We start from the raw sequence: 122,568 nt of genomic DNA, 5'->3' as shown, positions 1-122,568 counted from the left end.
GATTAAGATACTTTATGATAATTGACACCTATTATGATTGTGATGATTTTCATCAATGTGACTTAAAATAGCGAAGAAATTTGATATATTCGTGCTGTAAGTTCAACGAGAGATATTACTAATAAAGATACAAACAAAGATAACTGTTGAATTTCTAGTAATAAGAACTTGGCACAAATGTTCATAACTTATCTGCAATTCGTTAGATGAAGAATCTCAACTCCAAAAACGGGAATAATATTCTATCCCTAATTTTAGCTCGAATTAATTGAATTAATATTAAATGTTTCATATTGGAAGAGTTGCTCCCATAAACGCTATAAAGGGATAAAAATTGGGCAACCGCTTACATGTCGATGTCAAATAGCTATCAGGGGTTCCAACAATATCATTGAAACACTAATGTTATTTAGGAATGATCCACACGTCCTCAATATTGGTGGTCTGTTCAATAAAGCATGTTTTTCTACGTTGTTCTCTATGAGAGAAATGAACAGCATTGAAATGATTCCTACAGAACCACATCCCAACAATACCAATAGATTCACACGTTGCTAAATATACTTACAATGTATTTCATCATGTTTGTTGTTGGGTTCCAATGGACACAATGTTGACAGACGCTTCTACAAGTCTATATATATTCAAAATTTCACCTTGCTTTGACTATTTTACATGTGTAAATTATGTATCTCACTTTCAGTTTCCTGTTCAAAGGTCAAATTTATTATATAGCTTCCTGAACTAGTAATTTGCTTCACACATATTATATCTTTACAATGTATACCATTTGTAGAAAATTGTTTAAGTGAAAGTTCGTGTAAGAGAAGGAAACCTATTAATATGTTCATTTTTCTTGAACAAAGAGAAACGTTTGTTCCATGGATATGTTGAGACTAAATATTTAAGTTTTCCATATGGATACATAATACTTGTATGAAGTCGAAATGTGTATGTTTGTATTCCGTGGAACATTATGATAAATGTTGATTTTAATCCACTTTATACACACAGAGGCTCCCCAGGACCACATTTTGAGAGAAGGTTCAAAACCACTGACATGTTCTCTTTTCAACATAGGATCCCTTCTTTAATAGGAGATGGAACCCACTTTGAACTGTAGGTCCAGTCCCGACTAGCCTTCCTGTGCATAAACTGGGCTTAGAAATTAAATCGAACTTTAAAAGGAACTGTACTAATGCCGAGACACAGAAACTTAGTGAGAATAATTATTTTATGTAGAAGTTGAGTTGTTGCTGTCTTTGTTTTCGTAAATACAAATTTTCTTAGCATACCATTAGATGTAAGACGTGCCCCAAATATACATGCAATCCTCCCCGGTAAATTGCTAATTGTACTTACAATTTCCATCAAAGGTCAAGTTTTATTGCTTCCTCTGTCAACACACTTGTTTTCCATTTCTTCTTATGAATTGTTAACTAAATGATGTGAAAGTTTGCATGTTAATGTATTTAGCATATTGACACGTAGTAATATGGATGATGGTGACCTTGAAGGAAGGGGACATTATGTTCAGATTCTTTAATGGGTTGTGTTCCTATTGCTTTTATGAACCTTCACCAGAAAATGTTCTCAAGAAAAATACGTCATGAATTGTTGGTGTGTTCCGGAATACACATTTCAGAAACTTCACGAAATGCTAATTTTCGTGTCAGAATTACAAAAATCATTACTTCAGAAAAGAATCCTGAACATTTTCTTTTCAAATCCCGACCAGAAATATACCCTTAATAAAATGGAACAATCACACACAAAATATTTTTTAAAAAATAATTTGAAAATAAATTTACTACCTTCCAAGGTCTATTAACATTTTTAGTTAGAGTTGTATCAGTTATTATGAAATGAAATAAAAAATCAGCATGATGAGTAATGTGTAAAATACAAAAACCTTGTTATTTACCCATGTACCCAAAACATAGGCATTGGCTTTCAGCAAAATCAAGCAGCTCATTTCAAGTTGGTGAACGAGAAATCAACTCGCCGCTGCTTGAAATTTAGTTCATATTTTCAAATATATTTGTATCTCTAATTGAGTTTCAAAGTGGTATACCGATATACAGGGTGGCTCAAAAAGTCACTTAACACCCCGGGTACAAGGCCACTGCAGCGTGAAACATGGAAATGGTGATGACCAATCATTATCAGGCCAAGGGAGAACCACATTGATACCACCCGCGTGGTCAGCGGCCATCTTGATGTCCGCCATCTTGAATTCAACTTCAGAATTTTAAATGGGAAGGGGGTGATATTATATGTCAAATCAGGCTAGAATTTCACGAGAAATGCAATGGTGAAGATTTTTTTGACGTATTTTTAACCAGTAAAACGTTATGACTGAATTCTTGTACCAATTTGCTACTTTTCGAGGTATTAGAAAAATGCCTTAAAATTTGTTTAGCGCATCGGTAATGCATCGAGATCAAAGTGATGTCTAGGGAGAGAAGTTCGCATGCCATTGGACACGATTTTAATCGGATACATCCACGAAGAGCTGTGCATTATGAATGGTTGTCGCTAACAATTTACAGTGTGACGCTTCCATTAAATGAAAAGTCCTTCACAGTGACAAGGCTGATGTTTATGTTCATAAGGAAGTTCATAAACAGAATATTCAATGCTTTTTAGCTGATAACCCATTTTCGACAGATCAAAGCTGAATGGTTAGTGCTGGTAAGTTAATGGTGTGGCGTGCTGTGTGGAACACGATTGGTTAGTCAATTTTCCATCAACGGAACCTTAAATGCTTAGGTCTACTTGGATTTGTTAAATAAACAGGTTTTTTCATCCTTGCTTATAAAAGAAGGCACTTTTTACAGAGTTTTTTCAATAGGGAGGAACACCAGAACACTATGGGAACGTTGTGAAGCAGTTTCTGTCCAAAGTTAGTTATCAGATGAGAAGGGTCGCATATTCTGTTTATGAACTTCCTTATGAACATAAACATCAGCCTTGTTACTGTGAAGTACTTTTCATTTAATGGAAGCGTCACACTGTAAATTGTTCGCGACAACCATTCATAATGCGCAGCTCTTCGTGGATGTATCCGATTAAAATCGTGTCCAATGGCATGCGAACTTCTCTCCCTAGACATCACTTTGATCTCGATGCATTACCGATGCGCTAAACAAATTTTAAGGCATTTTTCTAACACCTCGAAAAGGAGCAAATTGGTACAAGAATTCAGTCATAACTTTTTACTGGTTAAAGATACGCCGAAAAAACTTCACCATTGCATTTCTCGTGAAATTCTAGCCTGATTTGATATATCATATCACCCCCTTCCCATTTAAAATTCTGAAGTTGAATTCAAGATGGCGGACAACAAGATGGCCGCCGACCACGCGGGTAGCATCAATGTGGTTCCCCCTTGGCCTGATAACGATTGGTCATCACCATTTCCATGTTGCGCGCTGCACTGGCCTTGTACCGGGGGTGTTAAGTGACTTTTTGAGCCACCCTGTATAAACGAACTACTATACCCGTAGTTCTTTGTAAAATATATTTGTCGCTGTTGAGATTAAGTAAGCATATTAAGATCTTAAACTAACTACACCATGCATTGTATATTTATTCAGCCATTAATGTATAATATTGCATTAGCAAGTTACTAATGTTTATTAATCGAACGTTAATAACTACCAACAATTCTGATTGATATCATTGTAAATATCAATCATTCTTACAAGTGTCAAATGTCATCGGAATTATAAATCATGTTTATACATACATATATAAATGTAGAAGAAAATATTAGAAACTCACTGCGTAGTTAGATATCGGTTAGTTAATTGAACTTTCTAGCCTAACTATATTTGGGAGGAAACGACCACGATGACAGTTGCTTTTCCCTTATCTTTTCCTCTCTTTTAGTGATTTTGGAAACACTCTCTTTGGTTTTCGAGACCGGCTTGCTCCGCCATATGAAACGAGCCACAAGTACATTTTTTATATGGGCTTTAGTTTATTCTACAGTCTTGGACACAGCTGGTTTGTAACAACCCTATTGAAGAAGCACTGAAGCAAACCCTCGATGTCTGACCACCAAGCGCCTTGTGACTAGAAAACCCAACCAGCATTGTAATTCTGCGGTTTGTATACCAGTCACGGGTAAACATCTCTGTCAATTGAGTAGTGATGCCAAAGAGAAATATGAGATGAAGATTGTCGATCGTAATGCCTCGTGTTCTCGACATGGAATAATAGTCGGTCCACGTTACGTTCCATTATTTAATGTTGTTTGGGACTGGGTTTATATTTTCACTCCTTGCATTACAGTAAATTCCATATTATACAATTATATTAATGCTCTAAACGAAAATAATACCCAGAAAAACATCGAACACACGTGCACACCACTCTTCTCACACACATGCACGTGAAAACAAACACACAAGGCTAAGTTTTAACTTCCAAGTGAATGTCCAAATAACAGTAGATGGTGAAGCACGATGTGCGAAACATGGGATTTTTCACAGAAAGAATGCATCTATTTTTGACATATGTGGTTTCTATTAATGGATAATGAAACAATTATGAGAGAAATTAAGATGCATTTTCGTCTTCAGGTGTTGAGGAAGGGAAAAGACTGACTGGAAAAAATAAAACATGGTGTTATTGATGGAGTGTTGGTTAGCGTACAGTGCTTTCATCAGTGAGATCTAAGTTCGATCCCCACCAAGGACAATTTTTTTTATTCTTTTCTATTAGTGAAGAAGTATGTAATATTGTTTTCTAGGCATTTTGACGAAAGTATACACATCTAATTTGTTCGTTTAATCTGTATTTGTATTCTTCTAATAAGTTCTCTGTCACAAGGGGATATAGAGATTCTCTATCTAGGCGATGCATATCTTCTCAATGGTTCCGTAGCTACGATTCTCCAGTCCCTTCCACCCACTTGTCTTATTTATTTACTTTATTCTTATCAACTCGCGAAATATCTTGAATCTAACGAAAACACACAGATATAGTTAGAACAAGAAACACACCTCGCGTCGAAGGTTCCAGACTCGAGTTCTGGCTTTTTTGCGAGGGTGATTATTCCTGTGTGTCTGTTTATCATCTTTGTCTAAAAAATATTCCTCATTATTGCCGTGATTGACCTAGGGAGAGACCAAACCGACTGAAATAACAAAAGTACAGAAAATGCAAGACACATCTGCCTAGGCATGTTATACCTTGGGAATTAGCAATTTGAAAATTAACTTGCGTTTCAGTCCACTACTTGCGAAAAAGTTTCGTGTTGTCTCGTTTGGAGTGTTGGTTATCGTGTCGGACTAGCATGCGCGCAACCAGAGTTCGAGCCCAGCGGAAGGGAAGTTTTTTCTTGTCTAATTTCATCCAACCTTATTTATAAAACTGAGGTTTCTGCAAAACCTTTTGAATTGCATGTCATTTCGTGTGTTGGTAATCTGAAATTAGCAAGGATGAAAATTTGATGTTCCGAAGCGACGATGTATTTGTGTATGTGTTGAAAAAACGCAATTATTTATTAGCAAAAAGCATGCAGCCACGTGATCATTGAGAACGCTTCCTAGTTGTCAGTGCTAATATGGCAGTAGCAAATATTATTTATTTGTCTGTCAACACACACCAACTTTCACGTTCCCAGTAAAATGATTGCCTTTCCATGTTTCAAAATCATGAGTGTTGTCTAAAGGAATACTTTGATACTTGCATTTGCATGTTCGAACTTTTTTCCCCAGCAAATAACATTGAAACCATTAATATATGTTTGCAATGTGATAGGCATGCCAAAAATCCACTTGGTTAGCATTGAGTCAGTCACTTCTCTGCCGTCCCCCACAACTCTTCATGGGGCACATCACGGCTCAGTGGCCAAATCAGAGACTAAAACTTTTGTGATCGTGTTATTGTGGTTTGAATTATTGTTTTAAGTCTACTTCATGCACGAATAGGCTAATCGGGACTGGATCCACAGGTCAAAATGGACTCCAAACCACCAAATGTGCCTCCACCCGGTATTGAACCTGGGACTCCTCCATTAGATTGGCGTTTTATTGTTAAATAGCACTTTTGGAGTCAACATGTTCCTTTCGAGATACCTTGATTTTCCAAAGAAACATACTATGTCCCGCACACACTAAACTGGCATGGTGCAAAGCACAAGGAAGCACTTTACCTTTTTTTACCTTTCTACACACTAAACTATTTCCTATAAAGTACTGCATGCAATGATAAAAGCAATTGAACCATAAATTACATTCTTAAAGAAAGAACAAATGTAGTAATTCCAGTTTTATGGAAGAGATATACTGCAAAACATCATGTAACAGGTGCTTCCTTGAGTTCTGTGCTTGCAAAACGGGGCGGGAAAATAACCTAAACTTTCTCCCTCATCTAGCACCCAAATGAAGCATTCTAGAAGAAAAATGCACAGAATATTTTTTGTAGAAAATGTTATGTAGATTATTTTTCATATTAAAATTCTTTGCTGTAAAGTGCTTTCCAAGCGAGATATGTGCAAAAAACTGATTTTGGGCGCCATTTTTCAAAGATGGCGGCCAAATCCGGGGTGGTAAAAAGGTAAAAAGGTAAAGTGCTCCCCTGTGCATAGTACCACGCCATGAAGGCGTATAGGGGGTGTGGGGGTAACGCCCCACACTTTCTTGATCCGGGGTGGTACAGGGGTGCAAATTTAATATGTTGTTAAGAACCCTTTTAGAAAAATAATAAAATTTGTTCCAGCTTTTCATAATTATATTCCTTATTGGACCCCCTTATTGACTTTCCTATATGTGCTTTACATTACTTAGTCTTAAGCTCGTCGATGTTTTAAGAAATAATTATTGATCACTAGATGGCAGAGCGTTCTAATTAATAATATATCAACAAAATTAGGACTCGTAAACAAGCAGATTAATTTCATTGAATTTCCATAACTTTATGTGTATCGTCTTTGATTCATATTGGGAGTTATTTGTTTAAAAATTACTTTCTTGTCCACATTATCGAAACTTGTCGCAAAGTTATTTATACAATCTCTAAAATTAAGTGTAAATAACCTAAGTAATAAATCAATGTAAAACTCTGATTCATACGCAAATTGAAGAAAAATGTACTTTTTCGGAAGCTCTATAAAATTGCTGGTTTTCACGTTAATGAAAATATTAATGACATATTGCTAAGAAATTAATGTACAAATTTTGTCCCTTTCTCTGTTTTTCTTTTTCTATGATTGATTTTATTGTATTAATAGACATATGTAATTAGTGCGAGGTTAATTCAAATATTAGTGAATAGAAATTCAGCAATGAGAATTTGTATTATGTGATTTAAGCAGAATCATTACCAAGTAGAAACAGGATATTTTTCAAAGTAGCAGTTTCTAAAGAAAGTAATCAATCAGAATGTGTTAACCTGACGCTTAGTCCCTTACCTAACTAACTAACTCTCTAGCATTCTTAAACCAGAAGGGTTATGGTTGGTGCAACAAGCCTTCCATCTGTCCCTCTCCTGGACAAGATCAATCCAATCTTTTCCATCCTTAACGATTTCCCTTAGGTCCATCCCAACGTTGTCCCTCCATCTTGGTCTTGGCCTACCTACAGGTCTCTTACCATCAGGTTTCCCAACAAGAATCCTTCTTTCCTCTTCCATTCGTGCCACATGGTCTGCAGACCTATGTCTTATTTAACACGTATTGCTTCTCGACACGTATATGAGGAACTTAATTTTCAGAACTTGTAATAAATACAACCACAGCGGCAAGAAATACACTGAAACGATTGTGTGTCATTTACTACTTAATTTTGGAAACAAAGTTTTTATCAAGTGAGTATAATAGAAATTCATTCATGAATAAGTATTACTTTTATTTATATTACTACAGTATAATTGCAGCTTTTCATAAAAGTACAGGCTGAAGAACTGAAAGTTTTAGAAGAACCAATTACTTCGAAAGGTACAGAATAGATTATGAAGTTTTGCAGTCAGTCTGAACGAGTAGTGTCAAAAATCTGAAATTAATATAAAAATGTTTTAGTTTGTTAGCTATTTAGTTATTAAATACATTGAACTATTTACTATATCTCAATAAAGCATTTATTTTTATCATAATATAAAATTGCTTCTTTATTGGTTATGTTACATCTTCATATATATATACGAAAAATTTTAGTATTCACGAACATTGTAAATTGCGGCATTCAAAGGGAAATATGAGAACCAAAATATTCTACTTACTTTTTCAAAAATTAACCGTAATATCCGTATCCGTAGCCAAGACCGTATCCAATAGCAGGGTATCCGTAACCATAACCGTAGCCAAGGCCACCGTAACCGTATCCCAGACCGTAGACGACTTGTCTCTTGTCCCTGGAAGATTCTTCCTCTGCCATAACAACGGCCAGGAGGGCGAAGAGAACGAACAGAGCCTGGAACGAAGATTACATTACATACATACACTGCTTGTTTATTGGGTTAATTGTCAATTATTTTAATGAGCATCAAATTTAAATATCAGAGAGACAGTTGATAGTGAGAACGTGTTTGTTTCAATTCCAATTTATGATCAGATAATCCAGTTGGAAACAGATATACAATTTGAAGAGGGAACCAAATAACTGCATCAGATATCGAACCGAGCGCCCTTCGCTAAGATGATTGTCGGTTGTTACCGTGCATATATGTGCGTCTGTTCTAGAAAATACTATACGACTGCGCTATATCATCAATCCGAGTGAGTCTGGAGGACAAATTTTATATGTACATTTACTCTGTTGCTGCAAATGTAGAAAATATATTCTTCAAATAACATCTCCAATGTATCATCTTCATTTCTTTTACTACTTATTTGACAGCAATCTCATTCTTTTCACATCTTCTATATAGCCATTTTCAGTAGATTTCTTCTTTACTGCAATCTCATTATTATTATTATTTCATAACTATCTTATATTCGTTTCAAGGGTTATATTCTTCACGAGTGCACTTCTTTTCTTTGAAGTTAAATGTGCAAATGAAGCCCTTCAAGAAAATTGTAAACCATATTACATTCATCTTACATTATATACATTCCTTCTTATCATTCTTCCATCGAGGCACTTCGTATATTTTCTTCTTGTCCCTTTAAAGTGCAACGAAAGCCATTGGAATGTGTCACTAAACTATAAAGATACTTGAAGTAAGTCTTAAAGCTTCCCTGGCGACGAATGAGAGAATCTTTTCATTATAAAGATACTGTTAAAATGAGCAAGAATAGAGTTAGATGTTCGAAACATTTTGTAATAAGAGTCTTACAATTGTGATTATAAGCCTAAAATTCAAAGATATGAATAACATTCAATCCTACTTTAAATTCGAGTTCATTGATAATTTATTATTATTCAACAAACAAAACGTTTCGCAGTTTTTCTCTATGAAATGAGTGAACAACATTGAAATAATATCTACAGTACACATCCCAACAATGCCAATACACGGAAACAAAATTACTTACAATGTACTTCATCATGTTTGTTGTTGGGTTCCAATGGACACAATGTTGACAGGCGCTTCTGCAAGTCTATATATATCCAAAATTTCACCTTGCCTCCACTAATTTACATGTGTGAATTATGTATCTCACTTTCTGTTTCCTTTGAAAAGATTAACTTTATTATATAGCTTCCTGAACTAGTAAATCGTTTTACATATTTTTTTCACGCTGTTAACCATTTCTAGGAAATTGTTTACGTGAAAGTTCGGATAAGAATAAAACAACACACTACTAATGTATTTATTTCTCCTTGAACAAAGAGACACGTGACTCACTGCTTATATTGTGCCTAAACACTAAAAATATCTACATAGATACATAATGTTTGTGTGTAATCGAAATTGTGACTGTGCTTGTAGAAATTGTTGTGTTTATGTAGTGGAAAATTTACGACAATAGTATTATTTGAATTTAGTTAACTAACATAGAGATTACCCAGAATCACATTATTTTAAGGAAGGTTCTGAACCAATGAAATTCTCTGTTATGTCGAACAGGGGAACCCTTGATTACAATTCGATAACATTAATAATTATGCTATTACAGATGGCCTATTCCACATCAAATCACCCAGACAAATTTCAAAATTATACCCACCGATTCAGATTATAATTATACTTGGTGTGTTTGTTAATACTACCAAGGTATGGGCACATGAAAAATTTTTCTTCTATAGACCTCATAGTTACTGAAAAACAGGAGGCTCAAGTTTCAGAATTTTGCACGGATCGGTCTTGGTAGTGGCCTGCAGTGCTTAACAGAAAAAGTTATATCTCAGAGTCAAATCGACATATCACTTTGAATTTTTTTACACAGTTCATAGATATATGTATGTTCCATTTAAAACATTGTCACCAAGATGACATTGCACTGACAGTCAGAAAAAAATTTATTGTAAATAATGTTGATTTTTTGTGTCAACTTCTGACGTTACTAAAAATGGATTATCACTAAAAGGCACTGCAGTTAAAAGTATGAAGCTAAAAGTATGTTCTAAACGGCTATAAAATAAAATTAGTGGCATTTTCACTGCTTCTATTAATAAATTTTCTAACGGTGGAAGCGGCCCCGGCGCCTACCCAGCGTCGAATAACATGGGTACCTGGGGGAAACCCTGGGGGGTAAAGGCGGTCAGGGGCGTGATGCTGATCACATCACCCCCACTCACGACCGGATCAAGAAAGTGTGGGGCGTTACCCCCACACCCCCTATACGCCTTCATGGCGTGGTGCTATGCACAGGGGAACACTTTACTTTTTTACTTTTTACTTTACTATTAATAAATCTTCATTAAGACAATTTTTATGTACGTGCATATGGGTCATTCCATGCCAAATCATCACAAGAAATGAACTTTCAACCCGACCATTTCAGATTTTCATGAAATTTGGTAGGATGGTAGAAGACATGAAGTAACTTACATATGTAAAATTTTAGTCCTCGGTCATACAAAGTATACATACGAGGGCAAATCAAAAAGTCTTCACCACACCTGTTGAGGTACTTGTCCCACCGTATCACAAGTTTCGCAATGCCTGTTGCATAGAAGGTGGCCGGCTGATCACGAAACCAACGACGAACAATGTTCTGCACTTCGGTGTCGTTCGTGAACCTCTGTCCTGCCAGGAACCTCTTCAATGGACCAAAAAGATGGTAATCGCTGGGGGCTAGGTCTGGGCTGTACGGGAATGCTCCATAATCTCCCACCCCCCATGACTGAAGTTTGGCAATTTGGTGTCGGCGAGGAATGAGGTCGCCCCGATCGCTCATTTCCTCCACATTTTTCCGTCCATTTTCACACTCCTTGCAACACCACTGCACACTTCGCACTGATAAACACCTGTCCCCATAAACTGGCTCCATTTCCCTGTGGATATATGTGGCTGCTTGTCCTTTGCACCATGAAAAACGAATAACACTTCGCTGCTCATATGGCGTGGACTTCCTGCGCACTCCGGCCATCTTTGCCAACTGATAACAGCGCCGTGCCGTGGAAGAAATCAGAAGTTACAATAGGGCCATTCCAAGAAAGCCTACTGCATCGCTCCTATATCTCACTTTTGTAATAACACTTATAACAAGCTAGAAAAAAATAGGTGCAAAGACTTTTCGATTTGCCCTCGTACATCAGGGATTCCAACGTTATGACAAATGTAAAATGTATGTGCTTACAAGGTCAAATAAGACAATTTCTAGCTTTGCTACCAATTATGGTATAACTTTTGAAGCTAAGGTAGCATGATTTTCATAAAAAAATATCTTCTTATGAAAATATTGAAATTTTCATTTCAAGGTCACATGATGTGATCTTTGACCTTGCATATATAACATATGTATGTTCAATTTTGTGGGGAATAATGTATGTTACACAGTTAAATGCAGTCTCTGTTAGGTGTATGGTTCCTCATTCAATGAAACGCTATATATCCATTGGCATCTTCGTTTATGATAATTAATCCTTATTTGACAGTAAAGTTACACAAAATAGCATATATCCATCCATTGCATATATATATATATATATATATATATATATATATATATATGTGTGTGTTATATTGGCTAAGAATAAAGTATAGTGACATAAAACTCTGAAACAAATCCATGAAGTGCTGAAAAACCATCTGGACCATAATATTTGTTTTAGGAATGTCACCAGTAATAACTTAGTTATACAAGCATGACGACTTGAATATTATATTCGATATATATTTGCTGCCAATTGGGCTCTTGCAATTTTAATATTATTTGCAATTACAGAATAACAAGATACGTACATATAGGACAAATTCTACATCAGAACTTGAACACTAATGCTCCCAAAGAAGCATCTGGATTTGAAGATATGTATTCATTTGTTTTTAAATTGCATGAAGGAAAGTAATTTTCTTGATATTGTTTACCTATTTTACAACAATAAAGGTTCACAGGATGCTTTGAATCGTTTCATTATCATGGTTTCTCCTACATTCTTATTCATTTTGGGGAAAAGTATTATTGTGATGTGAAAACATTAATTATTACAATTTCACTGCTTGCATTTAGTTTCGAAGTACATTTTTCTTTAACTTATTATGCAAATTAAACATTTCCCTTCTAATAGCACGTTTATGTGGTTACGAGAGTATAAATTCATTCCTGTGTAAAGGTTAATCATCTTTTTTACAGGCTTTACAAGTATGTAACGCAATACTGATTTTGGTTGTTGAATGGTTAGATAATAACTCTTACTTTTAAATAATTATAATATTTCAAGTGGTTGTTAACGATTGTTATTCTTCTTTTTAGGTATGTGAAAATGTTCTTTTCGGAAGTCTTTTGAGCAACCCATGCATGCATAAGATCTAAGCCGTTGTCACATGAAAATTCCAGTAAGGTAAGCCAGTAGTTAGTTCCCATCATTATTCTTATGAATTAATGTAACACATAATTCACAAGAGTAGTAATATATCCAAACTCAGGTTGGAAGTAATATCGCTAAATCGCAAACAGATCCGAGATGCTTTGCGTTATTCGTAAATTTAGCTTCATCAAACTCGAAGAAATCCTCAAGAGTAAAGATTGCAGTGAAGTAGCAGCGCCAGACAAGATTGACGATATATGTTATGTAGTTAGTGTATGGACCTATTGCGTAATTTAGAGAAGGCAGATTGAGCCATGCAACCCCCCCCCCCCCTCCCAAGTCTGCACCTATGAATTGGAAGTCCGCGAGGTTTTTTTATTTTTTTTACGAATTTTAATTTGTTGGTGTAAGGACATTTTAGGGGTAAATTTGTCACCAGAAAAGTTAGAAATTAAGTGTTCGTGAAAATTGTAAAGATCGTTGAACATAATCTATTTTGTCTAAAACAAGAATCCGAGGGCTAAAATACTCAAATCACTAATTTTTTCGGCCTTACACTGAAATAGGAACATCAGTTAAAAATTTTTGACCTTACAAGAAATATTCAGATCAAAAAGCTGATGAAGAATCAAATGAGTGAAACATAATGTTGAACTTCAAAATTTAAATTCGTCTCCTGCCATTATTACAATCAAGATGGCTCCGATGTACAGGTCATGGTAGAAATAGAACATTTTGCAAGATAATTGTTGGGAAACCTGTTTGTAACAGACTTGTAAAAAGGCCAATACGATGCTAAGATTGACATAAACAGAGTGGACAAGGATGGCTAACGTTGAATTGATCTTAGCATGTAATATTATTGGACTTTATCAATTGTCTAGTGCTTCTAATGCTGATGCCTATGATTTTACTGCAAATCCAGTGCGCCTTGGAATGATTGGTCACCGCAACACATTTGTATGTCTTTAGTAGGTGCCATCTCCACCACAGACAAATAGAAATTATTCAACTGAAGGCAAAAGGAGAGGCGCTCTTTTGAAACGAATAATATTGCGTAGTAGAATCAGTAGGCAATATATGAAGTCCAATTAATATTGCATGCTCATGAAAAAACATTGTCAATAACATTCAGTGAATTATTGAATTGATCTTACCTAGGAAAAAAGACAGAAGGAAGGCTTGTATGGAGGCTTCGGGTTTCAGTATCAGTTCGAGATGTGAAAGTAGATCACTGGTGAAGTTGGCGAATATACATTTAGCATATTAAGTTCACTTCTGATATTCTTTTATATTAAACGTGAATAAAACATCATAATAATAATGATGCTTGTTCCTTTAAAAACGCCATGTGCTATTTGCATCGTGATCGAAAGTTTGATTTTCGAAACAAATTGCATTAAAACCTCAATACCCTTTAACATGTAAACCGTACTATTATTTTACTATTAACGAATAGCGTTAATACACACCAACAGAAACGATGACGTCGATATCACCCTCTTCCCTTGCAGAACTGATTAACAGGGCCCTATATAAATCGAGAAACATAATTTTTTCCATGTCGTTCTAGTATGCTAGATATTAACACAGAAAGAAATCTAATTAGTAACACAATTGATATGCAAGAGAACAGAGTATAATTGACAAAAATACATTTATTGATGGAGATAAGATTTTATTTTCAAGAAATAATACGAGTATTACACTTGCAACATTGCAAAATAGAGTGAAAGCATAATTTGTAAGAGGAGTGTAGCGAATTCGAATAGTGGAGAGATCATAGGAGCAGTAGTTCTGGAAGATAGTGTATCTTATATCTGAAAGAGAAAGTGAGAATGATGTGTTTAGCAAAAAACTAACATGGAAAACATCCGTTAAAATAATAATATTTAGTTTCGTCACCATCATAAGATAACCTTTGTACTCCTCAATAATTCTAATGTTGTAGATATTAGGTATTACTTATCTTTAACAACACATATTGTGTGTTAAACCGTACTATTATAATACTTAAAGAAATACATTACAAAAAATTGCTCAAAGCAAATAATTAATTTACCATGTTAAAGTTAACCGTAATATCCGTAACCGTAACCCAGACCGTATCCAATGGCAGGGTATCCGTAACGGTAGCCGTAGCCAAGACCGCCGTAACCGTATCCCAGACCGTAGACGACTTGTCTCTTGTCCCTGGAAGACTCCTCCTCAGCCAGAGCGACAGCCGCGAGGGCGAACAGAACGAGGAGAACCTGGAAGATGAAGGAAGCAACATTGGTATTAAAGTAATTGAAAACATTTTGCATACTGAAATGGTATCTCGTGAGAACATTTGTATTGCTTTATCATGTATTTCATATGATTCAAATGAATTATCTATCAAGTTTTTAGTATCTTTGTTTTTGATTAAACCTAATATTTCAACAAATACATAATTGAAATATATTTGCAGACGACTATTGTACAATTGCGTCCAAACGTTGTGGTGTTAACTTGTTCTTACAGAAATCTATTCAATTTTATGCCGGTTTCTCTCAAGAAACCGTGTCTACTTAGGTATGTCATTTTGTAAGCCTAATATATTGTTTAATTATAAAAAAATACAACTCGTATATAATTAAAAGAATATACATGTATGCACTTACAAGGAACTTCATCCTGTAATGTTATTATGTTCAAGTGCAATTGACACAATGTTGAATGAAACATTCGCAAATCCTTTTATATCGAACACGTAACCTTGCAGCTGATATTTGTCGCTTGCGAATTAGTTATTTCCCCTTCAGTTTCGGTATGCAAAGGTCAGGTTTTGATTTATTATTTCCTCACAATTCGTATCTACAAATAATTTATTTTCATTGTACTGTTTATTGTACTAGAACATTGCTATGGTGAAAGTGTTACTGGTATAGTGGTAATAGTATAATAGCGTAATAGTATAATTCCGTACGGCTGAGAGAAACGTAGCAGCCACCATTGAGAATGCAAATGTTCTATCTCCAAATTGTAAACAAATGGAGATATTTTGGCTGTAGTCTATTTAGGATGTAATTGTTTCATATCTGCAATTATCTGATGCATACGTACAACTAATATTGACATATTGAGAGTCTTTTTTGTCTATGTGCAGAATTTGGAAACAGCCACGAGACTGCAAACTCCAACAGCCAATGAAACCATACGACAATTTCCTAAACTAACTACAAGCGCCATCCAAGAATGAGATAAACCATTTGGATTCTAACTTCAATCACTTGTGGGATATGCTTAACCAATGGTAGTGGTCTTCGGTTCTTACTTTTGTTGTTAACAGACAAGAATTTTGAATAATAGTGGATTCAAAGTAGTTGATTGATTTCCCAAAATATGAATTATTTATTTTAGTTTGCTGCCAAATGACAATTATAATGAAATTGTTTCATCTCCATCTCGATTCCAGAATGCAGTGTTAAATCTGGGAGATAGAACATTGGCACTCTCAAATCAAAACTAGTGTTGTGTGCAATTGTTCTATCTGAAATTTCGACAATGAATTACATCATAAATACCTAACCAAACAACAACTTGTTTATAGAGAGGCTTCAATATATATCAACCTTTGAAATGATACAAACTTTCAGCACAATCGTGACAAAGGTGTAATATATATATCATGTCAAACTTTAAAGGGCTCTCCTGAAAAAAGGGAAAATTGGACATAGAACATTTACATTCTCAGTGTATTATTACAGTACTGTGGAATACAGAGCAGCTTATGTAGTGAGATTAGATCATATTTCTGCAATGGATTTCATCGTATGTTTTAGGGTTGTATACGGTACAATTCGTAACTTATTTTTTTGACTGCCCAGAAATAATTCTTCTTAAGTGCAAATTCTATTAATAAGAGTGCCAAATTGGAGTTGCCAGTTTTAAGAGAGGACATTTGCCAAGTGAAAACATTCTTGTGAGATATTTACGTTCTTGCACGTTTTATGTAATCATAAACAATATACCCCAATCGAATTGCACAGTCAGAAAGTTAAAGTAAGTGTGATAAATTTTGTTAGATTAGGATTGGCGCATTTAGCGGTGGGAATATGGTCTTATGTCCCCTTAAAGAGTTTACCAAATATTTTCAAACGTATTGATATTATATTTCAACGTATGAAGCATGGAGTTCGCAAAACTTAACATAAAAATCCTTAAGTAATATCATTCTTTATGCCAGAAAAAAATACAAGAGAAGATACGTTTTGGACATATCGAGGAAAATTGAAGGAATAATTATATGGTCAAATTTTAACTACGCTGTGATGAATATTATATAAATTGTTGGGTAGAACCATAACTGCTACTGAAGGGAGACTTTTCACCTCTATAAACTATATATATATATATATATATATATATATATATATATATTATAAATTTAAATAATCGTTGTTGAAATTATATTGATAATTTTAGTATCTAAAAATATTGATACTCGACATGTACAAATCCCTTCATTGATTAATGTCTTCGATTGCAGTGAAATTAATGTTTCATAATAATTTGCAAAGAGAGGGAATTTCGTATTCTCTTTACGTTATGGGACAAAGATCCTTAATGACCACACTACGAAATCCCCTCACGTTGGTGTATGTGGCCACTGAGTAGGGTACCACAAAATCTCGTCTTCTTTTCCAAACATCACAGTCCTTCTGCAACTGATGTGGATTCTACCAGTGACAGAATGACTTAGGAGCAGTGCAGATTACTTTAATTCGTTCGATTAGTATTGTGATAACTTTTTCTTACGCACATCAGTATTGTGTGAGAGAAGATTGAAAATACCTCACATAGTTTACAGATTGTGAGATGAAGTTAATGAAAATTATATTTTATATATTACGATCCTTTTTTTTTGTACTTTACAAGCATATCTGGTGTTCATTCTTCTTGCATCACAGTGTGTTCTTTCACTCACATACATGTAACGTACTTCCTCAATGTTTCACATCCACTGAATTCCAGGTTTTTTTTATGAGCATTCTCCTGTGCTTGTATCAGAATTCAGAGTTTAATATATGTTTTCTAGAATAACATGACTTATACTATTATTATTTCCAGACATTGTCATCTGAGAGTAGAGAGGGGAAGTCACCCCTCTGTAAATTGGAATCGTTCATGTCAAGTTACAAAAAGAATAAAGCTGTTTGTTATTTTTATTTTTAATAACACAAATATAGTTCAGTTAGTATTCGAACAGCAGAACCAACGTAGAAACTTTACATCGAATAAAACTGAATAAAATATAGGTGCTAGGTCATGCAATGTCCTGACCTTCCAAACAAACTTTCTTGTGAAGCCCATTTTTATAGAATGTTTATTTTATAAAAAAGGTCAAAAAAATCTTAAATCCTTGGTTACATTTTATTTTAGCGAAATGTAAACTACAGAGTGACAACATTTTTCTGGAGAAAAAATCTTAGCTATTATTTACATCTTTTTGTAAATATGTTAGAGAATCTTCATTGAAATATTTCTGAAATAACTTATTGAATATATTGGAACTATCTCAACTAAATTATTTCAAAATTACTATCAATTGTAGAATAATATACGTTTCGTGATTTAGTGTTTTTGGAAGCTATTACAGCCTTACACACTCAGCATATTGTTTCCGAACAAAATCTACATGCACAGAGCAGAGCACACACTTATATTTTTCTTTGAGGGTTGACAAAAATACATTTATTAATGGAGAAAAGTTTTTATTTTCAGGAAGTTAATGCGAATATTACAGTTGCAACATTACAAAATAGAGTGACAAGAGCATAATTTCTAGGAGAAGTGTAGTGAATCCTAATAGAGGAGAGATCATAGCAGCAGTAGCTCTAGGAGATAATGATTCTTGTACCTGAAAGAGAATATGAGAATGAAGTATTTAGGGGAAAAAGAAACAAATATCAAGAACATACGTGGGAAGAAGCCGCGGTAGCTCAGTCGTTAGGGCGTCTGCCTACCATGCGAGAAATCCGGGTTCGATCCCCGGCTGGGAAGAACCGGGATCTTTTCCACCTGTTTAAGCGGCTCCGGCGCCCACCCAACGTCATATGAAGTGCGTACCTGGAGGAAACTCCGGAGGGTAAAGACGGCCAGGGGCGTGGTGTTGATCACATCACCTCCACCTTCGGCCGTGATCAAGAAAGTGTGGGTCCCTAACCCCACACCCCCTATACCCCTTAATGGCGTGGTGCAAAAAAAGCACTTTACTTTTTTTTACGTTGAAATAAGAGAACCAAGCTACACATAACTTTTGTCTTCCAATTCAACTGCTCTTCCAGAAAATTGTTGAAATACATTACAAAGAAATACAAATAATTAGTTTACCTTTTCTAAGTTAATCGTAGTATCCGTAGACAAGGTCGTAACCCGGACTGTACCCAATTGAAGGGTTTGCATAGGCAAGACTACCGTAACGGTATTCCAGACCGTCGACGACTTGTCTCTTGTCCCTGGAAGACTCCTCCTCAGCCAGAGCGACGGCCACGAGGGCGAGGAGAACGAAGAGGGCCTAGAGGATGCAAGAAGCAACTTATTAGAAGTTCCGTTATCATTACAATTGATGTTCAATTGAAGGAACTTTTCATATTATTGACACATTAGTTTTACAGTATTTTTTGTAAATAAAATTTTCGCAATTTGAGTTTTTTGTTATCATATAATTAACAATATCAAAACAGTACCTGGTTTCTATAACTAATTCCGAACAAATTGTAATATGTGATGTTTATATTAATACATAATACTTGAAAGTATACTAACAATGAATTTCATCTTGGAAGGTTGTGAAGCTGCAATTGACACATTGTTGGCCGAAGCCGGTGCAAACCCTTATTATATCAAATAACCAACATTGGATCTGTTACTTTGCACGTGTAAATTCTTTATTATCATTTCTGTTTTGTCATATGAAGGCCGTGTTGTTTTTATTATTTCCTCAGTTTATAATTTGTCAGGTTGACTTCACTTATCCTACTTATCGTATGTAAAACATTGTTGGCGTGAAAGTTTGAAAGGAATGGTACGAAAGTACATTTGGGCACAGCGATTTCATAACACTAGAATGGGATAGCATTTTGAGTGACTTTTGTAAGACAGGTGTTCGAACCTTGGTGGAGACACAGATTTGTTCAGATCCCACTTTAAGCTGTAGTGTTTTTTGTATGTACGCATTGCTTGCGTAGCTGTAAACTACAATGGAATGCCCAGGGCGGTAGTAAACGGTATTGAAGTCGAGGTTTTACCAGATGTTTTCATATTATTCAAGATTATGATGGCATAGCGTTTCTGGAAAGAAAAATCTGAAAAAGTCATCTAGGAAGAAAGTGCAAACTGAGTGACAGAGCTTCCTGAACATTATGGGGGGACATTTTGTTACTGGTCCTTCAGGAATGCTGAAGGCGGGTGACATGTCTGAACCGTGTTCTCCAAAACCGACAGCAGTTGTTTTCTTATTTGTGTTCAAAATCCCCCCTTAATATTCAGGAAGCTCTGTCACTCACTTTGCACTTTCTTCCTCGTTTACTTTTTCCGGTGTTGATTTTTCCAGAAACGCTATGACGTCATGATCTTGAATACAATACCTCTCGATACTACAAATTAATTGGTTACTTTGGTCACAGATGCACCAGCTATGCGGGCACGAACAATTTGCTTTCTTGGAAACTCTGTAAGTTCGGATATGATTTAGTATCAACTGCACAGCACGATGTCTACAACCTCCTACAGATTCAAGTCAACATGATTCCTACAGGAAAACCAACACATATCGCACCACGTCCAATTTGAGGAAGGAAACGTACGTCAGTTTAAGCTCTTACCTCAACGTGGTGATTCCATAGTTTTGTCCAACCCCTGTATTACTCATTAGATTCAGGAAGCTTGTCCAATCGCAATGTATAAAATTAGTATAAACATAATGGCAAGGTCGTGTTTGTAACATACCCCGCAATGTTACATGTTGTAGTTGTTGTAATAACTATTTCTTGTTTGAAAATGTAGTAGCATTTGAATATTCAGATGTTTTTACTCTATCGCACTGTAATCTTATTACCACGTCAATACTTTACAAGAGTGTAATAGTGGATAGAAGTATATGGCGTGTTCTAAGGTTGCAAGAGAAACTATATCGCAATATATAGGGTGAGGCAGTCAAACGGAAAGATTTTAAAAAAATCACATAAAATAGAGAGAGCAAATATTATTTATTTTTTGAACATGAATGTACTGTACATGATTGAAAATTACTAGTGTACCTGAAAAATGTTCATTTTTTGATATGGTGTCAGTAAGATGGCGTTTTTGGTCTTGCACACATTCACGGAGTCTCAGATTGATTGATTGAATTGGTGTTGCACAGTAATGAGGCTAATCGGGACTGGACCTACAGTTTAAAGTGGGATCCGAACCACAATGTGCCTCCACCGGGTATCGAACCCGGGACCCCTTGATTACGAGGCGACGACGTTACCACTGCGCCATCGGTGAGACCTCGGAGTCTCAGAGTAAATCCACCCATAACGTTGCGAGAGGCAATGAAATAGAAAGATTTCAGGAATGACTGGGGGCGTGACCTTGAGCGGTAATACGGTGACGGTAAACGCTGCACGTTATGCTGACATATTGGTAACCTTTTTCCTGCCTGTCCTCGATGACTATGACCCAGGTGAAGAAACACTCTTCCAGCAAGATGGTGCAACTAGCCATACTGCGAGAGTGTCTATGGATGTTCTTAGACTCGCATTTCGAATTCGGCAAGAGATCCACAACATTCCGTTGGAGATGCTACGAAGCGTCATGGGCGCATTTATTCTGAGAGTCCGACAATGTGTGCAACACCAAGGACGCCATCTTACTGACACCATATTAAAAAGAAATTAACATTTTTCAGGTACACTAGTAATTTCAACTCATGTACAGTACAGTACAGTACATTCATGTTCAAAAAATAAATAATATTTGGTCTATCTATATTTTGTGATTTTTTTAAATCTTTCCATTTGACTGCCTCACCCTATATAACGCTTTACTAAAAAGACGTAATAGCCATGTACAATAGCCTTTTTAGACTGTTGCAGGTCTCCTTTTTTTAGTCGGTACGTGGTCAGCACATCGATTCCTAACGCCGGTATTATCTAGTTTTCGAGACCAGAATCGTCTATTTATTCTATTCACAATACACTCTTCTTGACACTGATCTTGTCACCTGTCTTCTTAAAGTAGTTGTAATGAACTGTCTCGACAAAATACAACCGAAATTATTCTTCAAATTTGCTTTGACGATTTGTCCATCTGCGAAGATCTAAAATATTCTAATGCAGTTGTTGATTTGACTTCGTACAAAAGGCGTATCAATAAAGATTAGCTTTATACTAAACTATAAGTTTGTTACATTCATAATATTCAATAATAACTCCTTGTATGACATATTAATCAGGCAAATGTACACACATTTACATTAGTACAGGATAACAAAGATGCATTCAGTACTTTGGAAATTATTTTTTATTTTCATAAAATCAAGAAGAATATCACAGTTTTAGTGTTGAAAGGTTGAAAAGTAGAATAATAGAACATAATGTCTAAGCATAGGAGAGTAAATCGGAAGAGAAGACACATCTAGGCTGTTGGAGTACATTGACCAGGTTCACTGATGAATCTGAAATTACAAATGCGGTGATGTGTTTTAGAAAAATATAATAAATTGAAGATATACAAAAATTAAGTATCTAAATGCCATCTATAACATTATTAATAAACATTTTGAGCACTTGTGATTAATGTGTGTGCCGTTTACCTACCTGGCATTGTACATTTTGTATTAATGCCTGAGAACATAATGCGGCAGCATTGTAACGAGTGCACTCACGGTCCCCGAAATGACGTGTCAATCATACCCCGGCACGGGGCCAAACGTCGTTATGTGTACGGGAAACCGGTCGTGACTCACGGTCCAGTTATCTCGGATACAAGTTTATTCACAAAATAAGATCAAACCTCACACTTTCATGTTTGTGCATAAAATGAATCAATAAACAAAAAATAATTTATATCGAACTGCGTTTCACATGTCACTAGATACCGTGACATTTCGCCCTCCTTCCGATCAAAAAATTCTGTAGGCGAATAAATTTTTTTTTTTTACTACTCTGGGGCATGAAATTTTGACTACAAATTTTTTAACACCCTGTACGAGAAAAGTCAACCAGTTCGATAACACAACACACATGATATAAATGATACCTCCAATTTACATAATAAATATACATATTGTACACTCTAGGAATTTACACAAAAATAGGATAAATGTACCTCACATCCTGATCAGAATTTAAACCAAGGACTCGCTTGTGCTTTTATATCGCGCTAACCACTCTTGGCGCTTTTCGTCGGAGCAGTTCCACCTTTTGCAGTTCTCTGCATGTTGCGGCGCCAGCGTTTTTCCGGTCGTGCAATCTACCAGTTCAAGTATGTTGGCGGCTAGCTTGCTCTTACAGAAATACGGCCCGTCGTACATAAAAAAACAGCTTCTTTATCTTTCCCTCAATTTGCGAGCTGAGTCCGTGATTTTTCACGAACGCGAGGTCACCTGCTTTAACCCCTGCGCCGTCTCGTGCCCTCTTCTCGTTTGTTGTTTGTCTTGCCTTCCTCGTCCTTTCCACGGCCATTAAGACCTTTTGGTTGGCAGTTAGGTCGTGGTCGCCCTCCTTGAGACCGAAGTGGCGGATTACGTCTCTTCGCTGCGTGCTGCCCCACTGAAGCTCTGCGGGCGCGAACCCTAGGGTGTCTGACTCCGTGTTATTGAGAAGGAGCACAATAGATGGAATATGCTTGCTCCATTCGTTATGTTGCTTGTGGCAAAATACTCGCAACAGACGGTTCATTTCGCAATGCATGCGCTCTACTTTATTCGCCTGCGGTCGGTAGCTCGGTGTCCATATGGGCTTGACAGCATACTCTTCCAACGTCTTCTTCCGTAGGCTACTCGTAAACTGGCCTCCTCGGTCGGTGAGCACGTAGCGTGGGGTCCCCATGTGTGCGAAGTAGGTGCCGGTCAATTTCTGTAGTAGTACTTTCGTCGTGGTTGTCCGGACTGGGTAGGCCATGAGGAAACGGCTGCATCCATCCATAACGGTGAAAATGTACCTCGTTCCGTCGCTGCTCTTCGGAAGCGGTCCCACGCAGTCTGCGAAGACAATCTCCCGCGGTTTTTCCGCCACTAGCGACGTCGGGTTCTTGGCCGCCTTCGCACGGTTAGGTTTCGTCTGCATGCAGATTACGCAGTCTCGCGCCCACCTCTTCGCATCCTTGCGCATCCCTCTCCAGAAATAGAGGTGATCGAGATGCCTCCACATCTTCTTCCCGCCGAAATGGCCCGACTTGTCGTGCGCCTCTTCTAAGATTTTCTCCCTCGCTTCAGTTGGAACACACAGCCTCAGGCGTTCGGGGTTGTGGACGTCTACCTTGCATAGGATCCCGTTCGAGATGACGAAATGCTCCTTCACGCGTCGCTGGCGGCGGGCTTCGGCGGGTTGCTGACCCTCCAGGATACGGTAGTACTCCCCGGTCTCGGCATCTTCACGCTGCATTTCGGCGAATCGCTCACGACTGAAGATGGTTAAGTACGGGGAATCAAATTGCATAAGATTCACGCGCACCTTGGTTAGTCCCTTTCCTTCGACGTATCTGGACAAGGCGTCTGGAACTACGTTGTCGCGCCCCTTCACATATTCTACATCAAACGAATATTTCTGCAAGTGATGACTCCATCTCGTGAGGCGTCCGCTCCAGTTCTTCGCGCGGTGCAGCCACTGTAGGTTACGGTGGTCTGTCCTTACGACGAAGTGCCCTCCGGCCAGGTAAACATGAAAAATTTCTAGTGCCCAAACTACCGCCAGATACTCGAGCTCGCCGACGGAGTAGTTCCTTTCCGCCCCTCTCAGGGAGCGGCTGGCGTACTGGATGATCCGTTTTTCCCCCTCTTTTTCCTGATACAAGACCGCCCCTAGAGCCGAAATCGAGGCGTCGCTCTGCACATAAAACGTGTCCGAGAGGTCGGCGTGATAAAGGTAAAGCTGCTCACAGACGGCGTCCTTCAGCTTATCCAAGGCTCCTTGATGTTCGGCTGTCCACTTCCATTTTTTCCCTTGCTTCAGAAGTTCGAAGAGTGGGCTCGCAATGTCACTGAAGTTCGAAACGAAGCGGCGGTGCCACGTGAATATTCCCAGCAGACGCTGCACTCCTTTTCTGGTCGTGGGGGCTTCTAGTTTCCGGATCGTCTCGAACTTCGCTGGATCTTGCCTCACACCTTTTTCATCTATCACGTGTCCCAGAAACTTCACCTCTGATTGGAAAAAGGCCGACTTTTCGAGCTTGATCGTCATTCCCGCTTCTCGCAACTTGGTGAGGATGATGCTCAGATGTTCAAAATGTTCCGCCACGTCCCTCGAAAACCACAATATATCGTCCACGTACCACAGGCAAAAATCTTTGACTTCGTCCCCTAGTACCTCCGCCATGGCGTGCGTGAAGGCCTGTACCCCGTTTGATATGCCAAAAGGAACAACCGTAAATTCATACAGGTTATCCTCAAACCCGAAGGCGGTGTATGGCATGCTTTTTTCCGTTAGCGATATTTGCCAAAATCCAGACAGCATGTCTATCTTAGAGAATACCTTTTTGTCGTGGAACAACTGCAGAGTGTCTTGTAATTTTAATGTCCGGACGCGCTCTAACTTGCACCTTTGGTTCAATCCGCGGAAGTCGCCACAAATTCTAAGGCTACCGTCATTTTTTTCACAACTAGAAGGGGATTTACATGCACCGCACGTGACTTCCTTATGACGCCCCATTCGAACATCTGCTGCAACTGCCGACGCACTTCCGGGCGGTGCGTAAAAGCGATGGGGTAAGGTTTGCTGACTACCGGTTTTTCTCCCTCAACGACGATTTCGTGCACGTATTTGTTACACCTCCCTGGTAGCTCGGCGAGAACGACGGCATTTTCCTCCAATAGTTCGGCGAACACTCTCTTCTCCCCTATGGTGAGGCTTCCGCAGGAGGCTACCGTTGAATCCACTTTCTCTTTAAGCTTCTCGTGGTGGTTGACCTCGGTGCACCATGCGACGTTTGGCTGGAACCCGCTGTCTTCTCCTTCCCCGGGCTTCATGAACTCGACGTCAAACTCTTCGTCGCGATTAGCCAGAGTTACGAAATGCTTGCCGATATTCAGGACCGAGGCATATCGACTGAGGAAATCCATCCCGATTAACAAGTCGACAGACAAAGACTGGACCACCAAAACTTCAACTTCTACTGGGTGATCGTTCATGGACGCATGCAGAACTGTGTGTCCAAGCGGCTTCTCTCTCGCTTTCCCGGAGAAATCCACGAGTCTGAAATCTCGTAGGTGGCGAAGTTGTGGCCGGCGTACCCCTTCTGTTACTCGCCGCCATGTTGCCTCGGAACAAAGGCTTGCCTCGCATCCCGTATCCAGAAGTCCAGTTACCACCTCGTTTCCAACTCGCAGCTCCACTAACGGTGATCTCGTAGGCCAATGGTCCTCGCGTTTCTCCTCCGCATCCTCCTTGCCGTGCATATCTTCGCCCAACCAGGCAGCTCGAATCCGGATTGGCGTGGTTTTTTCTCCTGGGTGGTTCGGCTCGAATTTAGGTGGGTTGGGTGCAGTCTGTCCCGCATCTGAGCCCTGACGCGAGACTCCTAACGGTTTCCCGTGTGGTGGTAATTTGACGGCCCCGGCTGCGGTGATCCATGTCTCGAACCCGGGCCGTTCGCATTCCTAGTCGGGCTCCTCTGGACCCCCATCTGGCCGCGCCTTGTGTTCTCGCTGTCAGAACGCGGGCTCCCCGGTCTACTGTCCGGATGACGTTGGTAATAGCCGTTGCTTACCCGCCCGTTGAAGAAGTTGTTGTTGTCGCTGTTGCCATGGTGACCCGGCGACCTACGGCTCGGTCCACCTCGACGTCTCCTTCCTCGGCACTGGCGTCTGCATCGCGGTGAAGGCGGATTGTCTAGAAAACGGCTTACTTCGGCTCCTGGAGCGTGTTGCTGCCCACCGTATCTTTGCTGGACCAGGTGAACGCGTGGATGCTTATTTCCTCGGCTTCCTTCATCCTCCGGTCGTCTCCTTTTGTTCCATCTGTCACTCCGCGTCCTCTCGCGTTCCTCTTCGCACTGGTTTAGGTTCTCGAGCGTGAGCGACATGGCCTCTGCATCGAAAACGCACGCCCCGTTGAGATGCCGTCTTATCTCTTGCGGGTAATGATAAATTAGGGCCGCAATTATCTCCGACGTGGTCATCTGTGGCTGGAGAGCTTGGAACTCATTGAACTTACGCCAGAAATATTGCGAAAAAGTAAGTCCCCCGTTCCTGTCGTACCTCTCGTTCCTCAGCTGGATGAGCATCCTTTCCACTTGCATAGGGCGCTGAAAGTGTGTCAGGAACGCTTCCCTAAACGCCGAGTATGAATGAAAGTGTCTTTCATTCCGATCCAGCCAGTTCTTTGCCCGATCTTGCATTAGGCCTTTCAGCACGAGTAATCGCTCCCCATCCGCAAGTCCTAACTCCCGCGCTGTTGCTTCGAATTCCTCGATGAAGGCAGACGGCAAAATCCTGTCGGCCCCGGAGAACTTCTTGAAATGTTTCTTATATTCCGGCGGGAACAGAGCCCTTCTCGTCGGTGCTGGTTCAGACCGTATATCTTCCCGGGTTGAAGTTTGGGCTTCGAACGGTCGCGGCGATGGAAGATGTAGTCCAGGTTCCACTTCGCTTCCTCCGTTGACAAGCGTATTCGGTCTTGCGTCACTCGTGCGCCTTGAAGACGAGGGGACCGCAGCTGGCTGCGATGACGTCATGGCTGCCGGCTCTCGCGATGATCCGGGAACATCGGCTACGTTCAGTCGCTGCAGTTTCTCTTCTATTTCCTTTATCTTCTCGGAATTCCCTTCCGCTAGACTCGCTGCTCGCCGTACCTGTCGCTCGAGGGCATCGTTGCTCCGAGTGCAGTCTGACTCCAGCTGTGCACATTGTTGGCCGATGTGTTGCAAAGCTCCTTCCTGTTCACGCACGCTCTGCGCCAGTGTTGCCACCTTGGCTTCCTGTTCATTGATGCGAGCGTCGGTCCTGGCGATCCTGGATTCGATTCGAGCCTCGGATTCTTGGATCGTCTGAAGGAGCTGTTGTGTCACTTCTTCTCCGGAGGCGCGAACCGTCCCTTGGAGGCGTTCTTCCATCCCTCGTACGTCGGTCTGCATCCCTTGCACCTCAGCCTGCAATCCTTGGATGTTGGCTTGCATCTCGGTCTGCATTCCTTGCATGTTGGCTTGCATCTCGGTCTGCATTCCTTGCATGTTGGCTTGCATCCTGGTTTCCATTCCTTGCATGTTGGTCCGCATCTCGGTCTGCATCCTGGTTTCCATTCCTTGGAGCATCTGGAGGACCAGCTGAAATTGGTTGGCACCACTGCCACTTCCTACGTCATCTTCTTCCTTGCTGTGGTCGCTGTCCGCACGTGACGATGTACCCCCTTGGGCACTTGGTATCTCCCTTTCCATTTCCAAGGAGCCCTTGCACTGAAGACAAACCGGTCTGGCCCCCTGGCTGTCGATTTCGAAATCAGCAAATTCCTTTCCACAAGCCTCGCAAACCATCATGACGTCACTCTCGTTCAAACAGTCTATACGACGATTTCTTAATCTCATGAAGGCCTTTCGCTAAATATATGCTCGATTTTCTGTCGCACTTTGGAACAGTTACGCAAACTTACGCGAGCTCACACAAAATGTGAATTAGAAATCGATACATAAAAAGAAAAGGGAGGTCCGTCGGGAATCCCTTATCCCGCAACTCAGCCTGAAGCCATAAATTACGCCAACAACCAAAAATAGTACACAAAAAGTACATAAAAAATGCCCTATGCAGCTGCCATTGCTGCTTTCGCCGAAAAAAATATCTGCCCTATTGTTACCAATTACGCCCAATAACGTGTCCTTACACGTGAACCTACGACAAATACATGAAAATAACCCTCGACATACAAAACGAAAAACACACACCATCAGGAACCTAACACAAGAATTTTATGCATGACGTATACAACAATGAAATTTCTACCGCTCGCAACCTGGCTTTCCTGGAAAGGAATGACAAAAGTTGCCGTCCCATGTTCGCGGCGCCAAATGTAACGAGTGCACTCACGGTCCCCGAAATGACGTGTCAATCATACCCCGGCACGGGGCCAAACGTCGTTATGTGTACGGGAAACCGGTCGTGACTCACGGTCCAGTTATCAAGTTCGGTACTGAGACGGTCGTTTATTGTCATACTATTGCGAGGCGGAGATTAATACCTTGAAAAGTTACACTGTTTTGTTTACCTTTGATATGTAGATTCGAACAATCATAAAACACTAATAGCATAATATCTGGTACCTGAAAAAACGTCAAATAACAACACTGACGAACGGTAAAAAAGGTGAATATATATTGTAACAACAAAAAAATATTGCACTCAACAACTGTTTACAAAGCCTCCTCACTCTCAAAACATTCACGCTATCTCTCTTTCACACTCATGAGGTATTTTTACATGTGAAGTATGGATACAAATCATGGATCTCATTAACATATCATTCCTTTTAATTTTTTAAGCCTTTATGTGAATTTAGGGCATTTGTCTGCCAGCTCCCGTGCTCTTTTAAATTAACTTAAGTGCCAGCCCTCGGAAAGCGGTTAACTAAGACAATTGGGTCGGCGTGGTTAAATCTTTCGTTCGAATGAACGTTTGCACCCAGTCGTAAGCACGACATTATACAAGTTTCTCGGACGGGGGTAATACACATCAGCCTCTCTCGTCCAATGAGAACAACTACACAATTACATAGTGATGCAAAAACTTAATTGGCTCCAGCTGCCGGAATACACTAATCAATCGTCGGCGCGAGCAAAAATTACCTTAAAAACCACTATGCAACAAATAATACTATTTCACGCACACGACCTTGCAATAAAAACAACTACGCTTTCCACAATTAAAAAGGACTCATCAGTCAACTATTGACAAATTAAATGGCGCGACGGGGCGGTCGGTTACACAAGACATGGAGCACACTTTGACAATTTATACTAAATATTAAAGAAATGAAATGGAGCTTCTAACCCTGAATGCAGACAATTAAATTAGAACATCTGAACATGAAATTACCCTTTTTTATAACAATACCAAAACAATTTTTAGACGCGGAAGTTAGGTTTGGGTTTTCCTGAGTAACTTTGCAAATAAGTGAGACTTCGGCGTTAACTGTACGGTGTTGATACTAACGACGCGCGTTTACATGTACATGAGACCCTCTGAAGTATACTGTACCAGACTCTGCTACATGGCGCGGTCAATCATCTCTCCTGGACGCGGGACTTGCACACGGTTCCTTTGTGGCGAAATTGTCCACCGAGGTCGATCGCGACGAAGAATAATTGCGACGATATGGTGTACTTGCACCTCCTCAGAACTTCGGGCGTTCCTCTTGTCACTAGCGTCGGATGTACGTGGTCACGCGTCGGTTCGGAATCTCTCTGGTGACGGGCTTCGATTCGGCGTCGTCTGGAAGCGTCGTTCTGGAGTCGTCCTTCAATCTCTCCCTCTGGCTTCGATCGGCGTCGTTCTGGAGTCGTCCTTCAATCTCTCTCTCTGGTGGCGGGCTTCGATCGGCGTCGTTCTGAAGACGTCCTTCGGGCTTTGGGCAGTGTTTGGCTTTGATGTCGTCTTTGGCGTTGGCTGACTGGCTTCATCAGAAGATGGCGATGCATCGTTGCGGGCGTCAGGGAAGTCGACAGACTCCCTTCTCAATCTCCTTTAGCCGCCCATAATTATGTAGTTGACGCTTGGCAAAAAACAAATCACCGCGTAATCTTCACCAAAATAAGGCGCACACTGGTAACCCTCTATCTGCGATTCGCTCACGGTACGTAAGGAAACAAAGTCCACGGACACAAAACAATGATCACGTGAGAGTGTAGCGCGGAGATGCTCTCTCTGTGAAATCCGGGTAAAAACTGTGTCTGGAATCATAGTACTGCCTATATATAAGAGATTCGAATTCTTCCGTTGAAAAGGACGCTCTAGAGGCTTGGCTTCTGTTTCAGAGGGATGGAAATAACCTCTCTCCATTGTCTTGAAAGGCGCGGTCGGCGACGCGTCCTGGATCCTTGCAGGCTTGAGCTCCAGCTGGTTTTCCTGGTCATCCGTGAACATGGGTTCGAACGCCTGCTGCGACTCAGGCCTGGTAGCGACGAAAATAATCTTTCCGTATCTTCGCGTTGGTGCAAATATGCCATGTTCTAAGCGGCGGCTGTCACTCAAGAAAAACCCGTCCCCAGCTTCCGACGTCTGGCTCGGATACAAGTTTATTCACAAAATAAGATCAAACCTCACACTTTCATGTTTGTGCATAAAATGAATCAATAAACAAAAAATAATTTATATCGAACTGCGTTTCACATGTCACTAGATACCGTGACAGCATTAGTATCAATTATAAACAAAACATTTAATTACCTTTTGATAGTTTAACCGTAGTATCCGTAACCAAGACCGTATCCAATAGCAGGGTATCCGTAACCATAACCGTAGCCAAGACCACCGTAACCGTATCCCAGACCGTAGACAACTTGTCTCTTGTCCCTGGAAGAGTCTTCCTCGGCCATAACGAAGGCAGCAAGGGCAAAGAGAACGAGAACAGCCTGTGAAAATAGTATATTATTAATATTTACCCGACGTTAGATATGTATAAAGTTCTCTCGCTTATAATCTTGACAAGGCGTGTGGCCACTACGGGGTGACCTTACATGAGTTGGCAACATTGAAAGAACATGAGGTGGCCACACACCTCGTTAAGATAAAGTCTGAGTTTCTTTACGTTTGTCAGGAACTTTATGTACAAAATTGATTGTATTATTGATATTAATATAATTCATTGAATATTGTAAATAATTTCATGCTTATAAACTTGAATCTTTTAAGTGAAAGTACATGAATCTTGCTAAAGAGTCTCTTAGACTAATAATTAGTGAAAATTAATTACACTTGTTTTGTGAACTATATTGATGTACTATCTCATCGAAATAGCTGTCAGTAAACAAATTAACATCTCGAAAAATGCAGAAATTATAGTACGTTACTCACAATGAATTTCATGTTGTATGTAGTTCTTGTTACCCAAAGGAAACTATATTGGAAGAATTATTTGTCACTCCTTATATACTCAAGAGGTCGACATTAACTTTTACTCAGCAAGTGTACATGAAGGTCGGAATTATTTTATTACTTCCTCTGTTAAAAATGAGACACGTGCATTATTTATTTTTTACTTAAAATTCATGCTGTTTGTAGAAAATTGTTGTCGTGAAAGTGCTGACACGAATCAAATTAGTATGATTTCATCCTGTTATGTTTCAATACGATTTGAATAAGTAAGTGCTTGGGAGCAACAATCGAAGGTACTTGGAAATATTCAGTGGTGTAGGCATAAAATAAATAGTACCTGCTGCTTTACAACCTGCATCATGACATAAAGTACAAGTACTACATACAGTACAGTAAACAATGTGGTGTCATAATTGTTAACATGATGTTCGTCATTGTTGTTGTTATCATATTATTATCATATCACTTGAATTACAAACACTGTACTGAATAAGGAGTAACAAAATAAGTGTATTTGTACATAACATGCTCTCATCAAGGATTGATAGTGACCATTTCATGCTGTTGCTTACAAGTTCCCCAAAGCACAACTACCTGAAGTCAGAAAATAGTAAGAATGGTGGGAACTATTAAAAACCCTTACAGATAATTTAAATTAGTTGTAGCATTTGGAGGTGGTGATATATCTGACCAATGATGTCTTCAGCATGAAGTAAGAATAAATATTTATTAATATTAGAGTACAATAGAAGATATTGAAAAATATAACTTGAAATGTGCATATCTTGCTTTCAATCTATTATTCTTACATATATTATCCGTGTAATTTTGTACGCTTTTATTTGACTTAGCGCTGCATTAGTTTTATACTGTACTCAGCCCTTAATGAAACTACAGTATAGGCCAAATTATTGTAAAAAAAGAAGCATATTTCCTTGTTTTGAAAGTGTTCTAACTATGTAAATATAACTTTTTATGGGATTAAACTGTTTGTCTGCTTCGATTTAATCTTGTTTACCACAATCCTTTCTGGTTCTGTGTCCCAAAAATAGATGGCAGCACGGTTCTTTTCGTATTCGCAAAAATGCCTGGAAAAATACGTACATTGTTTACCGTGTTATAAATATTATTATGTATAATTAGTTACACAGTATGCTTTAGTTCTTAATTTTAGTACTTTCCTCTTCCTGGCACAGCATATCTTCATTGTTTTCCGTGTCTCCCAATAAATAATTATTATCTTTTTGTGTTACAACGAAAGAATAATTGTGCTTCGTTAGCTTTTGATTCATATAGACACATGGAAAATTAAATTTAAGTAAAGGATTGTTCAGTTTCCACACAGAGACGCGGGGAAACACGGAAAAATCTGGCAACAGAACTTCTGTCATCTGCTTCTAATTGAAATCAAGTAGTGTAACGCCCACTATAGGGAAAAGCGCGGAACGGAAGCCGGAATTTCAGTGCCAGAAGTCTGCAGGTTATGTTGAGTTCTGTTGCCGTGTTTCCAGCAGCGTCTCTGCGTGCGACGAGCTTAAAGCAGATTCAAAAACTAAATATTTACTGGTGCGGCCTGGTTACATAAAAAGAGCATTCGTGGTGGTGTCTTGGTACGACTACAGCAATGGAAATATTCGCGTATGTTGCATTGCAAAAACTATAACATTGTTCGATTGTTTTGTTGTCGAATGCAGGTTGTAGTGTACATACAAAGTGAAATTAGTTCTCGCCGTGTTATTATACAATTAATGGACTGTTTGCAATTGTATGTAATGTAGTTATGTTTTAATTTAAAGATACGTCTTGTGAAAATTCATAAATTGATGGAAATATTTCCGAGCTTAGTTTCATTACAAGTTAAAATGCTGAAATGTTTTAAATTTTATTGGGACGAAGCTTAAGATGTTTCATATTATGTGCCCCTTGTCAAGATGTTTCCTGAACGAATTCCGCTTTTGTTTTCTATGTTTCCAGTGAAGACAATGTTGAAGACGTCGATGACCAACATGACAACGATGAAAGCAACGAACTCTATGATTCAGATATGTCTTTTGTAGTGTGTTATGCAACGTGCCACCACAATCGCAACTCCCGGTAAGGAGTCACGAATTGGCAACACACAGCTCCTTGCTCCAGCTAGTCAATTGGAAGCACGAGTTCTTACCCAGGCATCGGGATTAAGGCGATCTCCAATCTACCAGGAAGGTAACCACCGAGCTGCATATCACGTCAAATAAAATCCAAATCATTAAATTTAAAAACGTCCAAAACTTGAATACCGAATCGCGCGCGTTACATACTTTTTCGCACAGTTCAAACAAATGATATGTTGGGTCCTGCTCGCTCGAAGGCAGTGATTAGTAAAATTTGTTGCGACAGAAATAGCGCATCGCATCTACCGTTAACAGCAAGACCTCTAGCGCGAGGCGCAGTATAACAGATTGTTCTTTCGTACAATGCTACAAACTCATACCATAAAAACAACACAAGAAAAACTGATAATTTATATGTCAGATTAATACTAAATAGCGATAGTAAAATTAATTGTGGTTGGCAACAATTGAGAATGCCAACATGAAACTTTTGACGTCGCCAAATACACAAAGCGTCATTCCCCACTCCTAACATAAACAGCCAATAGGAAAAAGTTATTTTATTGAAAACGAGGGAGAAATACTTTGCTATAATATCACAATATTAAACTATATAGAAATAATGAAACTGATTTTATCAAATAATTCATATTTGCCCTTGCACATAAAAATGATTAAATAAAGATTTAGTTTACGTATTTATAACGAAAACAAATTACTTCAATCTTGTACATTGTTGAACAAAACTCGATATTAAGAAGAAATGTATTTAACTTGTGCTCAAACAACAAAATTTGCGTGAAAGAACGTTGCAATCGTATTATTTGGGATAATTATTAGCCTATAAATTCTGAATAAATGTTGCAAAAATACGGAATAATATAATAACATAAGATAAAACATAAATATATACATGAATTATGAAAACAATTAAGTGCAAATAATTTAATCCAAGTTCTTAACTTGAAAGTATACGAATAAGATAAATTCAAATATATGACTGAAATGTGCCTGACATGGCGGTCGTTACAGTTACCTAAGGTTTACATTACGATAGTAACTAATTTGATTTAGTTTGTGATCAGAACGAGACACTTGAAAAAAATCGCCTGCCTGATGAGACTACAAATGTTACATCGTCATACGTTATATACCAAACATGTTTGCTAAATTCCGTTATAAGTTGAAAGTTATATAATTTTGTTATAGGTCCATGCCATGCTCATGAGAAATATTAAAATTACTTACCCTGTCAATGATCTGCAGAACACTTAATATGTTGTAATTGATGTTATTAGTGTTATGCTAAAGATACGTATCAAAATCCAAGCTATTGTCGATTAGTACCGTTTTTTCGTGTAAACTTGAATTTGTCCGCCATTTTTTCAACATGGGGAACTTTACGGCAGGGTGATCGCCGAAAAAGGGGACTTTTGATATGTTTTTATTAACTCTATAATGAAGCTATGTAACAAATTTCAGCTTGCTACGAATTAGATCTTTATTTGTCCTATTTTGACTGCACTATTCGCCAAAATATTAATGCAAGAAAAGCTTTCATTCAAATGATGGCAAATTATTATTATGAATCAAAAACAATATGTCCAAGTGTAATACATCTCAATATATTTCTGGTTAACAGTTTATTGTAGCAAATTGACTTTGCATAAATGGTGTAGTACTGAATATAAATTGCTGGAATATAATAATTTAAAACATAGCTTTCTCTTTCAAAGTTATACTTCACTCAAATGTTACTGCAAGAGGAGAATTGATTATTTAAGAATTTTAGTATATTTTTAGAGGTACTGACATCTATCGTACATTATTGAAAACTTCTACTTTTCTGAAGCGCAAACAATCTTGGATGTCTAGTTATTTGAAGGGCTCGGGTGATGATAAGTGACATTATGGTCATTTCTGAGTTTATTAAGAAAAAGGTTATTAGAAGCTATACTGTAGATAAATTGTTTTTCTTTTGTACTTACCAATTTCTGAAGTCTTCACTGAGTCCAATGCAAATTGTATGGCATGGCAATTTCACTCGGAAATTGAAGGATTGCACATTTTACTTTGTAACTAAAAAAATGACCAAAATGTCACTTACCATGTTTTACATTCTAGCCCTTCATTTAATAATTGAAGTATACTAATTTATTGTGTGTCTGGTGTAACCCTACTATCGGTCGTGTGAATTTGAATGTCTTGTATTGAATCGTTGCAGTTGACTTAAATTAGTGCTTTATTTATCAACGATGGCAGAACTTCACTGCAACTGCACCATCACTTTCAATTTTTGCTACCGCACTATGATAAACCATATGTATCAAGGGAAAGTGAACTGTTCTCCCCCCTCCCCAGTTTTGGAACCCAATCGCCGCCACTGCATGCAATGGTAGTATCGAAAGTAGCAATTTAATTGTAGTATACGCACAGAACGTGCACGGTGTTGATAAGAGTTGATAAGACAGTGCACTAACTAACACGACTCGCTGTAGCATATTACACATTTCCTAACCGTAATTTCTCAAACCTATCGACCGTAATTTCTCAAGCATAGCGACCGTAATTTCTCAAGCATAGCGACCGTAATTTCTCAAACCTAGCGACAGTATTTTCTCGAACCTAGCGAACGTAACTCGTTTCACTCAACCACTCTGTGAAAGGGAAAGGAATATCGTCAATCATCAAGGAATATAAGGATTGAAGTAAACAAAAGTACACATTTATATTTCAGTTGAAAACTATATTTTATTACAAAGTGGTTTGTTTTTGTAGAACAGCAAATTTTTACAGGAAAGGTAAATGCGCTGGTACTTCATGTCGTTCGGTAAATGGCAGAGGCGGAGAAAATGTATTTTCTGAGCAGTGGTGAACAATATTTCCTATAGAAACCTAAAATGGATGACCTGTTGTTATTCTAAAATAGAAAGCAATTGATAAATAAAGTACATTAACACACATTTTAAAATTATATACACTTTGTCATTTGGTAATATCAACAGACTCTAACATCTGTAGAAATTAAATTATTAATTATAACGAAATTGTTCAGTCAAGGTGAGAATCTAGTTGTAAAAAATACTCTATAGTGTAAATCACCAACCCTGAGACCTTCTGTAAATAAACCGTCTCACCGATTCGATATATCACTCTGCGTCAGCTGAACACCGAGACCTTCCCGCACGCATAGAACTCGCCATGTTGAAAGTGGCACTACTTCCTTGCTGTTCACATGATTATTTTTTAAAAATAACCAATGTTATAAAATATCATTGTACACAAATTTCTAAGCTCATTGAAAGTTACAATGCATATTCCTACAAAATGTTCACACTTATCTTTCCTTGCCATGTCACCAAGTTATTTTACGAAGTGCACTATATTTGGCGGAACAAAAATCGTTATTAGGATGCTTGTCAAAGTTTCCAACCACAATAAATTTACGAACTTTCTTTGTCTTTTTTTGATCATCATCATCAATATATTTATTGGACTTACAGCATTGCATATGGCTGTTTATGCCCATTATATATTTTATTTACATAACATACAATTTACATAAAATCTACAAACAAATTTCAAATACACTCTTATCTATATAAAACCTTAGGAATATACATTACCATGTTATATAATTTTGTCAAAAAAATGCAAGTAAAATATATTCAATTCGCATGCAAGAAAGAAAGCAAATTTATAGGAAATGATTACTGGTGCAAAGAGTTAACCATAAAGGTGAAGCAATAAGTACAAAAGAAAGAGCATTGGGTTTAAAGTGAGACGTCATTTGCGGCAGCGTATCCCATACTACAAATTGGCCGTTGATTTACCTTACGTAATGAATCCTGTAACAAAGCTGGATTTTCGTGAGGATTATTTTACTTCTATGAGTTTGCAGTGCTTTCTGCATGCACGTGGTTTTGTTTACATAAGGTCTCAGGGTTGGTGATTTGAACTTTAGCTAGTTATTGGCTGGTTTATGAGCTAATATCAGTACATAATATGATTTTTTTTCTTCTTAGATAAGTTATTATATATAAAAATTAATTTTATTATTGAGCAAGAGTAAGATTTTCAGATGAATACATGTTGATAGCCATTGCAAAAAGTTTTAAAATTGTGCAGTTAATTACTTTACTTTTAATTTGGTAAGAATCTATCAGTATAAGTTTTTCCATTAAGTACTGTATAGGTTAAGCTAAAATGAGCTAAATTCCATTAACTTACAAAAGACACTGAGGGAGGCGAGATTGTGAACTAATCCGCTTGCTTGAATTGCTCACTGCATTATCATCAAAAACCGCATGGAATCGAAACTATTAAACTGACATACATGGCGTTTCTTGCTGATTGTGGCTCTCGAAATTGGCTTCAATTTATACAAATGCTAGACAGGTACATATTATTGAAAATAGATTTATATAAATTTGTAAATTTGTGGATATGTAGAGAGGAAACGTCGTCGCCTTGTAATCAAGGGGTCCCGGGTTCGTTACCCGGTTGAGGCACAAGTGGTTCGGATCCCACTTTAAACTGTAGGTCCAGTTCCGTTTAGCCTTACTGTGCATAAAGTGGACTTAAAATACCAAGTCAATCAATCAATGTAGAGAGGAAAGAGTTAGTGGATCAAATTTCAGATCCATTGTACAGTGGGATCCATAAGTATTACCAAGCAAATTGTCCATCACCACGTTTACCCCCTTTGTTTTATGCAATGAGAGCTTCAAGAACTGGCACAAAACACCAATCTGCTTACAACCTCTGAATCAGTATACGTAAAAAATGCAGGCCTGAAAAATACTAGGATGAAGATAAAAAGCAACGAATATAGTCATGGACAATTTGCTGAGCAATACTTATGGATCCCACTGTACAGTAATGTTGAGAATGGAACTTTTTTACCTTCCATCGTACATATTTCTACTGCTATGCAACGTTATTAAATGAATTGTACCAGCTATTGACTACATATGTACCTTAAACAGGTGTGAATATCCCTTAGCCATAGAATCCATAGCCGAGGCCATATCCAAGACCATAGCCGTAGCCGAGTCCGCCATATCCATAGCCGAGTCCTCCAAAACCGTAGCCAAGACCACCGTAACCGTAGCCTAGACCGTAGCCAAGGCCTCTCTTATCCCTTACAACCTCCTGCCCTAAGGATACGGCTACAAGGGCGAAGATAACGAAGATGGCCTGGAATTTTATAATAATTTTATTACAATTATTGTAACATATATAAAGAAACCATTGTGAGTTTATGATTGCTTTTTACAAGAGTCTTCGTATTCGTTATAACTGAATTTCTCATTTTTATTACAATGTGTGCTTTAATATGGGTCTAAATAGTTGATATTCGGGTCTGTCTGTTGTGTAGACGTGCTGGAATAGTCTTGAACTGCTATGCGTACGGTACAGGACGTCATCTATTGACAGAAAATCAAGGTGGATTAATTTAAATCAGCTGATTTGAAAAAAATCACTGATTTAAATCACTTTAAAGAAATACTTTATAGAATAATGTACATAATTATTTTGTAGATATCAGAATCACTTTTCGTGAAAGTACATTAATCTCGTAATCATTTAATGGTGTTTATTAGGCTCTAAGAAAGGAAACAACATATATGTACTGATGGTATGAAACTCATACGAAAAGAAATGTAAGCACACATTTATCTTGATTTAAAATTAAATAATTTTGATAGGCAAAAATAGCAAAGATTTTGTGTAGAAAAATAGCTATACAAAACATTAATCGTGTTAAACCATAAATTGTGTCATTATCATTAAACTGTAAATAAGCATGGTAGCTGATATTTTTCAAACTATCATCAAAAGAATCTCCAAAATTCAGCTACAAAGACTAAAAATATTTAAGTTAATATTTTAAGTTTCAATTATGGAGTACATCCAGAATGTTTTATTTTCACTGGAAGAAAATTTACTGAAATTATTGTAGTTTCATTAGCACATTCAACAAACATTTCAACAATAGGTACAATTTAAAAATAGATTTAAATAAAAAATCAACAAAAATGCAGAACATAGAAGTGAATTAATATCATAGTGATGGGAAAATACTAGTTGTGGTGGCGTTTAGGACATTTTCGTTTAAATTTCCTTACATTATGTCAATTTGTGCGACTTTATTCTGTTTGAAATTGTGAGGGTGAACTAGTTTTTAATATGAAATTGATGAACACAGGTTAGATCATAACCATTCTAGCAGAACAGTGAATTACGCCAGAATTGCTAAACGTCCCAAAGCTTTGAAGAGTCGTACCATTATATCTGCTGTTTTTAACAGTCCATATGCATGAATGGGCACGATACCACAGTATTACCCGCGAAACGAACTAAATGTGAACAAGATAACTGACAGGTGGATTAAACGTATAAGGAATTACTGCGAAACGTGTTAAATGCGACATGAATGACCACGAAACCGTTTAAGTGCGAGAGCAATTACCGCGAAACGGATTAAGTGCGAGAGGAATACCCAAGAAACAGTGTAAACCTGGATGGAATAACTGTGAAGCAGTTTAAACGTGGAAGGAATAGCCGCGACACAGTTTAAACGTAGAAGGAATAACCATGAAATAGTGTAAGAGTGGGCGAAAGGAATAACTTAAGATGGATTAAGCGCGAAAGAAATAACAATGAAACAGTTTAAGCGCGAAAGAAATAACAATGAAACAGTTGAAGCGTTGAAGGAATAACCACGAAACAGTTTAAGCGTGGATGGAATAATCACGAAACAGTTTATGCGTTGAAGGAATTACCACGAAACAGTTTTAGCGTGGATGGAATAACCACGAAACAGTTTAAGCGTTGAAGGAATAACCATTAAACAGTTTAAGCGTTGAAGGAATAACCACGAAACAGTGTAAGCGTTGAAGGAATAACAACGAAACAGTTTAAGCGTGGAAGGAATAACCATAAAACAGTGTAAGCGTGGAAGGAATAACCGCGAGCGACACAGTTTAAGCGTCGAACGAATAACCAAGAATCCTTTTAAGTGGAAAACGAACAAGTGCGAAAGGAATATCACATTAAGTTAGAAAACAAGGATCACCAAGAAAAACAAAATATACCTCCAAAAGAATAATCCATTTCGCGGCTATTCCTGCGATTCAATTCTAATGCTGTACTTACCAAGTACTTCATGATAGCTGCTCTAAATTCTGTCGTACCAATAAGACTCGGTGTTCATCCATTTTACTGCGACTGTTATATATACCCAACTCGGGACCTTGCATTTGAGAAATTAGCAGATGTTTCATCTGGTCCGCTGTGGTGTCGTCACTCCCTTGGCCTCATGTGGGAAACTTAATGCGGTGCGAGAAATTTGCAATTCGAAATCTTTTCCCTGGCTTCGCTTTCTTTTCAACTGCTCGTTCTATTTCTCGCGACCGGGCTGAGAGTTCAAGATCGGGAAATTATTTCAAAAGAATTGCCGTGTCATCTCGTGGTGGACCTTGTGAATAATAATATGTCTTGAATTCTCCACAGATGGAGCTAGAATAACGCAAAACTCTTTCATTGTGTCACACTTTTAGCATCTCTTCAAAAATTGTGCTCATAACTACGGTCATTGTAGAATTAATGATAGTAATTGCATTTTTGTACATTTGGCGACAAGCTGTTTATATCCTCATCGTTCCAGAATATTAAGATACGTGTTTCCTAGGAAGTGTTAGGAAATAATTAAATACTAATTTACAATTTTGCTTTAGTTTTGGAAAATTTATATTATGAGCAATTTTTGACCTCATTGTTAAATTATGATGAAATCCCTGTAGTTTTGCTTGGTAGATTTTCCTTTGATAGACACATGTGTATGTGTGGAAGCGTAGGAAATAATTACTGGTGTTATTATTTCTCTTTTAAAGTTAATGATGTATTTACTTTACGTTCTATAATGAATTTGGGGCTGAGCTTATTACTTAACGGAGATATTGTTCATGAGTATTAATGAAGACATTCACATATCCCATCTGTTGCACCTCCAGAAGTTTCTTACATATCGCTATGATAACTAATGTTAAATATAATAGTTAAAATGTTGTGTCCTTACTCCACAAGACATTACACTTTACCTTGATTACACTTATATTGCGACGTTCCTGGCTAACATATAATTGACTGTTGTCGTGTCTGAAGTAATTATTGTTGTCTTGCGACTAGCTAAGTATTTCTTTAATCAACAGATAGGCTATAGTTCTGTTGTTGATGATAACAGATAAATGCAGGGACCAATGGAGAAACTTTTGTAGAAAGGAATTCATACTTTACAAACACCCACAGGGCTGTATCAAGGTTTGTGGAGGCCCCTGGACAAAATGTTTTGTGGGACCCCCCATTTTTTTATTATTTTTTACTAGAAGCTTTATTAGCTCAATATGTTAACCACCAATTTTCAGCAGTTGAAACGGTAGACCTGATTTTAGAATCAGTAGTCATTCACAATGGAACATATCGCAGATAGGTTTGCAGGGAGAATAGCGCAGGAAAATAAAGTTACAGGACAAAAATTGTAGCGTTATAGCAGCAGTAAAATTCTGCGTCTAAATGTCTACTATGAAGAGCAAACACCGTAACTACAATATATACAGGGTGATTATAAAGTTTCGATCCATTTTTGAGAAAACTGATGATTTCTTCATTCTCTTGTACGTGATGTGAAAGATGCTGACTACTGAAGGTAGAATAGATGTGGTGTGTGGACGTTTGCGGGGATTAAGCTTCAGAGAGATCCAGGAAACTCTTGAAAGGAAATTCCATAAACCTGCTCCAACTTGGGCTAATATCAGACTTATGGTTAAAAAAATTCAAGCGAACAGGTACTGTGCACAATGCTAAACATTCAGGAAGCCCCAGATTAGCAGCCGAAACCGTGTAACGGGTAGAAGATGCCGTCACCAAAAGACCAAAATCATCAACAATAAGGCTAAGCTAAGCTAAAGATGGCATCTTGGAAACCATGGTTTTCCAATGGAGCCCCACCTCACTTCGCAAAGACTGTTCGTGTGTACTTGAATGCTACGTTTCCACGTAGGTGGATTTGTAGGGGATCACAATGCACATGAGTACCACGATCTCCGGATCTTAAAACTCTTGACGTTTTTTGATGGGGCTACATCAAGTCATAGGTGTACAGAGTGAGGATCACCTTACGCCAACGTATCAGAAACACTGTGCTCAACATGACACCGGCAATAGTATCAAACGTGTTTGGTGAAACTGTTCGTCGTCGGGATGCGTGTGCAGACATGCAGGATGCTCATGTGTGACACACTAATGGGTTTTCTTCTGTACACCACTTATCATGTTTGATATTTTTTCTTTTAATGTTGATTATTTGTTACCATGTACTCGGGAGTCCATTCGATACATTTGTTCTAATCTCAAGCCTATTTTTATAAAAAATGGATCGAGACTTTATAATCACCCTGTATAGTAAATACTAAGGGGATTCAGAAGGAAACAGAGAACTGAGCAGTAGACTTTACTTACGTACATAATTTATTATACATGATATTATTTACAATTAAGAGTAGAACCTAGTTTAACTTGTGCTTATACATAAAAAAGACACACATACATGTAAATTGAATTACCGTGTCAGAATAACAATATGAATTTAACAAACGGCTTGCACAAGCTTTTCCGAGCCTGCTGTGTTACAGCACATCCCTGGGCATGTGTTATTTCTTTAAAAGAAATCCGATAACTGAGTCTTAACTTATTGATTGATTGTTAAAAATTATTTGGGTGCGTCACAGAGTCTTAACTTATGACTTATGAGGGAACATAAACATAACAGTTGGGCTGAAAAGTTCGTACGCTGACTCATAGATGGCGTTACTAGAATTAAATCCATGTGATTTTTACTTAGTACTAACCTTCAAAAGATACGTGTATAAATTTCACAGCTGCCGGATAATTAGTTCGTAAGATATAGCATTGTGAGTGAAGCAGCTTTTGTTATTGTGAAAAAATGGATAAAAAAGAATTTCGTGTGTTAATAAAGCATTGCTTTTTGGCGAAAAAAAATACTGTTGAAGCCAAGGCTTGGCTTGATAAACATTATTCGGACTCTGCACCAGGAAAATCAACCGTTGAGAAGTGGTTTGCTAAATTTAAACGAGGCGAAATGAGCATCGAAGACGATGCACGCAGTGGACGCCCCAAAGAGGCTATTACCGACGAAAACATCAAAAAAGTCCACAAAATAATTTTAAATGATCGTAAAGTGAAGTTGATCGAGATAGCTGAGATTATTACATAGCGTTGTTGGAGCGTTTAAAGGATGAAATCACGAAAAAACGGCCCCATTTGAAGAAGAAAAAAGTGCTGTTTCATCAAGACAATGCACCGTGTCACAAATCAATGAAAACGATGGCAAAATTATATGAATTAGACTACGAATTGCTTCCCCATCCACCATATTCTCCAGATCTGGCCCCCAGTGACTTTTTTCCTGTTTGCAGACCTTAAAAGAATGCTCGCTGGAAAGAAATTTAGCACTGATGAAGAGGTAATCGCCGAAACTGAGGCCTATTTTGAGGCTAAAGAGAAATCGTACTATAAAAATGGCATCGAAAAATTGTATGACCGCTATAATCGTTGTATCGCCCTCAAAGGCAACTATATTGAATAATAAAATCGAATTTTGTCAAAAAAAAATATTTTTTACTATGTTAGCCTACGAACTTTTCAGCCCAACTGTTATATATATATATATATATATATATATATATATATATATATATAAACCGCCATGTGCTTTGCTAGTAAAAAAACATTAAACAAGGAAAGAACGTACGTTTTGACTTACCTTAAAAGTCTTCAATACTACGTGAAGTTACGTCTTAACGGCACGTTAAGTTTGCAGCAGGTTATATGTAGTCCACTCGAGAACGGCATTCAGCCGACAAGCTGTTCATATCCCATCCAGACTGTGAGAAAATTGGCAGTGTTACAGCTCAACTACATTCTGTGTGCATGTTTGGGTCTATACATGCGAAAAGTTGCTGCAAAGTTAACCTGTCGCGGGGCTTAGTTACGAACACGTCAGTACTCAACAATAACACGTAAGTCGCACAGTGTTGAGAAAAGTACTCAATGGCCGAAAGCCGAAAGGAAACAATCAACTCATTCCGCCGTCCATTAGCTTACGTTAGCCCGGTTCACAAAAGCGCTGCTTAAAATTAGGTGTCCCGTAGTTCACTGATGCACCGAGAGAGAGCGCTAGTATCTCTACAAATGTTTTCCCTAGAAAACCCCACAGTTCTAATACCATGTTATTAACGAAAGAAAGTTATGTACTTCGTAGGATTATTTATTATCTTAATCGTATCTGAGAATTGATTGTTTGAATAAGTGTGCCTTATTTCCACACCACAGCCCAATCAATCCATGGTATAAAGTATACTGAGCTGCAGATATCTACAAACAGATCGACTGAAAGCTGTGCTACAATTGGATCCAGAAGAGTGTAGACATACGACAATATTAAAGTTTTTTTTAAATTTTTAAAATACAACTTCTTATGTAACTTCTCACAATCATAGCCAGCTGGTTAAAATATTTTTTTTTTTGGTGGAGGTCCTTCACAGCTTCCTTTTGGTGGGGGTCCCGGAGTAATTGCCAAAGTTGCCCATTGGTTAATCCACCTGTGTATGGGTTTGTGTGTATTTGTGTATATGTCTATTTCGGTAAGCTAAAATACATTATTGTAACTTTATTTCCTTCTAAAATATCGACTGCCATAGGTAGACAGTCCTGTAAATGCGATCCTTGGTATCACAGTAGATAGTATACATCCAGTGAAGGCGATTAGGGGGGCGAGGGGGTGCAGTTGCCCCCCCCCCCACTTTTTGCCACCTTTGTCCCTGTACTATGCTTAACCTTATCTGTACCAAGTGGAAATAAACCGTCCTTACCTCCAAAGTTTTGGAGCCCAATCGCCGCCACCATGCATCATTAGATATTAATAAATTAACACTCACCAGGAAATGAAATACATTTCATAAATAAGATTTCAAAGCGAATTCTTTTCATGTTTTACCAACAATCACAGGAATTTGCGATTCTACGGGGGAAATATAATCCAGAAAATGTCACTGATGAGAGATAAGTATTTAACTCGGAAATTTGTTTTACTACTTTGAGAATCACATCTACTTCATAACACTAAAATCTCAGGTCTTTTGTAAACAGACATCAGTATCGCCATCTGTCGAATATTCAATATGATTCTTCACTGCACAATCTTTCTTCGCCACTTGTATAATTCATAAGGTTTGAAATAACACCCCATGCCGACATTATGAACATGTATTTCTGAAATTATTCAAATATACGTAGGAATTTTTTAAGTGGGAATTTTCTTCAGCAGTCAGTAGAGGAAAGTCACCATAACTAACATAGGGCTCCTAAACCGGCACACCCCTATTTCACAGCCGAGAAGTCCTGCCACTTCGCGGCAACAGGGTAACTCTATAGAGAATATATTTTCTAGGCTCTCAAGATATTGTGCGACCAGCGAAACAAGTGTTTGTACCGATTACACTGATAAACAAGCTGTAGATATCCGACATGATGTTTACATTTTCTAATGCAGTTTTTCATGCTGATATCAAATCTGAAAACCGTTTTGCTCTATCACGTCAAGTTTTGAAGATATCGACAAAATTTTATTTTTCATGGAATACCGTTCCTCAAAAAAAAATTGACGTTTTTCGTTATTTTTCGTGCAACACCGATTTTTTTTTCGTCGTTTGTGAAAACAGTTATACTTAATGTAATACGTCGAAATATTTTCAAGATCGCATTACTATACTTTCATTTATTTCTTTTTTATTTTGAGTGACAGTGGATTATGGCGTCCAGAGGTTGCATAAATTCACCACATCTCTTTTGCTACGTGTGCGGCTATCTAACAGAAATCCATCCCATCGGAAGACTTTTACACCGTTTCTGAAGAAAGCATATGAACTATACGATTCGAAAGTAGATAGTAGTAAGTCGTGGGCACCACAGTTCATATGTTTGACATGTGCACGCAACTTGCGCCGTTGATAAGGAAGGCGAAGAAGTACTGCTGCTTCACCTGCGAGTAGTATAGCAGAGATAGGAAGCACCACTATATAAAGAAGGATTGGCCGATCAGAGATAGAATGCAGTCATGAAGTAGATACGTCCTTCGTGTGCCGTTGGTTGAACGTGAAAAAGTTATCATGCAACCACTTCATTTGAAGCTGGGACTCATGAAGAATTTTGTGAAGGCACTAGACAACGACTCAGATGCTTTTCTGTACCTGTGCAACAAGTTTCCGAAGATGAGTTATGCGAAACTGAAAGAAGGTGTGTTCGTAGGTCCACAAATAAGGAAGATCATTGCTGACAGCCACTTCCAGGACTTACTGGGTGACACTGAAAGAGATGATTGGGTGGCATTCAAGTCAGTCGTAGCCAATTTCCTTGGAAATTATAAATCTGCTGACTATGTGAATGTTGTGCAGAAGTGCATTAGTGCGTGCAGAAGACAGCTGGGTTGCAACATAGCTATCCCTCAAAATTCATCTCCTCGTCTTACATCTTGACTTCTTCCCCGAGAACCTAGGTTCAGTCAGCGACGAACATGGTGAACATTTTCATCAGGACATCTCGGTGATGGAATCACGCTATCAGTGTCGATGGAGTGCAGCAATGTAGGCAGACTACTGTTGTATGCTTCAGCGTGAGATGCCAAATGCTCAGCACAAACGCAACTCTATAGCCAAGAAATTCAAACCATACACACCTTAAATCAAGGAAGTATTTTCTATACGTATGTATTTTATATGTGTATTATACCTTCAACTAGATGTTACTATATAGTATATGTGCCATGTGATGCATTTGCACAATTTTCTTAGCTAAAGCTATGTTTAATAGTACTCCATGTAGCAAAAAGTGTTCTAGTGAAACCTATGTCTGTGAGTTGTTTGCCTTGATACAATGTTAAACACATATAAATGGTTGATGTCGTATATCTCAAGATTGGTGGGTGTTACAGACAAATGGTTTGCATATTTTGAATCAGCATGTTTCAATTGTCTTAGAACGCGTGTTGGATACCAAGATATCCGCCGAAATTATTTTTTTGTTAATCAGTGTTATCATTGTGCAGGGAGAGATTTTTGTTTTGGGCTGATTTCAATATTTTTGTTTGTCTGTCCATAGTGCTATATTATTCATACTGGAAGGATGAGTAAACTTTTATAGTTTTAATCTTGTTGAATAACGATTCCAAACATGTATTTCTTTTAGTTGGGAAGATGTGCTGTTTGTAGATTTTTTAGGTTATTATTGTTGATGGCGTCGTTCCCTCAACCGACACACGTCAACAATTGAGTTCCCTAAACCGTTGCACCAGATGAAGATGCCATACATGCTGAATGTATTTCTTGTGAAGGGCTTTATTCTGAGGATGCCAGTGGTGAATGTGTATCATGTGCAATATTTAGGCTCATGTTTCAATCTGCAGGTGCAGAACATGATATGTACTCTATGATTTCTGAAAATGACTTTATTTGTGTTGCCCATTGAGGACTAAATATGCCAAATAAATTACATTTCCTTTCATGTTGATAAAAGGAATTGCTTTATTCTCTAATAGAAGCCATTAAAATATTATCACATACATTCGTTTGTGTTGCTTTGTAGTTTAATTCATTATTTAAACAGGTATGTCGGTTTAGGAACCCATTTTCTCAGTTGGCATGATTGAACCTTTCGTGAAAAAACTATTTTGCGGAACAAAATGTTGTTGTAATAGATCTTTTACACAGCTTATACTTGGGCATGGAATTGATGTTCACATTCATGAATTCCACTTCGGAAAATTCCTTCTCTACTCTGAGTTAAGGTTAAAAAACAAAACGGTATGTCGATTTTGGTGACTTTCCTCTGCTATAGTTTAGCATATTTTTAGGTTTGACAATGTTTTTGGAAAAAACGGTCCAAAGAGAAGTTTATAATACTCATGACAAGACATGACATTACTAACGCCGTAGAATGTTGAGAGATATTTATGAAACTTTATTTCAAGCAAGAATCTATCCACAGAATTTTAAACTTTCGGAACATATAACAATAGCAGAAATTGACAACCATTGTTAAGAAAGAGAAATTGTGACTACTGATAGAACAAGTTCTGATGGAAGAATTTTCAATTTAAATTTCCTTGGTACCACTTTTTCCTTATTGGTGAAACAACTAATTACGGTTTGAATTGCTGCGTGTGTTCTTTGCTTTGTTTAAAACGACCTTCGAAACGAGAAAAAAATATATTAGACACACATTTATACATGCGGTGCACTTGTTTATAACTTGTTAGGCATTCGGCATTAACAGTTGGAACCAGTTCTTTCAAAATTGGCTTCCGTTATTTCTCCGAAACAGGTGTGCAAAAAGCGTAAAACGTGTTGGCAAGGCCGAATGCAAATATATCGCATTCCAGGCCTAGTGACACAATGTTTGATAAATACCCGGAGAAATTGCTTTCTGGAAAGGCTTTTTCGTAAGCCTGTTGTTCTGCAGTAGCGCTGTGCACATTAATACTGAGGCACACGTCATTATTAAGGAGCTGATTTTTAGGTAAAAACATGTTTTGTTGTTGCTTCGGAAAATGGCCATACTCGCTAGAGTGCCAACCATACGACTGCAATGTGATCTCAGAAGTCTTTCTTCACATTAAAAATGCATAAATTTACCTTTAGTACATAAAACACATATTTATAAGGAAAGAACATAAATTCATCAATCTCACCCAATCAGGATTCGAGTTTGGTGTGAGACACATCCAGTTGCCAACACTTGGTGAAAATTTGTTTCTCAAACATGCTGATAGCATCACACGTAGTCCTCCTAACAAACTTACATGCATTATTTTCACAATTACAGTTCTAATATATACTTATGCAAGAAATGTCAATTACTACTGATGTTCTTGGTTTATTTTATGACAAATCGGAACTTACTTTCTGGACGCTTATCTTATTTCTTAAGGTTAATTGTGCCGGTCCTCGTGGCGGAGTGGTTAGCACATCGCGCTACGACGCCAGGGGTTCCTGATTCGAATCCTGGCCTGGACATGGATGTCTGTGAGTGTCCATTCATCGATTTAATCACATCATCACTCATCCCCATCTTCGCAAAGTAGCCAAAAGTGGCACAAAAAGCGAAGTAAAATAAAGCAAATCAATCAATCAATCTTAAGGTTAATTACGATGATGACGTAGATGAAATAGACGGTAGAAGAACCAGAAAGGAACTAATGTATTATACGTAGGACCAGTGGCGGCGCTCGGGTTCCAAAACTGTGGGGTTGAGGGGGCAAAGATAATTTATTTCCCTATGTAGATAAGTTTTAGCATAGTACGGGGGCAAAAGTGGCGTAAAGTGGAGCGGGAGCAACTGCCCCCCATCGCTCCCCTTAATCACCGGCACCGCGTAGGACTCGAATACAAAAACCTTCAGCAGCGAGATTGAGTTGACCATTCAGCACAATTGCAGAATGGTAGTTTCGTTTTCGCCGCTAGAGGCGCTGCAGACAGTTTCATTGCGTTTTAGCTCTGTTCTAGTTCTTGTATCAAGTATATATAACAAAAGTTAACACAAAATGTAGCTTATATTAATTGTACATAGTTTGATCTTTTTGAAAAACTTAGACACGTTGATAATGAAATGTGTTATTAATGTGTGAGAACTCTCAGTCAGTATTATAAGATTTCTAATCAAATACTGCTGTACTTCGTTGACAATGTTTTCCAAAGATAGACTGTAATTCTAAGTGAAATCTCGTATGTTCCAGTGATGTTTCTATGCCTTCAAGAACTTCAATATGTGTCAATGAAAGACCCTTCCCTTGTTTCCGAATTGAAAAGGTGGTAATTCCTGTGGTTGTTTGGCAAAGGGTACTATTTTGCATGAGACAGCAAGGCGCGAACTGATTTCTGGCTTTTTACTATGCTCGCAATAGCCTTGGCAGAGAGCACAGAGATTCATTGAAAGGAGGAATATGTTTGCCGTGTTAATGGCGGTCTCAATGGAACCTGTTTGACTGAAATTGCCCCATATTTCTTGAGATAACGACTCCAAGGCGAAACGACGTGTGTGAAGTGCCTTGTTAGCGTAGCACGAAACTTATTGCTTTGTCTTGGCAGTAGTTCTCATTGTCCACTCTGCTACGTGTCACACTTCGTTGAAACTCGCAAATTGATGCGTGAAAGGTGTGGAGCAGGGGCATGGTGTTATTAAATCGACACGAGACCGAAATTTAATGTCCGTTATTCTTCAGCCTGAAAGAATGTAATTTCCAGGGCTGACTGCATGATGAAGCCGTAGGTTCCAGTTTCGCCGTGGCTCCCCGATGGCGTAGTGGTAGCGACGCCACCTTGTAATCAAGGGGTCCCGGGTTTGATACCCGATGGAGGCACATGTGGTTCGGATCCCACTTTAAACTGTAGGTCCAGTAAGTGGACTTAAGCCACCAACTCAATCAATCTAGTTTCGCCTGTCAAAATAGTGAGCGATTAGAGAGGGGGTGGGGGCAGTTGCTCCCCCCACACATTTTGCCACTTTTGCTCCCGCACTATGCTAAACCGTATGTATCAAGGGAAACTAAACTGTTCCTTGACCCCCGCCTTCCTGTTTGGAACCCAATCACCGTGACTGGATTAGGTACATAAAAGGAGAGTGACTGTTTCATTGTGTATACACTTAATCTGCTCTTCGTCATGGCACCTACGACCCATGTTTTTGCGTGTCAAACGGTACTGTATAAATAATCCAAAGCAACGGCATGTGAATTATCGAACTGAGGTGCCGACTTGGGAAAATAATTTCAGACTCCTCGGAATCCCAAACAGCCGAGAAATTCCAAAGAATCGTATTGGAAAGTGGTAAATTACTGATTAACAAACAAAAAAAATTCGGCGGATATCTTGGTATCCAACAAGCGTTCTAAGACAATTGAAACATGCTGATTCAAAATATGCAAACCATTTGTCTGTAACACCCACCAGTCTTGAGATATACGACATCAACCATTTATATATGTTTAACATTGTATCAACGCAAACAACTCGCAGACATAGGTTTCACTAGAGCACTTATTGCTACATGGAGAATTAATGAACATGGCTTTAACTAAGAAAATAGTGCAAATGCGTCATATGACACATATACGCGTACTATATAGTAACATCTAGTTGAAGGTATATTACACATATAAAATACATACATATAGAATATACTTCCTTGATTTGAGGTTTGTTTGGTTTGAATTTCTTGGCTGTAGACTTGCGTTTGTGCAGAGCATTTGGCATGTCGCGCTGAAGCGTCCAACAGTAGTCAACCAACATTGCTGCACTCCATCGACCCTGATAGCGTGACTCCATCACCGAGATATCCTAATGAAAACGTTCACTATGTTCGTCGCTGACTGAACCTAGGTTCTTGGGGGAAGAAGTCAAGTTGTGAGTCGAGGAGATGAATTTTGAGGTACATGTTGCAACCCAGCTGTCTGTACGCACTAATGTACTTCTGTACAACATTCACATAGTCAGCAGATTTATAATTTCCAAGGGAGTTGGCTACGACTGAATTGAATGCCACCCATGCATCTCTTTCAGTGCCAGCCAGTAAGTCTTGGAAGTGGCTGTCAGCAATGATCTTCCTTATTTGTGGATCTATGAACACACCTTCTTTCACGTTCGCATAACTGAACTCCGGAAACTTGTTGCACAGGTACCGAAAAGCATCTGAGTCGTTGTCTAGTGCAGTAACGAAATTCTTCATGAGCCCCAGCTTCAAATGAAGCGGTGGCATAATAACTTTTTCACGCTCAACCAACGGCACACGAAGGACGTTTCTACTTCATGGCTACATTCTATCTCTGATCGGCCAATTCTTCTTTATGTAGTGGTGCTTCCTATCTCTGCTATCCCACTCCCAGATGAAGGAACATTACTTCTTCGCCTTCCTTATCCAACCGCGCAAGTTGCATGCACATGTCGAACAGATGAACTGTGGTGCCCACGACTTACCACTATCCACCTTCGAATGAAAGTATACGAGTTCATATGCTTTCTTCAGAAACGGTGTAAAAGACTGCCAATGGTATTTGTCTGTTAGATAACCGCACACATAGCAAAACAGATCTGGTGAATTTATGCAACCTCTGGATGCCATAATCCACTGTCACTCAAAATAAAAAAGAAACAAATAGTAATGCGATCTCGAAAATATTTCGACGTATTACATTAAGTATAACTGTTTTAAGAAACGACGAAAAAAAAATTCGATGTTGCGTGAAAAATAACGAAAAACGACAAACAAATTTCCATGAAAAATAAAATTTTGTCGATATCTTCAAACTTCAGCAAGCTGAAACTACTGAATAAACCGCATTGAAAGGCTGGCGTTTCTCCAACCATTTATGTTATTCGAACAAGTGTTCTCGGGTTACCAGCCAGGTTAAATCGGCGTTTTTTTTAACTTGGCTGGTAACCCGAGAACACTTGTTCGAATCATGTCGCCAGGATAGCTACAATTCCCATTCATGTTCTATTCTGTTTTTTTGTTATTATTTTGGAATCCTTACTCACCCACATCACTGTGGCATAAGGAAAAATTAGTACCCCAAAACTATACCGAATTCTTTATTTTCCCACTTGGTTCATATGCTACACGACGTAACTAGACAATAATGGTTAACAGCTGCCTACCACATTAATAAAAGCTCGCACTTGGCCTTGCTGTGTTAGTTCACGCATTAGGAGACCAAGGGTTTGTTGTTCTAAGAAATATAGATGTTCCCGCAATGGTCTTCACGTTAAACGACGCTCGTTAAGAGCTTAATTGCCTTCGATCAGGAAACGGACGTCTGGCTTTTAACCTTGCGGTTAAGGCTTGTTTTGTACTCCGCGATAACTGGTTGCGGAAAAAATACAGCTGGCTAATTCTTTGAAATGTCTGAGAGGCGTACTGTTCGGACCCATAAAGGGATATCACGTTTTTTGTACAGTCATCCGCAAAAATGGAACACCGGTATAGGTGTAGTATGTCTCCACATTGGAAGAATGTAGGTGTGATATGTATGTTTCAAGTTCTTAATTTGCGTATATTTTCTCCACTTTACTTTCTTGTTAACCACGTTAGGTAAGGTTAGATTAGGTTAGGGAAACATACAAAAAATATGTGTATGTTTTATTTACCTAACTTAACCTAACCTAACCTAACCTACCGTGGTTCGCAATGACGTATCGAGAAAAAATGTGGAGACATACTGCCGTGATTAAAATGTGGTGACATACTACACCTATATCCTGAAGTACTCACCATGGATGACGCTATGTGTGTTGCCTAACTCTCTACAGCGATCAGTGAACTTCAGCAGGAAAACTTCAATAGCAAGTTTGGTCACAGCCGTAGTGTTAGGCAAGTAGTGAAAATACATCGGAGTACACTGAAGCACAAAAGCATGCACTCAGCTCATCGTAACCACGCTGTAATTCTTGATACACAAAAAATAACACATAAACAAATATAATACAACAATTATGTTTGAACCTTCTTGGGAATGATTATGATAGCCATCGGGAAACATGTTTACGATGCTGTTGCTAGATCAAAGACGTTTTGTATTTGTAAAGCACTATTTTTTTTTATTACGAGCTGATGTTCACCACACATTCACACTTGGTTCATTGGAGATCAAACGACAACAGAAGGCTTCATGCTTGTTAGACAAACTCCAAAATAGACTAGGACATTTACGAAGTAGAGTCAGCTCTGAAATGAAATGAACAATATTCCTGCATCAGTGTTGTTTGATTTTAGATTGCACCTGTCCAATATAAAATCATAAAAATTCATGAAACACGATGCCTTAACCCTTTAATTAGTTATTTTACCTAAAGTTTTAGATACAGTCCCGTATCACGCCGAAGGCGTGACTCGAACCCGGGACCCCTGGCATAATAACCCGATAGCCTAATCACTTCATAAAAAGGGCCCGGTTTAAGAAGCTGGAAAGGGCTCACATAACACCGGCAACCTTCAGCGGATCTTGAAAAATCCGCTGATACGAATTCTTCCTGAAATCGTAGGAAAAATAATTCAAACGCAGCCTTATGATAAAAACACCGTTATCGACAGTCGCGGTCTCGTCAACGGTTCTAACGATCGGAAATTTGAATTCCACATAACTAGTTCGAGATAATATTTCTGCCCCCAGTTCTAATCTGAAAGCTATCGAGTACACAGTCGTTGCCTCCGATTTATCAATTACCACGTAAGTAGTTGTTGACTGAGATAAGCTCAATCGCTATTTAATATTCGCAATTCATTTGCACGGGTGTTAATTAATTTGCACGTACTTAGAATTAATTTGCACGTACTTAGAATTCATTTGCATGTACTTAGAGTACTTTACATTTATGTATTTGCATGTTTATAACTTTTTATGAATATATATTTATTTATTTTATGAAAAATATGTATATAAAAGGTAATTAGAGGTACTAAACGCTATGCATATGGTTTTATATTCACTACTGCAAAGTATGTAATGTATGAAACTATAATAATTAATGTTTATAATATTGAAAATAAGTTTTCTATGGTTTATGAACCGCTATGAACGATTGTAATGGGTGTAGGTACAGGTTCAATTACGGTTGGGGACGGTCCCGGTACTCGAACCCGCGATATGTAACGTTATTAATTAGTACTATGTAATAATGTATGTTATTATGTTATAAAAGACGGTGGTCTCAGACGCTAGACAGAATACTGTCTCAGAATCTCGACTCGGCGGTGATGCCAGACAGAGAGAATGAATTAATATTCAGCGCAGGTAGCCGAGAAAGGAATTTTGGGGAAGCGCGCTCAAGGTCAAATGACGTCACAACGTCAGGACAAAGAAGGAATCTGATTGACCAATCAGAGAACGCGTCGGTAGATTTTCAGAACCGGTTTTTCCAAGGTTAACCAGTACGCAAGAACAGGGGAAAGCTATGCAATACTGTAGGGCAGGGGAGGGATTCAACCAGACAACAAAGAATGTCTGAGAATGCGCAGCAAGGGTCAAATTTTTTGAAACTGAGCGTCGCTTGCATGCTACGACATGTTTCTGTCAAAGTAGCCCAATGTTACCGAGAACACAAGAAAGAAGGATTTTTGGATACCCAATTAGATTGGAGCGAGAATTTTATTTTGAACAAGGAGAACGAAGCGTAAGGGTTTATTATCTGTACTAGGAAGAAGGGAGAGCTCTCAGGGACTGGGCCTACAGTTTTCACTATTTGCTTTTATCACGGGGTATCGAACCTAGGACCCATTGATTATTGACTTAGGTAGTAAATTTATGTTACTGTGTGCTATTTAACTTAATTTTGAGTTTATTTTTTACCAAACTTTGACTTTATGTCAAATCTTTTACAAGTTTTTATGTATTTTTACCAAAATAACACAATTCAATCTGTTCAGGAAACACTTTTAGTTATATTTTCGACACACAAAGTGTGTGTTCTCAACTTCTATCTGTTTATTTTACAACTTTATGTTAATTTTTTTACCAAAATAACACTATTTATATTATTCAGGCAACATTTTTTATTAATTTTGGATTCACAAAGACATTTTTTTTCAACTTTTAACTTATTATTTTACAATTTTATGTTAATTTTTACCAAAATAACACTATTTATACTATTCAGGCAACATTTTTTCATTAAATTTTGGATTCACAAAGACATTTTTTCAACTTTTAACTTATTATTTTACAACTTTATGTTAATTTTTTACCAAAATAACACTATTTGTACTATTCAGGAAAGATTTTTAGTTACATTTTCGACACACAAAGACATTTTTTTACAACTTCTATCTGTTTATTTTACAATTGTATGTTAATTTTTTACCAAAATAACACTATTTATACTATTCAGGCAACATTTTTTATTAATTTTGGATTCACAAAGACATTTTTTCAACTTTTAACTTATTATTTTACAACTTTATGTTAATTTTTTACCAAAATAACACTATTTATACTATTCAGGCAACATTTTTTCATTAAATTTTGGATTCACAAAGACATTTTTTTCAACTTTTAACTTATTATTTTACAACTTTATGTTAATTTTTTACCAAAATAACACTATTTGTACTATTCAGGAAAGATTTTTAGTTACATTTTCGACACACAAAGACATTTTTTTTACTTTTATCTGTTTATTTCACAAATTTATACCTATTTTTACCAAAATAACACAATTTAATTTATTCCGGCAACATTGTTTATTAAATTTTGGACTAGCAGACACTTCTTTTATTTGTAACTTATTATTTTACAACTTTATGTTAATTTTTTTACCAAAATAACACTATTTATATTATTCAGGCACCATTTTTATTACATTTTGGACTCTCAAAGACACACACACACAGAGAGAGAGAGAGAGAGAGAGAGAGAGAGAGAGAGAGAGAGAGAGAGATTTTTTCCAAGTTTAGGTTTCTTTCCACTCAAATAACACAATTTAGATGTGGTTTGAATTAAATTTTGTACACATGAAGTGTGTTTCGTCAAGTTCTACCCTTTTATTTTACAAGTTTAGGCTTATTATTACTCAAATAACACAATTTAATCAGTCAGGAAGGATTTATTATTATATTTTGGATGCACAAAGAGATGTTTTCAACTTTTTACTGTTTTTTTGAAGGGTATGTATTAATTTTTATTTATTTTGTTTTGTATCATATATACATTTACAAATTTTTAACTTAGAGTTTAGTATTTATTTAATTTTTTTCAAAAACACTAAAAAAAAGTACTTTTAGCTAAAATGTAAGCCACAGAATATATTATTATTATTATTATTATTATTAGGGTTTACTGATTTCCACTATGCTATTTTTGGTTCTGTATTTCTATATGTATTTATTTAGGGCAGGTTACGCCTGCCACGTAGGAAAGTTTGTTTATTTTAGAGTTTGCTGAGTATTTTGTTACTTTTATACTAGGTAAAGTTTTCTAAATATATCAGGTAGGGCTCCATCCATATACTTTTGTTTTTGCTGTTTGGAGATGATGCGATCAGCATCACTCTCCATCTGCTTTTTATTTTATGTACCCAATATTATTTTGAGGCTTAGTGAATTCTAGAGCCTATTTATGCAGGAGAGAGGAGAGAGGACTTGAAAATTTTGATCTCAGACAACCCACAACTATTTGTCAGAGTATTTTAAAGGATATTTTATACTTATTATGTGCCACTAGAATATCAAAGCTTGCTTAATTTTTATGTCTGTAACGCATTTATTGTATTTCTAGCTAAGGCTTACTGGATAAAGTACACGAAATGTTTAACATTTCAACTATTTGCTTTTATACGAGGGCAATTTTTTAGTGTAACGAAAATTTTGATGTGTCTATGAGGTCTGAAACCCCTTTACCGAGGGTCCATATTTGGACGCTTACTAATATTGTTTTTTCCCCTTACATATAACAATTTAACAATATAATTACAATACGAAGTTAACAGACGGCTTAGGGGCCTAGGTTCACTTTCCAAACTTTTTTCTATGCTAGAAGAATAATTTAGCTTTATAGCCTTTTTCAAGGTATTTTTGAAGTATTACTGGTGTTTTGGGTGCATCAACACTTGGGTTATTTCCATTTGGTTTATTATACGAGGCTACAATTACTATCTGAACACTGAAATCCTCAGATTGAAACTTAAAGCTTAGGCTGTAACTAGGGACTTAGCATGTATATCGACAATTTATAGGACAACACGAACCTTACAAAGGATTATAGGTGACGTACGACCACACGCCAGAGCTTTGTTAATCTGCAAACAGCAGTTGCAACTAATGCTATGAGGATATAATGTTAATTTTTCATTGTTTCACAAGGAGGCTATTTTTTACACAACCAATATTTGCTTTTTCAAGTAACTACATGAACCAGAAGCACACATGCCAACACTAACTAGATTTTGATTTATACTATCTCAGGTGCTAAATGTATCAAGAACACTGATTGTATATATTTTTGAGAATCCAACTATATCAGGATTTTTCTATGTAAGTATATTTTTATTGACTGGCTTATTTAACAGATCAAACAGAAAGACGGCAAAATTCACTAAATGTAGGTGATTGCATGAAAATAACTAGATCAAGGGTGACCAACAGTGAGCTGAATGTATATATAGAGGGTTGCGATCTATTATTCTCACCTTCGCTGGATTGGCGAAGGAACGCACTTGTGGGCGGTAGAACCTGAACGGGCTCCACCATGGCATCGGAGACTCGAAGCAGATGTTTTGGAGGATGAACCCAAGTAGGGTCATAGGCGCTACGACCAATTTGGTCATTGCTTTTTATATGAGGAACCAATTTGGCCCACTCCCAAAATTAACTTAGATTGCTTATAACTTATGAAATTTGAAGTCTGCACAAGATCCGATGACAAAATCTAAAATTGTAACAACCCTGGACAGATAGGTTAAAAGCCTAACGCTATACAAACTAAGCTACCTGCATTTTTGAAAAGTTAGTTATGTTAAGAAATATATTGAAACATCTGAGAACACTTTTGGTCTGGTTCGACAGAGAAGGAGACAACATTTCTAAATTTTTACAGACTGGGTGTATTTTCCCACTATAGAGGCCTTCACTATATGTAATTCGAACCGCTAAAGTTCAGCTAGCTTCCAGAATTGAGGTAAAGATTGTGTTTGGCGAGATTAACAAGTTACAATTATATCCAGTTACGGACAAATAAAGCTAAAACTCTTAGATTTACTGTACTAGCCAAGTTTTAGTAACATTTTCTTCACTTTAGTACAAATACCAAAGAAATAGGTATATTTTATTAATAATTTGACAAAATGTACTAGTATTTAATTCACAAAGTTAGGTAAAAGGCAGTATTTTAAAAACTTCAAATTTACTGCCTTCAAATTTTATGTTATTTAGCCACTAACAACTGGTTTACACTGTTTGGCATCCTTTAAATAGGAAAAGAAGGAATTATTTGTTTAGTATTTTTACTACTTTATATTTATTTAAGAAAACAATTCTACAGTTTAACTTAATTTTAACAAATTGTTACTAATTTATATATCAAATTTATGTTATTTAGAGTGTATGAAGGCGTATAAAGTTAATATTTGTACTTATCAGTTCAACTAACAATTATATTTTACACACAAAAGATAATGTTTACAGTTAAATTACTTGAGTCAGAGAATAATATTTTACAGTAATTGAGTCATTCAGCACTAGTCAGTACTTTTATGCATCAGAAAGTTTTCTTAATTTTCTATTACGCATGCTATTTTGGGCTATTCTTAAAATGTATTTCTAGGGCAATCTGGTTTAATTTTCTGCTTATAATGCAAAGTTGACAGTTTTCGCACAATGCATTGTACATTTGTTATATTCTCTACTTACAATCCAAATATTGTGCTTATTTAATGTATAACTAACTAACTCTCTAGCCTTCTTAAACCTGAATGTTTATGCCTGCAGCAACACATGCCTTTCATCTGTCCCTGTCCTGAGCAACATCTATATACTCCTTTCCTTCCTTACCAATTTCCTTTAGGTCCATCTCTACATTATCCCTCCATCTTTGTTTTGGTCTTCCTATTGATATTTTACCATCAGGTTTCCCAACAAGAATCCTGTATACTCTTCTTTCCTCTCCCATTCGTACCATATGATCTACACACCTAAGTCTTCTTGATTTAATCATTCTAATAATATCTGGACATGAATACAAATTATGTACTTCTAAATTACGTAACCTTCTCCACTCATCTGTCTCCTCATCTGTTTTAGGCCCAAATATTTTCCTAAGGATTTTATTTTCAAATACTCTCAATTTATGTTCCTTTTTCAATGTAAGGGATCAAGTTTATTTACTGTATTTAACTTTTATTTTTTGTAATTAACAAAAATTAAAAGCTTATACTGTAGTTATTAGATCTTTTTCTATCAGCTTATTTTGAAATTAATATTATTAGGTATAGTCTTTGATTTATAACTATATTGCTTTTTATCAATTTATCTAAGAGTACACGCAGACAAACACATGTGTACACACTTTTCTGTAAATAGATATGCCTTTTTTCAATATTTTAGTATGAAGATTGCACTTTAGCTATTTAAGCAAGGGTAGGAAAGGTAGGATTTCTGAGAATTTGTTGCAGGATTTTGTTGTCCAAGTATAGATGAGAACTGAGCTGGGAGACTGTTTTGAACCTTTTCATGATAGCTTGCATGTGAACTGTATGCAAATTGAGCACTATTGACTGTGCATGCTTCTAAGTTTTGCTGTTATTTTACATCAAGTCTGTGAGACTGTAGTCAGTTTTCCCATTTCAAGTAGTTTTTATTGATTGTATTTGTATATGTTGTGGGGACTTAGCAGTTTTATGTTATGAGGCAGTTTGTTGTAGAATATTTTTACATGATTGTTTTGAGATATTGAGTGTCTGCTGTTTTACTTGTAATTATTTTCCTTCTTGTGTTGTGTATTTGACTATATTTTGTCCAAGTTCGTAGTATTTAGAATAATTGTTGTTAACTTGTAGATGTAGGGAGTAATAATCCTTTGCAAGATGCCCTATACTTTATACTGAACATTATTCTTAGTGTTCACTTTTGTAGCTTTAGTATTCTGGTAGTATTATTAATGTAGAGGTAAATTAGGCTGAAATGTAGGCATTTTTCTGATAAATTATACTCACTTAGTTGTTTCAGCAGGTAAAAGTTGCATGATGGTTTACTGCTGATGATGTTAATTTGCTCTTCTTATGTACTACGTATGATGTAGCTTACTTGAGTAATTGGAATTTTCTACGTAAAAAAGGATTGCTTGTCTATTTTATTCCTATGTTGTTGAGTTTGTCCATAAGCAAGCCATGTTTTTACTCTATCCTATGCCTTGGAAGAATCTAGATATATATTGTGTATGCAGTTTTAAGTTTCTCTAAGGTTTCAGCTATGTAGTTTTTTAAACTGTGCTATGGGTGTGACTACTGATTTCACTTTCTGGATGCCATGTTGGTTTCTGTGTATTCCTCTTGCTGCTTGAATTTGACTTAGGTTGTTTGCTTTTTTTTTCTTAGATCTTTATTTGTTTATTTCTTCAGTATTTTTTATTTTTTGAATTTTAATTACTTTAATTTTACATTAACTAACATATTTTACTTTAACAACAAAAGAATTTACTCTAGTATAAAAACTTCTACTATCAAAAATGTACTATTATAACTTTTAATTTTAGAAAATTGTATTTTTAAAACTTTAACTTTGAAAAATTGATTTTTAATTACTTTAATTTTACATTAACTAACAATTTTTACATTAACTAACAAATTTTACATTAACAACAAAATAATTTGCCCTAGTATAAAAACTTCTACTAACAAAAATATACTATTATAACTTTTAATTTTAGAAAATTGTATTTTTAAAACTTTAACTTTGAAAAATTGAATATTAACACACTTTGACTTTAACAATGTACTTTGAATTTTTATATGTAAAAGAATATTAAAAAATAAAAAATACTGAAGAAATAAACAAATAAAGATCTAAGAAAAAAAAAAGCAAACAACCTAAGTCAAATTCAAGCAGCAAGAGGAATACACAGAAACCAACATGGCATCCAGAAAGAGAAATCAGTAGTCACACCCATAGCACAGTTTAAAAAACTACATAGCTGAAACCTTAGAGAAACTTAAAACTGCAAACACAATATATATCTAGATTCTTCCAAGGCATAGGATAGAGTAAAAACATGGCTTGCTTATGGACAAACTCAACAACATAGGAATAAAATAGACAAGCAATCCTTTTTTCAGTAGAAAATTCCAATTACTCAAGTAAGCTACATCATACGTAGTACATAAGAAGAGCAAATTAACATCATCAGCAGTAAACCATCATGCAACTTCTACCTGCTGAAACAACTAAGTGAGTATAATTTATCAGAAAAATGCCTACATTTCAGCCTAATTTACCTCTACATTAATAATACTAGCAGGATACTAAGGCTTCAAAAGTGAACACTAAAAATAATGTTCAGTATAAAGTATAGGGCATCTTGCAAAGGATTATTACTCCCTACATCTACAAGTTAACAACAATTATTCTAAATACTACGAACTTGGACAAAATATAGTCAAATACACAACACAAGAAGGAAAATAATTACAAGTAAAACAGCAGACACTCAATATCTCAAAACAATCATGTAAAAATATTCTACAACAAACTGCCTCATAACATAAAACTGCTAAGTCCCCACAACATATACAAATACAATCAATAAAAACTACTTGAAATGGGAAAACTGACTACAGTCTCACAGACTTGATGTAAAATAACAGCAAAACTTAGAAGCATGCACAGTCAATAGTGCTCAATTTGCATACAGTTCACATGCAAGCTATCATGAAAAGGTTCAAAACAGTCTCCCAGCTCAGTTCTCATCTATACTTGGACAACAAAATCCTGCAACAAATTCTCAGAAATCCTACCTTTCCTACCCTTGCTTAAATAGCTAAAGTGCAATCTTCATACTAAAATATTGAAAAAAGGCATATCTATTTACAGAAAAGTGTGTACACATGTGTTTGTCTGCGTGTACTCTTAGATAAATTGATAAAAAGCAATATAGTTATAAATCAAAGACTATACCTAATAATATTAATTTCAAAATAAGCTGATAGAAAAAGATCTAATAACTACAGTATAAGCTTTTAATTTTTGTTAATTACAAAAAATAAAAGTTAAATACAGTAAATAAACTTGATCCCTTACATTGAAAAAGGAACATAAATTGAGAGTATTTGAAAATAAAATCCTTAGGAAAATATTTGGGCCTAAAACAGATGAGGAGACAGATGAGTGGAGAAGGTTACGTAATTTAGAAGTACATAATTTGTATTCATGTCCAGATATTATTAGAATGATTAAATCAAGAAGACTTAGGTGTGTAGATCATATGGTACGAATGGGAGAGGAAAGAAGAGTATACAGGATTCTTGTTGGGAAACCTGATGGTAAAATATCAATAGGAAGACCAAAACAAAGATGGAGGGATAATGTAGAGATGGACCTAAAGGAAATTGGTAAGGAAGGAAAGGAGTATATAGATGTTGCTCAGGACAGGGACAGATGAAAGGCATGTGTTGCTGCAGGCATAAACATTCAGGTTTAAGAAGGCTAGAGAGTTAGTTAGTTATACATTAAATAAGCACAATATTTGGATTGTAAGTAGAGAATATAACAAATGTACAATGCATTGTGCGAAAACTGTCAACTTTGCATTATAAGCAGAAAATTAAACCAGATTGCCCTAGAAATACATTTTAAGAATAGCCCAAAATAGCATGCGTAATAGAAAATTAAGAAAACTTTCTGATGCATAAAAGTACTGACTAGTGCTGAATGACTCAATTACTGTAAAATATTATTCTCTGACTCAAGTAATTTAACTGTAAACATTATCTTTTGTGTGTAAAATATAATTGTTAGTTGAACTGATAAGTACAAATATTAACTTTATACGCCTTCATACACTCTAAATAACATAAATTTGATATATAAATTAGTAACAATTTGTTAAAATTAAGTTAAACTGTAGAATTGTTTTCTTAAATAAATATAAAGTAGTAAAAATACTAAACAAATAATTCCTTCTTTTCCTATTTAAAGGATGCCAAACAGTGTAAACCAGTTGTTAGTGGCTAAATAACATAAAATTTGAAGGCAGTAAATTTGAAGTTTTTAAAATACTGCCTTTTACCTAACTTTGTGAATTAAATACTAGTACATTTTGTCAAATTATTAATAAAATATACCTATTTCTTTGGTATTTGTACTAAAGTGAAGAAAATGTTACTAAAACTTGGCTAGTACAGTAAATCTAAGAGTTTTAGCTTTATTTGTCCGTAACTGGATATAATTGTAACTTGTTAATCTCGCCAAACACAATCTTTACCTCAATTCTGGAAGCTAGCTGAACTTTAGCGGTTCGAATTACATATAGTGAAGGCCTCTATAGTGGGAAAATACACCCAGTCTGTAAAAATTTAGAAATGTTGTCTCCTTCTCTGTCGAACCAGACCAAAAGTGTTCTCAGATGTTTCAATATATTTCTTAACATAACTAACTTTTCAAAAATGCAGGTAGCTTAGTTTGTATAGCGTTAGGCTTTTAACCTATCTGTCCAGGGTTGTTACAATTTTAGATTTTGTCATCGGATCTTGTGCAGACTTCAAATTTCATAAGTTATAAGCAATCTAAGTTAATTTTGGGAGTGGGCCAAATTGGTTCCTCATATAAAAAGCAATGACCAAATTGGTCGTAGCGCCTATGACCCTACTTGGGTTCATCCTCCAAAACATCTGCTTCGAGTCTCCGATGCCATGGTGGAGCCCGTTCAGGTTCTACCGCCCACAAGTGCGTTCCTTCGCCAATCCAGCGAAGGTGAGAATAATAGATCGCAACCCTCTATATATACATTCAGCTCACTGTTGGTCACCCCTTGATCTAGTTATTTTCATGCAATCACCTACATTTAGTGAATTTTGCCGTCTTTCTGTTTGATCTGTTAAATAAGCCAGTCAATAAAAATATACTTACATAGAAAAATCCTGATATAGTTGGATTCTCAAAAATATATACAATCAGTGTTCTTGATACATTTAGCACCTGAGATAGTATAAATCAAAATCTAGTTAGTGTTGGCATGTGTGCTTCTGGTTCATGTAGTTACTTGAAAAAGCAAATATTGGTTGTGTAAAAAATAGCCTCCTTGTGAAACAATGAAAAATTAACATTATATCCTCATAGCATTAGTTGCAACTGCTTCTTGCAGATTAACAAAGCTCTGGCGTGTGGTCGTACGTCACCTATAATCCTTTGTAAGGTTCGTGTTGTCCTATAAATTGTCGATATACATGCTAAGTCCCTAGTTACAGCCTAAGCTTTAAGTTTCAATCTGAGGATTTCAGTGTTCAGATAGTAATTGTAGCCTCGTATAATAAACCAAATGGAAATAACCCAAGTGTTGATGCACCCAAAACACCAGTAATACTTCAAAAATACCTTGAAAAAGGCTATAAAGCTAAATTATTATTCTAGCATAGAAAAAAGTTTGGAAAGTGGACCTAGGCCCCTAAGCCGTCTGTTAACTTCGTATTGTAATTATATTGTTAAATTGTTATATGTAAGGGGAAAAAACAATATTAGTAAGCGTCCAAATATGGACCCTCGGTAAAGGGGTTTCAGACCTCATAGACACATCAAAATTTTCGTTACACTAAAAAATTGCCCTCGTATAAAAGCAAATAGTTGAAATGTTAAACATTTCGTGTACTTTATCCAGTAAGCCTTAGCTAGAAATACAATAAATGCGTTACAGACATAAAAATTAAGCAAGCTTTGATATTCTAGTGGCACATAATAAGTATAAAATATCCTTTAAAATACTCTGACAAATAGTTGTGGGTTGTCTGAGATCAAAATTTTCAAGTCCTCTCTCCTCTCTCCTGCATAAATAGGCTCTAGAATTCACTAAGCCTCAAAATAATATTGGGTACATAAAATAAAAAGCAGATGGAGAGTGATGCTGATCGCATCATCTCCAAACAGCAAAAACAAAAGTATATGGATGGAGCCCTACCTGATATATTTAGAAAACTTTACCTAGTATAAAAGTAACAAAATACTCAGCAAACTCTAAAATAAACAAACTTTCCTACGTGGCAGGCGTAACCTGCCCTAAATAAATACATATAGAAATACAGAACCAAAAATAGCATAGTGGAAATCAGTAAACCCTAATAATAATAATAATAATAATAATATATTCTGTGGCTTACATTTTAGCTAAAAGTACTTTTTTTTAGTGTTTTTGAAAAAAATTAAATAAATACTAAACTCTAAGTTAAAAATTTGTAAATGTATATATGATACAAAACAAAATAAATAAAAATTAATACATACCCTTCAAAAAAACAGTAAAAAGTTGAAAACATCTCTTTGTGCATCCAAAATATAATAATAAATCCTTCCTGACTGATTAAATTGTGTTATTTGAGTAATAATAAGCCTAAACTTGTAAAATAAAAGGGTAGAACTTGACGAAACACACTTCATGTGTACAAAATTTAATTCAAAACACATCTAAATTGTGTTATTTGAGTGGAAAGAAACCTAAACTTGGAAAAAATCTCTCTCTCTCTCTCTCTCTCTCTCTCTCTCTCTCTCTCTCTCTCTCTGTGTGTGTGTGTCTTTGAGAGTCCAAAATGTAATAAAAATGGTGCCTGAATAATATAAATAGTGTTATTTTGGTAAAAAAATTAACATAAAGTTGTAAAATAATAAGTTACAAATAAAAGAAGTGTCTGCTAGTCCAAAATTTAATAAACAATGTTGCCGGAATAAATTAAATTGTGTTATTTCGGTAAAAATAGGTATAAATTTGTGAAATAAACAGATAAAAGTAAAAAAAATGTCTTTGTGTGTCGAAAATGTAACTAAAAATCTTTCCTGAATAGTACAAATAGTGTTATTTTGGTAAAAAATTAACATAAAGTTGTAAAATAATAAGTTAAAAGTTGAAAAAATGTCTTTGTGAATCCAAAATTAATGAAAAAATGTTGCCTGAATAGTATAAATAGTGTTATTTTGGTAAAAAATTAACATAAAGTTGTAAAATAATAAGTTAAAAGTTGAAAAAAATGTCTTTGTGAATCCAAAATTTAATGAAAAAATGTTGCCTGAATAGTATAAATAGTGTTATTTTGGTAAAAATTAACATAAAATTGTAAAATAATAAGTTAAAAGTTGAAAAAATGTCTTTGTGAATCCAAAATTAATAAAAAATGTTGCCTGAATAGTATAAATAGTGTTATTTTGGTAAAAAATTAACATACAATTGTAAAATAAACAGATAGAAGTTGTAAAAAAATGTCTTTGTGTGTCGAAAATGTAACTAAAAATCTTTCCTGAATAGTACAAAGTGTTATTTTGGTAAAAAATTAACATAAAGTTGTAAAATAATAAGTTAAAAGTTGAAAAAATGTCTTTGTGAATCCAAAATTTAATGAAAAAATGTTGCCTGAATAGTATAAATAGTGTTATTTTGGTAAAAATTAACATAAAATTGTAAAATAATAAGTTAAAAGTTGAAAAAAAATGTCTTTGTGAATCCAAAATTAATAAAAAATGTTGCCTGAATAATATAAATAGTGTTATTTTGGTAAAAAATTAACATAAAATTGTAAAATAAACAGATAGAAGTTGAGAACACACACTTTGTGTGTCGAAAATATAACTAAAAGTGTTTCCTGAACAGATTGAATTGTGTTATTTTGGTAAAAATACATAAAAACTTGTAAAAGATTTGACATAAAGTCAAAGTTTGGTAAAAAATAAACTCAAAATTAAGTTAAATAGCACACAGTAACATAAATTTACTACCTAAGTCAATAATCAATGGGTCCTAGGTTCGATACCCCGTGATAAAAGCAAATAGTGAAAACTGTAGGCCCAGTCCCTGAGAGCTCTCCCTTCTTCCTAGTACAGATAATAAACCCTTACGCTTCGTTCTCCTTGTTCAAAATAAAATTCTCGCTCCAATCTAATTGGGTATCCAAAAATCCTTCTTTCTTGTGTTCTCGGTAACATTGGGCTACTTTGACAGAAACATGTCGTAGCATGCAAGCGACGCTCAGTTTCAAAAAATTTGACCCTTGCTGCGCATTCTCAGACATTCTTTGTTGTCTGGTTGAATCCCTCCCCTGCCCTACAGTATTGCATAGCTTTCCCCTGTTCTTGCGTACTGGTTAACCTTGGAAAAACCGGTTCTGAAAATCTACCGACGCGTTCTCTGATTGGTCAATCAGATTCCTTCTTTGTCCTGACGTTGTGACGTCATTTGACCTTGAGCGCGCTTCCCCAAAATTCCTTTCTCGGCTACCTGCGCTGAATATTAATTCATTCTCTCTGTCTCGCATCACCGCCGAGTCGAGATTCTGAGACAGTATTCTGTCTAGCGTCTGAGACCACCGTCTTTTATAACATAATAACATACATTATTACATAGTACTAATTAATAACGTTACATATCGCGGGTTCGAGTACCGGGACCGTCCCCAATCGTAATTGAACCTGTACCTACACCCATTACAATCGTTCATAGCGGTTCATAAACCATAGAAAACTTATTTTCAATATTATAAACATTAATTATTATAGTTTCATACATTACATACTTTGCAGTAGTGAATATAAAACCATATGCATAGCGTTTAGTACCTCTAATTACCTTTTATATACATATTTTTCATAAAATAAATAAATATATATTCATAAAAAGTTATAAACATGCAAATACATAAATGTAAAGTACTCTAAGTACATGCAAATGAATTCTAAGTACGTGCAAATTAGTTCTAAGTACGTGCAAATTAATTAACACCCGTGCAAATGAATTGCGAATATTAAATAGCGATTGAGCTTATCTCAGTCAACAACTACTCACGTAAAGAGTTATCGCGGGAGTTGCTCTACGAAACGAAGTTTATTTCAGGACCGGCATTGTCAACGGATTCAACGAGACCTTCAACTACAGGACTACAGAGGCAAACGAACGTTCCTTTATCCTCTTTCATATATTTACACAACCCTGACAGACCAGTCAATCGAAGTGTTTTTAATCAAATGGTTTAGCGTGTTCTTATTTCCTAGGGACAAGCCTCCTTAGCTTGCTTGAGTATTGACGTTGCTCTCCAGAGCAGTACTCCCACCAGTGGCGGCGATTGGGTTCCAAAACCTTGGGGGCAAGGTGCCAAAACTAGGGGGGGCAAGGACAGTTTATTTCCCTTTGTAGATAAGTTTTAGCATAGTGCGGGGCAAAAGTGCAAAAAAGTGTGGGGCAACTCCCCCCTAATCTCCGCCACGAACCCCCACTTACAAATGCACCTCTCATTGCCAATATACTTCTAATATCAGGCTCTCACATAGCCTGAGCTTCGATCCCCCTAACTCTACTTTAGATTTAGACGATAATGATTGACCATTTTATACAGAAGCAAAACAGTAACAGCAGTAAAACAATAATATATGTAGTCATAATCATTATGGGCCTGACTTAGCAATGCATAATGCATATTAGAATTTATTTTCGAAACCAGGGTTTACATTCTTAAAACAATGTAGAAAATATAAAATTGAGCGCTCAACTGCAGACTCTTTATACAGTAAAAACTACATATCCCGGAACGTCTATAAGAAGGAAACCTGTAAATCCGGAAAAAAAAAGTCCCCAGAACGGACCGATTTTATGCCTGAAAATGACCTCCTTAACGCGGAAACGGAACACCATTTAAAGACCAACGAGACGTTTTTATTCTCAGTAAGACGGAAATTTCTTCCTTTATTTTTTTCCCTCGCAAGAAAACAATGCAATACTGTAAGTGGAACACGCCCCTGTTGCCACTCGCTTATCGGTAACATTGTCGATATCACAGAATGCGCTACAATTCTCATAGCTGGTACGATTCCGTTTCTTTCTTTCATCTCTTACCCTCTTTCTCCACCTTTCTTTGTCTATTTCTCCTCTGTTCTCTCGTCATCTTTCTATTTTTCTTGTTATCTCTCTTTCTTTCTTTTTCTTCACTTTTATCTCAATCTTTCTTCACCTCTCTTATACCATCTTTCAATCTTTATCTCTCCCTCTTTGCACATCGCGCTACGACGCCAGGGGTCCTGGGTTCGAATCCTGGCATGGTTGTTTGTGAGTGTCCATTTTACTTCGCTTTTTGTGCCACTTTTGGCTAATTTGCGAAGATAGGGATGAGTGATGATATGATGAAATTGATTAATGTATCGCATTTTTATTCGCGTACGTACATGCATTAGTACTCTATATTATAAGTAATGCCAAATGTAAATCTGTCTTTCCATTATTTCCTGCAGCGCTCTGTACTGTATTTAAAGTCAACGCTGTATAAGAAGGAAAACTGTTAAGACGGAAAATTTTGCTCGGAACCATTACCGGGATAGACAGGTTTTACTGTAATTAGCTATACAGGATAAGTAAAAGTTCTCGACAATTTGTGCTTCCATGAGAACTTAGGAACATGGCACGTGTTGGCTAAATAAACTAATTCAAAACGCATATGCGGGCATAACGTCAAACGGGTATACTATTTCATACCTTCAACCGTAATATCCGGTGTAGCCGAGTCCGTATCCAATACCATAACTAACCGCAGAGTCCATGCCCAAGTCCATGGAAGTAGCCAAAACCTGGGTAGCCGTAGCCATAGGCTATTGCTGTCTTTTCTCGTGGCGTCTCCTGGTTTACGGCGACAGCCATCAGGGCAAAGATGACGAAAAGTGCCTATCCGAGCCATGAATATAATTGTATTTTCATATCTTTAACACTTATTGGAGGGTTGTACAGAGCAAATGCATTAGAAGTGGGAAAGTTGATTTTTTCTTAATTAACAAGTTGTTTTTAGTTTAACAGTTTTAAAAGATACCAAATTGTATGTAGCATGTCTATTTGGTATTGAACATAAATTTGCAGTGGCGGCAATTAGGGGGGCAGTTTCCCCCCACTTTTGTCCCCGCACTATGCTAAACCTTATTTACAAAGGGAAATTTACTATATTTGACCCCCCCCCCGTTTTGGCACCTTCCCTCCCAGTTTTGGAACCCAATCGCCGCCACTGTGTATATCGTTCGTAATACTCAGGATTTTTTGTTTCTTAATATTGAATGTAAGAAAATTTTAAAAGGTAAAACAGTGAAGATTTCAATGTATAAGGTCCATTTCAAGTTTTCTAGAAAAACTTCAAAACTTTGGTAACAATATTTCCTTCAGTTTTTGTAACGAAATTTTATGTTAGCCAACGTGAGTTTGGCTGCAGGAAGTAATTAACACAGTGCCTCTGTCTCTGCTTCAATTGGAAAGGAATAGTAAGCCACACTAACTTTACAGTTCAAAAATTGAGGGAAAACGTGACACACACGTGACAAATGAATTGGCTTTAATGTGAGTTATGTTTTGTTTTTTTAAACTTGGTCTTTTTCAGTGCTGCCATCTATCGTTTCGTTTCGTTTCATGTGTCATAGCTACCCATATTTCGTAATGATTCATTGATTCATTTGGATTATTTTGCTTCGCTTTCCTGATGAGGATGGGCGATGAACAAACACTGACTACATCTGAACTGAGTGAGACATTTTCACTTACCGCCACGACGCCAGAGTCCCGAGTTCGAATCCCGTCGTGGGCATGGGTGTTCTTTATGAGTATCTCTTCATCAATTTCGTCATATCATCACTCTTCCTCATCTTCCCGATTAGCCAAAAGGGGCAGAAAAGCGAAGTAAACTAAACAAAATCAATCAATGAATCAAACATTTTTCATACTGATATCTCTCAGTCCTCCAGCTAGCGACAAGATCATGATGACCACAGGTACTCTTCAGGATCTTTATATTGAGAAATCGTCCTTGTACTTGCTCCAGATGCAAGGCCGATCCTTTCATATTTCTGTCCTCTTCCTTAAGGATTACGGGTCGTTGTTCTGTCCAGGGTTCTTTGTATTGAGCGCATCGATGGCCTTGTTGATATTGAACCTATCGGTAGAATAAGATGGGAGAGCGGATATTCAATACGTTTCCGAACCAGCTACCGTCGAGAACTTCCAGTTAACATCGCTGGTTATCGTAACATAATTGCTACTTTCATCAGGAAACAATAGTAGCGGCTTGAACCTTAATTAATGCTTTTGTGGAGTTCCAAAGAAACAAAAGAATGGGGTTGTATTGTGAGTTATTAATCATCTGTCAAGACAATCATAGTGTAAAGCACAGGCAGTTCTGCCGAATACCATTTTCCCTTTCCAGTTTAACGTTAATAATCTGACAGACTGACAAGGTGTGAGTTAACGAGGGTACCATGAGGACTCCAGCCCGCACCAAATAGACAGAAGGAGATATTTCAGGACCATTTTTAGTATAGAAAGAAGCATACACATAAACGGGATAAAAGTAGAGAGAGGCAGATAGACAGAAATAAAAGAACATGGTAGACAGAGATAAGGACACAGAGAAAGAAAAGAGATACAAGAAAAGTAACCAAAACAGAGAGAGAGAGAGAGAGAGAGAGAGTACGGAAAAAAGAGCTAGAGAAACATAGAAACAAACAAGGAACGAACAATGAAGAAAGATAGGAGATGCATCAACTGAGGAAAGAGAGAGAATGAATTGGATAGAGAAACAATAAAGAGGAAGTAATAGCTAGAGAAACAGAGGAAGAAGAAAGAAGGTGTAGAGGAGTGAATAGAAACAGACGAGGAGAGAGACAAGCAAAGAAACAGGAACAAAAAAGAGATGGATGAAGAGAGATACACGTGAACAAAGAGAGAAAAATGTAAAGGGGAAATGGAAGAAGGCGAGAAGAAAGGGAGATACATAATCACAGGGAAAGAGAGAGAAAGAATGAAGTTGATAGAGAAACAGAAGATAAGAAATTGAGGATGAAGAAGAATAGAGAAAGCATAGGAGTCGCCAGAAATTTTTGCGGGAGGTTCGGGCAAATGATAAAGGTTGAATAGTATAAAAATAATAAGTATTATTACCACGGTTATAAATGTTATTATATAATAATAAAAATAAATATTATAAACTAAAAAAATTATTCGAAATAAGAATAATTATTAATCATTATTATATAAAGGGGGAGACTCGATCCACCAAACGAGTGAATACCAGCACAACTACATTTTGCATTATTTCTTTTGCATTTTATACAGTTAATATCTGAAATGCATTTTGATATTAACTCTTGCACTCCTCGTTCAAGAAAAGGTCTTAAATGTTATGTTTTTTCATAATGTTTGCTGTGTGGCCACTCACCTACAACTGCAATTATTCGAATTTTGAAAACCATTTGTTCTTTGGATGAAATGGTAGAATATAAGCTTGTTCCTTGCGCAACCAAAAGTGCTGTGGGAGGTCGACTGGAATGCGCCGCCATTGATGTAAACAAAATTTCCGCTATGGGAATGGTAAATCAATCAGACAGATGTAATATCTGTTGACACAAACTTCTATCAGTGCTTTGACTTCTTTCATTTTCATATTAACTTACATATGATTACTGATTTGATTTATCGAATATATATATTAATTTATTTCTTTTATATTTATTCTTTGTCTTCTTATAATATATTCTATTGTTCTTCAACTTTTCAATTTGCTTTGTTCTTATTTATAAAGTTATTCACATATATTATGCCAATTCTTAATCTTGCACGCATGGTGCTGCCATCTCTATTCCGCTTTTGCAAACTATTTACATTGGTTAGTCCTATTGGGTACGTACCAATTTCTGTTCTTAACAATAAGAGTAACAAACTTTCGGCTTTCTTGTATCTTTTAATGAACGATGTCAATTTCCAGGGGGGTCCACCGACCCGTTCGACCCCCCCTCCCGACGCCCATGTATAGAAGCAGTGAAGAAGAGAAAGAGTTATAAAGATAGGAGGAAAATACAAAAAGAGAAAGGATAGTGACACATAAGATTGCAAACTAGAGAGAAGAAGAGAATCGTAGGCCCTGCAGCCTAGGTGAATATATTTCGTTCATCTTTAGGTCACCTGGAGGAGATTCTCTGCCCAGGCCACTGAGTGTCAGTGACCCCCTGGCCTTTCTAGCCAAACCCAAATATCCATGACATCAAAGCTATTTTTTTTGTAAATCACAAAAAACAAATTATTATTTGTAATAAATTATCACTACAATCTCACCATTCGAATTGCATGAACATTTTCCCAATATCTCAAGGGGGGAAGTGCCTTCTGTTACCCCCCCTCTTTGCGGGCGCCCTTGCATGACCGTAGTCAGGAAAAATTTTCGGGGGGGTTCATTCAGAATTGTTCCCATGGGCGTCGCCAGAAATTTGAATAATAGAAACAATAATTATACAATAATAATTAAATATTATAATAAAGAAAGAATTTTATTCCATAATAAAATAATAATAGAAAAAGCTCTAGAAGGTAGATGCAAATTTTAGTCTAAGGTTTTGTTGTTTAACCTTAAAACTTAATTTGTGGAATTTTGAAAAGTGTTGAAACAGTTATTATCTTTAAAAACTTAGTGCGGTGCATCGATTGTAACCTCAATCACGAACGTAACGCACTACGAAACTGGAGATCCGAGGTTTGAAGTCCTATCAAGGGGGATTTTCGACTTTTATTGGACAGGGAATTTAAAAGTTGGAAAGGGAATTTTCAGTCAATATTCCTTGTGACAACACTGGAAATACAGCAGCCATGCGCCCTTGCTATTGAGCTCAAGAAGAGGAGCAGTGCTCAAAAGAGTGTGACCCACTCCTCTGTCACGACCTTGAAGGCATTGGCCATCCATGTGTATCAATGTGTCTGTCTTCCCTTGTTGCCTTCTTACTGAGCACTAGTCGTTAACTTATAATTTCATCAGGAAATAGATGTTATCCTTTACTTCCTTGTTATTAGCGCTTATTTCTTCTTCTCGAAGGTTAAATCAGTTAACCAATCACACTTAACACAAGTTCAGAGCCATGAACTTGCCATTGTGACGTCTTAAGCACGTTGGGCTGTTAAGTTCAACTTCGACCTTCACGTTAGAAAATAGAAGCTTCTGTGTTCAGTTCTTAGTGAGATATCAACAATTTGGATCACGCACAAGAATCATGATGTTTGTGAGTGTCCATTCATCATGTCATCATTCATCCCCATCTTAGAAAATTAGCCAAAAGTGGCACAAAAAGCGAAGTAAAATAAAGCAAATCAATCAATCAATGTTGTCTGGACGATATAACGGCCAACACTACTTGTGGTCCTATTTTATTTTATCAGCTTCTAGCAGTGGCGGCGATTGGGGGGGGGGGCACTTTTCGCCACTTTTGCCCCCGCACTATGCTAAACCTTATATACAAAGGGAAATGTACTGTCTTTGCTCCCCCAGTTTTGGCATCTTGCACCCCCCGGGTTTGGAAGCCAATCGCCGCCACTGGCTTCTAATTAAGGTGGAATCTGATGAAGAGTGTGATTTCTATTTCCATTAGGGTCATTTCACGTCACTTTTCTTCGACTTTGCTTAATCGCTACTATGAAGATGAATTCTGCTGAAATTGTTATGGGCATAGGCAGTGATACATCCATGCTTGACCTGGGTTCGAACCTGGGATCTCTGACTTAGTAATAGATCACGCTGACCACTGCGCCTCGGAGAGCGGTGAGAGTACATTGATTGGTTGTTTTTATTTCACATCGCTTTTCTGCTAGTTTTAGCTAATCGATAAGATGAGGATGAGTTATGATATGAATCACACCCATGACAGCGCATAATACAGCCATAACAAGGATTGTACTGGTTGTAAGATCAAACGCCAGAGCCTCGTTAGTCTGCAAGAGTGCAGTCCAGGGTGTACCATTTGGAAGAAAGGTTGGCATTTGGGTGTTTTGAGAGTGTCCCCCCTTACACCCCACTTTTATAGAACAAAAAATCTGGTTAAGATAACTTGGTTGTTGTGGAATTTCTGGTGAGTGGGAAGAGTGATAATTTGCACCAGTTGTGCATTTTTTCAGTATCGTCTGAATGGGCACTGCTACTAAAAATAAAACTAGACTGGCCGAGATAGTATGAATATATCTCCATGTTGCAAGTGGAAGCGGTTTTAGAAGGTGATTATGAAGCTGGACACGATGTTTGAAAAATATGATGAATAAGTATTTACAGAAGCCCATGTATTCCTTATGGGTAATCAACTTCAACTTCAAGTTACGGCTAATCAAATAGGAGTTTCGACTTTTCCTACGACTCAGACATAGTTCAACATGTCCTTTTCCCGTCCATGTACTTTTCTACGTCATTGGATGTTTGATATTCCCGAGAGAACGAAAACAATAAGAGTTCCATAAACGTAATGCATTTCTCCTTGCCTCCTACAGCCATCCTGGCAGTGTTGCCAAACCCGATTTGCATAAAGGAGCTAAATTTAACCTGAAATGAAGCTAAAGTTGACTTTCAATTAGCTACATTTCGGAAGGCTGGATAAAGTGCCTACGGTAATTTTAGTTGTCAAGGAGGGTGAGTGGCGCTGGTATTACCATTTTCTTACGTTCCCCGGTTTATTCTTAATTGTTCTACTTACTTTTATTCCTCGACGGCGAGTATGAAACTTATCAGCCTACTTTGAAGCCCTCAGTTTGTGGGAAATCAGATAAGGATAAGTTTACGTAAACCTTACTAACTCTCGTACACAAAAAATATATTTATATGTCAGTTAATGTTAATATATTACACTTGCACTAGCAATTAAACTCCTTATTACAAACAAAATTGTATTAAGATCATAATTGTTCTTGACTACACAAATTAACACATTCACATTTCCAAAATCACTTCCATTATCCAGCAACCTTCATAATATCTCTCTCCTAACAACCCACAATCAAATGTTTTAAGGTTAGTCCATAACCATAACAGACTACCCAATTGAACAAAACAAATTACGTCATCATAGATAATTAACATATTAAACACTTAAAATGATACAATAAGTGGGTGCGTATCAAGTTTTCACCGTCTAGATCCGGCAACATCGCCCATCTCAATAATCTATTGACGATCGTATGAAATCGAATATAAAAGATTCCCGGATAACAATATTGTCATCTTCACCTCAGCCAGGGCGCTATATAAAAGTAGCTGGGGAGGTAAGAGGGGATGGTACGACGCAGCCAATAGGACAATATCACATCACGTGCATCGCTCATGGCAAAAGTTGATCTATGTTGGCCAAAGCTAGTTCTGGCATCATTGTGGGGCAGGGGCCGGATGCCACAGTTCACAGCCAAACGAGTGCACGAAAGAGCCAGATCTGGCTCCAAAAGAGCGAAGTTGGCAACAGTGCTCCCCAGCTGCCTCAGAGAGAGGGACCTGGGGGAAATTAAGGAAAGACCTGATTAAGAGCGTGATTTCGTTTATGCAGATTCTGATTAAAGAAGACTCGGATAGAGAATATGAATTCGTTGCAGTCAAATTGATTTTTAATCGATTTGGTTAATTTACTTCGTTTTCTGCCCCTTTCGGCTAATCGCGAAGATAAGAGAACTGAAGAAATTGATGAAGGAGCACTAACAAAGAACATCCGTGCGCATGTAGGGTTGGCGTCGTAGCGCCCTGCGCTAACCACCAAGCCACGAAGGTCGGCAGATTCTGGTTAAGCAACAGCCTGGTTAAGAGAGTGATTTCGTCTAGATCTGATTCTGGAGAAATCCGATGTATTTCGTTAAGCACTAATCTTTTGATTCATTTAGTTCATTTAGAAAAAAATCTGGTTAAGAAGACATTTGATTTAGCGCTAGATATAGTTTAAACAAATTCCAGAAAGAATTGTTTACTGGAGATTTCAATTAAGCAGGCTGCTATCGATTTCGTTAGGACAGGAAATATGAGAATGCCTCTAGCATTACAACACACTACCACATAACTCTGCAATTCATTCATCCACCTTAAAGCCGCAAATGTAAGTGATACTCCTGTGAAACAGATTCCTTACGTATAGCCTTGCATTGTGCGAGTCATATTATGTCGTATCCACCAACAATTTCCCACGACAAAGGAATCCAGACGGTAGAAAGTGCTTGAAACTCCATAAAAGAAACAATTTACTTGTTGCAATTACATTCATATCCTTCCCAAGGATACTAAGGTGTGACAAAATTGCATTGCGAGTGCTAATTCACTATCTCCTTCAAGGTTACGGAAATATCCATGTCATTTGCTGCGTGTCTTTAATAGTTATTGCTCCAGAAGAAATCCAACACATGTTACAAAGCATTTCCAACGTGTAAAATGAGAAAATACCTTACTTAATTCGACAGGATGATTGATGGAACAGATTAGCGTTGATGCAACTACTAACATACAATAGTACTATCCAGCGGCGGCGCCAGGATCTAGGGGTGCTGAGGGGGTGCGGAAAGAAATTTAGTGGGTGCGATTCTGAAAATATAGAAAACATAAAACACGCATGCAACCTTTCAAAACTGGGGGAGCAAGGTGCCAAAACGGGGAGGGGGGCAAGGACAGTTTACTATCCCTTAATAGATAAGGTTTAGCATAGTGCGGGGGCAAAAATAGCAAAAAGCGGGGAGCAACTACACCCCTAATCGCCGCCTCTGATTAACATAAATTACTGACTGAAATGAAATTATATATGTGAAATATAATAACTTTAGATTTTCATACCCTCCCCATAGACATCCACGATATGTATTAAGTCTTATACTCCAAGAAAGTGGTCGTATAGTCAGTGTAAACATTCAGATACACTTTGCAGTCATATTGAACTATGTAGTGAAATAAAAGTAAAAAATAGTAAAGTGCTCCCCTGTGCTTTGCACCACGCCATGAAGGCGTATAGGGGATGTGGGGTTAGGGACCCACACTTCCTTGATCTCGGCCGAGCTGAGGATGATGTGATCAGCATCACGCCCCTGGCCGCCTTTACCCGCCAGAGTTTCCTCCAGGTACCCACTTTATACGACGCTGGGTGGGCACTGGAGCCGCTTGAACAGGTTGAACCCAGGTCTCTCGCATGGTAGTCAGACGCCCTAACGACTGAGCTACCGCGGCTACTATGTAGTGAAATGCAAAATAAAATCATCCTGGCCTTAAAAACACAATTTTTGAATCTTTTCAATGTAACCAATCGAGGTACAAAATACATAGTACATTACACCTTCCGTCTGCCACAGGACAAAACGCGAACAGCACAGCAACTATGTCATCTTTAAAATCCCTTCTGCCGCACTATCGCCAACAACGAACTGTAAAATATCTTCGTAAACATTGGGCCTCTTCCTAACAGTTTTTGAAATCGCTTGAAATGGTACGTTTACTTGACATGTTACGTGGAACAAATACATAGAATGTATTAACAAGAAAACTACCATTCATGTTACAACTCGCATTAAATAAGTTCCCGATCACGACGTGGTCAAACCTTGAAAGCAGCTGAAATTCTTGCTCCAGTGCGAGGAAGAACAAGCAGGCGGAAAATAAACAGTTTATCAACAATGCAAAAAATAAAATAAAAACATAACTCACATTAAGCTATAGGCAATTATCAAAAACCACGAACAGACCACTTTAAGAAACAATAGAAGAAAAAATTCATAACAACAATGCTGACGAAAGAAAAAAACGGCGCTAATCTTTATAGAGGTTGCCGCCAGTGCAGAAAAGTATGTACATCGGCACCTCTTTCAGTGCTTGCCTGTTGCATACAATAATAACGATCTTACTTCAGTGCCTAACATTCGGCGCTCAATATGACGACAGGACATAATATTACTTATTAATGTTATTGTTTTCAGTTGAACGTAGGGGGTGCTGAAGGGGGTGCAGAAGAAAATTAAGGGGCGCGCAAGTTAACATGTAGTTAAGTAGCTAGTTAAAGTCTAATCGGGTGATGATCACTTATACAACAATACTGATATCCATCCATCCATTGTTATTTGCGGTTCAGATCTTAGCTATGAATGGTAATTGATATTACAGTACCATTGAATATTTAATATGTTCCCTGAATCATAAAGTTCTCCCTTATTTAGTAACTATTCGGGTACCAACAATAAACATAACATAACACTTGAGGTTTTCTATAAAGAAGCATCGCTCCCGCCATCTATTGTGATTTAAGTAAAATTCATTGTACTGCGCAGCCATAGGCACGTCTAGGATGCTACAAACGCATTAATTTTTAATGGAACCATCACAACCCAGAAGTGTCCATGACTGTACAAGCCTTATCTACTTTTCCAGCACTTCCAGCTCAAGACACCCCAGCTTCAAATTTATAATAAATGTCTCCAAAACACATTCTGGGTTTTTTTTGTTGTTGGTTATGATGGAGGTTCTATGTTTAACAGCGGCGAGTTGCTATGGCGTACCCTAAGATGCAAATATATGTAATGGTCACCGGCAATAAAAATGGGTCACCTATACTCTGTCCCAGCTAACTGTGAAGCAGGTAAACAAAAACAAGTCTCTGCGCAAGTAGTGACGCCAATGAACACGTGAGAGGGAACGGGGCTACGTGGAGTGGGGGAAAGCGACTACAGTTACCAGTCTTTCCAGCAGCGTGTACTGCTTCTCTCTGGCTAATAATTTCCTTCGCTTCTCTGACGCTATGCGCCGCCTTGCTCCACAGTTATCTGGGACAGGGTATAGGTATATCCTGCATGGTGTTATGTGTGTTGCCTAAGTCTACGGCGGTAGTACGACTTGTTATTCAAAATTTAAAATCCACTTATTGCCGTAGAGGTAGGCAACACACATAACACCATGCAGGACATAGGTGATCCATTTTTTTTGCCGGTGACTGTATGTGGACTAGTGAGAAAATATGCATACAAACTAAGAAGTGGAGACTCACATGCTTGTGGTCATAATTTTCCTTCACGAATTCCTGGCTGCGTTACTTATACGCGTGCTTCCCCGATGGTGTAGTACAGTGCTACAGTGCAGCATGTACAAATCTCTTTTAAATAAAAAAGTCTAGCTAAGAATTTTGCGTTCAAGTATGTCGACACTTTATGTGCCAGTATCTAAAGATGATTTTTTATTGCCTTCTATTCGTGGTTTATTTACTTTTTCATTCTAGAGAATCCAGAGTTCGAATCCCAGATATGGCTAACTTCATATACAGGGTGGGCACAAAGTCCCTGGCAAAGAGCAATGTCTGCATGCTGGCCACCTATCTGTGCCATGTGTACCGAAAAAGGTTATATTTTCTGTGATTTATTAAATTATTACTGTGCTACGTTTCTGCATATTTATTTTATTTTTTTTTAAGTAGAAGAGCAAGCAAACATTTTTGTAGGGTTGGCAGAATATGTAAATTTTTGGACTATTTTTAATGTTCCGCTCAAACTTCGAAACTGGACATAGGTATATCATTGAGGAAATCGGGCGACTATAAGGACTACATTTATCTGAGGTTTCAAAAATATGTGGAATAAAACAGTTGAATTTATAAAGTAATATTTTAATGAGGTGAATTTATTTTACAATAAAAACATTTTTTATGTGCCGACACACCGATGATGATGGGGGAACTTCCAGATGTTGTTAGGAAGGCTGCTGACAACGTCATACAAAGAGCAGTCGACGCCATGTGGAACCTGAAAACAATAAAGAGAAAACTTTCTTAGTACAAATTGATAAAAATGATTGTGATACTAAACGAGTTCTGGAGGAAGATCTAATCTTCCGAGAGCTAACGTCACTCTAATCTTCACGAATAAACCATGAATAAGTTTATACATGAAGATAATAGTCACGTTGGCTCTCGAAAACTCTTTCTCCAAAGCCTATTTGATCTTGGCCAAGATAACTTGTTTATAATACAGTATCAGAAAGATTTTAGGATGTGTTTTAGTATTGTGTGAAGTTATGTCCAAAATTCTCGAAATGTCAAGCTTATTTTACTGCAGTTATTAGTTTATAATTTTCTGCAGATTACCAAGTGATTCAAACCTAATATATTTTGCCCTCAATGGTAGTAAAAATCATGTGTAGTATTTATGAATATATACCCCCTCTATAGTTGTACAGGCGAACTTGCATGACAAGTAGATTATGTTTAAAGTTCTATCTTTATGTCAATAAGAAAAATCACCAGTATTTACGTCTTGTAGTCCCCGATTCAGAACCTTACACTAGTTTCAGAATCAAACTTCATTAAAAAAAAATAGAATTATTAGCGTAAAAACTGTCCAGATCTTTCCCTTAAGCATTCTGTGTAAATTGTAGCCAAGCTTAATGGAAGAAATTCTAACTTTTTTCAATGTTGCAAGGCAGTTGCAGTTCGTAACAAACATTGGCGGAAATAGTGTTTGAAAGTTTGCAACGGACGCTACTTACGTTTAACCGTAGTAAGCATATCCCAATCCCTGTCCGTAGCCGTAGCCAAGACCGTATCCACCAAGACCGTAGCCACCATAGCCGTAAGCTGGGTAGCCAAGGCCATAGCCGTAGCCAAGTCCGTAGACTCCTCTCTTCTCCCTGTTAGCCTCCTGGGCGAAAGCAACAGCCAAGACGGCGAAGAGGACGATAAGAGCCTGGAATTAAGAAGTACTTTGTTATAGAGAGAAGCAAAAACAAGACATAGCATATTAAGTTAAGAATTGTTCTTAAATGTATTTATGTTCGTGATTTGGAATCGTAGCAAAGGCGTTGTTGTCAATACGGTTTGTTGATATTACGGGCAGTGGTTGGGGTTTTTCAACTAATTTCAAACTCTGGTGAATATCCTGTTGTCTTTGCTTTGGTTTCTTGGGAACTTATCCCGATTAACCACTTGACAGTGCCCTTAATATCTTACAATTCAAAATGGAAGAAAATTGTGTCGAGAATCATATGGTTAAGCATATAGATTTAAAGACAAATGAAAGAGGTAAGAATTTTTTTAAAAATAAATAGAATCAGTGTTGCCACTAATACTGAATATACTTAAATAGCCTTTCCGGTAACCTATCTTGTAACACTTATATTTTTGCAGTAAAACATTGCAGTTTTCTGTTGTTACAGTAATTTTCAAAAGAAAAGTTGCCTTTAAGTCCACGTAGGCTAATCAACAATGGATCTATAGTTTAAAGTGGGATCCGAAGCACCACGTGCCTCCACCGGATATCAACCCGAAACTCTTTGATTACAAGGCGGCAATGTTTCTGCTAAGCCATCGAGGAGGCCATGCAGTAATTTTTGTATCACAGTTGGGGAAATGGTAGAAACAATAGTGTGATAGTGAACCACTTTTCTTATGGCAAAGAATAATATATATAATATAGTTCACCTTAAAATAAGGGAAGAAGAGTCTCGAAATGTTCTTGCTATAGGTCTTTTCTACTGTTACGGCGGGCGCTCTATATGCTGGCAAGGGAAGTGGGGAATACGCAGCAACCAAGAGCGGTGGCGCCGAAAGTTACGACGTCGAGGGGAGGAACTACTACGTGAACCTCGTTCTACAGGCTGCTGCGTTTCTTATCGCGCTGGATTGGTCGCTTCCCCGCTCCACTTCCCTTGCCAGCATATAGAGCGCCCGCCGTAAGACTGGAGAAGAGCTTTATAATAGAGAAATATTGACAATAGATAATTCTTAATATGATGAACTGCTGTGCCACAAGATATAGCTACTGAGAACTACAACAGCAATGGGCAATTCACGACTGGGTATTGCTGTACCAGTACTCGAAGACAAATTATTGCATACTTCAGACGGAACTCAACAGCCTAGAGATACAGTTTCCTCTTGGGAAACAGATACTTACCAAGACCTTCATGTTGAGAGTTGTGGTAGTACCTTCTTGTTCTGGTAAAGACGGTGAAGACCGGACAGACCCTCTGCCTTTTATATTCGTCAGGTGTCCTTGTACTTGCTCCAAATAGTCGCAATCGGCTATTCTTGTTTTTGCCTCAGCCTCTAGGCCACTCTCACACGCCTCCCGGTTCCTTGTGCCTACGGAACGCATGGCGTGTGGGGCTCGGGCGACCTTCACGTTTGGCCGCTTCCGCCCCCCTCCGCGGCTACGCACTTTGGAATTGGCGAAGGAAAAGAAGCGGAAGTTCTAGCAAGAGAAATTCCAACCCACGTGGAGGCATGGTTCATTACGTGTCATCTGGACAACAGCTATGATTCTTGAACATTGTCCATGTTGCAAATATAGATATGCTGTCATTACTATCGAAAGGATTTTAAGGTGCAGCACCTTTAGCTGTTTTCATACCGATCGTTTGAGATATGTATTTTAGGAAGTAAAATGAACACACTTTGTTCATTTTTCCCCTTTTTACCCCCTCTTTTATGCTTCAACACCTTTTTCCTTCCTTTTCTTTCAGGTTTTGTTAAAAAAGTGGACAGAAAAATAAATGATTTTTACTCTTCTTGAGTTACATAAAATTCCATAGTCTTATTTTGCAGAGCAGAACGAGAGCTATGAAATGGTATAATATAATCATTGCAGCCCCCAATAGTTCACAAGATAATGTAGCAAAACCCGCGCGAGAAAACACAACTTCAACAAAACCTATTCGGCAGAACCACAGTTCTCTACGCGGTCCGCGCCAGTTCTCTATGCGGTTCGCGCCAGTTCTCTCTGCGGTCCGCGCGCATTATGTACAGAAGGTGCAGAAAGAGAGAGCATTGAGTGAAGGCATTTTATCAACACCTTTTTTTGCCCCTTTTTGAGAACATTTTCAGAACCTTTTTTCACCCTTTCCCGCCCATAATTTTGCACCTTAAAATCCTTTTCCTAGTCATTACTAAACCTTCTTGCTAATAAGCTGTTCCCAAACTGTAATTGGTTGAATGACGGAAGTTGATCGGTTTACCGCGAAGTATTACCTCGCCAGCATTTGATACACCGAAGTTCCCGGGTTCGAGTACCGGCCTGGGCATGGGTGCTATTTGTGAGTGCCCCTGCATCAATTCCATCATAGCATCCTTATTCGTCGCTCACCTTCGTGACGTAGTAGTTATCACGGCGCGCTACAACGCCGTAGGTCCCGGGTTTCAATCGCTGTCCTGAGCATGGGTGTTTCATGTGCGTTTGAATTCGTTTGAAATGAAGTTTAAGTCCAATTTATGCACAAGAGGGCTAATCGGAACTGGATCTACAGTTTAAAGTGGGATCCGAACCACAGTGCAATGTGCCTCCACCAGGTGGCAGCAGAAAGTGGCAGAAAAGCGACGCTAAATAACAGAAATCAAACCAAGAACAATTCCTGCTGTTAAACTTTACATAAATCGAATTATATCTACATTTTTAACTAGGTAGATGCATTTATACCCTATCCCTTCATTTTCGATATTATTGTTTAAAATTTCACAATTAATCACGACGAATATTATGGTAAGCATAATAACATTTGGCCAACTTTTACCGAAAAAAATGTCGCTACGTTCTTTTCAAGTTTGTAAAATATAGCACTGGTTACTGACAAGAAGTTATAACTATCCCTTAAAAATTACTGGACCCAGCATACGTCACAATCCAAGGTAAAGATTTACAAATAAAACAGAGATGAAATTTTCATGAAGAATAGGAACATGGACGTCCAGTAGGGTTAAATGGAAGTCAACCAAAAAGTACATATTTCACGCATATAATTTCACTTCAGTCACAGGAATATACGTGAATTATTGCAAGAACGTTGCAGGAACATGTTAACTTCAAACTGAAGAAATACTTTTTTGAGGGGACATTACTATTATGGGGGGATGTGCCTCGCTTGCCCCTTCCTGGAAAAAAAATTCTGCGGACGTCCATGAATAGGAATAATTTATCCATGTAATTGCATGTTTTAGAACAACTTCTGTCGTCATCCGTCGCGGAGTATCCTATTGGGTCCCGTATTTGATTTACGGCTTGGACATGGGTGTACTTTGTTCATGTCCCTCGTCGCGATTAGCCAAAAGTGCCAAAAAAGCGACACTGAATAATAAAAATCAAATCCAGAACAACTGCTGTTAATCATTTACTGAAATCGAAATATATCTACTTTTTAAGTAGCTAGATGCATTTTTAAACCTACTCCTTTATTTTTGATACTATTGTTTAAAATTTCACAATTGAGCACGACGAATATTATGGTGAACATAATAACATTTTAGTTTAGCGTCATCACATTATGTGCTAAAAGAAAAGCTTGATTTTTCGTACGCAGTAATAGTCAGTCCCATGCGTAATCGACTTCAAATATTTATTCGCTGTGGAGCATATCCTGATCTCGTATCCTGTTCAACTGGCAAACACAGCGACGTAAGTGGGGCGTTTACGTGACCTTAAAAAAACTAAAGACAATTCAAGGTCATCTTCAATATGGAAGGTACTTACCAATCGCGATACAGCTTGGGTTTTCATATCCAGATTTCCAGACTTACTACCAGAAGTGTGGCTCCAATATACATCAACATGTCCGTCATTTTGATGGATCCTGGGTGAAACATCACTTAACACCTTTGATTGTAGACCCTAGTTTCACATTCTGCTAATCACCTTTTCCGTCACCGTGCACTGAACAATTAGAAGAGCGATGTTTAAGTGGTGAAACGAATAAATATCACTTTTGCTTTCTTTCCGAGATACATAATCACAATCCTCAAAGCATAGCTACACGATGCACATAATATTTCACTGTGACACTTCTTTGACATTGCTCGTAATTTTAAAACAATTGAACAACGACAGAAACAGTGGCGCCACTGGACTGAAACTTAAATCCATTCACATTCACACTAAGCAACACATCCTCCACAGATTAATGCGTATTAACATCTCCGTAATTCGAAAACTATTGCCAATTCCCATTACACTCCTTTTGCACTATTTCTTCTTCTGCAACGCACAATTTCGTTCCATTAGAAACAAATTTTAAAAATAACGAACCATATGCAAAATCGTAGAAGAGTTCGCGAACGCTACAGCAGTACACGCCCGAAGAGAAACTTTGCTACTGGGTCAGTCGCGAGTTAAAAATCTCCAATACAACAGCTGATGCAATTCGACTTGTTTATTTCGTATGAATACTTCCTCTTAAATTTTACGAATTTTCTCTCTCCTACCTATTGAACTATAAGTTTAGTGTCTCACGAAGATGTGCATATACGTATTATTTACTAATACTATCGATACCAGATATTATTATTACCACTATTACCATGCATAATGGTTCTTAAATCAATATTTTTTTGCTTTACAGCATCTGATGCAACCACCATACCATGTTGCATAGTGCAAAGGTTTTGACGATGTAGCACAGCGTAGTTTGTTCTAGTTTAAAATAATTACTTATTTGTATTGTGGGAAGGAAGGTTTAGCATCCATTATTTGGACGTTTCTTTATTTACATGTAATCACTCCCCATTTTTGTAATTACGTCAGTGTGTAAAATGTTCAGATTTCATATCAATATTTTGAACAAAAGATAATATAAATATATATATGCACACCAATTGAAGAATTTAATTTAATTCTTCAATGTAAGTGAATAAATAATTGTAAAATATGAAACATTTGTGCTGATTATGAATTTGATATTTTTAATTTAGTATTAAATTTCACCTAGTTTTATTTAAAGGTAGGAAGATTACATATTTCAATGCAAGCACACAAAGTTTTATTTCGTATAGCTATATAATAGAAATTATACTGATTTATTAAACAATGTATCTCAAGAAATGACAAATTGTATTGTCTACAGAACCTGGAGTTGGTTTGACATCACATAAGACTATTCGAGCCATGATTAAAATAATATTCAGTCTTTCGATGATTTTAGGAAACAAGTAAGAAGTAAGTTTGCTTGCAAGCCATACGATCTGATAATCGAATTTTGGGAGGTGTAAGAAGTGGCTTTCCCGCATTTTTCATTTTTGCAGACTACCGAAGCTCTGGCGCCTATACTCACAGCCACTGTAATACTCTGTTGGGTTCGTGTTGTGTTCTGCACATGTGTGATTGTGAGTGTTCCTTCATCTATTTCGTCTCATCGGCTGTCATCCTCATCTTTGCAATTAGTCAAAAGTGACACAAAAGCGAAGTAAAATAAAACAAATTAATCAACCGAAAGAATTTTCTGATATTAATGTATTCTGTATTAAATATATTACTTGCATCAATATTGATTCACCTGCAGACGATATCTCTTACTACACATTGTTTGCTTCAGGAACAATTAAAATATTTTAATTTTGGAAAATATAAAATTTACGCCAACAAAATCAGAACGGATTGATCAGTAAAACAATGCTCAGTTATGCAGAAATGCAAGGAATTTCAATGTTAGCAATTTCTTTCAACAAAACGACATTTTCTTCTCATATTGCATCAGATTGCATACATGAAAAGTAGAAATAAAGTGTTTTTATTCAGAAAAATTGTGTACAGTATCTGGAATTATAATATTTAGCATATGTTATTAAATTTGAATTCAATTTTTTCGTTAAACAGAGTGCCAAAAGTGAGAAGAAAGTTGAAAAGACAGGATGTATCTTGTTGCAATTGACAATTCCAATTGCATCATCGTAATTGATTTCTTCAGTGAAATGTGGAATAAAAAATCAGTATAGATTTCTCCTTTTGTGGAAAAGTACGAGGTAGTGTCTCCCGAGAAGTTGTAGTTCGAAAGTTTTGAAAATTGTATGTTTCTTCACTTTGTTTCATTTTGTGCAAGGAATTAAACAAAGGAAACTCTACTTTGTGTTCAATGTTTTCAAGTAGTATGGAACAACAGTATGGATTACATTAAAACGAGCTTACATTTTATGAAAGCATGATGGATATGTGTATGGATGTAGTGCTGCAGAAGTGTTAATAGTTGGTGCTGCTGTAATGTTAGTGCAAGGAATATCTATTAATAGTGAAAGTGTAGGTTTAAATCTTACACTTCAATTGTGTGCTATATAATATAGTTCCTTCAGCATAAGATGTGCAAATTATGAGTGTCATACCGTCCTGGATGTGTTGTGCGTTTTAAGTAAAAAAGTGGTGTTCAAATGGAAATATTTACATCAGTGTTTTAAATCCTTATAGTGTGATGGAAGGCTCTCGTAAAAGAGATCTTGAAGTGAAAGTGTGATTACTACAAAAAAAAAAGAATTTTTCCCATGAGACATGGGGAAAATGTGGTTTTTAAATCAGTTCTTTGAAGATATATCAGTGAAAATGTGAATTTGTGTGTTTTTGCACAAGGGATCATGACAAAGGAAGAATTATGACGTCCGCTGCACAGAACCGTTTTTGTAAGTACATATATATAGTAATATTTAATTCTTTCAGCTACGTATTTTAATTAATTGCATTATTTTCTCTGTTATAACAGACTATAGAGTTTGCAATAACTCAGCATACGAGAGAGATACATGTTTTTGTTAGAGTTAACATTTTTTTTTCCATTCCAATTCATGCTCGGGAATGGGCCTACAGTGGGTTCGAACCACTGCTCGTTGTGCTTCCACCTTGAATCAACTCGGGCATCTATGATTATAATGTGAGTGTTACCGCGACACCATAATGGAATCCGGATAAATGTTTTTGTAATATATAGTACATTATATGTGTATTGTTCCTATAAGTTGCCAGTATCTAAAATCATTATTCTCATATAGACGCGTAAGCAAGCAAGTTGTTCATATTACTTGATGCAAGTATAATAATAAGAATCTCGAGAGTGAGTTGAAATTTAATTAAATATTACTTGAAGTTCATTTTTCAATCTTCTCTTCGCAAAATAAAATGGACAGATTGTGGTAGAGATTTTAAGGAGGGGGTACAAATTTGTCAATAAAAGTTTGTTCACCGTAAAGAATTTTTAAATATTTTGTACGGTTGTAACTGTTAAAATCGCCACATTCAATTTGGCAATGCTAAGGAATGTTCGATGTGCAAATTATGTTTCGTTTCTTAAAGCAGCTACACGGTAATCAGTTGTATTTACCATTTTATTTCGGATCTGATTTACAGCACCGATTACAGCTTTACATCTTAGGAATACCAAAATATAACTTTAGTACATTTGGCTAGTTATAAGAATGTCTTAGTATTACGAGTTTGTTTTAATTATTAAAGTCCACTTTATGCACAGTAAGGCTAATCGTAACTGAACCTACTGTTTAAAGTGAGATCCGAACCATTATGTGCCTCCACCGGGTGTAGTGTCCCTTTATTACAAGGTGACGACGTTTTCGCTACGTTACCGGCAGGCAGGGCGCGAGATCTTTGAAGACTGGTGGGGGGAGGAAGATCCTAACACACATATACGCATAAATAAATAAATATTATATATATATATATATATATATATATATATATATATATATATATATATATACCAGTTATTTCCCAGATAGCACAGACAGCTTGCTGCAAGCATGAAGCAAGCTTACCATGGCAAGCTAAGTAACAAGCAGCAAGCTTGCCATGGCAAGCTAAGTAGCTGGATGCAAGCTTGCATTAAGCAATCTAGTTACCAGAAGTCGAATAATGTGTATCTACTATCTTTAAGCTAAATTTATATATATATATATATATATATATATATATATGTAAATATGGCTGTAATGTAGATTGTATACACATATATGCATAACAGCAAAACTAGAAACAATTAGGGCTAATTAACAACAAAGACAAACACCCATGTTTGTAACGTCACAGTTTCTCTTTGCAGCTTATAAAAACTTTTCGTGCTCCCCCAAAATAGGCAGTAGTTAGGCTGAAAGAGTTCGATGAACTAATCAATCTCTAACTATACACTGGTAATAAACCTTTTCGAGAAAGCCTCATCTCCAGGAAGCTATCAACTCGCAGCAAGCCACGGCACCTAGCGACCTGTTGAGTGAGATGAGTCAAGGCAAAATTTATAATAAACCTTTTTCCTGCTCCCACAAAAATAGGCAATAATTAGGCTGGAGAGTTCAATGAACTAACTGACCTCCAATTACGTTTTTTTTCTTCCCCCGTTCATCCGTTTAGAGGGTTATGTCCCTCTCTTCTGTACGTGCTAGATACTTTTAAATATATAATAATAATAATACATAGGCTAAGTGCACTTTTTCTATTTTTGGGATTATGAAATGAACACTAACCTAGTCTTGAAATGACCTTGGATTTTCATTGCTATATTATATAACACCCTACTTTCATTCTTATGTTAGTAAATAAATACCCTTTCTTGTAGTTTGATTATTAGTTGCAATATGAAGGGTATAAATGTGGTCGTATTTGTGGTGGATGATGAATGGTGTATAGTTCATAATCAGGATGTCTGGGCCCGATGGTCAGAGTATACAGAGTTAAAAGATGTTGTAATGGAGTATACAATCTGTACGGGTAACAGTCGTGTATTGCATCTTCACGGATTGTGTGAACCAACGGTGGGTGTTCTTTGTCCATCCTGCTATTTATATATTCTTTTCGCAATGCCTCTAGGTGAAGTGTTATATGTGGAAAACTTGTTCGTGTGTATAAGAGTCGAGTTGGACTTGGTAGTTTGATTCTGTATGCCAGTCGACATGCATGTCTCTCTATGATTTGTAGTCGTTCACAGAACGAGTCCTCTGCTGAGAGCCATGCTGTATGTCCATACGTAAGTACGGGCCGAAGAAAGGCCAGATAGGTATTTAGGAGGATGTTTGCTCGAAGTCCCCAATTCGTGCCGACAAGTCTCTTCATCAGCTGTAGTCTGTTTTTGGCTTTCTCTTTGATGTTCTGCAGGTGTGGTGTCCATGTTAGTTTTGTGTCAAATATGACACCAAGATATTTGACGCTGTTGGTAGGAATTATGCGTGTGCCACGGATCTTAAGATCTAACATACTTGGATTTCTTTGTATCCGTGAGCGACATCCGGTAGGAAGAAATATTATGGCTTGAGTTTTTGCGCTATTGATGGTGAGTCTCCAAGTGTCGCACCATCGTTGAAATACATTAATAGCTGGTTGCATAATGCGATTTATTGCTTGAATTGTAGAACCACAAGCCAGTAGAGCTGTATCATCAGCGTATTGGTATGTTGACACCTGAGAGAATGTTGGCATATCTGCGACATAAAGTAAGTAGAGCAATGGAGATAAAACCGATCCTTGCGGTACTCCGGCGTTCAAGAAGATAGGGTGAGACAGATTGTTATTTATTGTTACATATGCCATTCGGTTGGTAAGAAAGTTGAAAAATTAATCGAATGTAACAGAAAGGAACTCGTAGACATTCAGGATTCCTTGTTTGTACGTATTCCCGATAGGCACGACGTGATGCAGTTACTAGATGAAGGTATTTAGGTGGTAGTTTAGGTTTAAAACTGTTCACAGTTATCTGTGGTATATGTGTGCTTGCTGCTTGTTTGACTTCTGACGTGATGTTTTCTACAGCCTTATCTAATTCGTTAGAGTTCGTTGGAGGGGTGAGATTTTGAAAGACAGTGGAGAGAGAGATCTTCTCGATAACCTTCCCAATTTGCTCTGTTATAATCGTAGATCCGCTTTGGAGGAACCTGTTTGTGTTGAGTATAGTGGTGCACTAGTAGAGTTATTTTAATTGGTGCATGATCACTTCCTATCGGTGCAAGGACTTCTATGTTAATTTCGTCAGTTAAGGAAGGTGATACAAAAACTACATCGGGGGTTGTGTTACTCTCTGGACGAGTTGCAGATGGTAAATCTTGAAATATACCTGTAGTATTGTTATCGATGGTAGTGTGGAAAGCTGTTCGTTCTGCATTTGTTCGACTATGTATATTAATATCAGCTAGTATGAAGTAGTGACGGTATGTAGAAGCGATATAAAGAAAGAAGTCCGTAGGTAGAGGGCTAGTGGGTCGTATATATACAGTAGCCAATGTCACATTTATACTTTTGAGATAAAGTGTGGCAATAGAATATTCTTGGTATGGAAATTGAGGTGGTAATATATTTGTTCTATAGGGAAATTTTGGCTTGATCCCTAGGGCTACTCCACCACATAATCGTTGCGCCGTTGTAGGACCAGGTGTATGTAGCAAGGAATACCTGGGTATGTAAAGGGGTGTGGCTTTGGGGATACGGGTTTCATCCAGTGCAAAGAAATGAATGTCTTCTTCCAGGAGAAGTTCCTGGAATATAGCTTTATGTTTCGGTAGAGAAAGGATGTTCATAAATAGGAAATTATATTGTATATAGCCCGCCATAATTATATAAATAACAGTTAGGTTTCTAAACTTCAGTTTCCAGTGGTACAATTTGAAAATGTACATGTGGACCAGAATATGTAGCGAACAGGTGGACACGAAAAAGAGTCTTAGCTGTCTGTACTATCTGTTGTAATATATGTTGGCGTAGAAATGGGTGGATATTTTGTAGGGTTAATGTTTGAAATCTAAGTAGATCTTCAACGGTCACTGGTTGTTTTAGAGAGTTCTGTGGTGGAGTTGTAGTGTCCATAGTTCTTAATGGTACAGTTAGGTCAGGGCGTGAGGCTTCGGGGTTTGGGCGTGCAGCACAACGGTAACTATATGAGGGATGAGCCTGTTTGCACGTGTTACATTTGGGTGGTGCATTCAGATTTGTGCACTCTTTAGTCGTGTGTTGGCCAGAACAATAGCCACAGATAGGTGTTTCGGGGCAATTTGCCGTAGTGTGGACGTTGTATTTCTGGCAGCGTTCACATCGTAACGGAAGAGGTGCCCTTGAATGCGATGGTTCAACCCTGTGTCGTTGGCGATATATATAAGCCCCTTCATGAAGTAAGCGATCGATTGTGCTGGAACAATCTGTTATTACTCGCATCAGGTAAGTTGGTCCGTTGTTGTTTTGGATTCGAACGCATTTTATAACTTCATGCCCTTCCAAACGTAGTTCTTCTAATACTTCTTGGTCAGCGAGTTCTGGATCTACGCCTTTAATAACGACTGACATATGAGGTGGTTTGTTTGGGGGTGGTGATTGTTTGGCAGTTTTGGGTGTCAGTTGGGATAGAGCAGCCTGTGGTTCAAAAATTTCGAACGAAACTTTGTTTCTCAAAGTGGATAGAAATTGCGGATCTCTGGATTTTATAATGATGCCATTTCTGGTGAATATAATTTGTTATACGTGCTCGGGGGAGGTATTTTTGTAACTGTTGAAGGAGCAACTTCGGAGTTCTGTACTTGGGGTCGTAATTTTGTAGTAGGAATTTGTAGACAGTGGAATTTTCTTCAGTTCGGCCATCAATTTGTGTGGTATCTCTGGAATTTAACTTTGGATTGCGTGTTTGTTCGTGGTATTTTTGCTTCTTTTGTTGTTGGAGAGGGGATCGAGAGCGATCCCTAGCTGTCTTTGAATCAGCTGAGGTGCTTCTTGATTTTCCTCGGTCTTGTTTTTGTATGTTCCTGTCTCGAGCGTGTGCACCCCCAACTTGTTGGGGGAGCCCTTGATGCATGGTGAACACAGGGAGGAGACCTACCGATACTTATCTTAAAATAAACAAGGCGGAAACAACAGTGAGAAACAGAGTTACAAGTGCTGCAAACGGGAATTGCGTGCACAGTTTGCTCCAGATATAACTGGGTGGCAAACACAGGTTGCTCCTGTACAAGTACGTGTTGCAAGCGTGGGTTGCAAAACACGGTTTGCTTCAAAATAAGCAGTATTGATACCTCTAAGTACTGTGACCAGAGCTCCACCGGTGAAAGTTTGGGGCTACAACCTAGTTGTTGCCACCTGAAAAGTGTCGTTCGAGCTAGATATCCCTTCGCAGCAAGGCGTTCAACAATGTACCTCGGAAACACCAAACCACTGTATAGACTGCAATTACCTCCAGTCGTCCGTTCCAAACGTACTGAAATTACAGTCACAGCGAATGTTCCAAGTGGGTTTTCTCTCGACGCACTGACGTGTGTCCAATTACGCTTTTTTTTTTTTTTTTTTTTTTTTTTGTCCTCGTTTTCCATTTAGAAGACTACACCTTCTCTTTGGTAAGTGAATAGTTTTCATAAATGTTTTCCCTTGCAAGGTGATGGTCTAAGTGTGTTTTCAGCATTGAAGTGGTACAGATTTACTTATTCTGGGGGTAGTTCACTTAGATGGTATTTATTCAGTAGTGGGAAAATTACTTGTTAGGAAAGTAATAATTTGCTATGGTGCGGCATGTGTTGGATATATCACGTGCCGTAGTTCCGGAGGATGATGGATTATATACAGCTGATAATCAGGATGCTGTGGATCTATCAGGAAGGTATACATGGTTAAGAGATGCTGTAATGGTGTGCAGTGGTAAGTGGGAAGGCAGTCGTGTAGAGCATCTTCGTACATTGTGCTGAGAAGTTGTGGATGGTGCGAGTTCATTCGACCAGTTATATATTTGTGACGGATGGCTTCGATGTGGGTTGTGATTTCCGGGAAGGTTATTCGCTCGTACAGTAGTCGTGTAGGACTTGGTAGGACTACTCTGAAGGCCAAACGAAGAGCATGTCTTTCCAGAACTTGTAGTTTGTGATAGAATGAGTCTGGCGCTGATATCCATGAAGTGTGGCCGTAAATTATTGCTGGTCGAAGGAAAGCCTTGTAGGTATGTAGGACAACCTGGGAGTTGAGTCCCTAGGATGTTCCAATTAGCCGTTTGAGCAAGCTCAGACGATTTGTAGCTTTTTGGACGATGTTGAGCAATTGAGGTTTCCATGTTAGCTTGGAGTCAAATATGACTCCTAGGTATTTTGCAGTGGTGGCAGGCAGAATTGGCGTTCCCCGTATTTTGATGTTTAATAATGTTGGGTTCCTTTGGATCTTCGAGCGACAGCCTGTCTGTAGAAACACCAATGCTTGTGTTTTGAGAGCATTTATTGTGAGACGCCATGTGTCACACCATCTTTGGAAGGAGTTTATAGCTGGTTGGAGAGTTTTGTTTATAGCTTGGATGGTTGAACAACAGGCGAGAAATGCGGTGTCGTCAGCGAATTGGTACATAGAAACTTGTGGGGGTTTTGGCATATCGGCAACGTATAGTATGTAGAGTAATGGTGATAAAGCAGCACCCTGTGGAACGCCAGAGTAAGGGAAAATGGGGTATGACATCGCTCCATTTACAGTGACATAAGCGACCCTATTTGTTAGAAAGCTATGTACTAATCTGACATAGCAAAGCGGTAGTTGGAATTTATGGAGCTTGTAAATGAGTCCAGTATGCCATACTTTGTCAAATGCTTTCTCCAGGTCGAATAGTACTAGACAGGATGGTTTGGAAGTGTTGAAGTGATTTGTGATGCGAGTCGTTAGTTTTAACAAATTATCATGGACACTGTGTTGAGGTCTAAAGCCTGCTTGGTGCGACGGAAGTAAACTGTGTGCTTGTAAGTGCATGTGTATGCGTCGAACAATGATGCGTTCGAATATTTTGCTAAATGTTGATGTGAGCTGAATAGGTCGATAGTTTGTGGGGTTGGTACTATCTTTGTGTGGCTTTGGAAACATTAGAACTTTCGAAATCTTCCAGTCTGTCGGGTAGTGTCCTGTGCAGAGGATAAAATTGTAGATAATGGCCAGAAAGGACAGCAATGCAAGCGGGGCCTGTTTGATCAATACATATGTGATATTGTCCAAGCCGGGAGCGGTGTTTCTCTTCCTACGCACAGTATTGATAATATCGTCTGTTGTAATAGGAACAGTTAGAGCATTATTAGGATCAATATCGTGCGTATTGCTGGGTTGCAGGTGCCTGTTATTGGGGTTGGTGACTCTGTCAATTTTGGTCTGGAGGCGGAGATTTGGAGCTAGTTGTGGTGTTGGAGGGAAAGTGTCTTGCAAGACATTTGCGAAGGCATAAGCTTTTTCAGTGTCGGTGTTTAGGGCTGCGTCCTTGATTGTTATTGGATAAGGAGTACTACTGGATTGTCCAGTGAGCACCTTGAAACGTTTCCAGTATTTGGTGGGATGGCTTTCATCACTCAATTGGTTGCACGTTTCAATCCATCGATGTTGTTTATAAGCTTTTATATAGTTTTGTACGGTACGCAGCCATTGACGGTGTAAGTTAAGGGATTCAGGATTTCTGGTCTGGAGGTAGTCCCTGTATGATCGTCGTGATGCTGTGATTAGGTGAAGATATTGCGGAGGTAGCTTGGGTTTGTAACTATTCAGAGTGGTCGTAGGTATGTTAGTGGTTGCCGCACTGGTAATCTGAGCAGTAAGATGTTCCACCGCCGTATCGAGTTCCTCTGAATTGTTTGGTGGTGGATGGGTGAGAAAAAGCATTCTGTAGCTTTTCACTATATGCCTCCCAGTTCGCTTTGTTGTAACACCAGATTTTTCGAGGTTGTATTGTACTGCTCGTATTGCGGTTACCAAGATTTAAGGTAATTTTCACTTGACCATGGTCACTGCCGATGGAATCCAGCACAGATATGTTCAAGCAGGCACTTAGAGATGTTGATGTTATAACAACGTCAGGGGTAGTGTTACTTATGGGACGTGTGGCTCTGGGCAGTACATGGAATTCTGCTGTAGTGTTTTGGTCCAGAAATTGTAAAAAGTTTGTTTTGTCTTGCATGGTTCGACTATGATAATTGATGTCCGCTGCTATGATATAATGTTTGCTAAGGGTTTGGATATGTTGAAAGGATTGGTATGGAATAGTCTCCCCTGGTCTTACATAGATGGTAGCAAAAGTAACGACCCGGGATGGAAAATAGATGGTACTAGCAGTATGTTCTGGCAAGTGGAAGTTTGGTGAGAAGGTAACTGTTCGAAATGGTAATTTTCTATCTACTCCAATTGCTGTGCCGCCGTTTACTCTTAATCCCGGCGGACCATCGTGGCGTAAGATGTTGTATGGTGGAATATGACAGATCATTTTTGGAGCAAGATAGGTTTCGTTTAGCGCAAAGCAGTGAACAGATTCTTCCAAAAGCAGGTGTTGCAATAAAGCTTTTCGTTTAGAAACAGATCGGATATTTAAAAATAGAAAATTATACATATTCCGTACTGCCATATTCAAAACCTTAAACCGCAGTTTCCAAGTGGGATATGTGGAAATGCACATGAGGACCAGAGTATGTTGCATGGAGTTGCAAGTTGAAAATTGTTTTTGCAGATGCCGTTACTTGGGTTAATATGTGCGTTCTTAAAAATGGGTACACATTTTGGAGAGTCAGGGTGAAGAAACGTATTAGATCTTCCACTGTTACTGGATGTCGTAGTGAATTGTCAGGTTCTGTAGCAGTGTCATTGGTGCGCAGGGGAACTGTTAGATCAGGGTGTTCAGGTATTGCATCTGGCTTGGCTTTGCATTTGTAACTGTATGTAGGATGGTTTTCCGTACATGTGACACATTTTGGTGCAGCAGTTTGGTTTTGACATTCTCTGGTTGAATGGGGTCCTGAACAGTATCCGCATTTATCTCGATTTGGAGAGGCAGCAGTAGAATGCTTGTTATACTGTTGGCATTTTTCGCACCGCAATGGAAGAGGTTGTTGAGAACGGGATGGTTCAACTTTGTACCTGCGTCTGTATATGTATGCTCCACTGTGTAGTAGGGTGTCTACAGCATTTTGTGAGTCTGTTAGGACCCGCACCATGTATGTGGGTCCGTTGTTATTGCGAATACGGATACATTTGCGGATTTGTACACCTTCGCATTCCAGTTCCTCAAAAATCTCTTCGTCTGTTAGACTAGGTTCTACACCCCTGATGACAACTGATAGTAGTGGGGATTTATGTGGTGGTGGTGGTTGTTTTTGAATGGAAGCATTTAGTGTTTGGATGTTTGCTTTGGCTCCATAGATTTCAAAAGAAGCTTTGTTTCTAATTAGTTTTGCAAAGTCTGGATCTGGTGATTTCAATATGATGCCATTACGGGTGAACAGTATTTGTGCAATTTGTGCCCTTGGCACATACTTAGATGTTTGTTGGAACACATGTTTTGCTGTGTTGAATTTGGTGTCGTAGTTGGTGAGCAGGAAGTTATATAAGCTGGTATCCTGTTGTTTGGATTTTAGTTGGGTTGCATGAGCTGTATTTCCTGTATCTCGTTTAATTGGTGATCTAGATCGTTGACGTTGAGGTAGAGGTAATCCTTCGTAGGAATTGCGACGTCGGTGTTTTGTGGAATAGCTGGACGTTTGCATCGGATCATTGGTACTTCGTGAATCTAGCATCGTCTCGGAGTTTGGACCGTCCGTCCGTTTAGTACCTCCGGTGAAGGTTTTCACCCGTTCTCGCTGTCGTAGCAGCGTTGCAGGAAGACCATGATGCATATCAGAAGACCACAACCGTGAGTTGTTTATATGATCCAACAGAACAAACGCAAATCCTATGGGAAAAGAGGCACAAACTCAAACCAACTGACAACTCAATCCAATGAAGCGAATCCAAATTCCAAGCTAATTGTAGAGCCCAAGACAAAGAAGAGGAAGGATGAAGGTAGTAAGGGAAAACAGTTTCAAAAAATAGTGCAAGTCGTATGTCTGCTCCACTCAACGTGTTCAACCAAAAGGTTCCTCGCAATCACCTAACCACCGTATAGGCTCAATTGGTACCGTTTGTCCGTTCCAGACTTACGGCTTCCACCTGGAATAATTGGCCCACGATGCGTGACACAAGAGAGACCGACTTACGATTACCTATACCTGATCCAATTACGCTTTTTTTTTTTGTCCTCGTTTTCCATTTAGAAGGCTACACCTTCTCTTTGGTAAGTGCATTGTGTTCATAAATGTTTTCCCTTGCAAGGTGATGGTCTAAGTGTGTTTTCAGTATTGAAGTGGTACAGATTTACTTATTCTGGGGGTAGTTCACTTAGATGGTATTTATTCAGTAGTGGGAAAATTACTTGTTAGGAAAGTAATAATTTGCTATGGTGCGGCATGTGTTGGATATATCACGTGCCGTAGTTCCGGAGGATGATGGATTATATACAGCTGATAATCAGGATGCTGTGGATCTATCAGATGCTGTAATGGTGTGCAGTGGTAAGTGGGAGGGCAGTCGTGTAGAGCATCTTCGTACATTGTGCTGAGAAGTTGTGGATGGTGCGAGTTCATTCGACCAGTTATATATTTGTGACGGATGGCTTCGATGTGGGTTGTGATTTCCGGGAAGGTTATTCGCTCGTACAGTAGTCGTGTAGGACTTGGTAGGACTACTCTGAAGGCCAAACGAAGAGCATGTCTTTCCAGAACTTGTAGTTTGTGATAGAATGAGTCTGGCGCTGATATCCATGAAGTGTGGCCGTAAATTATTGCTGGTCGAAGGAAAGCCTTGTAGGTATGTAGGACAACCTGGGAGTTGAGTCCCTAGGATGTTCCAATTAGCCGTTTGAGCAAGCTCAGACGATTTGTAGCTTTTTGGACGATGTTGAGCAATTGAGGTTTCCATGTTAGCTTGGAGTCAAATATGACTCCTAGGTATTTTGCAGTGGTGGCAGGCAGAATTGGCGTTCCCCGTATTTTGATGTTTAATAATGTTGGGTTCCTTTGGATCTTCGAGCGACAGCCTGTCTGTAGAAACACCAATGCTTGTGTTTTGAGAGCATTTATTGTGAGACGCCATGTGTCACACCATCTTTGGAAGGAGTTTATAGCTGGTTGGAGAGTTTTGTTTATAGCTTGGATGGTTGAACAACAGGCGAGAAATGCGGTGTCGTCAGCGAATTGGTACATAGAAACTTGTGGGGGTTTTGGCATATCGGCAACGTATAGTATGTAGAGTAATGGTGATAAAGCAGCACCCTGTGGAACGCCAGAGTAAGGGAAAATGGGGTATGACATCGCTCCATTTACAGTGACATAAGCGACCCTATTTGTTAGAAAGCTATGTACTAATCTGACATAGCAAAGCGGTAGTTGGAATTTATGGAGCTTGTAAATGAGTCCAGTATGCCATACTTTGTCAAATGCTTTCTCCAGGTCGAATAGTACTAGACAGGATGGTTTGGAAGTGTTGAAGTGATTTGTGATGCGAGTCGTTAGTTTTAACAAATTATCATGGACACTGTGTTGAGGTCTAAAGCCTGCTTGGTGCGACGGAAGTAAACTGTGTGCTTGTAAGTGCATGTGTATGCGTCGAACAATGATGCGTTCGAATATTTTGCTAAATGTTGATGTGAGCTGAATAGGTCGATAGTTTGTGGGGTTGGTACTATCCTTGTGTGGCTTTGGAAACATTAGAACTTTCGAAATCTTCCAGTCTGTCGGGTAGTGTCCTGTGCGGAGGATAAAATTGTAGATAATAACCAGAAAGGACAGCAATGCAAGCGGGGCCTGTTTGATCAATACATATGTGATATTGTCCAAGCCGGGAGCGGTGTTTCTCTTCCTACGCACAGTATTGATAATATCGTCTGTTGTAATAGGAACAGTTAGAGCATTATTAGGATCAATATCGTGCGTATTGCTGGGTTGCAGGTGCCTGTTATTGGGGTTGGTGACTCTGTCAATTTTGGTCTGGAGGCGGAGATTTGGAGCTAATTGTGGTGTTGGAGGGAAAGTGTCTTGCAAGACATTTGCGAAGGCATAAGCTTTTTCAGTGTCGGTGTTTAGGGCTGCGTCCTTGATTGTTATTGGATAAGGAGTACTACTGGATTGTCCAGTGAGCACCTTGAAACGTTTCCAGTATTTGGTGGGATGGCTTTCATCACTCAATTGGTTGCACGTTTCAATCCATCGACGTTGTTTATAAGCTTTTATATAGTTTTGTACGGTACGCAGCCATTGACGGTGTAAGTTAAGGGATTCAGGATTTCTGGTCTGGAGGTAGTCCCTGTATGATCGTCGTGATGCTGTGATTAGGTGAAGATATTGCGGAGGTAGCTTGGGTTTGTAACTATTCAGAGTGGTCGTAGGTATGTTAGTGGTTTCCGCACTGGTAATCTGAGCAGTAAGATGTTCCACCGCCGTATCGAGTTCCTCTGAATTGTTTGGTGGTGGATGTGGGTGAGAAAAAGCATTCTGTAGCTTTTCACTATATGCCTCCCAGTTCGCTTTGTTGTAACACCAGATTTTTCGAGGTTGTATTGTACTGCTCGTATTGCGGTTACCAAGATTTAAGGTAATTTTCACTGGATCATGGTCACTGCCGATGGAATCCAGCACAGATATGTTCAAGCAGGCACTTAGAGATGTTGATGTTATAACAACGTCAGGGGTAGTGTTACTTATGGGACGTGTGGCTCTGGGCAGTACATGGAATTCTGCTGTAGTGTTTTGGTCCAGAAATTGTAAAAAGTTTGTTTTGTCTTGCATGGTTCGACTATGATAATTGATGTCCGCTGCTATGATATAATGTTTGCAAAGGTTTTGGATATGTTGAAAGAATTGGTATGGAATAGTCTCCCCTGGTCTTACATAGATGGTAGCAAAAGTAACGACCCGGGATGGAAAATAGATGGTACTAGCAGTATGTTCTGGCAAGTGGAAGTTTGGTGAGAAGGTAACTGTTCGATATGGTAATTTTCTATCTACTCCAATTGCTGTGCCGCCGTTTACTCTTAATCCCGGCGAACCATCGTGGCGTAAGATGTTGTATGGTGGAATATGACAGATCATTTTTGGAGCAAGATAGGTTTCGTTTAGCGCAAAGCAGTGAACAGATTCTTCCAAAAGCAGGTGTTGCAATAAAGCTTTTCGTTTAGAAACAGATCGGATATTTAAAAATAGAAAATTATACATATTCCGTACTGCCATATTCAAAACCTTAAACCGCAGTTTCCAAGTGGGATATGTGGAAATGCACATGAGGACCAGAGTATGTTGCATGGAGTTGCAAGTTGAAAATTGTTTTTGCAGATGCTGTTACTTGGGTTAATATGTGCGTTCTTAAAAATGGGTACACATTTTGGAGAGTCAGGGTGAAGAAACGTATTAGATCTTCCACTGTTACTGGATGTCGTAGTGAATTGTCAGGTTCTGTAGCAGTGTCATTGGTGCGCAGGGGAACTGTTAGATCAGGGTGTTCAGGTATTGCATCTGGCTTGGCTTTGCATTTGTAACTGTATGTAGGATGGTTTTCCGTACATGTGACACATTTTGGTGCAGCAGTTTGGTTTTGACATTCTCTGGTTGAATGGGGTCCTGAACAGTATCCGCATTTATCTCGATTTGGAGAGGCAGCAGTAGTATGCTTGTTATACTGTTGACATTTTTCGCACCGCAATGGAAGAGGTTGTTGAGAACGGGATGGTTCAACTTTGTACCTGCGTCTGTATATGTATGCTCCACTGTGTAGTAGGGTGTCTACAGCATTTTGTGAGTCTGTTAGGACCCGCACCATGTATGTGGGTCCGTTGTTATTGCGAATACGGATACATTTGCGGATTTGTACACCTTCGCATTCCAGTTCCTCAAAAATCTCTTCGTCTGTTAGACTATGTTCTACACCCCTGATGACAACTGATAGTAGTGGGGATTTATGTGGTGGTGGTGGTTGTTTTTGAATGGAAGCATTTAGTGTTTGGATGTTTGCTTTGGCTCCATAGATTTCAAAAGAAGCTTTGTTTCTAATTAGTTTTGCAAAGTCTGGATCTGGTGATTTCAATATGATGCCATTACGGGTGAACAGTATTTGTGCAATTTGTGCCCTTGGCACATACTTAGATGTTTGTTGGAACACATGTTTTGCTGTGTTGAATTTGGTGTCGTAGTTGGTGAGCAGGAAGTTATATAAGCTGGTATCCTGTTGTTTGGATTTTAGTTGGGTTGCATGAGCTGTATTTCCTGTATCTCGTTTAATTGGTGATCTAGATCGTTGACGTTGAGGTAGAGGTAATCCTTCGTAGGAATTGCGACGTCGGTGTTTTGTGGAATAGCTGGACGTTTGCATCGGATCATTGGTACTTCGTGAATCTAGCATCGTCTCGGAGTTTGGACCGTCCGTCCGTTTAGTACCTCCGGTGAAGGTTTTCACCCGTTCTCGCTGTCGTAGCAGCGTTGCAGGAAGACCATGATGCATATCAGAAGACCACAACCGTGAGTTGTTTATATGATCCAACAGAACAAACGCAAATCCTATGGGAAAAGAGGCACAAACTCAAACCAACTGACAACTCAATCCAATGAAGCGAATCCAAATTCCAAGCTAATTGTAGAGCCCAAGACAAAGAAGAGGAAGGATGAAGGTAGTAAGGGAAAACAGTTTCAAAAAATAGTGCAAGTCGTATGTCTGCTCCACTCAACGTGTTCAACCAAAAGGTTCCTCGCAATCACCTAACCACCGTATAGGCTCAATTGGTACCGTTTGTCCGTTCCAGACTTACGGCTTCCACCTGGAATAATTGGCCCACGATGCGTGACACAAGAGAGACCGACTTACGATTACCTATACCTGATCCAATTACGCTTTTTTTTTTGTCCTCGTTTTCCATTTAGAAGGCTACACCTTCTCTTTGGTAAGTGAATTGTTTCCATAATTGTTTTCCCTTGCAAGGTGATGGTCTAAGTGTTTTCAGTAATGAAGTGGTACATATTTACTTATTCTGAGGGTAGTTCACTTAGATCTTATTTATGCAGTAGTGGGAAAATTACTTCAGTTAGGAAAGTAATAATTTGCTATGGTGCGGCATGTGTTGGATATATCACGTGCCGTAGTTCCGGAGGATGATGGATATTATACAGCTGGTAGTCAGGATGCTGTGGATCTATCAGGAAGGTGTACATGGTTAAGAGATGCTGTAATGGTGTGCAGTGGTATGTGGGAAGGCAGTCGTGTAGAGCATCTTCGTACATTGTGCTGAGAAGTTGTGGATGGTGCGAGTTCATTCGACCAGTTATATATTTGTGACGGATGGCTTCGATGTGGGTTGTGATTTCGGGAAAGGTTATTCGCTCGTACAGTAGTCGTGTAGGACTTGGTAGGACTACTCTGAAGGCCAAACGAAGAGCATGTCTTTCCAGAACTTGTAGTTTGTGATAGAATGAGTCTGGGGCTGATATCCATGCAGTGTGGCCGTAAGTAATTGCTGGTCGAAGGAAAGCCTTGTAGGTATGTAGGACAACCTGGGAGTTGAGTCCCCAGGATGTTCCAATTAGCCGTTTGAGCAAGTTCAGACGATTTGTAGCTTTTTGGACGATGTTGAGCAATTGAGGTTTCCAGGTTAGCTTGGAGTCAAATATGACTCCCAGGTATTTTGCAGTGGTGGCAGGCAGAATTGGAGTTCCCCGTATTTTGATGTTTAATAATGTTGGGTTCCTTTGGATCTTCGAGCGACAGCCTGTCTGCAGAAACACCAATGCTTGTGTTTTGAGAGCATTAATTGTGAGACGCCATGTGTCACACCATCTTTGGAAGGAGTTTATAGCTGGTTGGAGTGTTTTGTTTATAGCTTGGATAGTTGAACAACAGGCGAGAAATGCGGTGTCGTCAGCGAATTGGTAGATAGAAACTTGTGGGGGTTTTGGCATATCGGCAACGTATAGTATGTAGAGTAATGGTGATAAAGCAGCACCCTGTGGAACGCCAGAGTAAGGGAAAATGGGGTATGACATTGCTCCATTTACAGTGACATAGGCGACCCTATTTGTTAGGAAGCTGTGTACTAATCTGACATAGGAAAGCGGTAGGTGGAATTTATGGAGCTTGTAGATGAGCCCAGTATGCCATACTTTGTCAAATGCTTTCTCCAGGTCGAATAGTACTAGACAGGATGGTTTGGATGCGTTGAAATGATTTGTGATGCGAGTCGTTAGTTTTAATAAATTATCAAGGACACTGTGTTGAGGTCTAAAGCCTGCTTGGTGCGACGGAAGTAAACTGTGTGCTTGTAAGTGCATGTGTATGCGTCGAACAATGATGCGTTCGAATATTTTGCTAAATGTTGATGTGAGCTGAATAGGTCGATAGTTTGTTGGGTTGGTACTATCTTTGTTTGGTTTTGGGAACATTAGAACCTTTGAAATCTTCCAGTCTGTCGGGTAGTGTCCTGTGCGGAGGATAAAATTGTAGATAATGGCCAGAAAGGACAGCAATGCAAGCGGGGCCTGTTTAATGAATACGTATGTGATATTGTCCAATCCGGGAGCAGTGTTTCTCTTCCTACGCACAGTATTGATAATATCGTCTGTTGTGATAGGAACAGTTAGAGAATTTGTAGGATTAATAGTGTGCGTATTACTGGGTTGCAGTTGCCTGTTATTCGGGTTTGTGACTCTGTCAATTTTGGTCTGGAGGCGGAGATTTGGAGCTAGTTGTGGTGTTGGAGGGAAAGTGTCTTGCAAGACATTTGCGAAGGCATAAGCTTTTTCAGTGTCTGTGTTTAGAGCTGCGTCCTTGATTGTTATTGGATAAGGAGTACTACTGGATTGTCCAGTGAGCACCTTGAAACGTTTCCAGTATTTTGTGGGATGGCTTTCGTCACTCAATTGGTTGCACGTTTCAATCCATCGACGTTGTTTATAAGCTTTTATATAGTTATGAACTGTACGCAGCCATTGACGGTGTAAGTTAAGGGATTCGGGATTTCTGGACTGGAGGTAGTCCCTGTATGATCGTCGTGATGCTGTGATTAGGTGAAGATATTGCGGAGGTGGCTTTGGTTTGTAACTATTGAGAGTCGTCGTAGGTATGTTAGTGGTTTCCGCACTGGTAATCTGAGCAGTAAGATGTTCCACCGCCGTATCGAGTTCCTCTGAATTGTTTGGTGGTGGATGCGGGTGAGAAAAAGCATTCTGTAGCTTTTCACTATATGCCTCCCAGTTCGCTTTGTTGTAACACCAGATTTTTCGAGGTTGTATTGTACTGCTCGTATTGCGGTTACTAAGATTTAAGGTAATTTTCACTGGGTCATGGTCACTGCCGATGGAATCCAGCACAGATATGTTCAAGCAGGCACTTAGAGATGTTGATGTAATAACAACGTCAGGGGTAGTGTTACTTATGGGACGTGTGGCTCTGGGCAGTACATGGAATTCTGCTGTAGTGTTTTGGTCCAGAAATTGTAAAAAGTTTGTTTTGTCTTGCATGGTTCGACTATGATAATTGATGTCCGCTGCTATGATATAATGTTTGCTAAGGGTTTGGATATGTTGAAAGAATTGGTATGGAATAGTCTCCCCTGGTCTTACATAGATGGTAGCAAAAGTAACGACCCGGGATGGAAAGTAGATGGTACTAGCAGTATGTTCTGGCAAGTGGAAGTGTGGTGGGAAGGTAACTGTTCGATATGGTAATTTTCTATCTACTCCAATTGCTGTGCCACCGTTTACTCTTAAGCCCGGCGGACCATCGTGGCGTAAGATGTTGTATGGTGGAATATGACAGATCATTTTTGGAGCAAGATAGGTTTCGTTTAGCGCAAAGCAATGAACAGATTCTTCCAAAAGCAGGTGTTGCAATAAAGCTTTTCGTTTAGAAACAGATCGGATATTTAAAAATAGAAAATTATATATATTCCGTACTGCCATATTCAAAACCTTAAACCGCAGTTTCCAAGTGGGATATGTGGAAATGCACATGAGGACCAGAGTATGTTGCATGGAGTTGCAAGTTGAAAATTGTTTTTGCAGATGCCGTTACTTGGGTTAATATGTGCGTTCTTAAAAATGGGTACACATTTTGGAGAGTCAGGGTGAAGAAACGTATTAGATCTTCCACTGTTACTGGATGTCGTAGTGAATTGTCAGGTTCTGTAGCAGTGTCATTGGTGCGCAGGGGAACTGTTAGATCAGGGTGTTCAGGTATTGCATCTGGCTTGGCTTTGCATTTGTAACTGTATGTAGGATGGTTTTCCGTACATGTGACACATTTTGGTGCAGCAGTTTGGTTTTGACATTCTCTGGTTGAATGGGGTCCTGAACAGTATCCGCATTTATCTCGATTTGGAGAGGCAGCAGTAGTATGCTTGTTATACTGTTGACATTTTTCGCACCGCAATGGAAGAGGTTGTTGAGAACGGGATGGTTCAACTTTGTACCTGCGTCTGTATATGTATGCTCCACTGTGTAGTAGGGTGTCTACAGCATTTTGTGAGTCTGTTAGGACCCGCACCATGTATGTGGGTCCGTTGTTATTGCGAATACGGATACATTTGCGGATTTGTACACCTTCGCATTCCAGTTCCTCAAAAATCTCTTCGTCTGTTAGACTAGGTTCTACACCCCTGATAGTAGTGGGGATTTATGTGGTGGTGGTGGTTGTTTTTGAATGGAAGCATTTAGTGTTTGGATGTTTGCTTTGGCTCCATAGATTTCAAAAGAAGCTTTGTTTCTAATTAGTTTTGCAAAGTCTGGATCTGGTGATTTCAATATGATGCCATTACGGGTGAACAGTATTTGTGCAATTTGTGCCCTTGGCACATACTTAGATGTTTGTTGGAACACATGTTTTGCTGTGTTGAATTTGGTGTCGTAGTTGGTGAGCAGGAAGTTATATAAGCTGGTATCCTGTTGTTTGGATTTTAGTTGGGTTGCATGAGCTGTATTTCCTGTATCTCGTTTAATTGGTGATCTAGATCGTTGACGTTGAGGTAGAGGTAATCCTTCGTAGGAATTGCGACGTCGGTGTTTTGTGGAATAGCTGGACGTTTGCATCGGATCATTGGTACTTCGTGAATCTAGCATCGTCTCGGAGTTTGGACCGTCCGTCCGTTTAGTACCTCCGGTGAAGGTTTTCACCCGTTCTCGCTGTCGTAGCAGCGTTGCAGGAAGACCATGATGCATATCAGAAGACCACAACCGTGAGTTGTTTATATGATCCAACAGAACAAACGCAAATCCTATGGGAAAAGAGGCACAAACTCAAACCAACTGACAACTCAATCCAATGAAGCGAATCCAAATTCCAAGCTAATTGTAGAGCCCAAGACAAAGAAGAGGAAGGATGAAGGTAGTAAGGGAAAACAGTTTCAAAAAATAGTGCAAGTCGTATGTCTGCTCCACTCAACGTGTTCAACCAAAAGGTTCCTCGCAATCACCTAACCACCGTATAGGCTCAATTGGTACCGTTTGTCCGTTCCAGACTTACGGCTTCCACCTGGAATAATTGGCCCACGATGCGTGACACAAGAGAGACCGACTTACGATTACCTATACCTGATCCAATTACGCACGGGTCTCCTAATTATATAGTCTGGGATAAAAATATTTATCATGGGAGTTTCACTTTTATTCACCACATTTTATTTTCTGATCTTTTATGCAACTTCAATATTCACACATCTTTTCAAGGACAATAAAACACATTTTTTCACTACTTACAATCAAAGTTATCCTTATTTATATTACTACAACTTACGTTAATTTTACATTTAGTTGCACCACCATGTAGTGTACGCCGCATGAAATAAAAGCTTTGGTGCTTTATTCATACTGGAAGTAATTCCACTGTATTTCAGTTTTATTTTCTTTTGTCACTATTGTTTATGTTTAATAAGTATATCTATTGTTATATTAAATGTAGGTGTCTGCTTTTTTTATTTTTAAAAAAATGCATCCTTATCACATGCATCAGGCTTACGTGGAGCTTGCCATGTCAAGCTTGTTTTGACAAGCTAAGAGGAAGCTATCGCAAGCTTGCCCCAAGCTTATGTGGTATCTGGATTACTAACTGGTTAAAGGTTAAAAAATAAGAAAGAACTGAAATTGTTTTATCATGTTGAATTTTTTATTCAGTTTTTGCTATCTATTAATACAAATCCATTAGATTTCATAGTTATATTTGTATTGTTTTACTTTTATTGTGCGTATATTGTTATTAGTGTAGATTTGTTGATGATCTCTTGAAAGAGACTGAGAAAGCATTCAACACTCTCAACCACACTACACTGTGTGTGTTTTCGATGTTATCCTTAGTAAAGTACATTTGAAGTAAATACTATAATTGCTTATATTTTGTTGTTACAACAGAAGCTTTTCCCCCGGGAAGTATTTGGTGGGAGGGTATTTTTGAGGTCAAGATAGTTGGTGGGGGGGAAATCTCCCTTGTTCCCCTGAGGATTTCGCACCCTGCCGGCAGGCTCTCCTAAGCTTTACGAAATTAGCTTTAGTTTGCTAACATATTTCGCAAATGTTCTGCCTGTGGAGTAGTTAGCACAGCGCGTTACGACTCCAGGGGTCCGGGTTCGAATCCTGTCCCTTCATCAATTTTATCATATCATCTTCGCGATTAGCCAAAAGTTGCTGAAAACTGAAGTAAAATAAACCAAATCAATCAAAATCAAATTGTCTAAACTTTAGTGCGTATTTTCAACGGCTAAAAAAACATCATTGTGATATCCTATGTATTATTTATTTTCGTCGAGGAAATTTCAGGTGTACTGAAGCCATTCAAACCCCTTAAATACGTCACTGACTTTGCTAGTGTTCTAAAGAGGAATGTCCTCCAACTAGAATTTGTCTGACTCAAGATGACAACTATAATCCTTCTTGAACCGTATGTGGAAGAAGGTCAACGTTTTGCTGATCGCCTTTTGTGATACACAAAGACTTTCACACATGCAGACCAAAGAACCAAATGGACACAGGTGTGGTTCATTCTTCTCCAAGCACAATGTGATTGAATGGAAAGTTGCGTTTATCCAAAGAGCTGACCCCGCCTTCGTGTTAGCAGATTTGAGTCTGTGCATTGAATGTATTTCGCAAGCCTCTTTTGGAACGACACGCCATTGAATTTTTTGCTTCTGGAGATCGTGGCAGCTCTCTGCGGGGTGTCTTCATGTCGTGCTGGACCTTCGCACGTGAAAGTCCTGGAGAAAGTGAATCTCAGCTGGTCACTCTGTGCGCGTTTGACCACAGGGGTTCCACATAAGATTGCCACATGTCAAGTCAAATGAGATGAAGTTTGTGGGTAACGATAGGTAAAAATGCACAGGTTCGTTCCTCTTGTGGTTATTAAAGATGGTACCGAACATGGGCGTCGGGAACTTGGGGATCGAATCGGTCCATCGATGCTCCCTCCTTGGAATTTGGTATCTTTCATCTCAAAATACACAAAAGCAGAAAGCTAGTTATTTTTATTGTTAATAACATAAGTTAAGTTCTTTTACCAGGTTACGTTTTCGTGTTTCACTACTTAAACCAAGACCTAAATGGTTCCACACCACAGTTTTCATAATTCCAAAAATAAGTTTTGAGCGATCGCACAACATAAACATTATGAGTAAAATTCCTGCCAAACTTTAAAAGCTTTTTTTCTTAACACTGTTTGTAAAAATTAACAAATTAGAGTAACTATTCATTTTGAGTACACAAAGTATACGAGATACAAAGAAATGATTAAAAACGGTAGTTCTGTATATTTATTCATAGTAGAAAGTCTCCCCCAAAATACAATAATAATAGTAATAACAATAACGTTGTGTTAATATTGGTTCATTTTTTGTTTTGTTTTGATTTGGTGTTTTCAGTCCACTTTATGCACAGAAAGGCTAATCGGGACTGGACCTACAGCTTAAGTGGGATCCGAACCACTATGTGCCTCCACCGGGTATCGAACCCGGGACCACTTGTTTACAAGGCAACGACGCTACCACTGCGCCATTGGAGAGGACACATATTGGTTCATTTTTATTAGTTTATAATTGTTATTATTGTGTGATAATTGTCTAATAACATTCATAGTCATTATTATTTCTAATATTCAAGTTTTATCAATGGCCTCCTACAAAAAATTATGGCGACGCCAATGGTACGGGGACAAGTCGAGACTTGCTAGTTTGTCTCACCTCGTCTCGTGAATGAGGAAGTCTGTCAGGTCTGAACTTAAAAATTCCCAAGTTTTGTGTAACTGTAGCTGGATTACTTTTTAAAATTAGTAACTCTTACTGAGTTACACATTCAAATCCTTTATCTCTCCCATTCTTGAATACTGCTCCCCCATTTGGACTATGGCTTCTAAAACGAATCTTTCCAGGATTGATTCTGTCCTCAGCTTTTTCCTCGCAATTGCTCGCCGTAGAATTCCTTCTCTCAGACACCTCCATAAAACAGATATTACAGTAGAGCGTCGATTATCCGAACGTCGGTCAACCGAACGACCGCTTAACCGAACTGTGTACTCGCTCGCACCTGTTACTCTCCCACCCTACCGTCCATCATCCCCCTCACTCCCAAACCAAGTTTCCCAAAGTAGTCGCCGCACTGAGCCACCGCTGGCGGAACATTGCTTCTAATGGGGCCTTCATAAGGCGCTGCTGACCAAAATAAAGGATTTTTTTAAACGTTAATTTTGTGTACTGTGTGTATTGTTCATGCAAAATGCGTATGTAATATGTACATATTTTTGTTTAATAAACTGTACCACATACTATATATTCCTACTAAAGTTGCCTTTGTACGTTACTTTGTAATACTTAAAGAGATGCCTGTTTTTATGAATAAATTTACTGTACAGTACTTCTTTTTGGCAAATAAACATGTACAGTTCGATTATCCGAACAAACCAGTTTTCCGAACACCCATGTCCCCCAATTACTTCGGATAATCGACGCTCTACTGTATGTCTATTTTGAACATCCAGTCACCACACACTCGTCACGAACTAGCAGACATGAAATTTTGGCATAAAATCATTAATGGCAAAATTAAATCTGAATTCCTTGTCAACCAATTTCATCTAAGAGTACCCGCACGACAACCCGGAACGTAAAGCTCTTTCATATTCCAGCTACAAGGCTCTCTCTCCTACAGCGGTCTCTTTGCTATAGGCTCCCCCACTTATATAATAACCTACCTGTAAATACCGATATTTTCTTGTCAGGACACAGTTTCCGGCAATCACTAAGAATGTTCGTGTAACAATTTCTTTTCTTCGTCTGCCATCTTGTATTGTCTTGTTTTGTTCTTGCTATTTTTATTACTGTTTTTATTTTCTTCTTGTTGCTACAGTTTCAATATAAAATGGTCTTTCAGTACTGTATCTGAAACTTTAATTAAATAAAGAAATGAGTAACTTTAATTCTGTACCTGAGTTACTTTTTGAACCAAGTAATTGTAACTCAAATACCTTTAAAAATAACTTTCCAAACACTGATGTTACATAGTCCACGCAGTTTACGCATAGACGCACTTTACTAGTTGCGAGACCCGCAGTCGTCTTTTGCGGAGCAGGAAATCCTGTGCGTGTTTTCCCGCATGTGCATCGCCCGCGGTGAGGGAAGTGATACAGATTCTTGCGGTCGTGACAAGGCCGTATAAGGAACCGCTTTCCCCTCCCACCGAACCACTCAGTCATGGAAGCCTCCAGGTGGCTGCAGTTCTTGGGAAAACTCATTGTTTCCTGGAACTACATTTTGTCTGGAAGGATTTCCTCGCTGCTTCCAACTTACGGGTGGAACAATTGGTTTCTTTGTCACGGGCGCCGACCTCTATGGAGGAGTGGTTAGTACAACACTCTTCCTCGTCGTTGTGATTGTTCAAAAGTGACAGAAAAGCGACACCGAATTTTAAAAATAAAATCTAGTCAAAAACAGGATTTCATTTGGTTTATTTTACTTTTCTGCCACTTTTGGCTAATTGCAAAGATGAAGATGATTGATGATATGAAATAGATGAAGGGACAATCACTAACACCTATGGACAGCGCACAGCATAGAGGATTGCGCTGACTACGAATCGAGACGTCAGAGCCTTGTTAGTCTCCGAAATGAAGTCCAGGGTGTACAGTGTAAATATTTAGTAAGGCCTCACTGAGACCTCACCTTTTACAAAAAAACAAAAACAAAAACCGATATTGAATTGGAAACACTGCAGCGTCAATGCCGAAACTCTATCCAAGATAAGGAAGACCTGCACAGCTGTCAGTCGTGAACACCACACAGAAGATCAATGTTAACCATGAGTCATCAAGGAATAAGCACAGCGTTTCTTTCTGTGGTCATTCGGCCTCGGAAGAAATATTTGTTGACCATTTTGAGCTCTCAAGAAATCAGATTCTGAGCTGGCGATTTATTTCCTTCATGAATGAAAATAGGTTGTTCATTTTTTCGTTTCTTTTCTCTCTTTTGTCATTAGCTCTAAAACATAAAAAGTAAAAAGTGGTAACTTTGCTATTTTTACGACCATATTATATCCCTCTTGTTTACTTTCAACGATAAGGACGAATGTTGGAGTGACCAGAAAAAATGAACGAACACAATAAGCTCTTAAATATTACCCAAGCTTCGAAAATAGATGCCGGCCCCAGTGGCAGAGTGGTTATCACATCGCGCTACGACGCCAGGGGTCCCGCGTTCGAATCCTGGCCTGGGCATGGATTTGTGAGTGTCCATTTATCAATTTCATCATATCGTCACTCATACCCATATTTGATTGAGTTTGATTGATTGAGTTTGTGTTTGAACCGACTTTATGCACAGTAAGGCTAATCGGGACTGGACCTACAGTTTAAAGTGGGATCCGAACCACTATGTGCCTCCACCGGATATCGAACCCGGGAACCCTTGATCACAAGGCGATGATGCTACCACTGCGCCATCGGGAAGGCCTCCCCCATATTTTCAAGTTAGCCAAAAGTGGCACAAGGAACGAAGTAAAATAAAGCAAATCAATCAATCGAACATAGGGTCTCCGGTTTCATAGAACAGTATGCAAAGCACTCGGTCATGAAGACCCTCAAAATTGAAATAATAAGTGGAACAAGAAACCTGATATTAGAGTATTTTAAGAGTTTAGGCAGATTAACAATTCACGTCAACCTACAACAATTTCACCCGTATTGTGTGATATATGGTTCTGCTCTAATATAATTGAACGTGCTCTTGCGATAATAGTTAGACATTTCCGTCTTGCAACACACAACCTCGACTCGACACGATATGTGCATTTCCTTGCCCCTTTTTCTGTATTTGTTTTCTATTTAGGATATATACGTTGCCTTTTTGCCTCTTGGTTTATCCTTGGCGATGAGAATGGTTGACCAATTGATAACATGGATGTGATGGGGAAAACATGCCTTAATTATGGTTCGAATTTAAGACGTCTGTCTTCAAAGCACGTTACAATCTGCCACGTGTGTCTTTTCATCTCCAGTCACCATTCATTTCAAGAGGTAGAAAACGACGTTACTCAAACAAATTGTACAAATAATTTCCATGACCATAAACATTTGTTGCACTTGTTGAGAGAAATCCATACCCTCGTAACGTTATAAGTAAACGTCGACCTAGTTGATGTCCCAGGGTGTCCACAGGATTTACGACTGAACGCTTACGAAAGTAATAGAAATGTGCATCCCCATTTCCATTAATCGTTCACTCTTCGTATATTTTGAGGTCAGCTAATTCGAACATACGACCCTAAGACAGCTACACACTGCCAAAGAAACTGCAGTGTCAATAAAGTAATTACTGTATATTTAGATATTTTATTTTTGGTAATGGAATATTTTTCCCTTGAGCTTCTTATTTATGTTTGCTTTGGTTTATTTTACTTCGCTTTTCTGCCACTTTTGGCTAAACCGCTACGATGAGGATGAGAGATGAAATGATGAAATTGATGAAGGGACAGTCACAATGAACACCGAACGAACACAAAGCCAAGGCGGTGTTTACGCAAGCTGTGTTAACCACTCTACCACGGAGGCCGGAATCCTTTTTAGTTAGGAGAAATCGTTCCTTGACAGCGAACTAAGAACATTTAATATGCGTCACGTCAGAGTTATAACATTTTAAAACTTCCACACAGTTAAGATCGTTTACACTAAGGACAACAGCGTTAAAGTCTATGCTTTAAGGGATGATTAAGCACACTATGATGACGGAAAATAATAATTCACATGACTATAGTGATGCATTACATCGGTGAAACATTAATTTTCGATCAGGAAGAAATATTGAAAAACGCAGGGACACAATCACCAATTTATTTATTTATTTTACTTCGCTTTTCTTCCACTTTTGAGTAATCACATAGATAAGGATGAAAGGTGTGTTAAGATGAAATTTGTGAAAGGCAATTACAAACGTAGAACACAGCCCAAACTCCACAGACCATTATACTGGCCTTGTGTCTACACGCCAGATCCTCGTTAGTCTGCAAAATACACTCCATGGTCACAGTGACGTAAGCATTCGTAGAATAAATTTGTATATCATTCTCCCCTCCCCCCAAGAAACGTGAGCTAAACTATTGCGCATTCTGTGATATGTTTATTACTTCTCAGGAACCACTCGCGACCTTCAACTAGATTATCCTAAAAAAAGACTGCGGGTTAGGATGTTAACAGATACTTCAGGGACAATAACCAAAGAATACTGTCACATACGCAGAATGCAAAACATTTCTATTTTCTCATTTCTACTACAACCCTGGCGAAAAAAGGCGTATCCCCACTAAAATGGACGAGCTCGAGAATATGCGGTGCCCTATTACCACATCCCCAAATATGCCTTCATGGCACGTTGCTATACGCACGAGGAACTTTACCTAACCTTTACTACTACTAACTACTCATGGCAGGAATTTTGGTATTTTATATACTTTTTTATTTGCCCATTGCTAACCTGGTTCATTCCCAGCCATAACAGCAATTAGTCGATGCAATAAAAATACACCAAACTTTAAAAGAAACAGGTGTCGGCGTGCGCGCGCGCGCGCACACACACACACACAGAGGGGGGAGGGGGTAGGAACACAAAATTCTTCCACAAACTGCCCATATCATGCCTGACAAGACTCCAACAGAAAGCTTTCCGGAAACAAGTTTGCGTGCGCATAGGGTAGCGATGGCCTGGTCTGCAACTGCCTTCCCCCACTTTCTTATCCAATACAGGAGTAATGAAGTGTTTCCAACTACCTTCCAATCTAACTAAGAGGAGGGAGACCTTTTTTTAAAGTTCGCCAGTTACTGCGTGAAAGTGAGATTGACATTTGTGTGTCTTGAGAAAGTGTCACCCCTTACACCCTCAAGAAGATAAATGAATGAACGACAGAGGAGGGATGAAACAAAAATTAATGAGCGAGTGAATAAGAGAGATAGAGAAAAGAAAGGAACAGAAATAGAAGCGAATGGTGAGAGAAGGAGACATAGAACAAAAGGAAACAAGTGAAAGGAAGAGAAGAGATGGAGAAAACAGAAAACAGGAGAGAAAAATAGCAAAATATATAAGAAGGTGAGATAGAGTAAGAAAGAACAACAATTCTGACAGAAAAGGAGAAAACCTGCGAAGAAAGGATTGCAAATAAAAGAAATACTTTCAGAATAAGTAAACAAGTGTTACAAAATTTCAGTGATGTAAATTGACCTCTTGAAGCTCCTGTGGTTGTCCTAATCTAACACCCCTGTGCCTCTCAAACATTTTCCAAAAACTTCCAAAATTCTTCATGGGGGTCAATTTACTCATTTTGGTGCTAAATTTACATTTACAACCCCTCAAAAGACTGTTACTCTTCTTGACAAGGTTAAAAATTCTTGACAACCACCCTTGATTCATATGAGAGTATTCATATTTTTGTTATGTGATTATACGTTTTTTTAAATATTTTACTTTACGAAGTTTTTACCAGTCATTTTGTTATTTTAAAATTCAATGTTATGTTTTTGCTAGTGTTTCCTTATTTACATTAATAAGATATTCCCCATTACCTCCTTTGCATTTCAATGTAGAAACTCTTTCGTCTATTGGTCCCGATGAGAATTCGAACCTGTACCTGTCGATTAATGATAACCCATACTTAACTTAAATGAAAGGGATTCAATTGAAAGTGTCCAATCAAAATGGTAGGCACTTTTTTGAAATTGCAACGTGTTAAGTTTCTCCACCTTTAATTAATGCCTCTTCGCATACGGTAAAAATGCCACTTCGCATGCGGTAAAAATGACTCTTCGCGTGCGATAAAAATGGCTCTTCGCGTGCGATAAAAATGCCTCTTCGCATGCGGTAAAAAATGCGTCTTCACATGCGGTAAAAATACCTCTTCACATGCGGTAAAAATGCCTCTTCGCATGCGGTAAAAATGCGTCTTCACATTCGGTAAAAATACGTCTTCACATTCGGTAAAAATGCGTTTTCGCATGCGGTAAAAATGCCTCTTCGCATGCTGTAAAAATCCCACTTCGCATGCTGTAAAAATGCGTCTTCACATGCGGTAAAAATACCTCTTCACATGCGGTAAAAATGCCTCTTCGCATGCGGTAAAAATGCGTCTTCACATTCGGTAAAAATACGTCTTCACATTCGGTAAAAATGCGTCTTCGCATGCGGTAAAAATGCCTCTTCGCATGCGGTAAAAATGCATCTTAGCGTGCGGTAAAAATGCCTCTTAGCGTGCGGTAAAAATGCCTCTTAGCGTGCGGTAAAAATGCCTCTTCGCATGCGGTAAAAATGCCTCTTCGCATGCTGTAAAAATCCCACTTCGCATGCTGTAAAAATGCGTCTTCGCATGCGGTAAAAAAGCGTCTTCACATTCGGTAAAAATGCGTCTTCGCATGCGGTAAAAATGCGTCTTCGCATGCGGTAAAAATGCCTCTTAGCGTGCGGTAAAAATGCGTCTTCACATGCGGTAAAAATGCCTCTTCGCATGCGGTAAAAATGCCTCTTCGCTCATCTTAGCAGCAAACAACGAGATTTGTACGATCTACTATGATACTGCCTGTCATTTGGAAAACTATAGAACCATGATCCATTACCACATACACACTACAGTACAATGTTTTTTTATTCAGCACTAAATACTGCCACTAACATTCATTTCTAGCAATAATAGGAACACTGAAGGAAATGATAATATCTACTAATATTGGATTGATTGATTGATTGATATGTTGTTTTAAGTCCAAAGTCCACTTTATGCACAGTAAGGCTAATCGGGACTGGACCTACAGTTTTTTTAAAGTGGGATCCGAACCCGGGACCCGTTCATTACAAGGCGACGACGCTACCACTGCGCCATCGGGGAGGCCTCTACTAATATTGGACAATCTTTCTTCTTATAGCAATAGTCTAAACACCGCAAACTAATTTGTATCACACTGCACGCACACATTAATGCCCAAGCATTTCCTTAGTGACTGAGAATCTAACAGGTTAGCCGACCTCTGTGGCGGTGTTGTTATCAAAGAGCGCTACGACTCAGGGGTACCGGGTTCGAATTCCATCCTGGACATGGGTGTTGATTGTTAGCGCCCAGTTATTATATCGTCATTGATCCTCGTCTTGGCGATTAGTCAAGAGTGGCAGAAAAGCGGAATAAAATAAACCAAATCAATCAACCTACAGGTTAGTTCATAACCACTTCAACTGTGTCGCTTACTAGAATTGACGTCATACCATAGTAAATGTTATTTTAATCCCAGCAACTCGATTGTGCATATGCTAAGTTCTATATAAGTTACTCAAGGATCTTCTTGCTGAGTTGAGTTTTTGTTTTAGTGCACTTGATGCACAGATAGGCTAATCGGAACTGAACCTACAGTTCTTTAAACTAACATGTGCCTCCATTGGGTATCGACTTCTGGTATCAAAAGAAGCACATAGAACTACAACGTGCAGTATCGTAGAGCACGAAATTGTTATTGGCTATTGCCTTACGTAAGTACAGTACAGTAAATTCCACATCCGAGACATTTTCGTCGATGGCGTTTTTTCTTGTTTCTTTACAAACATAGCAGTATAGAAGAGACGTAGTAATCTCTCCGAATCAACTTTGTTTAGTAGGTCACAACTTTTTTCGTCTTCCCAGCGCGAGCATAATGAAATTAGAAAAGTAAATTGCATCACCTAACTTCGAGATCGCTAACCTTTCAGTACATGTATACACAGTTGATTGAATACTCCCATAGCATTCTGTTCTTAAATAATTCATCCTGAAAAGTGTTCTATTTGTGGGTACGTTAGTGCAATACAGTGTTCAGTTATACTTGTGCCTCTTTAGTGGAAATAGTTTCTTCAATGCGCGCCATCTCTCTTGTGTTATGGTTGTTGAAACCAGGCTTCTTGTTCCGTGTGCCTGAATTTGTGATGGAAAAGTGCTACTTTTTGGTGCACATTGTGTGAATTTAGAAGAGTATTATGTGGTTTGGAATCTCAATGCATAAGCTTGAGGAAACAACGGATTTTTAGAGAGAAATGTAAGTATATATTGTATGGAATTTCATAATAATGTTTATCAATATGTTTGTAACATTCTTAACTTCTAACTGGAACCAACAATGACCTTGGGATCTTCGACAATGTAACGAGATGATTTCAAAAAGTTACAGGACTCGCACAGTTTTTAGTTGAAATAAACGAGGTGTGGCAACCTTGCTTTAGTAGCAGATGGCGATGTTATGATTCCTCATGGCGATTGATGATGTGTTCGCATCGTTTAGTCAAAATATAGGCTGCCAATATGCAGGCCGCATATCATAAAATGGTTTTCTGGGTCATACATACAAGTTGAGGTTTCGTTTGTTTTTGGAAAAGTAAGTTTCTAACTTTAATGAATTCCCAAACTCTGCTGAGCTCCCCAAAAACCAAAATATCAAAATTGTACTAGTCCGTTGAAGATTATTTGTTGGTCATTTCACCAGACCTGCTCGACATACTATGTTCACTTAAGAACCTCTCTCTGTTTCTCTCTTTCTCTTCCTCTCTCTCCACTATCAGCGGTATGATCGATATTGCTAATGTTGTTATGTACCATTTATTGAAGGGTTGCAATATCTTATCCCTTTCGGCGACAACGACGCCATTCTAGGAAGTTTTTGAATGTACCTTTACTACATTGGAACCTTTTACTAAAAGAGAACACACCTTTAATCTCATAAATTTCTAGTTTCGATGTAATACTTCTGTATTTTGTTTCAAGTACGCTAAGTCAATTGGTATTCCAACTGAACCGGAAGATGTCACTAGTAATCACTTTGAACACAGAGAAAACTGAAATTGTCATGCCCTTATTAGTGCACTGTTTTCATTCTTAAAATTGTTAAATTTTATTATTGGGAAATAATAAGTATTATGTAATATACTTTTTAATTGGGTCATTACCTCTTGTTACAATACTTGTCATAAAATTTTACGTACACTAATTGTAGGTATCCTGTGTGTCCGTACACTAATATTAGGTGGTCCATATCCATAATATTCATTCATACGAAAACAGAAGTCCATGTTCTTGAGCTCAAAGGTTCTAGATTCAAGTCCCTGCCAGGTTGCTACACTGCTGTTTTCCTTTCATTTAGCAGGGGGTCCCGAGTTCGATACCCGGCGGAAGCACATGGCACAGTGGTTCGGATCCCACTTTCTGTGCATAAAGTGAACTTAAAACAACAATTCCAATTATTTCATTTAGCCATTTACCTTAGTCGTCACGATTAACCTAAAGATTTAGAACAACGGCGTTAAAGAATTAGCACACAATGTAACTGCTTAATAACGCTAGTTCCATGCTATAGGTGGGTTTCATGTGACGTCAGGATGCGCACAGGCGCCATGTTTGGAGTCAATTTTATTTGTCGTGTTCAAGGAAATATCGTGGAATAACGTGAGCTTCTGTTTGAAACACTACCATCGTAAACAAGGTTCAAATCTCTCACCCGGCCGCTTAAATCTCGTATGCTTACAAGAACTGGCCTCAATCATGGCTGCCTGAAGCCAATCAGCAGTTTGTGACGTAGTTGAAACGCACCTGCAATGATACCTTTATTTAGCGAATGAGTTTCAGTTATAGGTTGTTCATTCGTCTATGCAATCCCCATAGTATTTATGAAAAGACGTTCTTGCACTTTTTCTCCTGGTTTGTGTCACGGAGGCAGAGGGTTCAAAACTCGGACGTAATGATT

The 122,568-nt window shown here is 38.1% G+C and overlaps 3 long non-coding RNA genes across 3 annotated transcripts; all 3 read right to left on the bottom strand.

Moving 5' to 3' along the window:
• Window positions 1-22,433: 22,433 nt before the first annotated feature.
• Window positions 22,434-87,405, bottom strand: LOC145980638 (uncharacterized). The gene is made up of 3 exons (XR_014440865.1): window positions 87,277-87,405; window positions 31,468-31,652; window positions 22,434-22,554 (listed from the first exon to the last, which is right to left on the bottom strand). It is a non-coding gene; the product is annotated as an uncharacterized LOC145980638 (long non-coding RNA).
• On the bottom strand, window positions 36,940-41,470 carry LOC145980806 (uncharacterized). The gene is made up of 3 exons (XR_014440887.1): window positions 41,370-41,470; window positions 39,188-39,407; window positions 36,940-37,103 (listed from the first exon to the last, which is right to left on the bottom strand). It is a non-coding gene; the product is annotated as an uncharacterized LOC145980806 (long non-coding RNA).
• On the bottom strand, window positions 82,418-84,788 carry LOC145980823 (uncharacterized). The gene is made up of 3 exons (XR_014440893.1): window positions 84,712-84,788; window positions 83,306-83,502; window positions 82,418-82,563 (listed from the first exon to the last, which is right to left on the bottom strand). It is a non-coding gene; the product is annotated as an uncharacterized LOC145980823 (long non-coding RNA).
• Window positions 87,406-122,568: the final 35,163 nt, after the last annotated feature.

Source organism: Lepisma saccharinum, chromosome 28 (genome assembly GCF_977018435.1).
Source record: "Lepisma saccharinum chromosome 28, izLepSacc3.1, whole genome shotgun sequence".
NCBI lineage: Eukaryota > Metazoa > Arthropoda > Insecta > Zygentoma > Lepismatidae > Lepisma > Lepisma saccharinum.
This window is presented reverse-complemented; position numbering and strand designations above follow the sequence as displayed.